The 144,179-nt window shown below is 44.5% G+C and overlaps 1 protein-coding gene across 6 annotated transcripts; it reads left to right on the top strand.

Moving 5' to 3' along the window:
- Positions 1-25,009: 25,009 nt before the first annotated feature.
- GPAM (glycerol-3-phosphate acyltransferase, mitochondrial) lies at positions 25,010-85,177 on the top strand. 6 transcript variants are annotated; one of them, XM_059661378.1, is made up of 21 exons: positions 25,010-25,207; positions 52,941-53,071; positions 53,969-54,091; positions 56,728-56,801; positions 59,004-59,117; positions 61,196-61,342; positions 62,019-62,115; positions 63,049-63,185; positions 65,664-65,763; positions 66,072-66,284; positions 68,290-68,403; positions 69,479-69,564; positions 71,945-72,060; positions 74,179-74,249; positions 75,277-75,541; positions 76,106-76,248; positions 77,378-77,455; positions 78,097-78,237; positions 79,546-79,735; positions 80,868-80,926; positions 81,601-85,177. In XM_059661378.1, the coding sequence occupies exons 2-21, from the start codon at positions 52,970-52,972 to the stop codon at positions 81,715-81,717; spliced, it is 2,487 nt and encodes an 828-aa protein (XP_059517361.1). In that variant the 5' UTR covers positions 25,010-25,207; positions 52,941-52,969; the 3' UTR covers positions 81,718-85,177. The 6 variants fall into 6 exon arrangements, with proteins under 6 accessions (XP_059517361.1, XP_059517359.1, XP_059517362.1 ...); XM_059661376.1 differs by lacking the exon at positions 25,010-25,207 and adding an exon at positions 50,945-51,110; XM_059661377.1 differs by lacking the exon at positions 25,010-25,207 and adding an exon at positions 51,127-51,497.
- The last annotated feature ends 59,002 nt before the right edge of the window (positions 85,178-144,179 follow it).

Genomic DNA, 144,179 nt, shown 5'->3' with positions numbered 1-144,179 from the left:
GCAATATTTAATTTAGCTGTCTGCCCAGGGAGTAGAGAAAATGGGTTTTGGTGAACAGATAGCAATCAAATATATATAGCTACCTTTTGCAAGATTGTGTATGTGTCTGTCTATCTAGCTGTTGGACAGTGGGCTTATTATTCTTATTTTACAAACTGGAAAAATGAAATTTGGGAAGATTAACCCACTTGCTGGGGTAAAGACAGGTGCTTGAATTTAACCCATGGTTGTATGGTTTTAAAGCCACCACACTGTATTTGCTTATTAACCTCTTTCCTACACTGTTCTATTGTTCTGTATTTCCCTGTCACCATTCCTATTCAGTCCTCACAACATCCTAACTAAACTGCTATAATAGCCTCAAGCTATGTTCCTTGACCTCAGTCAATCAGGCACATTATTGACAGATGGTTGCTGGCTCTTCCTAAAACACAACTCTAACCTTATCCATACACAGCCTGAATCTCTTTAATAAATGCTCAGTAAATATTTGCTAACCGACTCCTTAATGAATAAAAAACAAAGACTGTGGCTTGGGTTCAAGACTGGAGATTAGAAAATTATGTGGAAAAAAGTTGAGAGTATACACTGAGTCCCAGCGTGTCCTAACATTATGTGTATAAGCCTTAGAGAAGGCTGTGCTCAGAAACATGGAGTCCAGGTTGTTAAAGAATGACTGCTTCCCTGATAGAATTCTAGCAAGCATTAGGTCTCTTACTCCCTGAAAATTTTTAGGTTTAGCCACAATTTTTTTGGTTTCAGCAGAGAGAAAGAGAGAGACAAGAGGGCAGGACGGGAGGAGGGGAGAATAGAAAAAATTGCCTTTGGACATGCCATACAGCTCTTGAATCCTCTCCTTTGCACATCCTTAGTGAATGCCAACACCAGCCTCTTCACTGCTGGTTGGCAGGGAAAGGGTGAGAGAAGGTTCCAGAACTCGTGTATGGGCTCTGTTTAATCAATCCAGTGGTTTACCCAGAAGAACTTGTTTATGCGCAATGGTGGCAGCAGATTATCTATCTACAAGAAAGGGATTTAAAACAGCAGCCTAGTTGAACAATGGGATGTCTGCGTGATTAAGGGTAACTTACATAAAATTTTAAAAAATCTCAGTGGTTCATATAGAAGATTGAAATGGTGAGTTATAGATGAGCTGAGGTCCCCCCGCCCACTCTATTATTTTGCACTACAGTCCAGGAAATGCTTTTTGCAGCGTTGAGATTCTCAGCAGCCCCCTTTTTTTTCCACCTCATACTCCCACCTCTGTTTGTTTTTTTTTTTGGCAGCATTCCAAGGTTCTCCCTGTGTCCCATCTGCATTAGAAGTGCCCACTGGTGGCCACCTCCTGGGCCCTGGACCAGCAGAAGAGCTGTAGACAGCGGGGGTTTCTTTGATGGCAGCTGACTGTGTGTGTGTGGGGGGGGGGGGGGGGCGGGCGGGGAGGGGAGAGACATCAAATGAGCAAACAGTAAAAGGACTCATTCTCCCCTTTCTATCTCCACTGCTGAAATCTGAAGAGCAGGCCTCAGATCATGGGAATAGGGTTCAGTAGGAAAACTTCACACATTTCAGAAGGGCCAGACCTTCTGAACCAAGGCAGGCAAGTCTCAGGTCTCAGGTGGCTTTGACTAGAAGCTGGGGGACAGAAGAACTTGGTGTCCTGGGCTAAATGTATTAGTGGCTGTCTGAACTGGCAGGGATTTGGGTGATTCTCTGGCCAAAAGCAATTAATCTTGGCACAATGTTGCTGTGTTTGCTTCTCATGCCCAGAGCAGACATTCTGCCCACTCTGTTGTCTGCTGTGTCCCTCTGTAGATTACTGGTCAACCTTAAGAGAGCTCTTCTGTCAGGCCAGCTAACTCAATGGTTGCTGACCAGCCTATACATGAACCAATTCCTGGTCTAATCTGCTGAGATTAGAAAGTGAAAAGATGAATACAAGATGAATCATCTATAAGAGAATATTGGCTTCCTTTCCTCCAGATACAAACTGGTTATCTTATACTTTAATGGATCTCTTATTCATGCAGGATTTATAACACCACTCATTAGTCTTTTGGAAAATATTGGTAGACTGAGTTATGCAGAGTTTCCAAAGGTTGACACACTTCATTACAAATATAAAAAATAGCATTTCTTAATATCACCAATATCTCATCAGAAAATACAGTGAGTGCTGAGAAGTATGGTTTCATTGTTTCAGTAATGATGGGGACAGGGCATAGTTGTGGAAGGGCATGTGTGCTGGAGCTGGAGCAGGAAAGTGAGACAGACCAGCTGTGTGTCTATGGATACTTAACCTCTCTTTCACCCACTTTCCTTATTTGGAAAAAGGTGGTAATGCCAACACCTGCCTCCAAGGGTTGTTGTAAAGACTAAATGAGGTAAAAAGAAAGAAAAAAAAAAGACTAAATGAGGAAAGGCAAATGAAGTACTAGGCAGCTAGCAAGTGCTCAATATGTGGTAGCTATTGCTATTATCTCATCACCTTTTCTCAAATATTTAGATTTCTCTGGCTGCTTCTATGGGGTTCAGTTCCCTTCATTTGAAACACACCTTTCATCTGAGCCTGTAGGGCTTCTGCTGGATAGACTAGGGACTCCCCAGCAAGAGTCTGGGTGCTTCAAGAATCTCAAGGTGCTGTCTTTCTGGCACCAACTTTGGATTTACATCTCATCTGAAGGGATCATTTATCCACCAACTCTGTCTCAGTAGCCTGTGTCTGCTCATGTGTTGGGAAATCAGATCAAAGCAGAAGAACACGTAGGGCCTAAGCTGGCAGGATAAATTTAGGTCCACCCCCGCCACCTTTCACCTGTACTATTGGGACACAGATGAAATATCTTTCTGGTTTTGTTGCCATTTGCTTTTATCTTCATAGCCTGTCTTTACAGAGTCAATTGATTTAGTGATTTTTGTGGTCACTAAATATTTCCCCAACTCATTAACAATTTACAGTCAAAGGGCTTTATCTGGTAGTGACCTAGTGAGCCAGCAGGTTGGTCCAAATGACACTATTGATATTTTGGGACCATCCAGAATGGTGCTCATGTATGTACAACTTGAGATCCTTTATGGGAGAATATAGAGCAATGAATTTTTTCTTTAAAAAAGTATTTTTATTGATTTCAGATAGAAAGGGAGAGGGAGAGAGAGAGAGAGAGAAACATCAATGATGATAGAGAATAATTGATTGGCTTCCTCCTGTATGGCCCACACAGGGGATTGAGCCTACAACCTGGGCATGTGCCCTGACCAGGAGTAGAACCATGACCTGGTGGTTCACAGGTCAGTGCTCAACCACTGAGCCATGCCAGCCGGGCGATTTTTTTCTTTTGAAAGAAAATAAAACAGAGTAGCCCAGTAATTTGATTTTGAGTGACTCAGGATATACATAGTCAGGCTTGAAATTTTTTTCAAGTATTGCAAATAGAAAGTTCTGTGAGTTTGTGCCCTGACCTTTGTATCCTACGACCTTAACTAGTTAGGTATCTTAGACTATTTACATCATTTCAATTTCTGGTTTGAAACAACTCTGTTCTCTTATAGTTGGGTTTAAAAGCTATGAAAATTGATCATTTCCAGTGGACTTCAAGATGGTTAAAATTGACAGGAAAGCCATTTGCAGCTCTGGACACACTCCAAGATAACCTCAGCACAATATCGTCTTTCCTTGGAGAAACAGAGGGCTTGGGCTTGAGAAGGACTTAGATACACTCCCCTTCCTATCCAGTCTGGTTCTGCCCTTACCACACTGCAACCTTGGGCAAATGGCTTTACTTCTCTGACTATTCATTTCCACCAAGCTCCTTCTTAGGTTGTCATGAGGGCTAGAGGAGAGGCATATATTTAGAAGTTGTATATCAAAGTATGTAATTACATATAAGATATTATGCAAAATCTATCTATCTATCTATCTATCTATCTATCTATCTATCTATCATCTATCCATTTTGTGATATCTCTTGCTACTAAGTAGAGAGACAGACAGACAGGGAGAGGTTGTGAAAGCATTTTCAAAACTACAAAGTCCCATATGCATGCAAGGCACTGCTAGAGATCACCATTTCTAATAGTGAAGCTGGCCTTGTGGCTGATTCTACTGTTGTGCTGACTACAATTTATTGGATGTGCAGGTGGAGCTGGGCCTTGAGTGATGACTGAGCTGTGGCTTGCTTGGCTGGGGTTAGGATGAGACATTTCCATAGGCTCATCTTCTTTGGACCTCTTTCTTTAATGCTTCTTACCTTCATTCTCCCTCTGCTTTTGTGTTTTTTAATTTTTCTCTTACTATAGAGGTAATACTTGCTCCTTGCAGAATAGCTAGGACGTTTATAAAATCTTAAAGAAACAGAGTAAAGTGAATACTACATCCTTTTGAGGTAACTGCTAAGACTATGTTCTATTTCCTTTCTTTTGTCGATGCTACTGTGTTTGAGTTATGCATTTTTAAAACATCATCGAGAGCCCACTGCTTTGGAATTTTGGTTCCCTGCCTACCTTCTTCTCTGATTGCACCATAGCAGAGCCTTGGTGATCTCTAGGGATGGATGGATCTCAGGACCTTGTTGTATCCTCCTATTTGCTGACATTTGTGTAGAATATAATTTCCCCAATAAAACTTCTTTCCCTACATCACCAGCAGTTGACTCCTGGTTCAGGCTTACTTCCTGCTACTTTCCATGAACTAGTATGTGGGTGATAAAAACTGCATTGTACTGCGGCCTGTTGACTGGGCTCCATCAATAACTGGATCCCATAACCCAGTCTCCTGCTCCTTGAAGTTCAACTTCACGTGACCAGAAAGAACAAATGATTCCATGCCTTTGATTTTCATGAGCACCTGTGAACAGTTTAAACCTCAAATACTCAACTGTGACTGCCAAGGGTGTCCTCATCCCCAGATGAGGCAGTTCAAGATTCTGTTTCTAATTGATCCTTCTAATCTCCCAGGGGGAGTCTGGAGAATTGGTGCCTCAGAGAATCACCTCACTTAGCCTCACTGCCATCCAGGGAGGGGTGACCCACAGCAAAAGTCTTTATTTTCCAGCTGGTGTAAAGGACTGAGGAGAGGATAACAGCAACGTGATCTTAAGACACTCACCAGAATCTCTCACTGGGGCCCAGTAGAAGTTCCCTATCAAATGGCCACTGGAAAAGCAAAAAATGCTAATGTCAGCCTCTGCCCTCTGCACTTGAGCTTGTCCTGAGTGGAATCGAAATGCTCTCGTCCACATCACTTAAGCCCATGACTTCAGCCAGGGCCGCCTTTCCTGAACACACTGAAACCATTATCCTGCTGCGCAGTCCCTGTATTTGTACGTTTGTGATTTCAAGGGTGCCGATAGCATCATCCCCCATGGAGTGGCCTCATTGTCCGAGGCCTTTGGGAACCCATATTAAGTAACTTCAAGGTGGCTGGTTGGAGACTGCTTACACATTGCAAGTGAGGGTGACAAGAAAGTGACTTTAGGACAAAATAACAAAGTCAAATGAGGGAGTCGGTGAGGCTGATTTGGGCTTGGTTTTCAGTGTCCAAAGACCACAAAAAGGGCAGCGGTTCTCCCTGCTCCTCCTCTGATTGCAGTCTACTAGCTTAGTTACAGGGAGGAACATAGTTTTATACATGTAGGCATGACTGTAGTTTGTAAAATCTACCGCCCAGTGCCAGTCACTCCCTTGCTCAAACATATTTCATGGCCCTCTATTATTTCCAGGATAAAACCAAACCCCCAGACATCAGTATAAGGGTCCTTCAGTGATCTCCCTCAATCCATGCTCCAGTTTGCTTTCCTTCTCCATCCCTTTAGTAGCCTAATCATGGTATCTTAATTGTCTTTCATTGATGAACACCAGCTTTTTTTTTTTAATTTTCAACCTGAGAATATTTTTTCCATTGATTTTTAGAAAGAGTGGAAGGGAAAGGGAGAGACAGAGAGAAACACTGAGGTGAGGGAGACGCATCGATTGGTTGCCTCCCCATGCCCCTGACCAGGGCTGGAAGCCTGCAACCAAGGTACGTGTTCTTGACCAGAATCGAACCCGGGATCCTTCAGTCCACAGACCGATGCTCTGTCCACTGAACCAAACTAGCTAGGGCTGAACACCAGCTTTTGTTCAAGCATTTCCACTCTGCTGGTATGGGTTCCCTCCCTCCTTTCCTACTTTCTTTTCAGGGTCATTTTCCCCTATTGCCCTAATTTGTAACTATTTACAAAAGATCAGAGGTCAAGAACAGGCAGGTCATGGGCTGATCCAATCAGCAGACAGTGTGACTTGTTTGGCCTTCACAGGTTTTATGAATCTGAGCCAGCATTTGAAAATTGGGAGATTTTACACAACTTCGCTTTTAACTTCGTCTGAAGCATGATAAGCTCTAGCAACACTGTGCCCACATTTCTGCGGTGGTAGCTGTGGTGGAGAGCAGCTGCTGTCCCCTGATAGGTCACACAGCCCCCAGATGCCGCAGTCCCTACCACTCAGGATTTGTCTGTGTGCCGCCACCTGCTTCTGCTTCTCACATGCGTATCTTCCATCTGAACTCTGTGGGCATTTGTGTTTGCAATGCCTGCTTTAAATAAAACAATAATAATTTTAAAATAATAAATTATTAAAACACACACACACACACACACACACACACACACACACACACACACACACACACACACAGTCTCCTGAACACAGCACAAGCTAAAGCGCTGCCATTGCAGATGACATTGCAGAATGGGAGGGGATGTCGGCTTGTGCTCTTCTGGTGAAAACCTGAGTACCCCACCCTGGTTGAGTACCATCAGCACTTACTTACATGGGCAGATAGTGAGGAACGAGATGCAGGGGTGTCGGGGAGACAGAACTCAAGGGGAACGGCCAGGTTTTTCATTCTGAAATTAGAAGAATGGGTTGCCACCTACCAACAAAGAGAAGACCATAAGGACAACGAGCTGGGAAGAAAATCCAGAGCTTGGTTTCAAGGCTGTTAGATTTGATGTCCTTATTAGCCATCTTTTATGAGTTGAATTGTGTCCCCAATAAAGATATATTGACGTGCTAACCCCCAGTACTTCAGAATGTGACCTTATTTGGAGATAGGGTCCTTGAAGATGTGATTCATGAGGATGAGGGATCTTGACCCCCACCTCCCCTTCTCTCTGTGCAGAATTAGTTCTAAACCCCTCCCTCTCTGGGCAACCAGGGGACATCCCCACGTGCCTTCCTCTTCTCCGCTGCCCTCCCCCTTCCAGTGCTTTCCACAGCTAAAGGTCAACGGGATTATTGTGGGCAGCCTCCTGACAGGGGAAAATGTCACAGAAAGCCAGTGTGCTGCCCAAGTGGGTTGTGAATGTGAGTGTTTGGGGGCAGGAGGCAGATGTTTGAGATAAAGATTTGGGGGGCTGGGGAGGTGTGGAGAGCAAGCCTGCATCAGGCACTGCAGAGCCCTTAACCCCCAAAGCTCATGTTGCTCCCTCTCCTATTTGTAATTCAACATACAGATACTAAGGGATAACGTGGATAGCCAGGATCCAATGTAATTCTGAATTTTTAAAGCTCCTTTCAAATGATAAAATAACCAATTCTTTAAAAACTCTCCCTCTCGGGTTGGTGGTTGGGGTGGGGGCTGCTTGTGATTTTCTGGGGTCTCATCACAGCCATTGGTGAGGAGCCACCTCCCTTTCCTGGTCACCATGTCCATGTGTGACCTGGAGCAAGCCACGTCTGTCTGAGTCTCAGGCATCGCACTTGTAAAATGAGGGGTTTGGAATAAAGATTCTCTGAAGATGCTTCGTAAAGCTGACATTTTATTATTTTGCAAGTAGTGCTTGGGTCTGTTTTGATAAGTCTGTCTATGCAGGGGTCTGTGCTAGTTCTTGCTGAAGGCAAGCCAACAAACACAAACTCAAAAACCTTGTGTTTTGCATGACAAACAGGTTCTCGGCCAGCTTATCCGATCTGCCCACGTTTGGTGGCCTGTGGGCAAGGATGTGTAACGAACAGTAATACCCTTGGCTGTTTTTCCGCCCCCTTGCAAATGGATATACTTTTGGGGGCAGAAATGTGTGAGAATATACAGAACATTCCATTCTGGCATCAACTGGCTCCTGTCCCAATATTAGTAGAGGGATCTTGTAACAGTTAAAGCATTGTTCCCAGGCTTTGTGTCGCTTTCCTCTGCTTTTCAAAAAGTCCACTTTTAATCTCCAAGGGTGGTGGTAGCGAGGAGGGGACCTGGGGGAGACCTTGACAGGTTTGGCTGGCTCCCTTGTCTCACTTCAGCCAGCCCTCTCCCCGCCCGCTCCTTCTCAAGGCCAAAGTAGAGGGAGAACTGCATTGACTTTGAACTTCTAACAGAAAAGCTTGTTTTCAGGGGCGGGTGGGAGGGCAGAGGAGGCTCAAGCTAAAAGTGGCCATTTTCCAACCTCTGAGACAGCCTCCTGTGTTATAAGAAAACACGAGAAACTGAAAGGAAGGAAGATGGGATATTGCTTGGATTATAAAAGCAGTAGAGGTGGGGGTGGCACAGAAGGAGGGGTGAGGGAGCAGAGTGAGGCCTCTTGCCTGGTCTTTTTAAAAATATTTTATTGATTTTTTTTTTTTTACAGAGAGGAAGGGAGAGTGAGAGGGATAGAGAGAAACATCGATTCAGCTGCCTCTTGCATGCCCCCCCCCCCCCTGGGGATGTGCCCGCAACCCAGGTACATGTCCTTGACCGGAATCAAACCTGGGACCCTTCAGTCTGCAGGCCGATGCTCTATCCGCTGAGCCAAACCAGATAGGGCTCTTGCCTGGTCTTGAGCCTCCTATATACTGGCTGCTTCTCCGTTTTCAGTGGCTGAAAGAAGTAGGGAGATGTTGAGTCGGCTCAGCAACAGGTGTGTGGTCCTCGGGGAAAGCTCCCCTGGGTGGTGAGAATGTCACCTCCTCATTCTTGTAGACGACATGACCCCATCCTGAGGCACCATCCGGATACTCTGCTGCCGGGGGGAAGTGGGGGCCCTCCCTGGTGAAGTCCAGGGATTTGAAAACATCCAAGGAGAAGAGTCTCCTTCAGAAGTAAAACCAAATGAAATCACTTTTTTTTCCCTAAAAGCAGAATATGGCTGGATATTTCTGGAGACCTTTGAAAAGGTCTACATTGTGATGGGTGCCCGCTTGCCCCTAGCCTCACACCCCTGACTCAGGGGCTCCTTGCCCCTCTGGGACCTTCTGCAAGGACTTCCCCACCAAAAGTCACTTCTAAGTGTTACTGGTTGTGGGACAGTGTTTGAGGCACGCAGCAAGCATCATCATGTTCCCTTTTCAAAGCAGCCCAGTGAAGCAGTACTCCTATCATCCCCATTTTTCAGATGAAGAAACGAAGGCTTAATAGTCTAGGCTGGTGAGTGGGAGAGCTAGGATTATAGGCTCAGGCAAGACTGGATTCAAAGCCTCTGTGTTGACCATTGTCGAGTCTGCCCTTGTGATGAAATGGATGAAATGCCATGTGGAGTTGGAAGGGACTGTATGGACCAGTGGGCCCACAGACTCCCTTTGTTGATGAAGGAACTGAGATTTGGTCAGGCTTCATAGTGGGTAAGAAGATGCCTGGGGTCTGTCCTCATGAATGGGATCAGTGCCCAGAGAGCTCTCCGGCCTTTCCACATGTGAGGACACAGTGAGAAGATGGCTGTCTATGAACCATCACCTGACATCGAACCTGCTGGCACCTTGATCTTGGACTTCCAGCCTCCAGAACTGTCAGGAGCCTGGCAACCTTCCCAGGTGTTGCAAACTTATGCAGGAGAATGCGAATGCTCACAGTTTTCTGACTCTCTTTCTCCTCCCCCTGACTGCCCACCTTTTAGTGGGAAGAGCAGAGGCTCGCTCTAAAGTCACAGGTTCGAATACAGGTTCTACCAACCTGCAGTCTTGGACAATTCCTTTCTGTCTCCTGAGCCTCACTGTCTTTATCTATAGTGTTATAATGATGAGATAGAATGCACATGTCTCCCAAAAGCCCACTGGCCCTCTTGTCTCTATGGGTTGAGCCTCTTCTAACCTCAACACAAAAACATAGCAGTTTTGAACTTTGGATGATCACCGATCACCACCATGCTTCTACACTCAGCCCCTCCTCATTCCACTCCAGCCCCATGGCCAACTTGATGCTTCTAACACGCTGAGATCTTCCCATTCCAGAGTCTTTGCGTTTTCTATTTCTCTGCCTGGAATGCTCTTCTACTAGATATCAGCAGGGCTAGGTCCCCCATTTCCCTTAGTTTTCTATGAAAACTCACCTCCTCCATGAAGCCTTCCCTAGCCTGCCCAAACACCACTGCTCTTCCCCTCTCACATCCTACCCACTCCAGAGGTCTCCTCCCTTGACTTAGGTTTCCTCCCAACACGTGTCCATCCTACATTTGATGTCTTTCTTAATCTTCTGTCTCCTACCACATCAGTTAATGAAAACAGATTTTGATTCATTGAGTTGTTTGCTATTATAGTCCCAGCACACAGAACACTTTAGAAGTTGTTTTGTAAGTATTTTTAGAAGGAAGGAAGGAAGGAAGGAAGGAAGGAAGGAAGGAAGGAAGGAAGGAAGGAAGGAAGGAAGGAAGGAAGGAAGATGGGGGTGCTATATGGCCCAGCTCATCATATACACTGCCTTCTGAGCTCAACCCCAGAGGGGATTTCCTATCTAGAGACTTCCCAGCCTCTGAGCCTCCGGTTTCCCCCTCCCTTTGCCTCTATCCTGCCCCTAGATTTCTAGATGTCTCATCTTTACTTTGCACAGAAATTCAGCTCCTCTGAATATGCCCCACATGAGGAGGTTGGTCTAATAGGTCAGAGAGGTCAGGAGAAGGCAAATTAAATTTTTTTTCTTTTTCCTGTTCTACATAAAGTGATTCTCAGAGGACTGAAGGGAAGTGCATGTAGGTAAGTGTGCTGTGCTGATGGCAGCGCCTTCACACAGTAGGTGCTTAGGTGCCTGCTGAGGAGAACTATCATGACACTTGAAATTCAGAGGTGCTATCTCACTTCACAGCTGGATGGAAGGAGCAAGGTGCTATTCAAAGGTTAAGTCTCAGAGTCTGACCACGCCCCATTCCACCTTCTCTTAGTTATGGAAGCCAGTGGAGAAAGGGGGGCCCAGAATCAGGAGGAGCTTGGATGACATAGATGTCCTAGATCACTGCCCACCCATCTGCACCCCAGGCCAAAACCTGAGGTTTGTTTATAACGTGAAAGGGGGTTGACCAGAGGTGCTGACACAACACCTGGAAGGGGAGGGCTATGTCATTTTCTCCTACATTTGGTACCATTGCTCAGGTGACATAACTTAAGATGCTCCATCTGTTTGGGGCCTGAGTAGCAAGTGGTCTAATAAATTAGGAATGTTTGGGTCCAACTCTCTACTCTCTTCCAACTTGCTGTGTGTCCTTGGATAAAATTCTCAGCTTCTCTGAGCCTTTGGATTATTTTACAAAGATGGCCCCTGGCAAATTAAAATATCAAGTAGTTTTCAAAAGTTGAACTGCTGCTCCATGACAAATGAACTGCCCTGGACGTAGTGGCCTTTCTGTACAATTTGCTGAGACCTAAAGCAGAAGTGAGAAACAGCTGCTTGTCTGGTGTGTCGAGTTCTCAGGAAAGACAGGGCCTCTTGGCAAAGCTTCAGACACGGATGGCTTTCTGGGGGTGTTTTAGATCTGAATGCACAGCTCGGTTGGGCTTGCCAGTTTTCATTTCTCTCTTGTCAGTGGGGGAATCTGGGGACTCATGTGAGGAAGCTAGACTCTATTCTTGATACCCTTTTCTACCCTCACGCTTTTGAGCAATTTTGTGACCTTAATTGCCTCAAGGCACCCACTATCTCCTTTCCACTGGACACCACCCTAGTCCTGTACCTCACATCTCCTCTCCCAGGTTCCCTTGAAATTCAGAGGTGCTATCTCACTTCACAGCTGGATGGAAGGAGCAAAGTGCTATTCAAAGGTTAAGTCTCAGAGTCTGACTACGCCCCATTCCACCTTCTCTTAGTTATGGAAGCTAGTGGAGAAAGGGGGGCCCAGAATCAGGAGGAGTTGAGCAGCATCCTGCATCCAGCCTCCTGCATCCTCCCTGGTAGAGTGATGTTTGGAGCTAGACTAGATCACTCCCCTCCCCTCATCACTCTCTATTTCCCCTTTTGTGTTAACTCTGATTAACTGGAGGCATCTACCTGGAACGCTAGTTAGAGAAGGTTTTTGAGGTCAAAGTTGGGAAAGGCCTGCGCATGGTTAAAGCTGTTTGCAATGGAAAGAGGAGTGTGTGGGGGCAGTGTACCCTGTGCCCTCCTGCTGTGATCCTTCCCCTCTTCTAGGTCTGGACATTCTTCCCCATAAAGCCCTGTGACTGCTTCTGCTCACACTGATCTCACCTTCAAATGTCTTTGTGCGAATCAGAGCCACACGACGTAGCCTGACTTTGTCATAATTGTGTTAGGCGTGGTTTCTGGCTCCTGGAAAATAAGATTTTAATCAAATCCCCTGTATTCCCATCCTGCAGGGCTGAAAAATAGTTGTAACGACTGGATGGCCACTTGCACCCTTTGCTCCGGTTCCCCAGGACCTGTTGAGGGCCACTCGTCCTGCTCCCTGTGGCCCCTAAGACCCCGGCTTCTAGAGCTCTGGTCTCCTCTCCTGCTATTGCCTGTCAACACCTGCTTCAGTTTCTCTCAGCTCCCTGCTTCCCATCATTCCAGTCGCAGCCCAAATGTCACCTCCTGGAACATCCTTTCCTGACTACTCACCCTGCTCCTCTGCCATTTTCTAGAACCATACTCTGCTTTATATTTTGAATGCCATGTGCCCACTTTCTGAAAGTATTTATTGATGTTTCTTTCTTTCTTATTCTGTGATTACCCACCTCCATGTACCCTAAGTATAAGCTATCTGAAGACGGCATTTAGTCAACTGTTCTTACTGTATCCCCAGGCCAGACACTGCTGCTGAATAAATGGGTAAGTGAGAGAATGAATGAATGAATGAATGAATGAATGAATGAATGAATGCCTAAGACGTGGGCTGGCTCTCTTTGAGATTGATCCAGAACCCTTCCACGGGATTGTTAATTTCCCAAACCTTTGGGATTATAACCTCTGACTCTGCAAGTCCCACAGAATTGTAGATGGCCTAGTTCACATACAATCCAGCAGAGTGTTTACTGGAAAGAAATAGAAAACAAACAAGAGGAAGGAAGTGGCTGGATTGTATGTGAACTAGGCCACCTGAGAGGGAAAGGAACCACCAAGCTGTCTGTCTACTCTTCGACCTCCTGGAACGAAGGGAGGCTGTGAAAAGGCCCTTCCAGGGGCCACATTTTCTGGAAAAACAATGAGCCACTTTCACAGCTGACTCACCAGGAAGGAACAAATACCCCTCTATGGGGCTTGGGGCCTCAGATTGGAGGATCCTCTGAAGAATGTTACGGGGGTTTAATGTTTCTCAGCTTTGGGGGAAAGGACATAGGGAGCGAGGGGAGCATTTTCCTGAATCCTTTTTGGTCTTAACAAACAAGGCCTGCTCCTCAGTAGAATGCCTTTTCTTTCATTGCAATTTTTACTTTCAAAGCCTGTTGTTCGGTTTATGCTCAAAAGCTATCTTTCCTCCAGGTCCAGGTGGAAAACAGCTTAACCTGTGATTGCTGTTCATTTTTAACATTTTTCACTGTGATCAATTTGGACAATACAAATAGCAAAAGGAAGAAAAGTAAAGCAATCTATATTCCTAGTACTCAGAGGCAACTCATCTGGCTTTTATTTCTCTCATACATATATTATTTGCTTCTCATATATAATTATGAAAATTGGGAGCATGTCATATACACTGCTTTTTCATTTGACAAGACATCATAAGCAACCATGAACATTCTTATTTAAAAACATTTTTGTTTGCTTATTACAAAATCATACATTTTTGTTGTAGAAAACTAGAAAACAAAATGAAATAAACAAAAAGTAACACAGAGAAACAAAAAATACCTGTAATTCCACTAGAGATAATCACTATAAAATGTATATCTAATTATTTTTAAAAACATATTCTTAAAATATAATTATATTTAAAAGCCCTTTTTTAAAAAAAGTAAAAATTGGGTCACCTTGTACATTCAGGGAAGACAGGGGAACAGCCTCTTATAATATGACCATTCAAAATCAAGTATATTTTATACAATATTTTATACATATTTTTAAATCATGTATATTTTATTCATATACTATGTGATAAGTATATGGAAAATGCTATTGATCAAGTGAAATTTATTTAAAATCACCTTTCCCTTGCCTTTCTCTACTATAAACCCTGGAAAATAAAAAATACCCAGCTTTCCTTGCAGCTGGGGGGTGGCCATGTGATTTGTTCTGTTCAATGCGATGAAGGCAGATATCAGAGGAAAGCTTCTCTTCCTAATAACTAAAAAAGAGTAGACTTTTGCTGTTCACATTTATCATTTTTCTTCTTCTTGAGATACGGACATGATGCCTGGGGTGCAGCAACCATTTTGAAAACATGAGGACAAAATCCACAAGCAGAGGACAGTATAGAAGGAAAATAGTAGCAATTGTTGATGATTTTCATGATAACTTCTTCAGCTCTGAGCTGTCTACCTTTGGAATTTATATTGAGTGAGAAACATATGCCCATCTTGTTTAAACTACTCTGTGAGTTTTCTGTCACTTGTAGCTGAATGCTCTCCTAATTGACTCAAGATACATGATATTCTATAAAATTCAGGATTATTTACATTTGTCCTTTGTCTCTTCATGCTCCATGTGAAATTACTAGCTCCTCTTGGAACTTGATGGGACCGTGTGCACAGTAATATGCCTAATCTTGCAAGATGCCTGTTTCACATGTTCATTTCAGTGGGGAATTGTTAAGATCTGGCTATTTTTACTCAATTATTTTTACGTAGGTTTATAACTTTTCTTTCCTCAAACCCCTTTCAGTGACCAACTCACCATCCCCAAGTCCAGGGATAAGCTTCAGATTTTTGTGTATCAACCCATAGCACCGTGTTTTGTGAATGGTAAATAATAAGTATTAGTGCTTTGGTTGTCTGATTTTAACTCCCTGATTTCTTGGTTACAGTTAATCACTCCTCACCCACCTCCCCTCCCCTTCCTTCCCTCTGAAATTCATGAGTCTGTTCCATGCTTCTATGTCTCTGGATCTATTTTGCTCATCAGATTCCACATATAAATGAAGTCATGTGATATTTATCTTTCTCTGGCTATTTTATTTTGCTTAACATAATATTCTCCAGGTCCATCCATGCTGTTGCAATGGTAAGAGTTCTTTCTTTTTTACGCTGCATAGTATTCCGCTGTGTAAATGCACTGCTGCTTTTATATCCACTCATCTGCGTGGGCTGTTTCCAAATTTAGCTAGGAGAACATATTTGCCTCTGATACATCGGGTAAGGAGTTAACGTCCAAAGTATATAAGGAACTCATACAACTTAACAAAAGGATGACAAACAATCCAATTAAAAAATGGGCGAAGGACCTAAATAGACACTTGTCCAAAGTGGACATACAGATGGCCAAGAGACATGTGAAAAAATGCTCCACGTCACTAGTCATCTGAGAGATGCAAATGAAAATGAAAGTGACTTATCTCACACCTGTCAGAATGGCAATCCAACAAACCAACAAACAACAAATGTTGTTGAGGATGTGGAGAAAAGGGAACCCTAGTGTATTGCTGGTGGGAATGCAGACTCGTGCAGCCACTGTGGAAAACAGTATTGAGTTTCCTCAAAAAATTAAAAATGGAACTCCCATTTGATTCAGTGATCCCACTTCTAGGAATATATCCTAAGAAATAGAGACACCTATCAAAATGCTTGTTTTTTTAAAGCGCTAAGCAGAGCTGTCAAAATGACATTGTTGTATTCTTTAGTTCATGAATATTTTTAGCTGCCCATTATCCATCACTTAATTAATGTTACCAGCAACATAGCTCAGTCCAGTGGTCAAATAACACTTTTGAAAGAAAGGTTGTGTTCAGAAAGACCTGCAAATTATTAGCGAGGAGACCATGATTCTTCATGTCGTCTCATCATGATAGCAAATGAGATGTAGTCAATTAGTTGAACTATTCTTGGTGTGTTCCAGACCTTTATAATTGAGGGGCTGGTGTTCTTGCCTGTCTGAGCAGGTAGTGGTCAGCAGGCAGCCTCATGGCCAAGCAGACAAAGAGGGAAGAGGGCAGTGTGGTTGCCCAATGAACCTTTGGAACAAATTGATCCAAGCTTGTTTATACTTCCCAATTGGACAATAGTTAGGGGTGTGGGAGGGAACCTTGACTTCTGCCTGTCCACTTGAAGCAATAGGATGAGAGTCAAATGCTCAATGAATGTCTTCAGCTCATGTATTCATTTCCTGGCTCAACCCATCTTCATTAGCCATAGGGACCAGTGTGATGGGGGAAAAGGTCACTTGAGAGGATGGTCTTACTGGCTTCTGCCTTGTGGGAGGCCAGACAGCCAGAGACAAAGCCTTTGGTGATTGATGAAGATAACTGGGCTTTGGCCTCATAGTCAATCAAGTGAGTCACTTGAGCAAGAGAAGAACCAGGTTGGCCAATAGTAGGGTCCTAGGATGGGCAGGTGCCAGAGAGGAGGTTGGAGCAGCAGAAGGCTCCAAGGGTAGTTGGAAAGAATAGAATAGAGAAGCCACTGAGCTCTGTTATGTACCTTCATCCTTCAAACTTATTTTCTTTAAGAAGTAAAAGTGTGGGTTTAATGGATTCTCCTCTATGCAAAGACCACATATATGGGAATATCATAACCATTTTCTATAAAGGGGGGGGGGCACAGAAGTAAAGGAGGAAGATCCTGAATGAATTAGAAAGGACTGTAGATGTTTGCACATAAAGAGATTTGGAGGTCATTTGGGCCACCAATTGCCTTTTCTGATATGAAAACTTCCAAGAGAAGGAAAGTGCTGTGCCTAAGATCACATGGATTCAGGAAAACAACCTGGCTTCTTTACTCCAGGCCTGGTGATCCTTCCCATATATTTGATGAACTTTTATTTTTTTAAAATATATTTTTTATTGATTTCAGAGAGGAAGAGACAAAGAAAGATGGAAACATCAATGATGAGAGAGAATCATTGATTTGCTGCCTCCTGCATGCCCCACACTGGGGATCGAGCCTGCAATCCCGGCATGTGCCCTGACCAGGAATTGAACAGTGACCTTCTGGCTCATAGGTCGATGCTCAACCACTGAGCCATGCCGGCTGGGCTAGGATGAATTTTACACCAAGTCTTCAAATGTAAACTGAGAGGTCTATATCATTTTTTTTTTTTATGTGCAAGAAAGTAAGTATGGAAGTCCCTGGTTATTAGTGGAGATCAGGAATTTCAAATGTTCAACAGTTTGGAGTCATCCGAGAAGCTGTGGCTAAAACAGGCGTGGTCATGGGAGAGATTCACTGGGGGAAATGCTTTTGAAAGATAAAGCCAGAGGGAGCAGAAGTAGGCAGGCCTTGGGCTATGATGCAGGTCTGAGACCTGTGAAAGGGGAGAGGGGAGGAAGGGTTGGGTAGGAAAAGCCTAGGACCACAGTGCAGCTCCTGGTTGATCTGGGAAGACCAAACATGTACACCTGAACAAGCAAACATGTATTAAATAATGGAAAGGGCAATAATCCATGGAGAGTGACGGAGCAGTCTGAGATTGTCAGGAACAATGTGTGCTGGAGGTTCTTGGACTGTTCCCATTAGGCATTATGATGGGCGGATGTGCTGGGTGTTCTGCTCCATTTCAGCCTTCCCCACTCCCACACTGCTCCACTCATTCTGCATTCACTGCATACCTACTAACTACTAGGTTCTTTGTGGGTCCCTGGCTTATGATATTGAGGGGTCTTATAGACTGATGAGTCATTTAAAAAAACAAATCTATAGAAGTATGTGTGGGTTTGTGTGGGACTCCTAATGACTGGAATCCTGCTAGTATTCATGGTGAGGCACAAACAATGGGCAAAGCCACTCATTTAGCTCCACATATGTGATAAGCTCTGAAATTCATAATGCAGCAGTAGAAGGAAGTCTTTTTATTCCATTCATTATGAGGCTAGAAAAGTGAGGCACTCGTTGTGGCCAACCTCCCTTCCAGCCATGGGAGGTCATGTCATAGAGTTCTGGCCGGTGAGATATAAGTGAAAATCTGATGGGGGGGGGGGGGGGAGTGTGTGTGGAGGTGATGGGGTGGTCTTTAGGAATGCTTTTGCTGATAAGAGGGACAGAAGCCTGGCACTGTCCCTATTTACTCCTTCTCCTCTGTTCTTGTTCTTGAATGTGGATGTGTTGTATGAAATGGTGGCAGCCACGTTGCAAGCATGAAGTCAGGTGGTAGTCATTAGTGTTATTTGCCAAATATTTTCAATGGTCCTTCTTGGGGGCATTTAATAGAATTGTCTTTTCCCACCCCTTTTGAAATAGGTTTGGTCATGTGACCTACATTGGCCAATGACCTTTGTGTATCTGTTCTGGGCAAAATTCACATCCTTTTTTTGGTGCATCTTTCACAAACATTTTTTTCTCCTGCCTCAGCAACTGTGGAAGCATTTGACAAGCTGGGTCATGTATCACCCTAGGTCTCTGAGTAACTATTAATGAGCAGAGGTCTTCCACAAATATGTGATGGACCTGTGGCATGTATGGGAAAATTTTAAACCTCTGAGATTTGAGGGTTGTTACTGCTTGCCCTGACTATAAAGGCAACACATAAGGTCAGAAGAGTGGAAAGGTGTTGGGTAACTAATTCAGTGCCAGTAATTGCCTATCTCAAGACTCCTTATTATATAAGAAAAAAGTAACTCCGTAATTATTTAAGCCAGTCATAGAAAGTACTTGCAAGTAAAAATATCCTATATAATAAAAGCCGAATAAGCTAAGTGTCCGAGGGTTTGGTTGACCGTCTGACCAGTTGCTATGATGCACACCGACCACCTGGGGCAGACACTCTGACCAGTAGTTCGCTTGCTGCTGGGGTCTGGCCCATTGGGTTTAGGCGAGACGGGCCGGACATGCCCTGAATGAATCCGTGTACTGGACCGGTTTTGGCCTGATCCCCACAGGCCATGCTGAGATGTCCTACAGTTCAATTCAATTCTGATGTTGAAGTTAGCATCTGATCTCCGGGTTAAAGCAGGGGTGGGCAAACTTTTTGACTCGAGGGCCACAATGGGTTCTTAAACTAGACCGGAGGGCTGGAACAAAAGCATGGATGGAGTGTTTGTGTGAACTAATATAAATTCAAAGTAAACATCATTACATAAAAGGGTACGGTCTTTTTTTTTTAGTTTTATTCATTTCAAACGGGCTGGATCCGGCCCGTGGGCCGTAGTTTGCCCATGGCTGGGTTAAAGGCTGTCTCACAAGACTGCCCCTTGCTCCAGATACCAATGGCAAGTCCAGGCCTCTGGTACTTATGACTGACCAGCTATAAGTTGGGGGTTCCCATAACCCTTCCTAGGGTTTAATAATTTGCTAGAGAGTCTCACAGATCTGAGAAAAGAACATTTGCTCACTAGATTACCAGTTTATTAGAAAGGACACACTCAGGAACAGCCAGATGGAAGAGATGCTTGGGTGTGCTAGATGTGGGGAATGGGCTCGCAGCTTCCATGCCTTCTCTGGGAGCATCACCCTCCCAGCACCTTCATGTGTTCAGCAACCAGGAAGCTCTCCAAATCCTTTTGGTTAGTTTTCTTTTTTAATGGAAGCTTCATTACTTAGGCATGATTGATGAAATCATTGGCCATTAGTGATCAAGTCAACCTCTGGGGTAGGGCGTTGTGCAGCTAAAAGTTCCAGCCCTCTAATCCCCTGGTTGGTTCCAGTGGCAACCAGACCCATCGAAGCACTATTCATCTCATTAGCATACAAATAGACAATTGTCACTTAGGAGATTTAAGGGTTTTAGGAGCTGTGTGCCAGGAAAGGGGGCCAAAGACCAAGTACATGTTTCTTATTATGTCACAGCCCCCAGTACTGTGAGTTTTCCAATTTCCCTTTTTCAAATTTCAATTTTTATTATAGTCACCATTTGTAACAGGAAGAGCCATCTGATTCTGAATTTGCATAGATACTTCCCTCTTTGTTTTGATTTGCAGGAAGTCAATGGGCACAAAAAGAGGCACTTTTTACCCACGTTATTCGAGCTCACTTGTCCCAACCAGAAAATCATCTTTCGAATGGAAGGCAAGAGAGGAGCTATATGGTCTTACCTCGCATCTCAGAATTACTTGAGGATCTTGTTAACATGCAGATTCCTGGGTTCTGTCCCTAGGGCTTCTGGGGTATTGCCTAGAAGTCTGTGTATTTAGTGAGTACCTGGAGATTTCTAATGCAGGAGTCCTCTGACCACACTTCAATGTCTCTAAACTTGGGGAACAAGAGAGAGAAACCCACAAGCCACTTGGAGGACTGGCCCTTACAGACGGTTTAGAACCTTTGGTCATTGTGCACGAGTTAGTAAGTGAATGCAAGTAAATGCATATTTTGCCTACTTTAGGGGACAAAAACTGGGTTCCCATGGGCTGAATTTTCTTGCAAATCTGTGTGGATTTTTTGCACTGAACAGTATTTAATTTCTTTGAACAATTGCCAATTTTTAAAATTTTTTTGAGATTTTACATTAAAATCCATATTTCCAGTCTCTCTTGAAGATAACAAGTTCTGACAACCCAGAGCCTACATTTGCCTGGAGTGGTAGATGTTTTAGATGGACTATGTACCCTGTATTTTACCTCAGCTGCCAGTATTCCCTATTAATTACACCCAGTCCATTTTTGTATTTACAGTAACTGCTGGTACTAAGATGCTTTGGAATTTGTGATATATTTGACAATCTTCCCACTCAATTGACGTGTGTGTGTGTGTGTGTGTGTGTGTGTGTGTGTGTGTTCTGTCCTTGGGCAGTGCAGATCAAGCCCAAATCCATGACAGTTTTGGTTTGATTATGACATGGACATCTATGGTCCCCGTCGATGGGTACCTCCATTAATGGAAGTTTGTATAGCTCTTCTGTGGGATGAGAGACCCATCTGGGACCAGGTACTCAGAAGATTATTGCAATAGGGAAATTGTATGGTCACAGGAGCTGATGTATAATAGGAAGACTGCCATCAATCAAATATTTCAGAACAATCTTTCACACAACCCCGGGGAAATGAAAACTAAAGCCACTCGCACACTTCTCTAAAGGCAACAGGACACGAGCAGCTAAAACCAAGGAGACACACGTGTACATGTACACAGATATGTGTTCTCACAGATGTATATGAGTATAGATCTCGATACATATGTGCTACATATTAACACACACAACATAAAAAAGGAAAATCATTGAAGGGATAATGGGATTAAGTGGCAGCTTGTGAGAGACAGAAAGACAGAAAAAAAATGAATCTAGCATCAACCTATGAACCAGAAGGTCCCAGTTCGATTCCCTGGTCAGGGCACATGCCTGGGTTGCAGGCTTGATCCCCAGTGGGGGATGTGCAGGAGGCAGCCGATCAATGATTCTCTCTCATCACTGATGTTTCTATCTCTCTCCCTTTCTAAAATCAATAAAAATATATATTTTAAAAAGAATCTAAGACTCTCTTATGAGTAGTAGCATGAAATAATAAAGATCATGAGTTTTGGAGTCAGGTGGCCTTAGGCTGAAGTCCCTGGTAATATGAGCTCACACTATGCTGCACACCTGAAACAAATACAAAATAATATTGAATGTAAACTGTAACTGAAGAATAAGTTTTATTATTAACAGTGTGAGCTCAAGCAAGTTAATTAACCTCTCTCCGCTCTACTCTTTCATTCTCTGAAATGGGTATAAATATCCCCACCCTGTCGAGTTTTTGTGAGAAAATGTGACAGGGACAGCATCTACCCAGGACTTGGCCCAGGGCAAGCGCCACTAGATAGTTTTTCTTTTCACCCTGTTGAACCTACTGATAGGCGCTTGTCTTGCTTTGCACCACCCTGGTGCCCAATACTCCGGGAGCTCTGAAGCGAGAGCAGACCTAAAGACAACTTTTCATTTTCCAGAGGTGGACCTTATAGACACCTCAGAGACCCGAGGGGCCTGGAACTAGCTTGGGACTGCTTCCTACTCTTAGAGAGCTTTCCTAACTGACTTTTTCTGGCAGTGGTGTGGACTGAATTCTGTAACCGGCCCAAGGAAACCATGAGTCAAGATCCAGGAGCCATGAGATGCCTGGCTAGTTCCCATGTCCCTGCTGTCTAGTCTGTGATACCTACTCTCAGGTGAGGAACACTTTATACCGGAATCTCCACCTCAGAGGTGAGCTGTGGCCATGCCCATCACCTGTGCTTACCTGGCCGGCTTGGCCCCATCTCTCCCCACGGAGAGCTTTGCCCACTCCTGCTTCTGGAGAACCCTCTCAGGTGCTACTCCACCAGGGCTGAGCTCTTTGGTTGGTGGATGGGTGATGAGAAGCTAAGGCTCTGTCACCACACTCACTCCCCTGGCTGATGTTTTCCCCATCATTCCATCCAGAACATCTGTTTCTATCATTTATCAAACAACTGGTCATATTGTTGATCAAAGGACCTCAAGGATTTGGATGAAACATTCCTGGCCATGGGACAATCTGGGAAGCTGGCCAGCCTTTCAACAGAACTCTCCCCATCTTCTGTTTTCTTTCCTGCTCTTCTCTTTGTCGCCTTCCTTTCTCTGCATCTGCAGTCTCTTATGTTCCCTGTTCCCCTCCACACCCCCTGCTGTGCATGGGGTTTTCTTCATCTAGACCTACTCTGACCGCAGTGCCCCCTGCAGTTACCCTTCCTCCCGGCTAAACAGCCAAGACCTCTAACTGCTCTCAGCTAGATGCTAGGAAGAAAGCACCCCGATCTAGCCAGCATTTGGGAATCATGTATCTGACTTTGAATCATCAATGGCTGCTTTACTAGCTCTGTGTCTTTATCTTTTTTAAAAAACTTATTTTTCAGTTACAGTTTACATTCAATATTATTTTGTATTTGTTTCAGGTGTGCAGTATAGTGGTTAGACAATCATATACTTTACAAAGCATTTTCCCTGATATTTTTGTTACCTAGCACCATGCATAGTTTTTACAATATTATTGACTATATTCTCCAGGCTGTACATTACATCTCCAATAAATTCTGTGCCTTTAGATGAGATATTTAATCCTTCTGAGCCTTACATACAATTTTTAAGAATACAGACAATAACAACTATTTGTTGCCCTCATTGCCATTTTCTCCATAAATTATAATAAGCTCTTTTTTTTTTTTTTTTTTTTTTACTTCTTTCTTCTTTTCTCTCCTTGAACTATGGGTCTTAGAAACTAAGGCTGAGTATGTAAGATAAGAATAAAAACCTTTTTTTGAATTGAAGAGCTGCAGTGGTAAGAACATAGGACTTAATTCTGGCTTCAATTCTTGGCTGAGTGACGTTTGTCAAGTTATTCAAACTTTCTTATTCCTTATGATCTCATCTTTAAAATGGCCATTAAAGGAATACCTCCCTTAGGCCTAGGGTGGTGGGAGGATTACATGAGAGGGAATTTTTGACAGGGCTTCATGCACCGTGAAAACCTGAAAACCCCATACTTGCTAACTGCTGTGATATTCTAACTCCTGGCTGGAGGGGAGCCCTTCAAAGGCTAGTTCTCTCACCTGCTTTGTTTCCTTCTTGTTTTCCTGTGCTGGGGCCATGAATTTGCATATAAAAGGGAGTGGACATTTGTACACAGATGGTCATAGTAGCTTTATTTATAACAAAAATAAAAATGGAAATGATCCAAAATTCCATCAATGGATAGATGGATGGATGGATAAACGAATTGTGGTATATTCATACAATGGAAGATTATTCAGCAATAAAAAGGAATAAAGTGAACCTTGAAGACAGTGTGCTAAGTGAAAGAAGCAAGTCACGAAGGCCACATAGCACATGATTCCATTTGCATGACCTGCCCAGAACAGGCAAAGCCACAGGAGACACAAAGCAGATTGGTGTTTGCCTTGAGTTGGCAGAGGTGGGGGATGGCGGGGAACGGGGAATGACTGCTAATGAGAACCGTTTTCTTTTTGGGGGTGATGAAATGTCCTAAAGTTGATTCTGTTGATGGCTCTTATTCACATAATGAAAAGGTTCTCCATTAAGTTCCTTTAAATCTTGACCTCTAACACATCCAGACCATGTAAGCATTTGTTTACATCTCCTCAGGGCCTGTAAGAACCTCACAGGGACCTGCCAGAGTCCTTTTAATCCTTGTAGCAACTTGGGAGGAAGGGGCTAAGTGGCATGTTCTAAGTCACAGGACTAGAAACGTAGGGCCATTATTATTGACTTGTATAGCCCCCAACATCCACCCTTTTTGTGATACTTCTGACAGCATTAGAAGGGGAGGGCGGCTGGACAGGATGAAGAATGCAGAGAAGTTCAAAGTCACTGCCAATTAAGGACCCATAGGAAATGTGTGTTAAGCATCTTCAACATGTGAGAGCAAGTCACTACACCCTCCACAACCTCTTCAGGGTTACAGTCAATGAGCTGCACCTCAGGTGTCCAATGTGCTCACCCCCTGGTGACCCAGCCCTGCTCAGCCACACTCAGGCCTGGCTTCCAGGCAGCAGCCAGAACTCTGGGCAATGCAGAAGCCTCCAGGCTAGGAGCTGGGTGCCCCTGGGCCAGGCACCTCCACTGAGAATGAGATTCCTGAGCTCAGAGCTTCTCTCTTTTGATAGACAATCCCCACCAGGCACAGCCAAGAAGACAGCACCCGTAGCATCATTAAATTGTAACAAGCCCTGAAACTCACTCCAGAAGCCCGGGTCTGTTTGTCCTAGCAGTCGGAAGGAAGCAAGTGATTGGCTGGCAGAGCTCGGCCTTGGAGGCCTTATCTCTGGCTGGTTATTATTTGATTAAAGAGGCTTCCTCCTGCTGGGGTGTTTCAAAACTCTGCTGGAGAGTTTGCTGCTGCCTAGGGAATTTTTCTGAGGTTACTGCCGAGCACCCAAAGTCCTTCAGCCTCTGGCCATACAAACAGGCACCCAGCGGGGCCTTTGATTCACTCCCACGCAGGCTGGGGCTGTCTTCTCCAGAGTTTCCATCAGCTCTGCTAAGCAACTGGTTGGAAATAATTCCTCAGACACCACAGAGGCAAGGATACAGGTACTAAAATTTGTGTGTGTGTGTGTGGGGGGGGGGGGTGCGGGCATAGTTTCTTAGGATGTCCTGACATTAGAAATGGAGGTAGCATGGTGGGGGAGGCTGGGGCAGCAAAGTGAAAAGCAGGAGAGGCAGAGAATGTGGAGGAAGGAAGTGGAAGAAAAGAGAACTCAAAATCTTGGAATTCTTTGGAAAGACTAAGCCAAGACATGAGTTATTTGCAGCTGGAAAGAGGCATGAGCTTGGATCATGGAGCAACATTCACATCTGCGTGCTTTCGCTCCCTGATGGCTGTTCTCTTGGCCTCCTTGTCATCCTTCCCTCGGGCTCAGAACCCCAAAGTCTTCAGAGGGTTTTGGAGCCTTTATGAGAAATCCAATTGCTTTAGCTTGAAACATCATCGAGCCTGATTTGCAAACGGGACATGGCTTTCAAAGGCTCTGCTTGGTGGCACAAGCCTTGTGATGCTGGCTGCAGAGAAGAAAAGAGTGGGGCTGGGCACCATTTGTTTCCCACTTTGGGATCTGTGTTTGGTGTACATTGTCTGTTCTCTTTCTGTCCTCAACCCCATCATACTCCCGACTCAGTGGTTTTGTCCGAGTTTCAGTTGGGGTGCTATATGTCAAAGGACTTCCTTACCACAGATGAAAGCTGAGGCCCTGTAGGGCCAGCAGGAATCTGACCACCCGGAATGAAGGTAAAAGATGAAAGGATGACATATTTGTCTTCTTTGGTTGTTAGGTTTGGCTGGAGGTGGCCGAGGAAGGAAGGGTATGATATAAAAACAAGGAAAATAGTTTTGTTTTGACATTAAATGGAAAAGAATGCTTTTATGGTAAACTAGAAGCCTGGTGCACCCATGGGGATTCGTGCACTGGTGGGGTCCCTCAGCCTGGCCTGTGGGGATCAGGCCGAAACCAGCAGTCCGACATCCCCCTAGGGGTCCTGGAGTGCTAGAGTGCACTCTGCAAAGTTGCTGTCTCTCGGCAGCACCTGCGTTGAGTGTCTGCCCCCTGGTGGTCAGTGTGCATCATAGCTTATGGACAGCTGGTCGCTTAGGCATATATATATATATATATATATATATATATATATATATATATATATATTCCTAAAATGGATTTCTCCCTATGCATTTTAGGTGAAGAAATAACCATGCCAACTGTATTTCCTTTCTCTTGTCTTGGTGGTTGTTTTAATTCCCTGTGTTTATATCCATGATGCCTTAATCCTCCAGTACTTGTGTCCACTGGTACCTGCTTCACTAGCTGGGTGGGATGCTACCGAGGCCTTGCCCACAGCTTCCGCATGGGATGGAGGATCTTCTTCCTGCTGACTATGTTGTGGTTCCCTAGGGAGTTTTCTCTGCTGAGGCCCCATTGGATTTCCCGAGTAATTAGTCTGAGTTCATTAAAGTGAATATTGCTTCCCCTCATAACTTTAAGGGACATGTCAAGAGGTGGAAGACAAGCCCCGTGCAGGGAATTATACCTCTTGGACCTGATGCTGCTTTTGGGAGTACTTCCCTCCTTTTCCATTGACTGGATGGTCTGGGTCCTGCTTGTCTCTCTGGCCTGCTTTCTCATCATTCTCCATCTCTGTCCTGCCCTGTGGACACTCTTTCTTCCACCCACCGTGGCCGACCTTGTTTCACATTAACCTTTTTGCTTGGAGCATGTTCTACCCTGCCCTGGCCCCTGGTCTGGCCAAGTCAACAGATTAGTCAGGTCTCTGAGTAAAGTTACTTTGTCTGGTACTAGGTTAAAGTCCCCTGGAATTCACCTTATTGGGCCACTAATAATATTGTCTTAAGATGGCTTGTTTCTTGATCCATCACCCCCCCCCCCCCCATGAGACTGGCAGGTCTGTGAAGGCAGGGACCTGCTCCCGGCCAGGCCCCCTAGAACCCAGCAGTGTCTGACTCCCAGCAGACCTACTGGGAATCATAGCTAACACTGGTAGAGCCTCTTCTACCTGCCTGGCATGGTCTGAGTGCTTTACACTTATTATCTCAACCCTCACACAAAGCCTGTGAGGTGACTATCAACCCACTTAACAGCTAAGGAAATTAAGCTAAGAGGCAACAGTAAATGGTGGACTTCAGAGCCCAAGCTTTCAGTGCTGTGCTGTGGGGCCTCACTGGTGCGGAAGGAGTCCATGGTAAACAAATGAATGACATCAGCCTCTTGGGGAGACCATGGCGGCTCTCCCACCTGTTCTGTTGGACCCATTCACTCAGCTGAGCCTACTGCTCAGGAACCACGGGACAGGTTGTGAGCAAGATTTGGGGGATATGGTAGTAAGTGGGCACAGATGACCTGGGAGGTTTGCAGTTCTGTTCTCTCCATCAGGATCTGCTTTCCCTGTTGTCCTCTCACCTACCTTTGTAGCTGCTTAACCACACCTGGGCTCCCACCTATAGCCGGAAAGGGTCTCCAAGTCAGGAATTCGGTTCAACCTTGAAGGAAGTACTTGAGGAGACCACATTGGTTGGAGGCTCAACGTGGATCAGGCCCTGTGCTGAGGGCTTTCCCTGGTATATCTCATTTATCCTCCTTGTGAGGTAGTGAGGTTAGCATCATCCTATGTTTTAGAAGAACTAAAGCTAAGAGAATATAACTAATGCGCCCAAGATGTTAAGTGCTTGAGCTGAAATTCAATTTCCAACGTGTCTGGGCTCAGAGCCTGCCCTTCCCAAATACTAGACCCTTAGCTTTCAACTCACCTGGTGATTGGTCCCCTCTACTATTCCCACCAGGCAGATATTTCTGTTTCTCTGTTTGCTTCCCCAGTTGCCAAATGGGGAACCCCTTACTGCTATGTGGTCCTCAGATTCTCATCTTCCCTGCCTGGATCCTAACTAGCACCTGGCTCGGCAAGACCAGGAAACTGCTTGGGGACCCAGGTCTGAGCTTCTCTCAGTCCTAGAATGACACTCCCCCTCTCTTCCTCTCTCAGGGAGTGATCTTGGGGCATCTGATGCTACAGCACCACAGCTGAAAAAGCCTAATCCAAAACGCCCAGTTTAAGGGAATCTCCCAAGTCTGATCATCTTTGTTTGAAGTACAGCATGGGGGAAAGGGCATTCAGATCCACCGCTGAACTTTGCTTTTTCCACTTGTTATTTAAATTGTCTAAGCCCCACTTTTCTCATCTGTAAAATGGGCATGATACTTCTCTCATGGGGCTACTTTGAAATTAGAGATTCTGAGTTTAAGAGATTCTGCGCCTAATGTGTGTGAAGCACTGGGGAATGAGAGAAAGCTCCCTGCCCTTGTAGAATGGGGGTGGGGGTTGACAGGCATTAAAAAAATCATAAGAATTAATAGGTCGTTCCCATCTGTGATGTGAAAAAGAACAAAGGACCTAATTGAGACGGAGTGGGGAGCTAGTGAAGAAAAACCTCTTTGGTGAACCAACAGCTTGTGAGCATCTAATATGCCACCGGGACCAGAAGACAGTAGGGGCTCAGTACCTGCAGCTCCCTGGGACTCAGAGTCAGTGGGCATAAAGTGAGGGGGGTGGACTGAATGATTCCCAGAATTGAGTTGCTCATCTCTGGTGCTTATGATTCTCTCGATTCACACCACAACAGAGCCAGATTGAACAAGGCCTCCTGGCTCCCTGTCCAGTGCTCTCCCCCAGTTGTCTCCACCGATGGAAAGAAGCTGGGTCCAAACTCAAAGAGGGCAAAAGGAAGAACTGGCCAATTCTGTTTCCCAGAATCCCTTTCTCCCAGCACCTCCCTCCTGCTCTTCAGCTGGATCCCAGTATCCTCATAACCCTGGCATCACCTCTAACATGAAAATCCCTAAGCCAGGGACTGGGGACAGCAAACAAGTTCTCCGTGTCCTTCTCTCCCAAGTTCATCCATGTCTAGGATGATTAACCCTCTTGGGGAAGTATTCTCTGGTAATGAAATTCAAGAAGAGGCAGGCTGCCCTAACCAGTTTTGCTCAGTGGATAGAGCGTCGGCCTGTAGATGCAAGGGTCCCAGGTTCGATTCTGGTCAAGGACATGTAACTTGGTTGTGAGCACGTACCTTGGTTGCGGACACATACCCAGTGGGGCATGTGCAGGAGGCAGCTGATCAATGTTTCTCTCTCATCAATGTTTCTAACTCTCTATCCTTCTCCCTCCCTCTCTGTAAAATATCAATAAAATATATTTTTTTTAAAAAAGCATAGGCAGGCTGCGAGGGAACAGGAAGCGGAGGATTTGGGGATGAGCCCATTGTCTTCCTTGGCTGCTCAAGGCTGCCCCCTCCCCCACCCACTGGGCCTCTCACCAGGAGCACCCTGTTCCCTTTGCGTCACACACAGTGTCTTTTGTGAGCTCCTGGCCAGAGCTTTGGTGTCAGATCTTGTGAAGAGCTGGTTAGCATTTTTCCCAGACAAAGCCAGAAGCCCTGGGAGGTGATGAGAAGGCTAAGCATGAAGAGAATGAGGAGGCAATGGTCAGCCTCAGGCTCCTGAAAGAATAGTGATACCAGCATCTTCAATTCTCTCCCTCCTACCCCTGGGGGAGACCCTGTCCCCTTGACCTATGTCTTCATCTCTCCATCTTCTTTTCCCTACCTGGGGCTCCCTCTGGCCTTCGATGTCTTTTAGCCAATCCCCACCTATTGCTTGTTGGCCACAGTGCTCAGTAGACCCTCTCAGGGGCGTCAGTGTTTTAGCCAGTGATTTTTGAAGGGAGCATCATGGGGGGGAGACAGGCAGTAAGATTGATACTGCAAGGCACACGACTGTTTTCACATAAACTTAAGATTTGAAAACCTCTATTTGGTGGGAGAACCAGAGAGGATTGACTGAGAAAGGAAAGGAGATTCCATGCAATAAATAATGCATTAGACCAAAAGCATTTCCAAAGAGACTTTAAATAGCAAGTTGTACCCAAGGCAAATCCCCCCAACAGGTCATAAGAGGGAAAATGACAGGATATTTGCAATGGGAAGCCCACGCTCACCATTCAGCTCCCTTGCCAACCCCACCACCATGGAGCTGGCTGAGCAGCATTTCAGAGATATTTACGGGGCTCCCAGTTGCATGCTGAGCCAGCGCTAATGAAAACACTCCATCACCACTTCTGGGCTCTCAAGCAGCGTGTGGGGGCAGGCGCCCTCTCCCTGCCCGTCCTCCCCCTGCCTCAGTGCACTTGCTCAGTGAGCTTTGCCCTTGGCCTCCACCCAGTGCTCTGGGGCTGGTGGGAAGTTTAGCTTCAACATCCTGCCAGAAACCAGGTTGGCTAAAAAAACCACCCAAAATGAGTCTTGAAAGAAAGCAACATCCATTTCCCTGCAGGGAGGACTTTCTCTGCAGGGAAGGGGTGGTTGCTGTGGAATTTCACCCCAAGACGGCTGCTAACAGTGAGGATGATGTTTTCTTTGAGTCCATTCCAAAAAGTGACTGAGGAACAAGGGCCTGGGAAAATTGAAAACCTTGGGACGGAGAGCTCTTTTCGGAGTTGGCAATGAGAAATCAAGGGGATCAATCAGCAGGCAGCCAGGAGCCTGGCTGCTCCCCACCCCAGCCCTGCTCCTGCCCAGACAGCCCCCGGAACCCCGGGAGAGGAGCCGAGCCTCTGCTCAGCAGTCTCCTGGCTCTCCCCTGGGGCAGCAGCAGTCTGGACCTCCCTCACACTCTCCTTGGGGCACATTTTAATTATCTTGTGGGATGGTGATCAGGGTGAGTCTGCCTGGTAGGATGGAGGTGGGTCCTCCCCCACTACCCCAGCCAGAACTGGTGCGCAGGATTAGGTAACAGAAAATGGGCCCTTTATTCAGCTTTTATGGGTTCGTGAAGCAGCACTGTGTGTCCCTGGTGCTTTTCCATCAACTCCCACGAATGGCTGCTTATTGCACCGCCGTCCCTGCCCCACATCTAATGAACTCCAGGGCAACAAGGCATTACTCTCAAGGAACTCAAAACCCAGTGGCAGCGATAGGTAAGTAAACAAGTTGCTTAGTGTAGCATTGCAGTGTGGAAAGTGCCACCATAGAGCAAAGAGGCTTATTCTCAGGGTAACCCCTGTCCCCCTCTCTATCCCCCCCAGTTCCACCCCCTCATCCTGGAATACCTTCTGGGTCTCAAGCCTAATTCTTTCCCAGGAGACTCCACTGGCTACTCACAGTACCCACCTTCTAGACTGCAGGTGGCTGCTGGTCTATGATGGTCTTTCCAGTCTAAGGGGATGTAAGAACTAGGGACAAAGTAGTAAAGTCTTTTTTTGGTTTTTGCCAATCCTCACCCAAGGATATTTTTTCCATTGATTTTTAGAGAGAGTGGAAGGGAAGAGAAGAGACACAGAGAGAGAAACACCAATGTGAGAGACACACATCGACTGGTTGCCTCCTGTACGAGTCCCCAGGCTGGGGATTGAGCCTGCGACCAAGGAATGTGCCCTTGACCGGAATCGAATGCAGGACCCTTCAGTCCACAGGCTGATGCTCTATCCACTGAGTCAAAGCAGTAAAGTCTTTATTATGGCTATCTGTATTCAATTTGAAGAACTTCCCTTTGTTCTGAGAGCCTGTCCTTCCCACTTCTTGAAATGTTAAAGCATTCTTTCTTTTATTAAATGATGGTGTTTTTAGATGGCCAATTGATGTTTAGTTTAATTTTAATATGATGGCTGGGAAGAATTTAAAAGTTAGCATCCCTTAGTTTACTGCACTGTGATAGCTCCAAGTATGGGAAGCATTGCCCAACAAGCTGCTTGTCACCAAGATTAACACCCATGTCCAAACCCAAGCGGGAGCCCCTGGTGTCTCTCTGAGTGTCTGATTTCCCGGCCTGTAGCAGAGTGGCAGAGCTGATACATTCAAATTCCACTCACTTCCCCAAGACACTCAGCTGTCTGCGGCAGCCAAATCCTTAAATAGACACTACTGTTTTCTTGGCGTCCCGGGCTCCTGTATGTTTAATGCCTTGAGTATCCGATTTCTGGGCCAAACTCATGAAAAGCTAAAGGGGACTTATCCATCTCAGAAAGCAGTTGCAGTGGAAATAAAAGCCATTAGTGGTACTTGGTGTTATCAGGATGTTTAATTTTTCATTGAAATTTCAAGATAAAAGTCAATCTTCAGAGTTGTGTTAACCCAGATCTCCAGCTTCCTCTTAGATGTAGCATAGAGACTGCAGGAAAAGATGCCAGGCCCTGGCTTAGGGTAGCCTTTTAGGGGCCCTCCATCCACCTGCTTAGGTTAAGGGATTTGGGGGTCAAATGATCCGCTATAATTCAATGAAGTCCCATATTGCATCTGGTTATCCTGACATTTTAGATATGGCCCAGGGCACTGGAAGTCCCCCAGGAGGCTTAATAGAGAGAAAAACATGCCCGTCAGGCAGGATAAGTCCCAGTAATACATCTGGGAAAGTTCAAATTCTTGGGCTACAGTGGAGTGTTTCTGTGTTGAAAGTTGTTTAAAATAAGTGAGTTGCACCAGGCTTAGCTATTTAGCTGTACGGGGTTCTGTTTTATCCATTTTGCAGTGTTGGCTTTGCTCTGTGGTGGCAATTGCAGAGGAAACTCTCATGTTTGAACTGAGTGCTTCTTCAGGTCAAGGGTCATCCTCTCCTTCTTCTGCCCATCGCTTCCCTGGGATGCAACACATCTCTTGGCTCATAGGCAGTCAAAGGTTGCCACTGATGACAAGGATCAGGCAAATGCCTTATCTGTTTTGGAAAGAGTCAGTTGCTAGCCATTTCTTTCTTGACTTCCTATGACCCTACAATCATCAATATTTTTAACTTGCCTATTTAATTATTAAAAGAAAATTATTTTCTTCGACTTGATCATTGGGATCATTGGTTTGCAACCTTAACGGAAGGAAGGAGTTCAGTGGAGCTGGTGAGCAGCAAAGGCCTCTAGGTGAACACTCAGTTCCAAAGCTTGGTCTCTTCATTTTCTGGGACCCCCCCCCCCCCCACCGGCTGCTTATGGAGAGGATGACCAAGACTCAGGAGCAACAGGCTCAACCCACTTGAATTTACCTAATTGTGTTTGGCTTGCCTGGGCTGTTATGCCAGCACAGCATTCCCATTGAACCCATCTCTCTTGTAGCAGGCAGCCTGCTTGAGGTCTGGCAAGAACATTGTAGAAGGTTTCAGGGGATATTTCTCATCCCACAGTTTCACCATCACCCAGTTGTATGGGCCTGGGCAAGTCTCTTTATCTCTCTGTGTCATGGTTACCTGCCACATCTGTAAGGCAGGTTGGATTATATCAGAAATCCTCAACCTTAGCACTGCTGAGGTTATGGGGCAAATCATTTCTGGGTGGCGTAGCTGTCCTGTGCATTGTAGGGTGTGTAGCAGCATCCTGGCCTTCTAGCCACTAGATGCCATCAGTACCCCTCCCTTCTTTTGTGATAACTGAAAATATGCCCACACATTTCCAAATATCACCCTGTGGAGCAAAATCACCCCCCAGGTGAGAACTATTGGGTCAGATGATATCGACCCCACTTTCAGAAATGACATTATTAGTTTTTAATTCATTTGATTTTACTGAGCACCTACTCAATCAAATAGGATGAATTAGGTTTAGCAGTCTAAATATTTTTTTTTTACAAATATTCAATTGAGAAAATGCCATTTACATCATGGAAATATGAATTAGAGCTAGACTGGTGTCTACACAAGCATTGAAGTAGAGTAAAAAGAGAGAGAGAGAGGCAGAGAGAGAGAGAGAGAGAGAGAGAGAGAGGAAGAGAGAGGATCCCTTTTAGATTCTCACTAGCATCATCTGTAAAATCTCAACATTACCTATTGCTGTCAGGACCTAATGCTCGGATCTATAAAAGCACACCTATGTCATAGTAGACATCCAATAATTAAACTCATTTCCCTTTTCTCTCCTCCAGCCCCAAAGGAACCAGATCTGTGTAAAACCTTAACTTTATCAGCCTTGCTCTGCTATCTCTAGGGATCTACTCTTATCCCACCATGTGTCTCCAAACCCCTCTCGGATCAGGCCAGCACTGACATGTCTTCTTGGTTTATTTTAAGGAGAGCCCCCGATCCCTTGTATCACCAGATTGTTGACGTGGTCCACCCTTGAAGGGACTCCTCCTCCCTAGCAAAGAAACAGATTCTCTAGTGACCAGAGCTTTGCCATTGTTTCATGTTTGCTTGTGCACAAAATGACAATAAGGAGGAATCAAAGTTGAAGGAGCTCCTACTATGCGAGTCATCGGCACTGCTCCTCCTGGGGCACTGATTTCATCATGGGTTTGGTCCTCTTTCTTGGGTTCTCAAGGGAAAGACCATGCGTTGGATGTCCATGGCAACTCGTGCACCATCTCCTCTAGGAAAACATCTCTATTTGGTAGCCTGGCATGATGAGAGGCACCATGGAGTTCAGGGCCAGGGAGTTTGGGTTTGCATTTTCCTCTTGGGTCAGACATTGACCAAGGGCTACAGAGCATATGAAGATAGTGTAGTTCTTAAAAAGAAAATGTGTGTGTGTGGGGGGGGGGGGGGGGGAGAGAGAGAGAGAGAGGAAAGAGAGCTCTACCACTTACTCTCTGACCTTGGAAAATATGTCACCTTCCTGAACCTAAGCTGACATATTTATAAGTTGGCAATCACAGGATCCCTCCTCGTAGGGAGCCTGTGAGCATTAAGTACTAGGACACATGGAAAGCATATGGCACAATCTTGGTAAATACTAACTGCTCAATAGAAATCTAGTCTTATTAATTACATGAATCATCTTAAACAGGAACTATGAACCATAATAAATATAACAGATATTAAACAGTCCCCCCAAAAGATGAAAAATGATGGATGTTTGGGTGGATGAAAAAGTGTGAGACCGACTCATTCTATTACTGATAAGATAAAAGGCTCAGAAAGGGGAAGCCAGGGGAAGGGGAGCCCAGGACATCACCACTGGCTGATGGCAGGGGTGGGACAGACCTTGCATCTCTAGATGTTGGTTCGTTGCTGGGGCTGCTTTGCTGTGTTCGAGACAAATATATTCACCAATACTTGTTAAAGATGGTAAGGCACAGACTTTATTCCATGTGCCCTAGCTCCACAATGTCTCTCATTATGTCAAGCTACCAAATGAAGATGTTTTCCTAGGGGAGATGGTGCAGGAGTTGCTGTGGACATCCAACACATGGTCTTTCCCCTTGAGAACCCAAGAAAAGAGGATCAAACCCATCATGATAGGGTAGGGACTACTGCCGTGGGATTTTTACAGTCGGGGAGAGAGATTGGGCTCAAGTCCAAAATATAGCATGAACAAGTGGGAATAGATAGTCAAGGAGCAGGGTGTGGAGATCAGTGGAGGGAAAATTACTAAGAGATAACATTAGGGGAGAGGGGATTCTGGCAAATGTGACCTATCAGGATTTTTGCTGAAGACAGGCCAAGGCATCAGACATCACCCTAGGGCAGGGGTAGGCAAACTTTTTGACTCGAAGGCCACAATGGGTTCTTAAACTGGACCGGAGGGCTGGAACAAAAGCATGGATGGAGTGTTTGTGTGAACTAATATAAATTCAAAGTAAACATCATTACATAAAAGGGTACGGTCTTTTTTTTTTTAGTTTTATTCATTTCAAACGGGCAGGATCCGGCCCACGGACCGTAGTTTGCCCACGGCTGCCCTAGGGGATGAGAAATGAGGAAGCCAAAGGTTGGAGTTCTGATAAAACTGACTTAGCAGGGTTTTGCTAAAACTGGATTTTGTAAGTGCATCGTCCAAGTGCATAGATGAGCTAGCCAGAGGTTTGGAGCCCCCCCAAAATTTAATCTTTGTCACTTGCTCAAACATTTAGGACTGTGTTTAGAAAATTACAAACAAAAGAAGGAAAATGTGCCTGTGATTTAAGAACCATGTGCTATTTCCAGAGGACTCTTTCTTCAGGGTACAGAGAAGTAAACATTTTGTCTAAAGTGTTTCTAATGGCCCAGGAGAGGAGGCCTTGCCCAAGACTCTAGCCCACACCAGCCTGTCACTCACGCACAGACAAGGACAATAGACACCATTGCCTTTGTCCCTCATCTACCACTTTCTAAAGTTCAGCCTTTGCCTCCCAGCCCAAACCCAAGGTACTGGGAGCTGATTTTTTTGCTTTGGTTCTGATATTCAGTGTCGAGAGCTACTGGGAATGACTGGACAACTGAACCCAATAGGGGTCACCTTCCCAGTGAGGCTGCACAGATTTCTCCACCCTGTGATTCCTATCTTGTCTTTCACCTCTTGCCAATAGCTCATATGTTTGCTTGAGAAGGAAAGACAACTTTTCAGGCTCAAAGTTTGAAAGAGGAAGAGTTTAAATGGTCAGAGTGACTCGATGTGCTTTGTCCCTCAATAGTGACCATTTGGGGCCTGCTTGGGATGGAAGGTTGTGTGGATCTGATTAAGAGTTGGCATGTGCCCTAGCCGGCTTGGCTCAGTGGATAGAGCGTTGGCCTGCGGACTGAAGGGTCCCAGATTTGATTCTGGTTAAGGGCACATGCCAGGGTTGTAGGCTTGATCCCCAGTAGAGGGTGTGCAGGAGGCAGCCAATCAATGATTCTCTGTCATCATTGATGTTTCTATCTCTCTCTCCATCCCCCTTCCTCTCTGAAATCAATAAAGAAATATATTTTTAAAAAATACCTTAAAAAAAGAGTTGGCATGTGAAATCATGTATAATTACTGTATGAATGGAATCTAGGTTAAAATGGAATGCCTTATTTCAATTAAACTCTACTTTAGTCTTAAGTGATGGTTATAATTCAGTCAAGAAGTTGACTCAGTAGTCATAATTCCTATCAGAATCTTATAGCTTGTTTTGTCTTTTTAAGCTGAGTTTATCCACCTGCTGTCTTTCTTATTTGAAGAGGGCTCACCATGCACCATGCACACATTTTTTTGTTGTTAATTTTCACCCGAGGATATTTTCCCATTGATTTTTTATAGAGCGTGGAAGAGAGAAGGAGAGACAGAGATAGAGAAACAATGTGAGAGAGACACATTAATTGGTTGCTTCCCGCACACACTCTGACCAGGGCCGGGGACCGAGCCTCAAACTGAGGTATGTGCCCTTGACCAGAATCGATCCTGGGACCCTTCAGTCAGTGGGTTGACGACCAAGCACACATTTTCATGCTCTTCTTTTACTTCCCTTCTCCTTTTTTTTTGTTTTTGTTTGTTTGTTTTAATCCTTTAAGCATAGCAAAGAGGATAATGACATGAAGGAGGGATCTGCAAATTATGGCCCATGAGCCACATCCTGCTTACCACATGTTTTATAAATAAAGTTGTGTTGGCACACAGCCATATCCATGTGTTTATGTATTGTCTATGGTTGCTTTGTAGCACAGTGGAGTTGTATGGTTGCTACATGTAGAACCATATGGCCTGCAAAGCCTTAAATGTTTACTATCTGGTGCTTTCCAGAAAAAGTGTGCTGCCTCCTCATTTTGAGCAGGAGTGTTGAAGTCAAGCATGCCTGGGTTCAAGTCAGGTCCTGGTTACTTGCTCGCTTGCAGCAAGCTAGCTTTGATTTTGAAAGAGCTGCATAAACTCTCTGCAACCTAATCTGTACCATGGGGATAAGAGATAGATACTCTATGCTGCGAGAATTCAGTGAGATAATATTTATAAAAACCTGCAGATCTGGCCAGTCACAGAGTAAATGCTCAATAAATAGCAGCTATTATGATGATCATTCATCATTTTATCCAACAAATGTGTATCAGTTGCTTTCTTTGTGCCTGGGGCCAACAGCAGGGATCAAGATGTAGAAGGTGCCTACTCTCGGGGGAGCTCACATTCTAAGGCAGAATATCAACAAGATGAAGAAAACAAGTCAACACATTGTTTTCAGATAGTGATAACTGCTATAAGTCAAATAAAATAGAATGATATGGGAGAAAGCGACAAGGCAGGGAATAGAAAGTTGAGTCAGCCATGCAATTATCTAGGGAAGGAATCTTTCTGGCAGAGGGGACAATAAACGCAGAGGCTCTGCAACTGGGATGAACTTGGGATGGTCCAACAGCAGAGAGATGGGCTTGGAGACGGAGGCAGAGTGAGGGAGGGGAGAAGAGAGAGGATGAGGGAGCAGGGGTTAGCATGGGTAAGAGAAGGTCGACACTTGAAGACCATGAGAAGATGCTTGGCTCTTTGAGGCAGGGCTGCAATCTGAGACCATAATGGGGCAGAAATGTAACTGGGTGCGTGGCCTCATTCTATGATCTTTATTATAAATACATTATTCTTCCTCTTTGGTCTCTGGCACTGGTGGCTGCTGGGGACAGGTGACTGTTGGGGACAGGTGAGCCCTAGTCGGACGGCAGCTTTGGGTTGCAGCAAGCCCATCAAGCCGCCCAGATGGACACAGCCACCTCACTCAGGCTTTTCTCCTTACAGTACCCCTGACTCACCCAAAAGATCTTCTGGCTGATGCCATTACTTCTCTGAAATCATTCCTTATCAAGGAGCCTTTAATGCTTCTCCAGGCGGAGCACTTAAGGGGAAAATCAGTTAATGTAATCTTAAAACACTCTAATAAATTTCCAGCAACATAAGACCACCAGATAATCATTTTGTCCCTAGGGTCACTCAGAATTCACAGCTCAGTTCTCATCATTAACATTTCTTTTGTGCCTGACTCCTTGCACAGGCGTGAAGAGCCCGCTGATAATATTTTACCTGTATGAGGTTTAAAAGGAAGCTTTAGATACAATCAGTTACTCAAACTGCCTCCCGGTTGCTCTAATAACAGCCGTACAGTCCTCCCCGTTTCAAAGCGCTGCTGCTGACTTGGCTCTCTCACAGGTAAAAGTACACCTTTGGTTTACCCACCTTTATCCATTTTGAAGGACTCCTCCTCCTCCTCTTATTCTCCTCTTCATTTCTCTCCTTCATCATCATCAAAACCCTTTACTGGAAAGTACTTGGCTGGCTAAGAGTCCGTCCTTTACAGTGTGCAAATATGTGTTTCTTTCTCCTCTTGCTTTAGACATTGTGAAAAGAACAAGATCCAATTTGGCTAGTTTCCAAGTCATTCTCTCAAGCTATGATTCTTAATCTGGGGTCCATGACTGACCTCAAAGGGGCGTTCTGAACCCCCTGAAATGGAATGTAAACTTTTATATACACATTTTCCCCCCTCAGGAGAGAGTCTACAGTTTCATCAGATTCCCTGTTAGGAGGTACTGCTTAAAAGATTTTACTGACTGCCTCAAAGTACAGATGCTCCTTGCCAAGTGATGGGGTTACATTCTGATAAACCTATGGCTAAGTCAAAATTACGTTTAATACACCTAACCTACTGAGCATCATCATTTAGCCTAGCCCACCCTAAACCTGTTCAGAATACCATAACAGAAAATGCTGGCAATGCAGTACACTGTAGAGTTTTGGTTGGTTACCCTCGCGGTCTCCTCATTGGGACGGTGGCTTCCAGCCAGTGCCCAGTGTCACGAGAGTATCATACAGCATCTCGCTAGCTAGGGAAAAGATCAAACTTTAACGTTCAAAGTATGGTTTCAACTGAATAAGTATCATTTTCACAGCACCGTGAAGTCAAAAAATTGTAGGTTGGACCATCCTAAGTTTGGGACCATCTGTATAGTCTGTAACTAGAAAAGAAAAACTTGCTGGGGTTGGATCCGGGGAAGCCTGAATTTCTAAAATAACCTATTTATTGATTCTGATCTGCGAGTGATACATGGGTCAAATAAAGCCTTCCTTTTCAAGGACTAGACATTTTCCTAGGAACTTTTATGATAACTATAAACATTATATAGTGCCCATCATGCGCCAGGTACTGTCCCAGAGCCCAACATATTTGAACCCTGAATCCTCACAACAACCCTATAAAGTAGGCATTGTTATTAACCTTGTTTTACAAATGAGGAAAATGAGGCACAGAGAGATTCAAACCATAGATTAACTTTGCATGCAATATTCCAAGACCCTTCATAGTTCTGCATAATGTAGTTTGTCAAGCTGTAATGAATGGTTCAGAATAATTATCATTTTGGATGTGTCCATATGGGGCTATGATTACAACATAGTGGCCTAAATAATAACAGGATTCCTATATGTGCTGCCTCTGGTTTTGTAAATAGAAACAGATTACAGGTCACCCTGAGAGCAGAATATTCTGCTTAATTACAATTTGGCTGAGTCACTATGGTTTATGAAATGGGGTTACTGACCAAGTAGATAATTTTATTATTATAACTCTTATCACCATTAAAAAATTCACACTGTACAGAAGGCATGTCATAACCCTGTAGATTTAACTAAGCCTTATCTCTGGGAAGTTAAAATGGAGTCATTCCAGGAATTTGATCAATTGATGGGACTTCAGATATAATTCATCCTCTACTTGGATTGTATTTATCCAAATAGTTAAGGAGCAGGTGACCTAGAAATCTAGATGGACTAGCCTCTAAAAGCATCCTATACCAAAGGCCCAGTGCATGAAATTCATGCACTGGCGGCGGGGGTGGGGGGGGTGTCCCTCAGCCCGGCCTGTGCCCTCCCGCGTCCAGGAGCCCTCGGGGGATGTCTGACTGACAGCTTAGGCCCGCTACAGAAATGCCAACATTTTGGATATTAAGGTTGATTTAATCCCACCTGTACCTATAGTGGTGACTAAGAATTCTACAATTCGTGTATATGTGTTAAAATTACATAAGGGGTCCAGTGATTTATGGGGCAAAGTAGGAACCCTGGACCAGAACTGAGAGCCTCTGGAAAAAGTAACTAAAATAATTTGGTAACAGGGGCAAATGTTTTGCCATCTTTGCAGAAGTTAATGTGCAACAGGAATGAGTGGAATAACAGTCACCCTGAGTGATGGTCAGGCTCCATGACCCACCTAATCAGCTGAATAACAGAGTGGGTTAGATGAGGGGATTGGACCCTGTGACCCTGGATTATGGAAATCTAATATCCAATATCTTACTTTCATGTTGGAGGTCATCACTGTAATACATTTCAAATGGCTTTTAAAAAAATTATTGATTTCAGAGAGGAAGGGAAAGGGAGAGAAAGATAGAAACATCAATGATGAAAGAGAAACATTGATCAGCTGCCTCCTGCATGCCCCACAATGGGGATCGGACCCACAACCTGGGCATATGCCCTGACTGGGAATTGAACTGTGACCTCCTGGTTCATAGATTGTTGCTCAACCACTGAGTCATACTGGCCGGGCAAATTTCAAATATTTTACAGAATAATATGATGATAACTGTCAGAAAATATTTGGTTAAAACCAGTCAGTTGGAATAACTGAAAGGATTTCAATTAGTTGACGTGGGGATCAGGCAGAGACGTGGGGGTGTTTGACATAGTGTTGTATTTTTAAATCTTCATTCTGCCCAGTGTGTGGGATGTTTGTGAGGGTGGTGAGTGGGAAGCAGACATGAGGATTCCAGGTGGTGGGTTGTTATGCTTCCCAGGTAAGATGGTGATGGCCTGGATTAGGTCAGTGCAGGTGGAGATAAAGGGATGATAAAGGTTTTAACCTAGTAAGAAGGTAAAATTGCTAGAAGTTAGTGTTGGATTGGATGTGGGAAGAAGTTAAGAATGACTCCTACATTTCTGGTCTGCTAAGGACAAAGGATGGAGTAAAAATGAAAGAGGATTTTGAACCAGAAAATGATGCCAAGAAAAACCATAAAGTAGGTGGGGGGGAAATCCAGGAGGGCGTGGGGTTGTGAAAGCTGAGAAAAGGCCTTGCTCCTTAACACCAAGACCTTGAAGTTGCTCAACAAGCCATCAGCGCCCTATAATCTGATACCAGGTTACACAACAGTAGGAAGATTCTGGATAAGACCAGGCACACGCAATCCGGTCCATGTTAGGATCCCTCTTCCAGAGAAAAGATGCTTCGTTTCCAGCAGCATCTCAGCTCCACAAAGCATCTTGGACAGTATCTTGCAAGAACCACCCGTGATTTTCAGGGGAGTGGTCTTAAGCAATATTTAGAAACGAACGTGTTTTTCTAAAAGACATGTTGTCTTCAGAGATGCAATGCTGGGCATGACAACAACAAACTTCTATGATATCCTGTAGGGCAGTCCAGCCTGTGACAAGTAGCTACATCTCTTCATGCCCAATTGGGACCTTGGCTTTATCCAGCCCAACCAGAAGGTTCACTGAGGTTTCTCCCATAGTCATTGGGGTTGTTCATGAATGTTTAGTTGTCTTGTTTGGGGCACATGGTAGGATTAGACTTCTTCACCCACTTACTTTATATGACACTTTAGCTAATGAAATGGGCATAGAAGGGATGTATGGGTTAAGAGCCAGCGTGTGGTTCACTGTATTTCTGTCCCCAGCCTCTGCAATGCAGGAAGCAAGGGTCATAAGGTAGGCCCCCCGCAGTGACCCTTATGAGCAGAGTCCCTAATAACCTGCAGTTTATATGCACCATAGACAAGAAATAAACTGTTGTCTTAAGGCAATGTGACATTTCTTACTGTGTCATAACTTAGCCCCATCCTGACTAATACAGAAACACTCTTGCCCGAAGAAAGTAACTTTAAGGGTGCATATGATTTCCAAAGATTTTAGGGCAAGTTCTTTATCAGAATTCAAGCTCAAAGACATCGGATCTCTCTTTTGTTCTTAGAGTCTCTGCAAGAAGAGACTAACATCAATTATAATAGCTACCATTTAGTAAATCTCACCAGGTGGCAGGCACTGTGCTAATTATCTTTTATACCTTGTTCCTTTTACCTCAAAATAATTCAATAGGTAAGTGGATATTAGCAAATCTTAGGGGACCAATGGGGGAACAGAGGAGGACATTATCTGTAATGCTTTCAACAGTAAAGATAAAATTTTAAAAATTAAAATGATATAATTTGGGCCCAGACAGGTTAAATAATTTGCCCAGGATCACACAGCTAGTATGTGAGAAAACTAAGATTGGAACTCAGGGCAGAGCCCTCAGACATTCTGCTAAAAAGACTCAGGATTAACCACTGATGTCCCAATGAGCAACTCAGTATCCCATATGAGCACTCTATAGAGTGGGGTTTCACATTAATATATGCTTTTGGGGCCTGGGATTGGATGGCCTAGTCCTAGCTACCAGGCTCCCACTTAAGCTGCCGTATATCAGTTATGTGTTTGGACTCTAGAGTCAGATAGATATGAATTCAAATTGGAGTTCTGTCTTTCCCCTACCAGTCCCTCTCCCTGTGCCTCAATTTTCCCATATGAAAAATTGGGTGAATAATAGTTCCTAGTTCATGGAGTTGTTGGGAGGATGGGCCCCTCTTTTGCCTGTTTACTCTCAGGTCTACTCTGCAGCCTTCCTTACCCTACTCTATGTTTGGGGGGTGGGGGGTGGGGGTGGGAGTGGCCTAACCAGTGATGGTGAACCTTTTGAGCTCGGCGTGTCAGCATTTTGAAAAACCCTAACTTAACTCTGGTGCCGTGTCACATAGAGAAAATTTTTGATATTTGCAACCATAATAAAACAAAGACTTATATTTTTGATATTTATTTTATGTATTTAAATGCCATTTAACAAAGAAAAATCAATAAAAAAAATGAGTTCACGTGTCACCTCTGACACGCATGTCATAGGTTCGCCATCACTGGCTAACGCTAACCCATTCTTTAGGCTACCTTGTTGTTTGCTTCAGCTAATCAGAGGGGCTGGCAGGTGATTGGCAGGCAGAAAAAGGGAAAAGCCTGGGAGGGTATACCCTTCTTTCTCAGGCGATGTCTTCAGCAGTGACAGTTCTGTGCATTCAGCCCCTTCTGGGAGGCCCCTCTCTCCTTAGCCCCAGCTGTCATGTCAGTGGCTCTGACTCCCGGCTCTGTTAACAACTTGGGTTGTCACTCTAGCCCTGCTGGACGGTAGTGGCCCCACTACTCTGGGAAGGGTAGTGATCTGTTGTTGCTAATCTCTGGGCTGCCTCATCATCCCCTTTCATTCTTTCAGCTCTCCCAAGACCTTTCTAAGTAGTCCCACTATGATTGTCTGACATGAGTTATGTTTTCCAATTTGTGCCAGGGCTGATACAGAAGATTGCTTGAGATCATGCCCATAAAGTACTTAGAACAGTACTTGGCATAGTAGTATAATAAGTGCTCAGTAAATGGTAGCTTATACCATGGCTTACTTCCCTCTTACTTAGATTCTCTGCTGCTGCCAATCTGTCCTAGGCAGACACCTGCCTACATCATAGCTCCTGAGTCACTGCCCACTCCTCCTCCATGTCCACAGGTCTGGGCTTCTGTTTAGATTCGCCCTTCTCTAATAATCACAGGGTAAAGGGCAAGGAAATTCCTCCACAATATTTACTACACATGTTACAACTTTATTTTTAATTTTCCAAACTTCTTACTATAGCTTAAAAGCCCTGCTTTATCTGGCCCATCTGGCTTCCCAACTCTTCTCTCTGCCACTTTCCTCTTCCTCCACCCCCTCCCACACTGTTCGGGCCTCTCTGCCAACCTCTGTCCTCCCTTAAGCATTGGAAGGTGTAGTTTTCTCTTTTCGGAAAGCTCTTTTCTTCCAGGGAAGGCACTTTCCCACACCCCTGCCTCTGGGTTTGAATGGAACGATAAGATCTGAAGGCTTTCCCACACCCTTTGCAGCCATAGGGTTTCTCTGCACTGTGAGATCTTTCATGTCTTTGAAGATGAGGGGGACACCTGAATGATTTACTGCATCATTCCTGATAGGGCTTCTCTCCTATGCGGGTTCTTTCACACATTTGAAGCCAAGTTGAAGAACTGAAGGGTTTGAAGCCACATGCAAGTGTTCCCACATTTCTTACATTTATAGGATTTTTCTCCATTGCAATTTATTTTATGTTCTCCAATACACTGGAGATAACGGAAGCTCTCCTACATTCCTTACATTTATATGGTTTCTCTCCATATTTCTGATACTCAGACGGCTTGTCTCCAGGGTGACAACTGTTTTGCCTCTTAGGAGGGAAATACTGCATGAAGACTTTCCCACACACACTGTAGTCCCAGGGTTTTACTCCAGGAAGAGTTTTCTTCTTCAGACAGAGATGTGGAATAAGGCTGAAGATTCCTTCCATGGCGTTTGTACTGATCTTCAATGTCAGGCTCATCTTATATTTTACCTATGGAGGCCAGGTTCCTGGCAGTTTCTGCATCACATCTCTGTGGATGTTGTGTTTTCAATACCATTCAGTTCAGAATACTTTCTAATTTCCATTCCTATTTCTCCTTTAAACATGTTATTTTTAGAAGTGTGCTCATTTCCAAATATAGGTGGATTTTCTGGATACCCATAAGTTACTGATTTCTAATTTCTACAGTGATCAGGATATATGTTTTATATGTTTTGAATTCTTTAAACCTACTGAGACTTGCTTTATGGTCCAGAATATGGTCTGCCTTGGGAAGTGGTCCACGTGCACTTGAAAAGACAGATGCTCCCCTTGCTTGGGTGCAGTGTTCCTAAAGTGCAGTGTGTGGTGTAGGGTTCTTAATGTCAGTTGGGCCAAATTGATTGATAGTATTATACATATTTATTGATGTTCTGCCTACTTTCTGTCAGTTACTGAGAGAGGGGTATTCAAATTGCTGTTAATAATAATTAATTTTTCTATCTCTCCTAGCAATTCTGCCAGATATATATAATTGATTTCAGAGAGTAAGGGAGAGGGAGAGAGAGATAGAAACATCCATGATGAGAGAGCATCATTGATTGGCTTCTTCCTACATGCCTCCTACTAGGGATCCAGCCCACAACCCGGGCATGCGCACTTGACAGGAATTGAACCTGGGACCCTTCAGTCTGCAGGCCGACACTCTGTTCACTGAGCCATACCAGCTAAGGCCAGTTTTTTATTTGAATATACAGAAGCTCTTTAGACACATAATGTTTAGAACTGGTTTTCCTCTTATAGATAGAATCCTTTATTATTATGAAATGATCCTCTTTTTTTAATGGTCCTCTTAGTTGGGGTGATTATTTGTATGCTTGAATTTAAACCTACCATCTTTCTATGTTTTCTCTGTATCCCATCTATTCTTTCTTTTTTTTTTAAATCCTCATAAAATTGCCTTCTTTTATTATTATTACATTTACTTATTTCGAGAGAGATAGAGGAACAGAGAGAGAAACATTGACTTGTCGTTCCACCTATCCATGCATTCATTGGTTGATTCCTGTATGCGCCCTGACTGGGGATTGAACCCACAACCTTGGCACATCAGGACTACACTCTAACCAACTTAGCTACCCAGCCAGGGTTACTACTTTCTTTTAGATTCATAAGAATTTTTTAAAAAATGATTCTACTTTATTTTCTTTGTTGATATATTAGCTATAGCTCTTTGTTTTGCTTTATAGTAGCTGCTTTAGGAGCTAGAGTATGCATTTTATCTTATTACAATTTACCTTCAAGTATATTGGGCCACTTTATGCTTAGTATAAGAATGTTACAACTGAATACTTCCCCCTTTCTGGATGTTCTGCTGTCGTTGTCTATATTTTATTTCTACTTATGTCATAAACTCCATAAAGTATTGTTTTTAATTTTGCATTAAGCAATTATCTTTTAAAAGACTTTTAAAGGAAGAAAAGCTTTTATTTACCTACGTATGGGTTCTTGAGATCTTAATTCCTTTGTGTAGACCCAGCATTCCATTTGATTGTATTTTCTTTCTACCTGAAGGATTTTCTTTTAACATTTCTTATAATGTCTGCTGGTCATGAATTCTTTCAGCTTTCGTGTGACAGAATACGTCTTTATGTTGTCTTTTTTTTTTAAATGTGTATATTTGGGGAAAGAATTCTAGGTTGACAGTTGTGTTTTTTTTTAGTATTTTAAAGATGCTGCTTCACTGTCTACTTGTTTGCAAATTTCAGATGAGAAGTCTGATGTCATTCCTTTTGTTTTGTTAATCCTTATCCTAGGTTGCCTCCCACATGCACCCCACTGGGCCAGGGATGGAACCTCCAACCCAGGTACATGCCCTTGACCGGGAATCAAACCTGAGACCCTTTGGTTCACAGGCCGATGCTTTAACCATTGAGCCACATTGGCCAGGGCCTAATGCCATTCTTATTTTTGTTCCTTTGCACAGTAATGTATCCCCCCTCCACTATGACTGCTTTTAAGATTTTCACTTTACCACTGGTTTCAAGGAATGTAATTGTGATGTTCTTTGGTGTGGCTTTCTTCATGTTTCTACTTAGAGTTTGTTAAGCTTCTTGGATTTGTGAGTTTATGGTTTTTGTTAAATTTGGCATGTTTTCAGCCATTATTTCTACAAATATTTTTTTCTGTTCCTCCTGACCCCCTCCTATCATATTCCTCCTTTACCTCAGGGACTCCAATTGCATGTTTATTAAGCTCGCTGATACTGTTTATTTTTACTTTCATTTTTTTTTATTCCCTCTGTTTCATTTTGGATAGCTGCGCTGTTTCCAGGTTCCTTAATGTTTTTATCAGTAATATTTAATCCGTTGTTAGTCCCATACAAGTGGAGTTTATGTGTGTTAAAATCTCAGATGATAGTTTTATAATGTCTAGATATTTAGTTTGTGGGTTTTTTGTTTTGTTTTGTTTTGTTTTAGATTTTCCACATCTTTACTTAATGTGCTCAATCTTTTCTCTACTTTCTTGGACATATAGATTATAAGTCTTTGTCTACTAATCCTATCATTTCTGCAACTCTTTCAATTGATTTTTCTTCTCATTATGGATTATTCTTTCCTGCTTCCTTTTGGCATAACTAATAAATTTTTATTGGATGTTAGGCATTGTGAATTTCACCTTGTTGGGTGCTGGATAATTCTGATTTCCTGTAAGTATTCTTGTCCTTTGTTTTGGCACATTTTGTTCTCAGAAAGGATTTGATCCTTTTGGGGCTGGCTTTAAGATTCGCTAGGTAGGGCCAGAATAGCATTTCCTCTAGGGCTAATTTTATCCCACTACGGAGACAAGATCTTTTGAGTCATCAATGATGAGGTTTTCCAGCCTGGGTGCCAGGATCAGGCCCCATTCCTTATCCTATAGGATCACTCTGTTCTTCCACTTGGTTCTGTACTTCCCACTCTGGCTTGTGGGAACAGGAATTAATTCCCTGCCTCATGCAAGCTCTGGTGTTTGTTTTCTTTCTCTGTACCAGTGGTACTTTCCCTGGCCCTTGGGTACCTTCCTCACATTCATGAGCTAATAAGGTGAAGACTGGAACAAGATCTTCTGCGGGTTTCCAGAGCTCCCTCTTTCTCTGGATAGCTCTCTTCTCTCTGGTACTCTGCTCCCAGCTTCGTCTGCTTTGGCTTCCTGGTCTCCTACTTCTGTCCCAACTCAGGGAGTCTGCCTAGTCTTGGATTCACCTTCTCAACACAGCATCCTGGCAACTCTCTCTAAACCAGCGGTTCTCAACCTGTGGGTCGTGACCCCTTCGGTAGTCGAACGACCCTTTCACAGGGGTCGCCTAAGACCATCAGAAAACACATATATAATTACATATTATTTTTGTGATGAATCACTATGCTTTAATTACGTTCAATTTATAACAATGAAATTGGGGGTCACCACAACATGAGGAACTGTGTTAAAGGGTCCCGGCATTAGGAAGGTTGAGAACTGCTGCTCTAAATGGTAAGCTGAACCAATCATGATGCTCACCTCATTTCTTCCTTCTCCCTTACGGATGAGTGTCCCGCACTGCTGCCTGTTTTATTTATTTTGCCTGCTTTTTTTGTTGTTGTTTGTTTGTTTATTTGCTTATTTTGTTTTAGCAGGAGCATAAACCCAGTCCTTCTTGTTCCATCTTGGCTGGCTGGACTGGATTACTTTAAGTTATTGTGGTTCAGTTGATAAGACAGATTGCCAAGGGTGTCACTTGTTCTCATTAAATAACCTGAAGATCTGCAATCCACATCTTCCGCAAGTGCAGCAAACCCTTGTGCAATCGGTGTTACAAAAGAGCCCTACAAATGAGCGTCATGTAAGGCAATCTAAGTTTTCCCTCTGGCTTGCCTTTTAATTCCTGTAATGTTTTCTCCGCTTCGTTTCTCAGTGCTTTCTCTTTAGCAGTGAGTCAAATCCTGAGGCTTTTCTCTGCGCCCCCCCAACCCCCGCCTTTTATTCTCTTTTCCTTTTTGGTCAGGTATCAGTAATCTAGTCAACACAGTCCTTGTGTACTTAGTTGTGTGCTTGGAGCTAAGGTGCACATGGGGTTAATAAAAACAGGGTCTTTAACTTTAAGAAATATAAGAATAACCACACCTACTGTTTTGAATTGTTTTTTAAAAGGGCCACACCTTCATTTTGGCTCACTGTTCTATGCACTGGAAGGTCATGGACTCCCAGTCAGGGTACATACCTAGGTTGTGGGTTTCTTTCTCACATCGATGTTCTCTCTCTCTTTCCCTTCCTCTCTCTCTAAAATCAACATAATAATAATAATAAATAATAATAATAAAGTTTGTTGCTACTACAAAAAGTAACCAACCAACCAACCAACCAACAAACAAACAAAAACAAGAGGTCCACACCTGCATTTTGGAATAGATTTAGAAACAGAAGTAAAGTTCAAGACCAAGAATTCCCGTTTTCCTTCTTGTTCCTCAGCGTCACCAAGTTATTTACTGAGCCCGTAATACAACAAAGCACCCTAGTGTTACCTAAGAGACTGCGGCAAGTCACTGACACCGATGATGAGTTTATTATCTTGTAGAAGAATGACACCATAGATAAAGATCCAAGGTGTGGTACCACAGTAAATCTGTGAGATTTCACAGGAGAGGATCATGATTGAGGGCTGGAGAGATTAAGGCAGCCTTGGAGACCTAGTTCAGGAGCAACAGAATTTAGGGGAAAGTAGTGGCATGAGCCCAGTTGGGAGCATGAGTATCCATGGTGTGGCTAGGGACCGTCGGAGAGGGTGGAGTAAGGGACTGCTGCTGGAGAACAGTGGGGCAAGCGGAAGCTTATCTGTGAACGCCTCGCCCTCCGGGCTCAGGCATTTGGACTGTCAGGGAGCTCTGAGGGGTTTGATGGGTGGCCATGGACAAAGATTGGTTCTGAGGAGAGGATTAGGGTTAACGTGTGCAGAGGAGGTGAGGACTGGTGGCAGAGGTGTGAGGGCAGGGCTATTTCTCAATCATCTTTGTATCCCCAGCTGCTAGTTCAGCTTGAGCTTGCTGCCTAAGTGCATGTAAAAGTTCATCTTTCCCCTTCTAACTTCCTAATGCTCTGCATACCCACCGGCCTTGTCTATAGCAGACACACACTGTGAAAGAACCCCTTTGTGCCCGCTGGTACTTTTAAGGGCTGGACGTAGGCAAACTTGGATTCAGACTTTCCAGTCGTTTTTTTGTTTTTAATTCCTCATTTTCTTCCTTTAAGGAAAAGGCACTTGGCCACTATTACAGAAATTACACAAGGGGGCCACTCCCAACGCCGACCTGCCCCATCCCTAATAAATTCTACATCATCTTAACAGATCTCACAAGGCCGACCACGCACGCATGTACACAGAAACCCAGGCGCACGCACACGCCCAGCCTGGTGGAGACCCCACATCCCAGATGAGCAGGTGACAGGACACACACTTAGGTACACACATGCTCACGTGGCTCAGCGCGCGCGGGCAGAATAACCACTGGTTTGGACATCCCCACACCCCCCTCAGCCACAGGGACCCACACCTGTGCGCACACACTCGCCCCCGCGCTCCGCGTGCAGCGCGCGGGGCCACGCACAGCCCCAGCCCGTCGGACTCGCGGCCGCGCGTCACTCGCAGGCGCCGTTGCGTCATCGGGGCGCGACGTTGCCGCGAGCGCCGGCAGAGGCTTGAAGTGCCTGCAGCGGCAGCCCCTGCGCCGGCGGAGCTGCGAGTGCGAGCCGCCGGGCGGGAGCGGGAGCGGGCTGCGGGCTGCGGGAGGCTGCTCGGGCCGGGAGCGCCGGCACAGGTGCGTGGTCGCCCTCCGCGCTGGGGCCGGCGGGACTCCCGCCAGTGGCCGGGGCGGTGTGTCCCCCTGGCCTGTCCCCCCGAGTTCCCGGGGTCCCTCTGAGAAATGGGTTCCGGCTCGTGCCGGGGTGGGGGTCAGGGTCGTGCTCTTCCGTAGACCAGGTGGCGTCCAGGCTTCCTCTGCGGACTCAGTACCCTACGCCCCTGCATGCGACGTGGGGGCCATGGCTTTGGCGTCGGGGCAGCCCGGGCGCTCGGAGGGGCAGGTGCTGGGGGCAGTCCGACCCCAGGTGACCACTGACTGACTGAGTGGACTGGGCACTCGCCGTGCCAGACGCTGTGCAAGGCGCTCGGTGTGCCTTTCCCAGTCCTCCCGGCCGTCCAGGAGGTAAGAGCGATCACAGTGCACATTTTCCAGGCAGGGCACCAGGGCACAGGAGTTCACCAACTTGTCCAGCTCCCCCCCCCCGGGGGGGGGGGTTGAACGCGGGTATGCTTCACTTCGGAGCTGCGTGCTGCCCCTTTCGGAACCCACAGTTGGCTCCCCACAGCCCGTCACCTGGCACCTCCGGACTTTTTTTTTTTTTTTTTTTTTTTTAACTTTTCGACCTTGGATAAACGCTGAGGGCTGGGAGGAGCGAAAGGTAGACTTCCTATTGGCACAGATTCTCCCTCCTCTCCTCGCCCTCTTCATTTTCTCAGGCAGCAAAGGGCTCCCCCTGTCGAGGGCTCCCCCGTTCTGCACCTGAAACTGAGAGCTAAGTTTTCTAAGCCCGGACAGCTTTCATGCCATGTGCGTTGCTTTGCTAGTCTCTCCTCTCACCCGTCGTGTTAGATGGGGTTCAGTTGTTAAGGACGCACGTAGTCGTTATGCAGAGGATACCAGGTACCGCAGCAGACCCATGTGGGGATTATCCAGAAGCCAGAGCATGGCCTCCAGGGAGCCCTGTTAACCTGCAATCGAGCTTTCAAGGTTTTGAAGGAGTAATTTAAGGCCAGGTAACGAATAGCCAGAAGTTATCTCAAAATAATTTCGAAGTTACGTTAGAAAGTTTTTATATTTTAGATTACTGTCTATGTCAGTTTTGTTTAGTCATTCAGTGCTCGTGAACATTTTTCCCATAGGGTAGGAAAAAGAAAAGTCTTGTTGAAAAGGATGAAAACGTGTAAATCAGGTTTTTCAAATAGGGTGGTTTGGTTTTAGAGCTTTGTAAAGCAAGTATTTCATTTAAGGTGTCACAAGAATATTAAGAGCTTAATTCAGTTTAAGTGGAAAACTTTAGGTGACTACATTGCCTTTAACCCTTTTGCATTACTGCATAGTATGTATGACCTAAAAATTCCCAGCATGTCATTTAAAAAATGATCTCCTTATATGTGTACATGTAATTTATATTTAATTCATTAAATATGCCCCCGTCCCCCAGGAACTATTCAATTATTAACACAAAATAATTCTTCGAAATAAGCTATTATTTACTCTCACAAATTCATAGCTGTTTTGTTTAGGAAGTCTAAAGCTACAAAGATGGATTGTTTTTAAATCAAGGCTGCCTAACCGAGTTCATGTAAACACATCAATGTCCGCTTTTACACTTTGACTGAACCTGGTGGAAGTTTGCCAGTAGTTCATTTGACATCCTATTATGGAGCAAAATCATGTAGAACAAGCATGCCATACTCAAAGGCTAACATGGGGCAAAAAGCGAGGCATGTGGCCTGCGGGCCACGAGTTTGACATGCTTGATGTAGAAGTAAGACTTCTGAGTTCTGGTCTTTACTGTCTGGATTTTTCATTAATTGAAATGGTATATATATATGTTTTCTATAGCACATGACTTAGGAGTAACACTTTGTGACATGGAGGAATCTGCACTGACCCTCGACACAATAGATGTTTCTTACCTGCCAAGTTCATCAGAATACAGTGTTGGCCCTTGTAAGCATGCAAGTGAGGAATGGGTAAGTTTAAGATGCGCATTAAAAGCTGTCAACCTAAAATGCTCATTTCAGTGTTTGTGAAGGTGGAAATGCCGGAGCCAAGTTAATATCAGTAACTGGGAAGAAAAAATTGGGTAAAAAATTTAACTACAGACATTATGTTAAAAAGCAAAATTCTTCTGCATAGGGGAAAAAACCTACTCATAGTTATTTTGGGTGTTGTAATTATAAAGCTGGTCTTACAAATGTTTCGGTATTGATTTTCCATAATTATACCTAACAAGTATAAATTTTGTGACGGAAAGAAATTTTATTTAAAAAAATTAAAAATAGGAAATAAATTTTAGTATGAACCCAATCCAAAGGGCATACATTATCTTGTATTGTTTTTCCCTATTTCAACTAATGTGGCATGATTAAAATATTTCTTGTTAGGATAAAGGAGTGTTCTGTAAGTGTACTTGTCTTTTATAGCAAAATATTTTAAGCTGTATTGTAACAACCTGCTTACTATATAAGGCCTTGGTAGTTCTTTTGTGGGAGTGTGTACTTCAAGAGAGAGTAAGATTGACTGATGGGATCCAGGAGTCTGATTTTATTCATTCTGATACCTTCAGAAGCTGTTTGACTTTTTCTCAGCTTTCTTTTAAAACCTTGAATTCTGCTTTGAGTGAATCGTAGTTTTTGCCAGCTATTACTATTCTTAGGTGCTCAGCTTTTGCTCATGTTCCAAGTGTTGATCATAGAGGGGGTACCTTGATTGAAAATCACTGTGAGAAACACATAATTATGCCACTGCCCAAAGAAAAGTATGTTATCAGTTTCTCTTCCATTTGAAATGTCTTAGTTTTAGAGATCACGTGGACAAGTATAATTTTCCTGCCATTTAGTGACCAGTTTTTCCTTAATATTTATTAGGGTGAATATGGTTTCAGATCTACTGTCTTCAGATCTGCAACTTTAAAATGGAAAGAAAGCCTAATGAGCCGGAAAAGGCCATTTGTCGGAAGATGTTGTTATTCCTGTACTCCCCAGAGCTGGGTAAGAATGCTATTGCTTGTGACCTTTAATAAACCCTTGAAATATTGGCATAGATCTCCAACTTGGTGTGAATTTGGTATTGGGCAAATACCAGATAGACTTCATTCATTGGTGTTGACTCAATTTTTCTTTCCATTCATATATTCATTAAATGTTGGTCCAGTAGTTGATGCTAGGAGAGATTTGGGTTCTTTAGTAATTTTGGTATGGCTTTAGGGGAAGAATAGATGCTACTTTAAGTTAACTCTTCCAAAGAGTTTGTGGGAACCTTCATGTAACTTCTTCAGCCCTGTGGCTTTGCTGTACTCTTGCTGCATTTCTATTTCGGGCTGATGGGGGAAGGGTGTCTGTTGACTCTGTGATAGTGAAGAATGGTCATTAAAAGCTTAGGTAAAGACTTAAAAAAGAGTGTGTACGGGCTTGTTGTTTGTATTTTGGTGAAAAAAACAACAACAAAAGCCATGCAAAATCTTCTACATTACGGTGTGGCTGCCATTTCTCAGCATTTATGTGAGAAGGGTTGATCGGATGAGAGGTATGCTTCTGATGTCATTGTGCCAGAGGGATTAGTTAGCACAGGATGGTAGAATCTAATGTGGCCATGTCCTAAAGTAGTAGGGTTACCTATTAAAAGGTATACCTGGATGTGAAGCTCTGTCTGAGATGGGTCAGTTATCAGGACATAGAAATTCTGCCATTTAAGGGCCTGTCATTTATAGAGGTTGCTTATAACCTGTGTGAATTTTCTACTCAGGAATGTCTTGTCAGGAAGTAGAATTCTGAGTTTAGGATAAAGGGATTTACTAACCTAGGAGACACTCATGTGGGACCCAAGCAGTTTATATTAAATTAGAGGCCCAGTGCACGAAATTCGTGCATGAGTAGAGTCCCTAGTGGCTGCCTGCTGCTGGCCGGGGTCTCCCTTCCCCTGGCTGCCTGCTGTTGCCACTGGCCAGGGAGGGGCCAGCTGGGGGGAGGGGCTGTGGGCGGTTGGCCGGCTGGCCCTGCCCCCTGGTCGAACTCCTGGTCAAACTCCCAGTTGAGGGGACAGTTTGCATATTAGGCTTTTATTATATAGGATATTTAGGTCTACTCAAGAATGTCTTGATATAAATACTGTTCCTTTCAAATCACAGGTGTCTTGCTGCAAGAATTTGGTAGCATTGAAGGATCATGGAAATTTCTAGACCAGGAATAATGCCATTCAAAGTAATAGGCCATAAAGATTTAAATAGAATATCATGTGCCTTTTCAGTTTTTAAAATTTAGCATCTCATAATTTTGAATGCTTAAAAGACCAAAACCGTACCTTTACTCTAATGTGTTATTAAGTCAGGAGAGTATAAGAAATTATTTGGTGGTGGTGATGGTTTGGGGTGGGGAAAAGTGAGTAGTATAAGAGATAATAATTGATTTTTGCTTAATCATAATACCTGAACTTTAGGTACTAGAGTGCCTAAATATAGGAGCTGAACTTGATCTTAAAATTCTTCCATTACATGTTTACTTAAAATAGTTTTTGGTTGACAATATTTTTATAGTAATTTTTTTGTATTTGCTACTCTTTCTCTCAAGTCCTATTTTCCTTTTTCTCTAAAGCGATTTCACTTAGTACTTTTACATGTTTTATTGAGGGTACATTATGCTTTCTCAGCATTTATTTGTGAAAAGTGTACCTTTTGTCCCAATTGATAAAGTTATAGACTTTTTCTTTTCAGCAGTTATTTCTGGATTATCTCAATGATGTAAAGAGAATGACCTTTAACCACACATTATCTCATTAAGTGGAATAAGCACTTTAAGGGAATAGAGAGACTGTACTCTTTGGAGCAAGATCTAGGATTGAATCCTAAACTTCTGCCAGCCTCAGTTTTCCTCTCTGTAAAATGGGGATAAGAATTCTTATGTGTCAGGATTATTAAGAGATTTAGTAGTCTAATAATAACTACATGTTACTTTTTTGTTGTTAGTAATTTTATTTGCAGAACAATCACAGTTTTATTTCAGTGACAGAGCATGTAGCCAATAGTATTGATTATAGCCTAATACATAAAGTGTCAGTACCAAGATATAAAGCATCTCCTAGGCACATTGTAGAAACCGGCCATGAATCACTTCCCTTGAACATCAAAGATTAAGTCCACATTTACATATGAAGGTATCTGCTCACTTTGCAGTTTTCAAATACAATTAGTAGTGAATCTCCTGTTGAGTTTGGAACATATGATATATTGGTGCTCCAGTGGGGGAAAGATTCTAATTTTCCTATTTTGCTTTTTTTTTTTTTTTTTTTTTTTTTTAGTTTCCTAGTTTTGGGAACACTGAAATCTCCAGTATTTCTGTCAATGACTTAAGCTATCTGTAGCTTCAACTGTTTTGGGTTGGAGGGGTGGGAGGCAAGAAAGGGAGCGGTGCTGTTTTCTTTGCAAGGTGTTAAGGATTAATTTTGAATTTGTGACCTTCTTTAAAGGCTAAAAGGTACTTTTCAGTAAAACAGTGTTTCTTCAATATTTTGATTTTGAAGCAATGTCTAACTTTATGCTTGAATTTTGAAAGTTATCAAGTGCTAGTAATGTGAGCTCTTCACCAGCAATCCAATTGTATATTTATGTTTCTGTTTATTTTGTTTTACATAGGATAAGTTTTTCAACCCCAGTATCCCATCTTTGGGTTTGCGGAATGTCATTTATATCAATGAAACTCACACGAGGTAAAAATAAATTTCTTTTACTTCTAATACATCTCAAAAAACCCCAGAAAACATCTATAATAAGTAATGCACTATAAGATCAATCTCATTATGTTTTTGAGAGCTAATATAATATGAGCTTCTGACATAGGTTTTATCTAAAATTTGGAAACAATATAGTCACCTGACAGACCTATAACTATTACCACTGCTGTCCTTACATAATAAATATTTTCTTGAGCATGTAGCTATCACTTATAGCTTTCTCTGACTTACTCATTTATTGATTTTGCATCTGAAGTGTTCCAATTGTGATAAAGATTTGTCTGAGGAGAGGTTTATAGGTTTTAATGTCTTATGATCTATTATGACTATTTTATACTTAAAAAAGGAATAACTATTTTATACTTTAAAAAAAAAGTATAGCCAATCTAGAGTTTTAGGATATATTTTCCTCCAATGTGCAAACGTTCTTTGATTTATTAGCTTAAGACTTTACTTAGAATTCTTACTTCCAAATTCCAGGCAAGTGGGGATAGGCTGTTAGGCAGCAGAGTGAGAGAAAAGAGGCTTTGTTTTATGTGAATCTAGGCTAGGGGATAAGGAAGGAGGGTGGAAAGGTTGTGTGAATGTCTTTGAGGCATGAGAGGAATGGCAGCCAAAGATGCTACCAGTTCTTATAATTCGAAGAGTAAATGCCTGTCGTAGGGAAGCAGTAAGCTCAGGTGATAAGAAGTACTTGAATTTTTATGAAAAACTGAGCCAGGAAGTCAGATACTCAAATTTTAAGTCTTTCTGCTCATATTTTGATGATGAGATCATAAATGATCATGACATGTATATTTAAGATTTTTTTTAAAAAATAGAGCTGAAGTCAGGGGACATATTTTTTCTCATTCCCATGCTCCCCATTCCTCTTGCCCTCCCCGCTCTCCCCCCCCCAGTTTAAAGGTGAGAGGAGATATCCTGGTTCATTGGTTTAAGATCCTAAGAAAAGAGATCTCATTGGGTCTCTTCTTTATGTAAGTACACATTTAATCTAGAAAGCCAAGGGGTCCATCTGTTGCCCTCAGTTGGAGGCAGTTAAGAGGAAGTTATATTGACAAGGCAGAATGAAACTCTTCAATGTGATAAGCTGTCTGTGCAGTTGAGTTGGCTATTTAAATCTTCTGTGTGTTACATGAAGCGAAATCTGAACAGTTTTACACACGCATGCACGCACACACACACACACACACACACACAAAGCTTTTAGTCTATTGAAAAGGGATTTCATAGAGAGGTTAGACTTTATACATTCCAGTAATAATTATGAAAGTTTTCATTGAAGAAAGAGTTTAGAATTAAACACTTAACATACTGGGCCAAGTTTCCAGAGAATTGAGATGAAGGAAGGGAGGAAGAAAGAAAGAGAGTTGGAGGAGCATGTGCCTCATAAACAGTTCTCCCTCAGATGACTTTTCCTCCCTTAAGGGCCTTTTGGTTCTTTTCAGAATGGATGGATTTATAATTGAAATCTTCCATTTACATCAACATCATTATGGAGGAAATGATAATGAGGCCTTATATACTCAGTAGGAATGGTATCAAATCATTGCATAATGAGAGTTTGTAGCATTTTTATTCTGAGATACCTGTGCCCAACCCCTCATCCAAATAATACATAATCATTGCGAGGAATATGTCCTATCCCTTAGGTATGTTGAATGTGTGCGTGTGTTTTTATGTGTGTGTGTGTTTAAAGACTAAGAAATTCTGGCTTCATGAGCCTAGACTACAACTTTAGAAGAATTACTATAACAATAACAAAAAATTAGCCCTGGGTGGTATGAAAACTTCCAAATTGTCTTTTATAGCCCATAGCTATAGCTATCAACTGTATAGCAATATAGAGCTTAAATATTTGCTTCTTTGTATGGGATTAATAAAGTAATATATTTCTGTTTCTTTTGCTTACATATTTGGTTTATTATTTGGCATAGTAACACGATTAGGCATTAATACACAGATTCCCAGTTTAAATTTTAGCTGAGAGCACATGAAAGAAATTGGGAATAAAATTGTCTGAACTTCTAGGGAGAATTTGCTGCAGGAGAAGCCCAATCCCGGGAGTGGATGAAACAAGACCTTGTTTTTACAGGAGAGAGACCACTGTGTACTTTAAGCAGCTTGTTTTAAGTGTTCCTAGAGTGCTTCTCTGCTAAAGGGTTTTTCCCGTTGCAGGCACCGAGGATGGCTGGCAAGGCGTCTTTCTTACGTGCTTTTTGTTCAAGAGCGAGACGTCCATAAAGGCATGTTTGCCACCAATGTGACAGAAAACGTACTGAACAGCAGTCGGTAAGGGCAGGGGCACCTTGGTAAAGGGGAGAGGCGTGGGTGGGCCGCAGGAGTGGGGGCCACGAAGTAATTTCCTTTATTAACCTTTAGTGCCTCTGGGACTCTGTCTCCAGAGACGTTTGCATTTCCAAGTTAAATGTTAAGCTCCACACGGAAACCAAGGAAGACAGAGCAGGTGGTTTTGGTGGGCAATGCTCTGTGAGAGTGGCAGGCTTGTTTTATGGGTTAACAAGTGAATGGGTTTCTAACACATGAAAGCAAGTTGGAGTCAGTTGTGCACATAACTTCCAAAATTTTCTGTTAAGTATTCTGTAATATGAATGTTTAAGACATTGCATTTTCTATTTTGTAGCCAAAAGAGAAGCAAGCCTGATATGTCTGTCGAACAGTTATTGTGTACGTAGGCAGAAACTTCTGTACTAGAAAGTCGTTGTTAGCATAGCTGGCCATTCGAACTCACATAGCTGTTACCCAGTGAGGAGACCAAGATACTGTCTGTGCTCGTGGCGGAGCTTGCTTGCAAATGGAAGAGACTGGCTGGAGCTCAGGTGGCCTGGGGAAATGAATCATGTGGCGATCAGGCATTAGAGGATGGGGATGTGGAAGAAGGTTGGTCTCTGCTCCACATGGTTGGTGTGGCCCATGTTCCACATCTCCCTGGATTTGGGCAGCTGGAGACAGGGCTGGACTGAAAGATGCTCGCAATGCAGGCTCTGTGGTGTGGTTGTTAAGGCCTGAACAGTGTGGCTCATAATAGGTATTCAGATATTTATTGAATGAATGAAGGATGAGTGAATGAATAGTTGATAATGGAGATGTAATAATCATGTCAATTACTTGTGAAAATGTTCCTGGCCAGATTGAAATAAATGCTATTCAAAGAATGGACTCAGGGCACATTAGTGTTCTGTGGGGTTGGTCTTTTCATATTAATGAATTGTGGGGCTGTGTGGAGTCTAATATTGGTAGCAATGGTGGGAGAAAACACAGTTATTTGAAACTCCCTTGGATTATTACATACTCTGTTTTCTAGGTAAAAACCTTCAAGTATGTTTTATTCTATGCAAGTAGGTTGACTAGTAACTAGAATGTCAGAAGTGATTTAAGGAGGTTTAACTTCATGCGTTTTCCCCTACGTCATGTGGGAGGTTTATTAAACTGGATAGAATCTTCCCCTTTATCTCACTGCTTATTGTTCTGTGCTCTTGTAGTCTTGAGCTTTGCCTTTTTGAACTTCAATATTTATGTCCCTCTTGCATCCTTCCTAGAGAGTTTTATATATGGTTCTAATAGAGTCACACTAATTGAATAATTAAGCCCTCAAAAGTAAAGTTAGACATTACTTGACAGTGAGTTTTGGATGCCTCTGAATCATATGCCTCAATGGGTAATCTTCCTTTTTTCTCTTCTTGGGGGGTACAGCTTTGTGTCTACCCCAGCACAGCTGGAACACTCAAATTCACATAGCTGTTACCCAGTGAATTTGAATTCAATTCCTAAATAGGCTTTCCAGAGTCCTGAGGGGTTCATTGCTTTAGGAATATGATAGCCTTAATATTTAATAGGCAACCAAAGAAAACACTTCAAACTTAAGCTTATTATTTCATTAGAGGCCCAGTGCACAGATCCGTGCACTGGTGGGGTCCCCTAGCCTGGCCTGAGCCCTCTTGCAATCCAAGACCCCTCAGGGGATGTTGGAGAGCCGGTTTTGGCCTGATCCCTGCAGGCCAGGCCAAGGGATCCCACTGGTGTACAAACCCATGCACCGGGCCTCTAGTATGCATATAAGATCTTTGGTTAATCTCTTCCCATCTTCTCTCCGCCCTGCTTCCCTCTGAGATTCATCAGACTGTTCCATGTTTCCATGCCTGTGCATTGAGCGTCTGCCCCCTGATAGTCAGTGCATGTCATAGCTAATGGTTGAACGGTCGCTTAGGATTTTATGTATGTAGATGTTGCCACACATTAAAGAGGAGGTACATTTTGTTTCGTGACTTACAGCTATGGTTTACAAAATGCTAAGTACAGAATATAGTACAGTATCAGATACATTGTCTGTCTTTCCACTTCCAAATCAGAGTGCAAGATGCCATTGCAGAAGTGGCTGCTGAATTAAACCCTGAGGGCTCTGCTCAGCAGCAATCCAAAGCCGTCAATAAAGTGAGAAAGAGAGCCAAAAGGATCCTTGAAGAAATGGTCGCCACTGTCTCACCAGCAATGATCAGGTATTAAAGGCAAGGCAGAAGGTCTCCAATGAGAACCATCTGTTATGAGAAAACAGGGTGGAACCATGGGACTTCCTCTGGGTGCAGGATGCTTTAACACAGTCTGATGTCACACCCAACTCTTTATATTCTTATTAGAGGCTCGATGCACGAAATTCGTGCAAGAGTAGGCCTTCCTTCCTCCGACTGCCGGCACCGGCTTCCCTCTGACAGCCGGGACCCGGGCTTCCCTTGCAGCCCCGGCTTCGTCCGGAAGGACATCTGGTCTAATTAGCATATTACGCTTTTATTATTATAAATTCGTCTTTTATGGAAGTAGCACGGTGGTTGGCTTTAAGGTGCTTCCACCTCTGTTAATTGAAGCAGCCATTGCATTCCCGCTGATACTTGCTTTCTAGACTAGGTGTGAGCCAGGTTTCACATACCCATGTCTAAAATGGAGTGGTTTTCTGTTGTTCTGCTCTCTGAAATAATCGCATGGCCATTTGCTTATTAAGGTCTAAGTGTTAGGTAAAATGTAAGATTTTAGTCCATAATAAATGGATACTTTTATCAGTACCACATATGTAAAGTTAGCTGTTGAATTCCACAATTCAGATACACAGGCACACAGAGTCACTTACCAGCACTATGTACACACACACACACACACGTTTAAATTTGTTTTTACTTTCAGACTGACTGGATGGGTGCTGCTAAAACTGTTCAACAGCTTCTTTTGGAACATTCAAATTCACAAGGGTCAACTCGAGATGGTTAAAGCTGCAACCGAGGCAAGAAATATGGGACTATGTCATTCCATCTTCTCCATGTTTGAAGACTGATTTTATGATTCTTTTGAAATTGTTCCCTTGTATACTGTTGTGCTTTCCAACCCATCTGGGAGATTTCCCCCAGGACGATGACTGCAGAGCTGTGTGTGCGAGGGGCAGTGGGGCAGAGGAGGACCTGCCAGCCATGCAGGATTCCTTTAGTAATTACCTTGCAACGATTCTGAATATTAGGTAGAACAATCCCTACTTTATAAATGAGGAAATAAAGGCTCAGATGGAGTAAGAAATTTTTCCAAGTCACGGCTAATAGGTGGCTTGCCTGGGATTTCAGGTTGCATCAGGCTTGACTCCGAAACCTGTGCTCTTGCCTAATGATGAGCTGCTCTCAGAGACATGTGGGCTCAACTTGAACTCCTTTCTTTTAAATTTTTTTAATTGATTTTGAGAGAGTGGAAGGGAGAGGGCGAGAGAGAAACATAGATGAGAGAGTGAAACATGGATTGGCTGCCTTCTGCACGCCCCCCTAGTGGGGATTGAGCCTGAAACCCAGGCATGTGCCCTGACCAGGAATCAAACTGGCACCCTTTCCGTGCACAGGATGATGCCCAACTAACTGAGCCACACCAGCCAGAGTGCAACTTGAAATCGTGATTACTTTTCTCCTTCTCTAATATAAATAATATTTCCAGTATTCTTTCAATTTAATATTTAGCTAAAAACAACTACAAAAAATAGTAGTTATTTATATATATATAAAATTTTTTGTAGTTGTTTTTAGCTAGATACATATTAAATTGAAAGAATACTGGAAAATGTTTTTAAAGAATGAGTCACAGATTAGCCAGTGTCTGAGTGACTCTAACCAAAAATGAAATTGCAGAGTATGATTGAACTGGACATTTGAACTTACATTTGGCATTTTCCTTTCACCAGATGAATTTGCCGCTTATATTTCTACCGGTTCATAGATCCCACATTGACTATCTGCTGCTCACCTTCGTTCTCTTCTGTCATAACATCAAAGCACCATACATTGCTTCGGGCAATAACCTCAACATCCCCATCTTCAGGTAAGATGAGCTTATTTTGTAATTTAAGGTATGAAAAGGATTATATTCTGAATTTTTGTACCTTTTGACAGGATATTGAAATTTTTTTATTTTCATTATAAAAGTAATGCATGGTCATTGTGAAAACTTTGAAATATACAAAAAAGCATTAAGACTATCACCATTATTTCTGTGTTTTATATGGGATAATTGGTGAATTCTGCCTAAACTTTATGGGCAATATTTACCAAATGGATAAAGGGCAATTAGAAAGACAGGACAGCAAATTACTGTATCAGGCTTGGCAGTAGGGAGGTGGGGTGGTGGTGGTGGTGGTGTAAAGGTAGTTAAGAACTATACCTGTTAACTTCCATCTTATAATTTAGAAGGGCTAAAAACCTGTAACCACTACAGTATCACATGAAAGTGTGTATTTTAGAGGTTTTCAGGAGAGTGAAGTGCATTCCATTCAGAGGAGATAGTATGTGACAAGGCAGAAATGCAAAAGCATGATTTGTTCAGGCAATGGCAGAAGGTTCAATAGGGTTGGAATGTTGGATGCATTGGAGGGCTGCAGGCTGGAGGTGGTGACTGCATAGGTTGTGAGGACTAGGTCAAAATGGTTTCTAAGCCAAGAGTTTAGAGTGCATCCTGTACTTGAGAAATGACATGGTCAGATTTGCATTTAGAAAAGTCCTCTGGATTAGAGGGAGTAAGAGCAATTCTGACTCTATGGCAATATTCAGGCAAAAGGTAACGAAGGCCTAAATTAAATCACTGTAATGCTGTTGGAGAGGAGGGCATCGACTTAAAGAGTGTTTATTAAGTTGAATTTACAAGAGCAAATGCTAGTCCAGATGAGTGGCTCAACAGAGGAGGAGAGGAGGTGAGGTGGGAGGAAGACAATCAGGTGTTTACCACTGGTAGGTAAGGCAGCTGATCACCAATGGGCAATTGGTGAGGAGTAGGTTTTGTTGGTTAGTGAAGTTGCCGTTTCAAACTTCATAGCTTAAAATACCTGTAAGGTCAGCTCTGTGAGTTGTAGCAAATAAGAGGATGACTTTAGAGTGACTGGAAGGAAGTGGGCTGGCAGGTTTGCAAGGTGTGAAGTCTGATCCTCAGCCTCACAGTCCAAGGAGCTCCTTCCTAATTGCTTAGCTCAGAGTTCTGTGACCAACCAGACTGACATGGATGACGGATGAGAAGCCATCCGCTCATGAAGTCAGCTGATGCTTACTCAGCTATGCAGTACACAGGAGGGAACAGATTCGTAGACCTCGCCTTCAGATAGCTCACCAATCTACAGACAGTGTGATGTGACCCCACAGGGCAGACGTGCTTTTCCAGGGACTAGAATAGTTTACGTTCCTGGGCACCTCTTCCCTTTACTGAGGAAGCTGGGGAGCGGAATTAGAAAGTCATCAGAAAGTTGCTGGTAGGCATAGATTTAGAGCAAAGTCTGGGTTCTAGAGAAGTCTTGCCCATAACAGTCTGCCTCTTTTGTAATCAGAATAACTCATGTACTCATGCTCTACAGTTTCTCAACTTGGATCTCTTGGAAGTGCTCACTAAACACTGATAACTTCTCATAACTCGGCTGTCCTGTCATGTAACTCTATGCCAGTCGTTGCTTAGCCCATCAGTTCTTCAGACGTGACAGACTAGATAACCTGGCCTGTTTATTAGCACCTTTCTTTTGTCACAAACCACTTTCCAGGGTGAGTTATTTTAGTGGGTGGTTCATCTCATTCAATATGAACTTATTCTGCAGGGTTTTACTCTCAAAGAGTGAAATTAAGTTCTAGGAGCATCTTACTGCTGCCTTTTTATACTGACTATGAAAGTACCATATATATTTATATTTATATTTATATGAATATCACTCTGGAAAGAAAGACTTAAGTTTTAGAAAATTTCAAGTTCATAGGAAAAATCAATCAGTATTATAGAAAGAGACCTAGGTTTGTGAAAAAATGTTGTTTCCTTCCTGTGAGTAGGAATATGAAGCAGATTCCTGTTTCGTGATTTGAAAGGATGGTTATACTTCGTTTCACTTTGATAGAAGTATCTTTGTCTCACAGAACACTCTCTGAACAATATTTATTTGAGAAATTTCTGCACAGTATCTTGTGTAACATCACATTCATTTTGTAGTAAATGTGCCATAGGAAGATTTTGGGAGCTCTAACAGTCAATGTCTTGAGAACCTGGACAGGGTTTTAAAATTCAGCAGGATTTCATAATCCTCTGAAACTCTAGCATCGACTGTGCAGGGTGATGTGTCAGAGAGGCTTCTTTTGGCTGGGAACCGATGTAGAAGAGCCACAGCACACGGAGTGAGGTTCTGAAGGCTGACGAATAACGGCAATGACCGGAAAATGGGAGAATGTCCACATGCTCGCTGTCAGTGGCTCCAGCAGCATGTGGTTTATAGTCACCTGACAAATGCTTGGAAGTAACTTGGGATTTGAGCATTCTTTGTAACTTTTGAATTTCTAGTACCTTGATCCATAAACTTGGGGGCTTTTTCATACGACGGAGGTTGGATGAAACACCAGATGGACGGAAGGATGTTCTCTATAGAGCTCTGCTCCACGGGGTATGTCTCACCTCTAATTAGCCTCCAAGCCGTTGTGGTCGTTACCACAGTAGATGGAAGAAGAGAGACTCTTGTCCGAGTAATTATTTGATTGATTATTGCTTGGGTATGGGTTTGATGATTACTTTTTATCATCACCAAAATACAGCATTAAAGGAGCTGCCCTGTTGCTATTTGTGTGAGTGAAATATTTTGTCGGTAGTGAAGTTACGTAGGCTTTTGCTTTTTGTTTCTAAGATTTAACTTGGCTGAGCCTTCTGTAAGTTGGGCAGTCTTGAACTCATGGTGACTTTCTCCTGATGTCCCAGCATATAGTGGAACTACTTCGACAGCAGCAGTTCTTGGAGATCTTTCTGGAAGGCACACGCTCCAGGAGTGGGAAAACCTCCTGCGCTCGGGCAGGACTCTTGTCAGTTGTGGTAGATACTCTGTCAACCAATACCATCCCCGACATCTTGATAATACCCGTGGGCATCTCCTACGATCGTATCATCGAAGGTCACTACAATGGCGAACAGCTGGTAAGAGGACCGCCTACCCCAACTCTTCTTTACTTACAAGTCTTGCTTTTAGAATTACCTAGTTTTAAAGCTTTGTAGGAAACATGGCAGGGTGGGTGTGGGGAGTAGCTTCCGTCTCCCGCCCCAGCCCGACTGGTGGTGCTGATGCGGTGCTTACCTGCACCCAGAGGAGGTGGCATGCCTAGATGTGCCAGTGCTGGCCGTGGTCATGGGATTGGGAAGTGGGAGAACACTTGGCGCTGCGCCCATCTCTGCTGGGCAGGGGGCGGGGTTGTGTGGCTTCCCCCCGGGACCTTACTGCTTATGTGCAGATTTTTTTTAACTTTAGCCAGAAGGACTGGTGGGATCCTGTTGACAAAGCAACTATAAATTAACTTGAGAAATGGCAGTAATGTTTTTATAAGCTTCTTACTGAAGTAAGTATAAGAGTTCTAGAAGAATGCACAAATCATAAGATGGAGCTTGAATTATCAGAGTGAACACCCCCCGTAACCAGCACTGCACTCAAGAAAATACTCTCAGGACCCTAGGAACCCTCCTATGCACCTCTCTTTGCTGCCCCCTCAAGGGTAACCACTTACCTTGACTTCTGAAGGAGTAGAGTAGTTCTGCTTATTCTTTAATTCAATAAATGGCATTTTGTAGCGTGTGGTCTTTTTGTATCTGGTTTCCTTTGCTCAGGCAGGTGTTTATGTGATTCATCCATGTTGTTGCATTTGCTTAATTTGTTTATTCTCATAGTATTCCTGTGCATGAATATGCCATAGTTTATCCTGCTGTAGAAAAACAGTTTGGGTTCTGGTTTTTGACTGATCATTTCTCCACAATACTCTTGATGACCATATGTGCATTCTGTTGGGCATGTATCTAAGAATTTGGAATTGGGTCATAAAGTCTACACATGTTCAGCTTTTGTAAATACTGCTGAACAGTTTCCCAAAATGCTTTTACCAACGTACCATTCCTGCCGGCATTGTGAGAGTTCTAGAGGGATTTAGTGTTGTTCTTATTTAGTGTGGAAGTCTTGGGCAAGGTGCTTATTTCAGGCCTGCTGCCCAGAACACGTCTGCTGCTCAGGGACCCTTGATAATTGAAGGCTTTAAAAGTTAAGTGATCGACACAGATTATTATCTGTACCTGTTGTGAGATTCCCCCTCAAGTTTGTTAGGTGTCTGTTCTGAATGTGTATTCCACTCACGCTGACTGTCTCATGAGGTCATATCTGAGTCCCGTGTCCATTATCTGGCCGTCATTGTGCCATATGCATATTAAATAGTCACTAAGTGCTTAATGAATAGTCAGATTAAAGGTCACCATGGGGCTGGATTTGACACTCGCTGCCTAATGCTAGGTATTTGGACTCTGGTGATCATCAGGCTTCCAACAAGTGACCTCTTTGACATCTTATTTTTATCTGAGAACTGCAGAATACTGTTCAACCTATGTCATTTTTATCCTTCATTAGTTTGCAGTTGTGTTTTTGTGAATGCTGTAAATAGTGTGCTAAATGAATTAGTGTTAGTGTTTGGTTTTTCATTGACCAAATCACCTCTCCCAATGACACGATTACATCTTATAGACCAGTGGTTCTCAACCTTCCTAATGCCGACCCTTTATTACAGTTCCTCATGTTGTGGTGACCCCCAATTTCATTGTTACAAATTGAACATAATTAAAGCATAGTGATTAATCACAAAAACAATATGTAATTATATATGTGTTTTCTGATGGTCTTAGGCGACCCCTGTGAAAGGGTCATTTGACCCCAAAGGGGTCGCGACCCACAGGTTGAGAACCGCTTTTGTAGACTCTATGAATTCTAAGTATTCTCTGACAGGTCTCAGTCAATGAATACTTATTTCCCGTGTTCATTCACTGTTGTTTTTTTCAATATGAACCATGAAAAACACAAGGAATAAGACGCTTTATTCTTTGGGTAACAGAATGTTTGCATATGTGTGAGCTTTATTTCTTCCCATGTCATTCTTTCAAAATCGGAATATAGGGAAAACCTAAGAAGAACGAGAGCCTGTGGAGCGTAGCCAGAGGCGTCATCAGAATGTTACGGAAAAACTATGGGTGTGTCAGAGTGGATTTTGCACAGCCATTTTCCTTAAAGGTGAGTGTCTGTTGGAATGAAGCTGTTTTAAAGCATTGGGGTAGCTCGGGGTCAGGTCTGGGCCCTAGTCCTGCCTCTAGTCCTGCTTCTGTCACCTCAGTTTCTTCTCTTGGAAAATGAGGACTATGTCAAGAATGGCATTTCCTAAATTTTTCCACCAAAGTACACCTGCTAAGAAAGGACAGTAAATATCTATCTTTGGGTGACATCGGGTTCAACGTTTATTGCTATTTTTTTTAATTCATGAGACTTTTGCATATTGTTTTATAATATATATCGATATTTTATATCGTGTTTTTAAATTGTCTTTAGGGGAAGTTTTTCAAAACACAACCCTTAAAAGCTTGGTCCTAGTCACACTAGGATGATGCTCTGATTAACCGAGTGGGATCCAGGTCCCTCGTGTTCTGAGGGGTAGGGCTCTCCTCGTGACGTGGGAAGCCTGGGACTGCTGGGTCCCTGAGGTCCTGGCAGTGTAAATTCCTAAGATTTTCCAATTGGTTAAAGAGAGAGAGAAGAATGGGTGATGGAGTTGGGAACCCAGGGGGTCAGGGACAGAGTCTTGCTCCTGCTGTTCCACTTCCTGGTTTTATTCGAAAAGACTCTAATTGCTGTGCTAGATGTTTTCTGACCTTAATGCTTCCAATTCTTAAGAACCCCATCATTCTTACTATTAGCTTTTGGGTTGAAGTTCTTTTGAATATTATGTGACCCTCAGGTTGTCAGATTTCCTTTATAAAGCATAATTATGTCGGTTACCAGTAATAATATTGGGAATGTCAAATAATTTATTTAAGATGTGAGAAAAGTTACATCTTCTCCTTTAATTTATAAATGATTTTGCTTCAGCATCATTCTGTTCTTCATATTTTCAGTTCTTAGATTTTGTGTTTGACCGCATCCTATGGGTCATTCTGGGCTCCTGAAGATGGTTTAGGATGTAAGAAGTAGTTTTCTGTAGCGTAGCTGATTTGATGAAACCACTCCCTTTTTACTTTTTGAAGATTGAGTATATTTTGTATATGTTTATGTAAGTGAGACAATGAGAGTAAATGCTCGGTTTTTCCCCCTCCAGGAATATTTAGAAAGCCAGAGTCAGAAACCTGTGTCTGCCCCGCTGTCTCTGGAACAAGCCTTGCTACCAGCTATACTTCCTGCAAGGTGAGGTGTGGGGAATCTTTTATACTGACTAAACTGCCAGGTATCTGTTATGTCTCACATTGCAAAGAAAAGTAGGTTAACTGGAATGAGAACATGCATGTTCTTGTTTTCACTTCCGATCTTTTTTTTTTTAATTTTTTTTATTATTAATTGAATCTTTATTGTTCAGATTATTACATTTGTTCCTCTTTTTTTTCCCCCCCATCCTCCCAGCTCCCACCCCACCCTCCGCCCTCACTCCCCACCCACTGTCCTCATCCATAGGTGCACGATTATTGTCCAGTCTCTTTTCGCATCTCCCACACCCCTTCCCCCCCCAAGAATAGTCAGTCCATTCCCTTTCTATGTCCCTGATTCTATTATGATCACCAGATTATTTATTCACTTGATTCTTAGATTCACTTGTTGATAGATGCATATTTGTTGTTCATAATTTTTATCTTTACCTTTTTCTTCTTCTTCCTCTTCTTAAAGGATACCTTTCAGCATTTCATATAATGCTGGTTTGGTGGTGATGAACTCCTTTAGCTTTTCCTTATCTGTGAAGCTCTTTATCTGATCTTCCGTTCTGAATGATAGCTTTGCTGGATAAAATAATCTTGGTTGTAGGTTCTTGGTATTCATCACTTTGAATATTTCTTGCCATTCCCTTCTGGCCTGCAAAGTTTCTGTTGAGAAATCAGCTGACAGTCGTATGGGTATTCCCTTGTAGGTAACTGACTTTCTTTCTCTTGCTGCTTTTAAGATTCTCTCTTTGTCTTTTGCTCTTGGCATTTTAATTATGATGTGTCTTGGTGTGGTCCTCTTTGGATTCCTTTTGTTTGGGGTTCTCTGCACTTCCTGGACTTGGAAGTCTATTTCTTTCACCAGGTGGGGGAAGTTTTCTGTCATTATTTCTTCAAATAGGTTTTCAATATCTTGCTCTCTCTCATCTTCTGGCACCCCTATAATTCTGATGTTGGTGCGCTTGAAGCTGTCCCAGAGGCTCCTTACACTATCTTCGTATTTTCGGATTCTTTTTCCATTTTGCTTTTCCGGTTGGGTGTTTTTTGCTTCTTCGCATTTCGAATCTTTGACTTGATTCTTGTGCTCCTCTGGTCTGCTGTTGGGTGTCTGTATAATATTCTTTATTTCAGTCAGTGTATGCTTAATTTCTAGTTGGTTCTTTATCACAACATCGAGGGTCTCATTAGATTTCTTGAGGATCTCACTACATTTATCGGAGGTCTCACCAGTCTTTTCGAGGGCCTTACTAAGTTTATCGGCAGCTTCTAGACAGTTCTTAAGAGACCTTAAAAGTGTGGTTCTGAACTCAATATCCTCCATTGACAGTTTTGTCCTGTTTCTTTGTCTCCGCATTTTTTATGCTTTCTTGGTACACCCCCAAGTGGTCTTTGTGCGCAGTCTTGTTGCCTTTAAGCCTTGATTGATGTCGGCAATACCGGGGGGTGATTTGACCTCCAGGCTAACTGGCTATCTCACTTCCGATCTTGAGTAACTTTTCTCTTGATCCTATAGGGGATGGTGAAGTGATGTGCTTTCATAGTTTGGGGTGTTTTGATTTATTTGCATTCTAAAATCTATTTGATTTTGTGAATCAGGTAGGAGTTCTCATTTGATTTATGCCTTTAAATGTTTGAACTGAATTCTTTTTTTCTTTTTTAAAAATATATTTTATTGATTTTTTTACAGAGAGGAAGGGAGAGGGTTAGAGAGTTAGAAACATTGATGAGAGAGAAACATCGATCAGCTGCCTCCTATATACCCCCTAGTGGGGATGTGCTCGCAACCAAGGTACATGCCCTTGACCGGATTCGATCTTGGGATCTTTCAGTCCGCAGGCCGACGCTCTATCCACTGGGCCAAACCGGTTAGGACTGAACTGAATTCTTTTTGATAGTAGCTTAGATTATACACATTGTACATAAGTGCAGTGTATAGGAGTTTTTTTCTGTGTGAATTTTTCAGAATCCAGAATGAGTTGTAACTTTGAGGATTTGAATATTAAACCCTTCCTTTAATGTGTTAGAGAATTTGGAGAGTAAGCCCTTCCTTTAATGTGTTCAAGTCAATTTTTCCTAAATGTTTTAAAATGAGGTATCTTGCTTTATGCATTTTCTTTTCAGCCAGTGGGTTTGGAAATGATGTATCAGTAGACTGTTTAGTTATAACTAAATAATGTATTTCCTCCAAGAGAGTGTATTTGGCATAGTAGAGTATACCATGGAGAAAAACAACCTATAGAAATAAACTACTTGTGGTTTAACTTTAGAATATGTAGTCATTTACAGTGTGTTATACATTCATACCTTAGGCCATCGTAATTTGCTCTGTGAAAGAGTGGGATTGCGGAAGTCTAATTTTTAAGGAAACTTTTCAGACCCAATGATGCTGCTGCTGAAGGTGCCGAGCCGTCCCCTGATGAGTCCAGCAACGAGACAGAGGAGTCGTTCCGGAGAAGACTGATCGCGAATCTGGCTGAGCACATCCTCTTCAGTAAGTAGAACAACGGCCTCTGTGGTTTGCGGTTCAGATCGGCGTGGTGCAGGGCAGACCGTATGGGTTCGGGCATCTGCTGGGCTTTGGTTCCACTTCTAGTTCCAGTACCTGATACACAGGTGATGATAAATGGGATATTAGCCAGAGGTGATGTGGTGGGGATTTGGGGTAGTCGGGTAAAACATCTCACATAGTGCCCGATGATTAGTGGGTGCTCATGCTTTAATAACATACAGTATTGCCACAGTGATTTGTTACCTCTTTTGCTCATGACTGTGTTTCCTTGAACTAACTTGTAGTGCAGCATCTAGGTTTATAGTTGCATGTCCCTTCCCCCTCTGACCCCATGATTATTCAGCAAATATCGAGGGGCCGTTCTGTGTAAAGTTTGCTTTAGCTGTGGGGACACAGATTGAGGAGCTAGTGGTTCAGCACCTACAGAGCCTGTGCTATTCTCAGGGGGTAGTTGTACACAAGCACTGTATGTGGGAGGGATCCAGAGCGGAGTACGGTGAGTGCAGAGCCAGTCTTCCTCAAGTCCAGATTGCAGCGTCCTGTCATGTGGTAGAGGTGGCTTTAGAGTCCTGGGGTAGCGTCCCCGTCCCTTGGTATGCAGCCCGGGTAGCTCTTGTCTCCACTTCCTGTGGCACATCCCCGCTCAGCTCCGAATCTCAGCACTTCCTGCGACGTTGGTGGAGTTCCACGCCTCTTCTGGCTCCTTCCGCTTCCACTGCTGCCTTGTGCCGGACAGAGCGTTCTTTCTCAGGCACATCTGACGTGTCTCCGTGCTTGGGTTCTGGATGCTAAAATAATACATCCTTAATGCTGCGGAGTTGGAAAATAAAGACAAAACCCACTGTCCAAGTAACCAGCAGTGTTGCTGTCTAGTCTCTAAAAATCCTTCTGACAGTTTTGTCTTGTGCTCTCTTCCATTTGTAACACAAATACACATTTATGTTTTTAAAAAACTCTTTATAAACATTCTTTTTGATGGCTATAAATATAGTACTGGATACTGTTTTTTTTTTAATGTTTTTTAAACACTGGAGACAATATCAGCTGTGAGTGAAGTATTCCTGAATTCATCATCATCTCAGAAAAAACCCCAATGGTGTCTAGTTCAGATTATTCCACAGACGTTCTTGTATTTGATTTATACGATTATAATTTTCTACAAACTCCGAGTATTGTGTATGGACTAGAGCAGGGGTGGGCAAACTTTTTGACTCGAGGGCCACAATGGGTTCTTAAACTGGACCGGAGGGCCGGAACAAAAGCATGGATGGAGTGTTTGTGTGAACTAATGTAAATTCAAAGTAAACATCATTACATAAAAGGGTACGGTCTTTTTTTTTTTTTTTTTTTTTTTTTTTTTTAGTTTTATTCATTTCAAACGGGCCGGATCCGGCCCGCGGGCTGTAGTTTGCCCACGGCTGGACTAGAGTCATTTCAAATGTATTGCTGTCCCCTTCTTCCCCACCTCTGACCTACCTCTGGGCCAGGTTGAAAGAAGAGGTGAAAATATGTTGAGCAGCATCACTGTGGGTCCTGTGGCGGGCCGTCCATTTCATTCTAATGCAGCCCATGGACTAGGCGGTACTCTCATTTTACCCCTGAGGAAGCTGAGGCTTGAGAATTTAATTAATTTCCCCCAAGTTGTGAAATTAATCAGTGTAGAAGTTAGGTTTTGAGCCCAGATTTTCTGACTTCCAGTCCTGTGGGAGGAGTATACAAGTACAGTTACAGTAGACTGCCGCCTGGGACAGGTTAAGAAATAGCAGTCGGATGTGCTGTAGAGCTCAGAGAACAGGCTCAGGCTTTGGGTCTTGCTATTCCCATACAGGTGTCTCTAGGTCATTCAGTAACTAAACTCCATTATCCTCCATTGAAGGTGCACCTGCCTTAGACTGAATTCTGTTATATGACAAATAGAGATCTCTAGTGGCCCAGAACACAGTGTAATGTAACTTCCTTTTGATAAATCACCTTTATGGGAATGTGGTAGAGGACTTTTATAGTTTTAAATACTCCTATTTAAGATTTAGGTACTTTTAAAAGTTTCAGCTGTGTATATTTTTTAAAAAGTGCAACTAAAGCTCTGTGCTTGCCTTTCAGCTGCTAGCAAATCCTGTGCCATTATGTCAACACACATCGTGGCCTGCCTGCTCCTCTACAGACACAGGCAGGTATGTCCACCGCGTCACCTGCCGCTAAAGACTAAGCGTGAGAATGCTCTGCCAGCTGCTCAGACCCATTCACTGATAGATTTGGCCCACTCCTGGCGAGGACTGTGAGACAAACAGTAATATAAGCCAAGGACCCTGCCCACAGGAGCTTACAAATCCAATGACAAAATCTACATGAAAAAAACTCAAGAGACTGTGACATATATATCATGTGTATATATGTATATGTACATGTGTAACATATACAGATATATATATAATACACACACACACACACACACACACACACACACACACACTAGAGGCCTGATGCACGAAATGCGTGCAAGGGGCTCCCCCCTGCCGCCCCTGCCTCGGCCGCCTCTGCCTCAGCCTCCGCCTCCACCCGCCGCGGCTTCATCTGGAAGGACATCTGGTCTAATTAGCATATTATGCTTTTATTATTATAGATACAATAATAGTAAGACATACTTTGAGTGGTATAGTTAATGTAAATAAGGCATATTTTAATTGACATGCAGATAGCGAATGGCTTCCTAGCTATTTGATTTGTGTTTAGCTATTTGATTTTTTAAAAAGTGCAGGTTCCATCTTCCTACAATGCGCTAATGCTAAGATGGGACTGGTCATGTTCTCACCAAATATAGTGCCAGTATCTATGGGTACCCAATAAATATTTGTCAGATAGGTATTTAATGGGGAAATTTGTGCTAAAAATAAGCACTTCTTACTTTCAGATGGTGGCTTCTGCTCTCTGTGATCTTATGTGCTCATAGCACATGTGTGGCTAGAGTGCTCTCTGGATGTGGAATATCAATTTCTTGACATTCTGGGGGACCAGCTTTTTAACCAGTTTTTTTTTTTTTTTTTTTTTTACTTTCTCTGAGTTGGTGGTGTGACCCTTTTTCTGTATGTGCTGACATGGAGCTGCAGGAAAGCCAAGGCAAGAAGAAATGCTCTGAACGGCCTCTCAGCCTTTTGGGAAGTAGTTTTCCCTGTCCTGAGACCTTTCTGTGTGTTTCTCTAGGGAATCGATCTCTCCACCTTGGTGGAGGACTTCTTTGTGATGAAGGAGGAGGTGCTGGCCCGTGATTTTGACCTGGGCTTCTCGGGAAATTCTGAAGATGTGGTCATACATGCCATACAGCTGCTGGGAAATTGCGTCACAATCACCCACACCAGCAGGAACGATGAGTTTTTTATTACTCCCAGCACAACTGTCCCATCAGTCTTTGAACTTAACTTCTACAGCAACGGCGTCCTGCACGTCTTTATCATGGAGGCCATCATAGGTATGTTGGGCCCTGGAACATTTTCATAGAAAAATACAAGGGCCTAAAACACCCTGGGGTCTACTTCAGTTTGGATGATCACCCCTGTTTGAGGGAACGTGTTGCTCTATTTTTTAACTTCAAATAAGAATGTAATCTGCTGTATCACTGTTTATAGCTTATTTTTGCATCTATTATTCAGTAAGTAGCTCATGAATTACGGCATAGTATTACACTTATGATTGAGGGAGAGAGGTAAGGTGTCTTGCTGTCCAGAAGCGGCAAGATGGAGTGAGAGGAGACAGACACGTGGCGGTGATGTGAGTGGTGGGGCTCAGTTGTGATCAGGGCCGCAGGGAGAAAGGGAGCAGAGGAAACGGGCCCCAGAGGAAGGCTTTGGATGGAGTTGGGATCACATGGACACATGAGAAGTAAGTCCTGAGGGGATTTATTTAAATTCACCCTGAAATGCAGGTGATTATTTTTGATGTAGCAGCTGTTAAGGTAGTCCAAGCTATCCGAGCCAGTTGAGGTTTTCCTTGGAGCTCTGAGGCTGCAGCTTTATTGATGCGTTCATCTCCTCAGCCTGCAGCCTTTACGCAGTCCTGAACAAGAAGGGTGCGGGCGCGCCTGCCGGTGGGGCCCCCACCCTGATCAGCCAGGAGCAGCTGGTGCGGAAGGCGGCCAGCCTGTGCTACCTGCTGTCTAACGAGGGCACTATCTCTCTCGTAAGTAACAACTCTGCCTGTTCTCTTTTCTTGAGCATTTTTATGAAAATATAAACCAATTTTGTCTTTCTCTGTTACTGAGGCTTTACATTCTACTCCAGACTTATATGTTGTTTACTGTGTGGATGTGGCTGTTGGGGTCACTGCTCCAGTGACCACTTTGTGCCCCTGTGAGTTGTGTTGGGCAACAGCTCGACATTCTGCATCAGTCAGATCCAAGGTTACCGAGCTCTTATTTTGCATAAGGCACTGGGTCAGAGGTTTGTAAATAATTAACATGCTCACTCGTGGATGATGGAACCACAGAAGATAGAGTCAGAAACAGTCTTAAAATCATCTGCTCAGCCCCATCCTCACTTTACAAATGGGGAGACTGAGGCCCAGCAGTCCTGGTGAGCTCGCATGTTATGTCCATGCACTTGCAGACGTTTATAACGAGGCATGTGTGTTCAGCACTAGAGAGTGCTCTTTCCTCAAAGTCATCAACAGGTAGAACTCATATTCTATTTAAAGTCTAGTGTCCTGCACTTGGGATGTCTGTGAGCATGTGTGTGATGAGGGCCCTCCTCCACTGGCTTCTTCATAGGAGGCATGTTGCTGGGCCTGTTGGGGAATCTCTTGCCTCAGCCCTGGGGGGCGGAGTGGGAAGGGAGAGGGTAAATAGGCTCTCAAGTTTGCCTTTATCCTTTTCCTGGGTCTTTTCTGAATATTGAACATTGTGTTTCCTCATCCACCACCTTTGTGTACAGATTCTACACAAAGCTTTGAGAGCTTTTGCAGAGAAATTGTCTTGTAAAGAAGAAGAATGGGTGGTGGGGTGTGACAAGCGGCCCCTCTAAGGATTGATTCCCTTGGGGTGGGGGGGAGGCTGAGCTTGGGAGCACCCTTTCTGGGTGCTGCCACACTGTGTGCTCTGCCAGTCCAGAGAACCAGGCCTCTTCTGTGGCTTTGCCCGTGACCACCCATATTTATCAGGAGGGCGGGCATCGGAAATCTTAGGACTTGCCCAGTGCAGTGAGGTAGGTCATATCGTGGACATATTTGGCAGCTACTTTGTACGATGTTTTTCTGTTTTTACTAAAAGAGGTATAGGATCGTGACATTGACCTTGAATGTCTCTTCTTTCCAGCCCTGCCAGACGTTTTACCAAGTCTGCCATGAAACAGTGGGGAGGTTCCTCCAGTACGGCATTCTCACGGTCGCAGAGGTAAGGGGAATCAATCGCTCACCTTTGTTTGCCTTCGTTTAGTTTAGTTTCTTGCTCTTCACTTCCTTGTCCTTTCCACCAACTACTTTAACCAATATTACAATCAGTTATTTTAACTAATAATTACATTAGATTTGTAGTCAGATCCAGGTGAACAGACGAGAAAAATCAGCATGGGGAGAGTAAATGTCTTCAGGATTGTGTGACATTTTGGTTCCTTCCGTGTAACTGGTCTTGTCTAAAACATATCCTGACAATTCCAGATCCTGAAGTTGTTCTAAGATGAGATGTTTTACTCTCAGTGTGCTTGTAGTTCGCACATAGCATTTTTCTCTTTTGAGATTTTGTTTTAATGTTGGTAAATTCAGTAGAGTGAGTATGGCCTGGAAAAGAAGATATCAAATTAGAAGAGGTGACGATATTTTTATTTGATGTCTTTGGTAGCTTTCCCCCTTCTTTCCTTTGTTCTTTCCTTGCTCTCTCCCGAGTGATTCTGAGTTTGGAGAGGGAGGTGGATGGACCTTGCAAGTGGTGGGTAGAGAAGAGCGGAGAGGGAATGAGAGAAACGGCCGTGGTGGGTCCAACTGGCAGTGGCGTGTGCCTGTGCCTATTTGCTGACTCTTGCTCGTCCCCTGGCATAGCAAGATGACCAGGAAGATGTCAGCCCTGGTCTTGCTGAGCAGCAGTGGGACAAGAAGCTTCCCGAACCTTTGTCCTGGAGAAGCGATGAAGAAGACGAAGACAGTGATTTTGGTGAGGAGCAGCGAGACTGCTACCTGAAGGTACTTTGGGGAAGAATTGTGGGTGACTTTACAGTGATGACTTGAGGTTCACGTTGCCACTAGCTAATGAGGCTGATAAACTGGGTCCCTGGTAGCTTATTCTTAGCCAAAGTACCCACAAACCCAGCACGGTGCTTTCTGCCTAGATAATAAAGGCTCTCGAGCTGTTGAATTAATGCCTGGAATTGTTCAGCTTGAGTATAATTGAATAGAAGAGGAAACAAGAGCGGACATGGAGGAAGGTGAATGTCCTGGATGGCGCCGTTCATGACCTCGCACAGAACAAGCAGGTTCAGACCTGTGCCCACCCGCACTCGCCCCTAAAGAGGCGTGGTAGTGTTCAGTCACCCAGCAAGGGGGTACCCCACCAGCTGTGGGAGAGAGTAACACCCAGCTTCCTTGGCCTGGCTGCTCCTTTTGAGCCATTCTCCGTCTTGCCATCCCTTCTGAATGTTCTACATCAGCTGTTTGCCTTCAATGAAAACAAATCCTATCACAGGAGAAAATTTGGATTTTTAGAAGTTTGTCCCTCATTTAGAAAAATCAATTTTGTCTAACTTGTAATTTTAGAGATCAGTAATAGTGACCCATCTTTTCTGAATACCCTAAGTGGATACTTTCTCTGCAGTGGGATGGCACGCCTAGTTCACCACACACACACACAGTCAGGAGGTATGGCTTCTGGAGATTCCAAATGACAGAAGCTTTTCCCTTTGGGGTTTTATTAGTTTCAAGATGGGCCGATGATCTTGCTGCCACACACCAGAGCGGCTTATCTGAACATGCATGTCTTGGGGGTACAGGGAGAGCCTCGCCATCACCCGACCTCGCTGGACTGTGGGCTGAAGGCCAACGGGGCGGGGGGGGGGGGGGGGGGGGCGGGGTGTGCCAGGAAGTGGGGACTGGGGAGGACAGAGATGATCTTGTGGTCTTGTCATGTGACCTTTTTGTGTCCTTGAGTGACTGTTGAGTCAGGTTTCCAGCCCTGTAGAGACTAACCTCAGTACCAGCTACTTTCAGTGATGACAGTGTGTCATAATTATGGTATTCAAGTACCACGATTCCTTCTAGGCAGCTGCTCAGTGAACGCAAATCTCAAGTCCTGTAAAAGTCGATGACTGCGAAAAAGCGCATTTCAGCACCGAGAGTCATTCCCCACCGAGGCTCTCCCTGTGCGCACAAGCGGCAGGCGGCTCCTTGCAGTGACCCTGAGAGCACCTTCTCAGTCACTGGCCCTCCCGGGAGGGTCCGCTGTCAGCCTGCCGTCGCCCCTGTCGCTCCTCATGCGTTGTCTCCGCTCCTGCACAGGTGAGCCAATCCAAGGAGCACCAGCAGTTCCTCACCTTCCTGCAGAGGCTGCTGGGCCCGTTGCTGGAGGCCTACAGCTCCGCTGCCATGTTCATCCATAACTTCAGCGGGCCCATCCCGGAGCCGGAGTACCTGCAGAGGCTGCACAAGTACCTCATAACGAGAACAGAAAGAAATGTTGCTGTCTACGGTATGCATGCCACTAGTCTGGCTTCTTTTAAATCTCTGACTTCTTAGATTACAGGAATGCTCATTTAGGGGGGAAAATTGCAAAATTATCCTGACCTCTCACCCTATAGTCCCATCATTTGTGAGGTTCCTGCATGTTGTTGCATGTAGTTGTTTGTTTATTCTTGTTGCTTTATAGTCGCCCATTGTATGAATATTTAGCACATTTTATTCATTCATTCTGCTGTTGATGGATATTTGGGCTGTTGGCAGTTCAGAGCCCCTGGGAATAGTGCTGCTCAGCACAGGTTTGCACACACACGTCTTTGGGTGGACGTGTTTCGCATCAGGTTGGGTGCATATCCAGGAGCAGAGTTGCCTGGTCACAGGGTGTGTAGGTTCAGCTTTAGTGGGTCCTGCCAGATGCTGCCCACTTGGGCCAGTTGGCACTCCCACCAGCTGGGCCTGCTCAGTTGCTCCACCTTCTGGCTGGCACTCGGCATTGTCTGTTGTGTAAGAGGTGTGATTGGGGTGGGGTAGCATTTTATACACATAGGGTTTAGAGCCGAAACTACTGTGAATAGGAGTTTTAGAGACAGAGGGACCTAGAGATAGAGCTCTACCTAGAGAGACGTATAGATCTGATCTAGATCGGTCACTTTCTAGATGAGGCAGCCACCCAGGCCACATAGCTGGCTAATGGGCAGACCTGGGCTGGACCTTCTGACCTCCAGGCTTGTGCTCTTCCTGGCCCCACTGCCGCAGGAATCACCTGTGCTGTTTAAGGGGATTTCTGCACGTCTCCTTTGATTCTCACAAAACCCCTTCAAGGCAGATGTTTAAGTATTTCTCCTTCCCTTCCTCCCCGCTTCCTTCCTCCTCTCTCCTTCCCTTCCTGTCTCCTTTCCTCCCTTTCCCCCCTCTCTCTTTTTCCTTATTCTTCTCTACCCCCCCCCTTTTTTTTTTCTCTTAAAAGATGGCAAAGTAGGTTTAAAGAAACAGCAGATCATTCCAGACCTCACAGGTCACCAGCAGCAGAGATGGAGCTGCCCCGCTGCTGACTCGCTCTGATGCTCTGGCCTCCGCCCCTCTCACTGTGGATATGGGTTTTGCTGGGCCTGAACATTTGACGGGGTCTCACTCTTTCTCTACAGCTGAGAGTGCCACGTACTGTCTCGTGAAGAATGCTGTGAAAATGTTTAAGGATATTGGGGTAAGTGCCTGCCCCTGCGGTAGAAAAGCATGTGTTAACTTCCGTCCTCTTCCCCTTTGGACCCGGTCTGTTTGAACCCCCTTTGGGGTGGGTCGACCCCAAGCCGGAGCCGTTCCTGCTGGATTAGCCCTGAAGGCCTTTTGGGGGACGGGTGGGGCGTGTTGAAGGCGAGGCCCGCCAGTGCAGATTTCTTTGAAAGTTCCAGAGTTTTACTGGTTTTCCCCTTCCTTCCAAACCTGTTTGCATAGAATGTGTCCCTGTGTTTCCAGATGCTCGGGCTGCTGGGCAGGGGTGTTGATGGCGCCCCATGTTCTGAACGATTTCGCTTTGTTTTGCTATAAGTATTGCTAGGAGAAGCCTCAGCCGTGCTTTACTTTCTCGTATCACGTGGCACTGGGTTCTGCGGAGGTACCAGGGGGCTTTGTCAGGGACTGTCTGTGACTTTATTCCACCATAAATGTTAGAGGCTAGTGCACGGGCTGCCCACCCCAAAACCAGCACCACACCTGCACCCACCACCTCCGCCCCGCTCGCAGACACGGGCAGAGCTTGTGCTTAAAGGCAGACAGTTTCCCATGTCCTGCTGCTTCTGGGGTCTCGGACACCAGTCAGGGCTGGTGACAGAAATGTGCTTTTTTGTTGTTGTTTGCATTTAATTGAAGCTTTCTCTCTAGGTTTTCAAAGAGACCAAACAAAAGAGAGTGTCTATTTTGGAACTCAGCAGCACTTTCCTACCTCAGTGCAACCGGCAGAAACTCCTGGAATATCTTCTGAGCTTTGTGGTGCTGTAATAACGAGCGGCCGGCAGGTGAAGGGCGTGCACGAGCCCCTGGTGGGCTCAGCCCTTTATGGCTCCAGGTGGGAGGTGCGTCCTGTGGCCAGGCCTGCCCTGCCCTGATGTGGCCTCCTGGAAAGCAAGTGCCTTCTCCCCTCCGTGGGCCTGTGACCATCCCGACTGAGGCGCACAGCGGCCCGCAGATGACGCTCTGGGGGCCCCCAGCCTCCGCTTGCAGTTCCTAATCAGTAGATTACAAAATGAAATCTCAGAAAAGATTTCGGAGCTTATTAAAGATTTACATTTTAAGTATAACTGTTAAGGACTAATTACTGTGAAGGACGAAAAAAATGTAGTTGTACTAGTATTCTAGAACTGAATCTTGTGTGATATTTAATGCTGTCGGGGAATTCATTGGTATATTTTCTGATTAACTGTTAATCTTCCTTTAAAAATAATTGTCAACCCAAAGTGCTTTACAAAAGAATGGGCAGGTGTACATCACACCCAGGTATCCCTGTGCTGGTCAGATTGAGGATGTGTTTTCAGAGCTACATGAAAACACAGTGTTGGATTAGGTCAGGGATGGAGATAACATGGTCACATATCTGACACCAGGAAGTACCTTTCGCTGGCAGGATTCAAGGTGAACTTGGCCAGAAAACTGACTTTGACAACTTTTGCGCAGCTAAAACCGTACCGCTGCGTTTAAATGACCAGCAAGTATTTAAGAATGACTTCCGTTTCATAGCTGTGTCCTACCCCCCCCCCCCCACTCGGGTGGTCCCTCCTCTCACAGGTACAGCTGTTTCTTGGGGATCCTCCATCCACGTAGCAGCTGTGCCGGCGTGGTTGGCTCAGCCTGGGAGACTTGTTGGCAGAAAGGGCTCTGGCTGAGGCTGCCGGCGCAGGGCTCCCTGTGCTGCACACAGCGTGTGCATGAGCCTGGTCGGGGGCCTGGTACCACTCGGGGAGGGCAGTGTGCCACCCGTGCGGCCTTCGTAGTGGTCTGATGCCTGGTGAATGGTGGGAGACATTTATGGGTCTTTAGCTGTGAGGCAAAATCAAGGTTCTTTAAAAATTTAGCGAGTTATATGCCTCAATCCTGATGCCTCGTAGCAGCAAATCATGAAAACTTGTCTGTTCATAATAGAGGTGCCTTTTTAGTGAGTGGGGAGCATAAGTGTTCATTAATTTTGGTAATTTCTGGTGATTTCTTAAAAATGTGTTATTAAAACATTTTCTCACAGCTCATTGTTCCTCCTCTCCAAGGTATTATGGGATGAGGGACTCTCCTAATGAATATTGCATATCGTCTTTGAATTTAATATAGAAGTACTGAGAACGAAGTTTGTGCTTTCATAAGCTTGGATTTTAAACACTAATCGTATCTCATGAATATTCTGTGTTTGGGAGAGGGAAGGGTACTGACTAATATTTCACTTTGAATGAAATATCTCATTTGGAACTCATAGCAATAAGGTTGTGCTGCTGCGACCTCCACTCTCCATTCCGACCATCCTTTCTTGGTAGGAACTCGTGTACCATTCAGCTACCGTCAGTGTTGTCGGCTCCGGGGTGGAGTGTGGGCTTCACCTTGTGGCTTCTGTTTTACTAACTGGGCGTTCTGCGTCTGGGGGAACACACGGGGAGGCTTAGTTATCCATCCCCTTGGGTGCTCCCTATGTAGGCCAGCAAACGTGTCGCTAGACTCTTGCATTCCTCCCCTCCATTAGCGATCAAGGTTACTCAGACCGCCTCTTGCTTCTCCAGAATGTCACAGTTGGCAGACTTCCTAGTGGCTGACGCTGCTGCCCTGCTTGTGATTCTGCTAGAGCCGCGGCCGGCCAGCCCAAGCAGGGATCACGGCTTCGGCTTCTCTGGTTCTGTTTTCCCTCTCGGTTGGTTCGATTTCTAGGAATCTAATCAGATGCTTTGGGGAATGCAATGTGTGGTTCACTAGCTCCCTGGCCACTCAGCTCGGTGAGAATAAATATGCATGCTTTTTTGTAATTAACTGGTGCTTCAAACCCTTTTTAAGGAAGAAAAATCTCAACCAAAGTTACGCTCACCCAGGCAAGCTGACCCTCATGTTGTTTAGCACAACCCATTCTTCAGGGCCTCGTTGCGAGAACACCCACATCATCACAGTAAGGTTTCCGGTTTTGCTTAGATTTATTCTCATTGTTTCCCAGAAGCGGATGGCGTCCATGTACGATTAAACAAACTAGGTGCTTGTAAATAATTTATTACAGTTTACTCTGCATTTCTCTGAACCTGAAATGCATGCCCTCCAGGGAAAGGCTGTGAGTCAAATTACAAAACAAACAAACAAAAAATCCCCCAATAATAAACAATATGAAACTGCACTCTTTCAAAATGAGACTGTCCCAAGTCATTCAGAAAAAGGGAGGGACTTTTTGATCTCCCACATTTTAAGACAAAGAGAAAGAACTAGAGGGGAATGTGTGGGACTAGCAACAGAAACACCATGAGCCTCCCTTGTGAGGTCGAGCCAAGGGAATACCTGGGAAAGGCTGGGAATGCAGGAGCGTGTTCTGGGATGTCCGGGGTGTTCTGCAGAAGAAGGTGTCCCTGGGAAAGCAGGTCTGGCCGTGGGTCCTCTTTCCTGGGAACTCCCTGTGCACTCAGCGCAGTGAAGGCGCAGGGTCTGCGAGGACGCAGCCTTTTTAACCAGCATCTCCAAACTCGGGACCCCAGGACCCTTTCCCCTTCAGGACATCGGTGAACCGCTCACTGGTTCCCTCTGGAAAACATTTTGGGAAACACTAGGATGGGCAGATCTTTAAGGAGATAGAACAGTAACTGACCGGGCATTGAGCATGAACTTGGTGTCAGGTATTACATTTAGTGGCTATTTCCTCCCCTATTGACCATCAGCACAGAAAACTAAAGTGGTCAGGCCCTGTCCTTCGATGGGAAGATCAGCCGTCAGCGATCCTGGGTTTTTCACTGAAAGTAGCGAAATTAACAGCGATTAACTGGGGTAAGATTTTCATTCAGATTTAGAAAAAAAAAATTGCACAATTGAATGTAGATTTTTATCCACAGATAGTTCTAGTGTTTAGAAGTGACAGAACCTATGACCGAAGTTTATAAAACTTACTTTGGATGTAAATCTGCTTTTTTAAAACACTCTTTTTAGGGACTGGAGACTTGGCATCTGGCATTTTATTTTAATACAAACTAATGATTGCATTTGAAAGAGACTTTTGACTTTCTTTCTAAACACCTGAAGCTCAGAAATGCCCTGAGGGAAGGTATTAAACTGTGTGCCTGTTGTACAAAGAAACATTGAATTGTAAAAGGAATTACTCTCACTGTGAAATAACACTGTGTGATTTTGTGAGCAACATTTATTTGGAAACATTAATTGATTTTTATGCCTGTTAATAATGTATTGTAAGAAGCACAGAATTGTAGTTTTGTTTTAATAAACCAAAAAAAAATATATATATATATATATTCTTGATGTCTTGCATTTGTAGTTAAAAGTCTCCTACATGTAATTCATTATACAAACAATTGTTCTCGTTTGACTTCACACAGAACTTTATTAAAATGCATTAGAATAAACTCTCTTACTCTTACATAAATTTACGAGCCTTCAGTGAGTGGTTTATTACCGACTCAGAGCTCTGGAACGGTGATCAAGCACCGGCGTGGTAGGTATATAGCTACATCTCAGCTGTTGCTCCCCTTAGAAGATAAATGTTCATGTCACAGATATGTTCTTTGGGTGTCTAGAAAAACTCCATTACACTTGGTGCGTCTGTCATAGTTTTATAAAGTTTACTAGGGGCCTGGTGCACGAAATTCGTGCACTGGGTGGGGGGGGGGAGTGTCCCTCAGCCCAGCCTGCCCCCTCTCACATACTGGGAGCCCTCAGGCGTTGACCCCCATCACCCTCCAATCGCAGGATCGGCCCCTTGCCCAGGCCTGACGCCTCTGACAGGCCTTTGCCCTGCCCCCCAGCTCTTAGCTCCCCCCTGGGTTTCCGATCACTGTCAGTGGCAGGGGGCTTCTTCCTGCTTTCCCTTTCGCCTCCCTGCATTGTGCCTACATATGCAAATTAACCGCCATCTTGTTGGCAGTTAACTGCCAATGTTAGTTGGCAGTTCACTGCCAATCATAGTTGGCAGTTAATTTGCATATAGCCCTGATTAGCCAATGAAAAGGGTATCGTCGTATGCCAATTACCATTTTTCTCTTTTATTAGTGTAGATGGAAATATGTACTGAAGTGTTTGGGGTTTCCTACTAATTCATAATTGCTCAAAAATATTAGTTTAAGTAAGGCAAGGGTATTATTAAAGCACTGTTTTCTGGGGATCCTTATAAAGCACTCAGATGCATCCTTCTCTCAAATGAGTGCCCCCTGGCAGGGGTGGTCAACACGTGCCCAGTGATGCTGCCCGTGACCTTTGGGTGCCTGGCAACCTAACACCCAAGACCACTGCATCACTCTCTGCCAACCTCTCTCCCTGAACTTTGGACTTGAACCCCTCTGACTTCCTCTGGAATGTCATTACCGTGACTCTGCCTTCACCCTGTGGCCCACTCGCTCATTTTTTTTGCTTTAGCAACTCTCTTGCTGGCCTCAAACATGACCTTCCCTTATACCAAAATTCTAACTTTTATGACCACTCTCTCTATTATTATTTTTTTTAATCCTCATCCGAGGATATTTTTCCATTGATTTTTAGAGAGAGTGGGAAGGAAAGGGAAAGACAAATATCAATGTGAGAGAAACACATGGATTGGTTGCTTCCTGCATGCGCCCCAACTACTAGTAGGAAACCAGGCCCTGGAGGAGCCTGCAACCGAGTTCCCTGCCCTTGACTGGAATCGAACTTGGGACCCTTAGGTCTGCAGGCCAGCGCTTTACCCACTGAGCCAAACCGACTAGGGTCACTCTTTAAGTAGATACTGATTTTGAAGCCTAGTCTAATGTTTAGTCCTGTACTCACTAATTTAGTCCTTCCCTGTTCTAACACCTGGCAGTCTGTCTGGTACTCACGTGCCTAGTAAAATTCTAATGTTTCTTCTTGACAAAAGGGTGTTTTCTTGCCTGTTGTCTCAACAGCTGTGTCATCCAGACCACTTTCTTCTTCAGCTCTTCCTCGCCTCCTCTCCTTTACAAGACAGTCCTGGTGGTGGTGCTGGGTTCTCTCTTTTTTAAAGTAAAATTTTGTCTAAAATTTTTATTTTGTTTAATATGAAAACCCCCAGTGTTTACATATCAGCACAACAAACTATGTGGATCATGTAAACTGCTTCTCTGGGCCATTTCTGTCTTTGCTGCCAGTTCGTGCCTTCTGGCCCAGGAGAACGGTTAAGGAGGGATCTGCTCACGGCGCCCCTTCCAGGGGCAAGCCACCGGTGGGGGAAGGCTGGCATGCTCATCTGGGCTGAAGTCTGAAGCAAGGCTTTCTGGAGGCCCCTGGGTGATGTTGAACCACCAATGGGCATCCGAATTGGCCTTTGATGCCCAGCTCAATGCCTTGCCCATGTTGAGGAAAGCCTGTGTCAAAACAAGCCAGTATTGCCCCTGTCCATGGGCTTGGTACCAGTGTAAACGCTGCTTATGACTCCAAGTGATTAGAATAAATGAGTGAGCAAAATCAGCTTCCGGCCTTCTGGGAAAATGCCTTGCCCCTTCATATTGCAGGTTAGTTGAAAATTAGAAGGAGAAGAACTTGCCCTCAAACACCTACTGAGAGCCCTTGACTTACAAAGCTGAGATACAGAACCCAGCAGACGTGAGATGACTGCATAAAGCAAGAACCGACATAGGTACCTTCTCTTGCTTCTCCCTGGGGTCTTTATAGGTGGGCTGATCCTACACTTACATCCTTGTCTGCCTGCAATGGTCCCTTTGCTCTCACAGCGGGCTCGGTTTGGATAATAGATGATATGTATACAAACACACACATACATGCATATATATACATATACCCTCGTGTTTATCACCTGAGAACTTGAACCATCTTCAAATTTACCTGTAAGGAATGTTTATAAACGTCTAACTGCTGCTTCTGGGCCCATCTTGGCTCATATTGGGAGACAGCAGAGACACAGCCCAGATGTTCCCCCCGTAATGTCTCCCCTTCACGGACCCCCACAACGTGCACCTCCTCTAGTGCCTTGGGAAGATTTGAGGCCACATTCACACACTTCATCATTTCTCCGTTGTTGCAATGGTGAGCAAAACACCCCCACTTGTACTTGTGTGACTCTAGGTGTGCATGGGGGGTGGGAAGAGAGCTGCCTGTCTCCTCGTAAGAAGGTAGAACAGTCATCATGAGCATCTCGAGGAGGGATGGACCTCAAGCATGATTGACAGACCAGCAGCATCAGCCGTACCTGGGGACTTGTTGCAAAAGCAGATCCTCTGGGCCCCATCCCAGTGCCCAGCAATCTGCCTTAATAAGCCCCCAGGGATTCCAGTGCACACCAAGTTCGAGAACCCCTGCTCTAGACACATTTCCTTGGCAAAAACGGGAGGCTCGCAGCTCTGCACTGTGTATTCAGGAAGTGGAAACAAGGGAGGGGGAGGAGTGATAAATGTCTTTTCCAAACTGGCCTCTTCTCAGAGAAAAATTAAAGCCACCAAGTTCACTTGACCGAATTGAGCTTTAAGACAACGGTGCTTGGACCCCTCGTTGAACGTCCAGATACTCCTACACTGGGACTCTGGTCTGGGGCCCGTTCATTGCTTAGCCATCTCTCCAGCTGACAGCACGGCCTCCTGAATGTGTGACTTGTCATCTGGGTGCTTCCCAGCCCTCGGTCTATGAAAAGAAAGTCTAGTTCAAGTATTCTGTGTGTGAGTTTTATATAGCCTTTCCAATCAGTCTTTGTTATTTTAAATAAAAGGAGTATAGCAGAAAGAGCATGGAGTTCGGGGAGCAGCAAACCTAGGTTTGAATCCGACTCCCTTGTGCCCGTGCAGAAAGAAGACCCTGAGCTAGTCACACCGCCTCAGTGAACACAGTTGTCCCCTGTGTTGCATGGAGATGGCCTCACAGTGGATTATTGAAGAAGCAATCAGGCAGAATGAAAGCGTTCGGCATGTGTGAAAGGGTTGCAACCGTCTGGTATTTGGTTTTCACTATTTCCTATTTAGGACAAATTTTCGCTCTGAAAGTACAATTAGGAGTCACCGAGGATCCAGCCCTCAAGTTTACAAAAGAGAAAATCCCCTGCTCCCACAGTCCGTCTCGGACAGGAGCATCAATGTTTGACTTTCAGGCCCATGACCACCAACCAAATGGAATGTGAACAGATAAATAAGCAGAATGTTCAGCTCCTGTCCAGTGAAGTAGAGATCATCCATGTGTTGGTGTGGAACATGGAAAATTACATCATGTTGTGCATCTGGAAGGAAGTTCATTGGCTCCAGGACAACAACGTGCTAGACGTGCTCCCACCTAGGAGGTGTTTGTGCGTAGTGAGTTAGGCGCTGTGCTAAGCATCATGGGGCAGGTGCTCTCAGCCCCATCTTACCAAGGATGAAACTGAGGCTCAGGGTGACGTGGCTGGCTGAGGACGTCTGCTAAGGCAGAGTCCAGACTTGCTCTAGACCAGTGATGGCGAACCTATGACACACGTGTCAGAGGTGACAGGCGAACTCATTTTTTTGGTTGATTTTTCTTTGTTAAATGGCATTTAAATATATAAAATAAATATCAAAAATATGTCTTGGTTTTACTATGGTTGCCAATATCAAAAAATTTCTATATGTGACACGACACCAGAGTTAAGTTAGGGTTTTTCAAAATGCTGACACGCCAAGCTCAAAAGGTTCACCATCACTGCTCTAGGCCAAGGTGACACACTTATTTCTGGGGCTTTCCAAGCTCTGGGTCAATTGACAGAGGCCTGGGGGCAGGGCAGAGTGTAGTTGTACCTCTTGTCAGGACAGGGTGGGGTGGTGGTGGTGGGGATCATGTAAGGATTCTTTCCCTTCATTCCACCCAATTTCTTCTTCAAGGATCCATTGTGAGATGGTTCTCACAGAATACAGAGGACAACCATGCTCACCAAGGTGACATGGAGTTTGCAGAAGCCCTCTGAAACTGTGCCTTTGAGGTTGAAGATGGCTAGAATTTACTAAAGCCAAAACTCAGCAGCGAATAGCACATGGGTTGAGGGAGTCATCGGAAGGACAAGACCTCTGGTTAACCAAAGATCAGGATCCTGCAATGTTGTGGCCTCACCCTATGGTGAGAAACAGAATTTTCGGAGGATGAGGCCCAGAAATCAGGATTTTTAAAAGATTCCCAGGTGATTCTAATGTGCAGCCAAGGTTGAGAACCACTGCCCTAGGGCCTAGGCGGGGCTTCCTGATTACCCCCATTATTTAAAGCCCGCCTCCGGGGACGCAGTATCTGCCTCAGCGTGCAATCTGGGAAGTGGCCGCAGCTGCTGTGGGAGGGGCAGCCGGGTGGGCATGGAGGTGCTGGATGAACGGATCCATGACTGGGGCCTCGGGATGCTGAAAAGAAGGCTGCGCCCCAGAAGTCAAGGGTGAGCCCATTTCCATGACTTTCTTAGGGTACAGCGCCCCAAACTGCCAACGGACCAGAGTTTGGACAGGTAGGGTCCCGCGCAGGAGTCCGGGGTCTTTCGGGTTAACCGTGCAGCTGCGATGGTTTTTGCTTGTGTTTCAGCCTAGAATCTGGCGGAGGCCGCCTGTTCAGATCCCGGCTCTGCACTCGCCAGCCAAGCCACCTTGCCCCTCTGTTTCTTGATTAGCTGCCCCCACAAAATAGGGATACAATGCCATCATGAACCTCCACGAACCGCTTCGCACCAAGCCTGGCACATAGTAGATGCTTTATCCATGTTTGCTCTGTTAGGAGTCTGTCTTTCCCGGTAACTCAGAAAGTTTCGGCCGCGCCCTCTGCTTTTTCTGCCTCCCCCGCCCACTGGCTCCCTCGGCCAGGGTTTCTGGAATTCTCTGACAGACGCTGTGCGAGCCACCGTGGGGACGGGGGCAGCTGGGTTCGGACGAGTGCTCTGTGCTTCCCCGGCCTCTTCAGCCTTCTGGGCGCCGGGAGGTTTCAGAGGCGAATTTGCTTGAACCAGGCCCACCTGCCCCAGGGTGCAGGGTGTGGCCACGCCGCGCATTCCAGCTCTGTCCACGAGGTGGCGCTAGAACTCCACCAAGGGCTTCTAGGCCCAGACCAGGGGACTGAAGTGTGCTTCCCAGGAGGGCCTTGGGGTGCTCCTTAGCAGTGGGGCTTCTCGCGGACAAATGAGACCTCAGGATGGATCCTCCAAGTGGAGGGAAGGGAAGGGAAGGGAAGGGAAGGGAAGGGAAGGGAAGGGAAGGGAAGGGAAGGGAAGGGAAGGGAAGGGAAGGGAAGGGAAGGGAAGGGAAGGGAAGGGAAGGGAAGGGAAGGGAAGGGAAGGGAAGGGAAGGGAAGGGAAGGGAAGGGAAGGGAAGGGAAGGGAAGGGAAGGGAAGGGAAGGGAAGGGAAGGGAAGGGAAGGGAAGGGAAGGGAAGGGAAGGGAAGGGAAGGGAAGGGAAGGGAAGGGAAGGGAAGGGAAGGGAAGGGAAGGGAAGGGAAGGGAAGGGAAGGGAAGGGAAGGGAAGGGAAGGGAAGGGAAGGGAAGGGAAGGGAAGGGAAGGGAAGGGAAGGGAAGGGAAGGGAAGGGAAGGGAAGGGAAGGGAAGGGAAGGGAAGGGAAGGGAAGGGAAGGGAAGGGAAGAGAAGAGAAGAGAAGAAGTGGGGAAGCTGAGAATTAAGGGGCAGCCGTGGGGCCAGGTCTTCTGTCTTCTTCATCTCCATCTCCCTGGGATGCCTGGGTGAGCTCCTCTCTGGTCCCCTTACCCACCTCTCTCTTCCAGTCCATCTTCCATGAGCCTTCCTGCCCCTCTGTTAGTGTCCCCCTGAGGCCTCCATGATGCCCTGTTCTTTCTTTGCCGTCGCTGTTCATCTCCGTCAAACCCAACCCCTCGGGGCTCTCAGACGCCCCCTTCACCCCCCCCCCCCCTTTGCTGCTGCAGTTCATCACCACCTTTGGCCTTGAGTCACTTGGAGGCGACTGTTCCTTCTGTTGAGCTCCCATTCCATGAACATTTTTATTCATTCATTGAAGTATTCAATGAGCGCCGACTGTATGCAGCAAGGGGCTGGAGGTACCACAATGAACAGTACTGACACTTGCCTCTCAGGCAGCTCCCGTTCTAGGTTGTGGGACGGGTCCGAGAAGCAGACAGGAGTGCACACCGAGTGCTGACTGTGATGGGGGCAGCGGCTGAGCCTCCTGGAGGTGTGTGTGTGGGGGGAGGGGGCGGCTGTAGGGTGTGACTGTGGGATGTGGGCTGGGGCAGTCTTCTCCCAGCAAGGTGAAGGCTGAGAAAGAGCCAGCTTGGGGGAGGGGCCAGGGAGAGTGGGTCCTTCCTGCAGGGGGACAGGGAGAGTCTCTCCCCCTACTGGATGGGAGAGGAGCTGGCCCGAGGCTGGGACCCAGCAGCTGAGCCAAGAGAGCCCAGAGCACAGGCAGGGAAGCCAGGGAAGGGACGCCACGGAGGCACCAGCGTTTTAAAGGGCGTGCAGTGGCCTGGCGGGAAGGGGAAGCTATGAAGCTGCGCCTCGGACAGGGAGGGGAGTGGGTGGATTGGGTATGTTCTGGAGATGGACAGGCAGGTGTTCCTTATCACAAAGGGATGGGGTCCAGAGTCACGCTGAATACCAAGTCCAGTGGCAAAGTGACAGCTCGAGCCGCCTGCTCTGTGTGGGCAGGGGAGGGGCAGGGTGGGTGTGGACCGTTGATTTCACATTTGATTGATGGACTCAAAGCTCCTTGAGGGCAGGGACTATGCTTGATTGACCAAAGCGTCCCTGAAAAGAATTTTCTGGCGTGGCCTCCCTTTGGCAAACATACGTAAAGCTTTGATACTGCTGGAACTATAGGTACCAATGGGTGAGGCAGGCCCCTCGCTGCCTGCCACCGGCTGTCTTAGGAGCACGTTGGGGTGCTGCAGTGGTGGCAGGGGGTGACTGACGGGGCCAGCGTGGGCTGTGGCTCCCTCCTTTGCTCTGTTCCCGGGCCTCCAAGCCCGCGTGGCCCCCGCTGCTATTGCTGAAGCAGGGAGAGCTGATCCCTCTTCCTCCCCTTCTGGTCCCTCTGCCTACGTCTCCTCTGGCAAGTGGGGTGCCAGAGGTTTCAGGAGTCTTACAGTTGGGTGTGCCCTGCAGAAGGGGAGAATGGGCACCCCCCATGCTGCCCAGAAGCCTCCTGGGAGCCTCAGTCACATGGGCACTTCTCTCCTAACCGGGCTTTGCCAGCTGGGAGCTAACTCCCTCCTGACAAGGACACTGAGTCTTGTTTACAGTGTGACGTGTGTGCCTTAGTGAAGCTGAGATCCACGGAGCAAGCTGGCAAGGGCCTAGGGAGAACGTGTAACTCTGTGGCTGGATCTGTGGGGGGCTGGGGAGACGCTGAGGAGGGGCGAGGGGAGGGATGCTGAAGCTGGAAGGCACTGTCCTGTGCTTCACAGCTTTGCCCTGGAGGGGGTGCCTCTCTGGAACGAATGCTCCCTCTGGGTACAGGGAAGCAGGTCCTAAAGCTGGAGGCTCCGGTGGAGCCCAGGGTGCAGGGCCCTTCCATCCACTAGAGGGCGCCTGCAGCCTCGGTGCGCCTGGAGGGCGGGTGACTGCTGCCATGTTGCTGATAGTGGGAGACCTTTGGGGTGTCTCAGAACCTCAGAAACACTGTAGTGCCTGGAACTGGTACCCCCCACTCCCTGCACCCCCTCCTCCCATGTGCTGCTCAGATGTGGCAGCTCTGGGGACTGCAGACCCCTAGCCAGAGCCCTGGGACCTTGGCCTGCCGGGATGAACATCAGAGGGGCTCCCCGAGCTGCCCCAGTGTGTGTAATCAGGTCTGCTTGCCCAGGAGCCTGGGGATGCCTCTGGCCTCCCCCCTGGATGGTGAGTTTCCTGGGAAAGAGAACCCGTCTTTGGCATATTTGTCATGTCCTTTTGCCTTCCCTTCAGGCCTAGCGGGGCCCTGCACTCATGGGAGCTCATCACATCCACTGGACCTTTGTGACTCCTGGGTGTCGGCTCCTGGCCAGCTGCTGGGTCGGGTGCTGGTGGTGCCCGGGGAGACAGGCAACGGGTAAGGAGACGGGTCGCCCGGGGCTCCGCAGCTGGGGTACTGCGTGAGCAGCAGGAAGAAGGGAAGGTTCACGCCTCCCCCAGGTCTCTCCTCTTAGAAAGACAGCAAAACCCAGTGGAGAACCCCCATGCTCTCTGCCAGTTGGCGTTCGAATCGCTCGATCTGACCCAGCTTTTACTTAATGAAAATAAGGGTGTCAGTTCTATTTTATTTCGAAGTGGAACTTTTCAAATCTTCCTAGCTTTCCCACAGCCATAGCCGATGCTGGCGGGTCACACTGTCCTTCTGCAGCCTCTGCCTCCCCTCGCTGCCCTTTGATTCTTTCCGTCTGGGGCCCTGAGACGATGGGGTGGAGGCAGCAGAGCAGCGTGGGCCCAGGGGAGGCCTGGGACCTCACTCACCCTCCTGATGTCTCATGAGACTGCCCGCCCCATCAGGTGAGGCCTAAAGTCCTGGCTTTGTGCTGCGCACACAGATGGTGCCTGATTAAGGTTGACCGAGGTGTGCACAGGCGGGGGTGGTCTGAGCACCTGCGGTTTAGATGGTTCTTTTTTGGAACTTGCCCCACGTGCCGCATCCCCATAGTCTCCCTCACTTACAGACGTGTAGCTTCTCAGAGCTGGGAGGACCTGGAGCCCATCCCCGCCCACCTGCTCAGTGGGGAACCCGACGTGTGCGATATCTCTCCTCCTCCTGCAACCCACCTCCGAGGCCCCGGGGGCTTTCTCCCTGCACGTCTGAAAGCCCCTCTGCTCACCATCGCCTTGGCCACCCTCTCAGCCCAGGCCGCGCCACCTCCCGGCTCCTCAAAGAAGCCTTTTTACTGGTCCCCGACACCTTGACTCCCATATGGTCCACGTTTCACAAACAGCTTTAAGAGGGGTGATGCTTTTTATTTTTTTAATATACATTTTTATTGATTTCAGAGAGGAAGGGAGAGAGAGAGAGAAACATCAATGATCATAGAGAATCATTGATCAGCTGCCTCCTGCACACCCCCTACTGGGGACTGAGCCCACCACTCGGGCATGTGCCCTGACTGGAATCAAACCCTGACCTTCTGGTTCATAGGTTGATGCTCAACCACTGAGCCATATTGGCTGGGCAAGGGGTGATGCTTTTTAGATGGAAGTCTTTCCAATCATATCAGTTCTCTGCTGAAACTGTCAATGGCTTCCCATTGCCCTTGGGATAAAATTCCGACTCCTTCCAGGGACACAGGTGGGGCCTGCATGCGTGGGTATAATTGAGTAATGTCCCAAACACACAGGGACACGCCCCCCACCCCCTGCAGGAGGGTGGGACAGATGAATGTTTTCTGTGTATTTTTGATTTTTGTCACTTCATGTCCTGGCAGTCACACCTGGGCACAGGGTCTTCTGTTTATCTCCCAACCCCATTGGACTTAAAAATGGGGACAAAATGGCCTTAGATGGCTTGGCTCAGTGGATAGAGCATCTGCCTTTGGACTGACGGGTCCCAGGTTCAATTCCAGTCAAGGGCACATGCCTGAGCTCTATTCCCAGTGGGGGGCGTGCGGGAGGCAGCCAATCAATGCTCCTCTCTCATCATTGATGTTTCTATTTCTCCCTCTCCCTTCCTCTCTGAAATCAATAAAGAAATATATTTAAAAAAAAATAGAAAAGGGAACAAAATGGAGTATGGAGTTTTGAATTGATGAGAAAGTTGGCTTGGAATGAAAATGCAGGAAGAGGGGGTGGGCAGGGAGAAAGAGATGGATTGGAAATCAGCCCCCTAGCTCTGGCAGCCCCGCTGGTGGGCACAGGTGGGAAAATGACCGTCCTCAGAAGATCGATTCTGTTAACGAGGCTGATGGCAGCCACGGGAAACCACCTGCAACTCTGCCCAAAGCCTGGCTCCCGAGCTTGGGGCTGCGAGTAATCCAGCTCGGAAACGCCGAGCCACGGGCCTGTTAAGTGGTACCCACTGGAGACTTGTTCAGCTCACACACAGCCGCGGACGGCCGATCTCTGCCACCGGAAGGCCAGATGGCGCAGACGGTGGCGGTGGTCCCTTGGCCCCACGGCAGCGACCACGGCCTGCGGCAGATGCCTGGGTTGGCAGCTCCTGGGTCTGTTGAACCCATGTGGCTGGCTCTCGAAGAGCATTGGAGAAACACAGCCATTCCTGCTCACTCCGTGTGTGTCCTTTTCTCCCTTCCACGTCCATTGTCCTCTGCCCAGCGTCTGCCCCTCAGCTCCCGGGAGCCTGGTACTCCTGCTTCTCTCCCCCTGAGAGGACCAGGCTGGTCTGGACGAGGAACGGAGGCTGTGCAACCACAAGGGACAGACCGCGGAGCATAATGGATGCAAGAGCTCTGGCCTCCAATGGACTTGAACCCTGATCCTGGCTCCTCCTCCTCTGTGGGACTGTGGACAAGTGATCCAGGCACTTTAAGCCTCAGTTTCCTCCTCTATTCAAAGTGGGGCACCTACCTCATGGAATGGATGCCAGGAGTCAGTGGGGCCATATCAGCAGTACTTAGTTCAGCACCTAGTACCTAGTCAGTGTAACTTCAAGATCACAAACCCCAGCCATCAGGGGTGTGCATTACCCCTGACATAGTAACAGTCCCCAGGAAGCTAACACAGCCCAGCACATGGCTTTCCTGGGGGGACTATAACTCTCCCAGACCTTGGTGATCTTGTCTTTTAAGCCCGTTTTTCCCACTCCCTTTATTCCTTTTCCCCAGGGCAAATCTGAGCGCATCCCAGCTGCAGGGGATAGTGGGGGCTGACTTTTCCCAGGCAGAACTGTATGAGAGGTTTCCATTTCCTGCAACCCTGCCCATCGGATATCGCCTGTTTCCAATTACCGTACCTACCCATAATTAGATGAGAACAGACCGAAAAGATGGCTTTCCTGGGAGCCACCGGCACTGGGTTGGCCTTGAAGCTTTAACCTCGTTGTTATTAATAACCACGCTGGTGATGAACTTTTGACCATGTGCGCATCAAACATCCTCTGCTCATCTTCACTGGAGAGGCAAGTGTGTGGCCGAAACGTACTGCCTGGAAATCGGAAGGTTGGAGCTCCATCCCTCAGTTATGCTTGAAGACTCAGTTCCTCTCCGTGTGTCTCAGTTTCCTCATCTGTAAGATGAGAGGGTTGGATCCCATGATCTCTGGGGTCCCTTTGACTACCTTTGTGAATTGAATGCTTTAGGGAAAAAATTAAACCACCCAGAGCTAGAGTGAGGAGCTCAGAGGGGCAGGTCCAAGCAGTGCCCTTTGGCTCCTTAAGTTACTTCTCCAGGAGTGGACCGTTAGCGGGTCCGGAGCAGGGAGAGGTTGAGAAATGATTCCGTGGGTTGACACAGTTTTCATAAGAACATCTGTTTAGTCCAAGGGTATACTGCATTGGATTTAATCGTACCTTCCTAAGTAGTTCTTGACCTTGGCTTTTAATGAAAAGAATTGTCTGGGGAACTTTTCAAAACTTTGATGACCAGACGACACCTAGCAACAGTTACAACAAAATCTCTGGCCCTGGGATAAGGCCTCAGTAGTTTGTGATTCCAATGTGCGAGCTAGTGTGAGAATCACCGTGCAAGAACAGCCCATGTTAAATTTTCAAGTGGACGGGAGTCACTGGGGCTCTTGCTAACATGCAGGTTCTGATCCAGGGGGGCTGCAGTGGGGCCCGCGTGTCTAACAAGCTCTCCGGTGATGCTGCTGCTGGAGCAGGACTAGGAAGGCCCGGAGAGCATTATGCTAAGCGAAATAAGCCAGTCCGAGAAAGACAAGTACCATATGATCTCACATGTGGAACCTAGTGAGCAAAATAGATCCAGAGACATGGAACAGACTGTGGAATCTCAGAGGGAAGGTGGGGCAGGGGGACTTGTATGCATATATGCATAACCCATGGACACAGACAATAGGGTGGTGAAGGTCTGGGGTGGGACGTGGGGGTGGGCTAGAAGCAGTCAATGGGAGGAAAAGGGCACACATGTAATACTTTCAACAGTAAATATTTAATTTAATTAAAAAAAAAGATTAGTAAGGCTCAGCATCTGGCTCTGGTGCCAGAAACCATCAATTCCTGGGAAACTTTGCCTGCAGGCATCCATCGGGGACACTTCTCCCCCTCCCTCATCAGCAGAAGGAAACAGAAAAGTGTGGGTTCATAATTTGGTCTCATAATTTGTCCCCTCTTCAAAGGGATGGTCTCTCAATATTTGTTTTTGAGTGAGGTGGCATTGGTATTGGCGAGGACTTTTAAAAACTGTGGCTTGAATGTTCTGACTGACTCAGCGAGTGTGGGGACTCACCACTCAGGGCTGGGCAGCATCAGAAGCTCTGTCGAATGCTGTGGGAACCACCCACCCTGCATCTCACTGGGCAGCCTTGTCGCCAGTCATGGAAGCGGATGCAGTCAGATGACGTCCCGCCCTGGGCAACCTGGGAAGGGCCTTGGTCTGAGCTTGGAGAATGGATGCTTCCACCCAAGACTTGGACCTGAGCAAGGAAGTGCCTCAAAGGGGCAAGAACACTCCGAGTTAACTGAGGCAGCAGGAGTGTATCCAGGTCCAGGGCTGCCCACAGTGGTGGTCCATGTCCAGCAGCAGTGAGGGTTGTTCTTAGTCGGGTCCTGGCTGAGGTTCTGCTCACTCAGTCTTGCCTGGTTCCAGGTGTCCCCATGATTTTGTGAGCTACCCTGTACCCTTTCAATACATGTATTTTCTGCTTAAATGGGCTTGATTTCTATTGTGTGAAATCAAGATTCCTGAGTGGTACCAAGGGTTGATATTGGATTAAATGAGATAAACCCTGTAGTGACTTTAGAGTTCCATCCAACACAGAAGAAATAACCAATGAATGTTAGTAATGTTGATGGAGAAGAGGAAGAAGGGAGGCAGGGAGAAGGGGAGAAGGAGGAGAAAACAGGTAGGATGGTTAGAGGGACAATATTGCTTTCAATAGAGGTCAAGAAGAGTCCTCCAAGGACATGCCGTCAAAGTTCTGAAAAACGGAAAGGAGCCACACATGTGAAGATCACGTTATTAGCTGGAGGGAACAGTATGTGAATGAACTCTGAGGAAGTGATGAGACTAGTATGTTCCAGGAATTGTTAGAAGGTCATTGGGTAGGGATCAAGGTGACTGAGGGAGTCTAGGCATGAGTTGCAGCTTGGAGTAATGACTGAGAATTGAACCCACAACCCTTTGGTGTATGGGATGACATTCCAACTAACTGAAGACCCAGACAGGGTGTGAATTATATTTCAATAAAATGGACATATATGAAGAGAGACAGAGAGAGAGAGAGAGAGAGAGAGAGAGAGAGAGAGAGAGACAGAGAGACAGAGAGAGACAGAGAGAACTATAGATATTAACTAAAGAAAAAATGCAGTGTTAGTTATTTCATAAGTAATAATGGTAGAATATCTCCCCCCCAAGTTAATAACTAATCATGTGTTAGGTCTCTAATTCATTTTTTAAAATAGTTTTAAAAAATACATATTTTTATTTATTTCAGAGAGGAAGGCAAAGGGAGAGAGAGATAGAAACATCAATGATGAGAGAGAATCATTGATTGGCTGCCTACTGCAAGCCCTCTACTGAGGATCGAGCCTGCAACCTGGGCATGTGCCCTTGACTGGAATCGAACATGGGACCTTTCAGTCCACAGGCTGATGATCTAGTCACTGAGCCGAACCAGCTAGGGAGGTCGCTAATTCTTTATACTAATTCATGACAATTCTTGTTTTTGAAGAGGAAGTTTTAAAATTCTCCAAGTTTACAAAGACAAATATGTAAATCTTTATCTTGATGGTCCGGTTTCCTGAGACCATATTTGTGTGGGAAGTGGACGGTGCCCTTAGATTATGAGGAACTGGAAGCTGCCTCATAGCTCAAACCAGAAGAGGACAAATGAGACTCTTAAAGTCCAATTTCTCTCCCACTTGAGAATCAAAAATGTTATCATTTAGGAGAGCAAGTCAATGTGTTTTATTAATCTTGGCTCTTGCCTAGTGTGATGACTTCCAAGCACTCCTTTCTCCCAGGGCCCTGCTGTCTTTGGTGTTAGTGCTGGGGCCAGACCTAGAGGCCCCTCTGAGGCCGGTGCAGGGAGACCAGAGGGAGACTCTCTGACAGAGTCAGCATCAACGTCCTTGGCTAATCACGAGGATAGGATCATCTGCAGTTGGCTATGAGCAACTTGACATTAGGGATGGGTCCCAGCCCACCGTATAGCCTTAGGACCCAGCACAGCGCCTGACACGTGGTAAGCTCTCAATATTATTTTCTTGAATGTTATATGTTAGCTAGGATACAATGAGGGAGACACACAGACATAGACCCTTGCAGAAATAGTAGGGAGATATTGACAAAATCATCACGTGCAGATGTAGCTACAAACTGTACAAGGTTTAAGGGAGAAATATGCGGTGCCTGTGGAATTATTGATGACTGTGTGGCCACATGAATCCCTGTGAACTTGACCTTTGGGACAATGTAGGTCTCTGCAAGGGAATGTGTTTAGACAGAGGGGGGAGTTCACCTCAGCAGTCACCAGGGCTCAGATGGGCAAGACGGAGTTGCTGAGAGGAACACTGCTTTATCCCAGGCAGCCTCCTTGTTGAAGGAGGGAAGGCCAAATGGACAAGGCCTTCTTGGGAACGATCTTGCAGGTGGACATTGGTGTTCTGTGCCACCAACTAGGGACCAAAGGCAGTCAAGAAGCAGGAGAGCAATTGATGCTTGAGGAGGGGACTCTGTGCTGCCCCCGTGTGGTGAAAGCAGAGCATGCGCCTTCCCGTGGCCTTTGGGGTTTGTGTTTAGGTCTATACCAGTCCTTTCCCAATGCTTATTACCGTTGTTGTTTTGATAAGTGCTGGTTGTAAGGAACTCTGACCCCATAGCCATCAGCCTACTGAGTATGCCTCTGCTCAGAAGCTCCCTGAGGTGTAAATTATTGCTTATTAATGCATCAATGAACAATGTTTGCCTAACACCTGGAAGTTTAACTTGGAAGGAAAATCCTTGGGGAGTCAAACCAGAACCACAGACCCTAGATCTCCGGGCGTGGGAGGAGCTACTTGACTATGTGGTGGACGGAGTTCGGGGCTCGAGTCCATGCTGCCAGGCTCCCATCAGTGCTGTTACTTTCAGCTGAGGGAGATTCATGGTCTTCCTCCAGTCCATGTCTCTGCAATGGGTCTTTGCTTCTCCCTTTAAGGGGTAGAATCTGTTTTCCTACCCCATGAATATGGGCTAGTCTTTGACCTGCTCCAGTCAAAAGCACATGGGAAGAGTGATGTTGTGTGGATGCCAAGGCTACGACTCAAAAGTTTTATATACTCTGGTTTCACTATGAACTCCGCTTCATAGGATGGGCCATAGCCAACCTGCTGGACCACAGCCAGGCGACATGCAGAAACTGATGCCTAGAAGCATCCAGAAACATCAACCTGCCATTGATGGCAAAAGCAGAAGGAATGTAGCCAAGGGGAGAAAGCAATACCTACCTGAGCCTAGCTTACATTTTCAGGAGTTCCTGTCACTCTGCAATGACTGAAACATTAGCCATGTGATCATGGGCACGTCGCTGCCTGTCTCTGTCCCTGTCCCTGTTCCCTCAGCTGTAATAATGTGATCGCAGAGCTTGTGAAGCTCTTGGCTCAGGGCCTTGTGCATGTGTGTGGTAATGGGCACCAGTCATTATTCTGAAGGACCGATTTGTGGTAGGGCTGGGTCTGCAACTCCTTTGCAAGGTGTGGTGACCAGTGACAGCGGGGAGAGTTTCAGCCTCCCACTGTGTGCCTCTGTGAGAAAGACGAGCTGTGGGCAGGCAGGTGGACGTCAGGTCTTTCCTCCCAGCTGTAGGAAATAGGAAGACAGAGGCAGGTCTTAGCTCTGGAGGGGAGTCTGCCCCAGTTCCCGGAGGTGGGGGCCCCTAGGGCAGCAGGGTGGGGGTGGGAGTGGGGATGTGTCAGGTGTAGGCTGTTGGCTCTTGCAGCCCAGACACGCTCTCACTTGCTGTACAGAAGCTGAGCTTTCAGCATCAAGCGAAACAATCGTTTATTTGCTGGAATTGGGGGCACATGGATAATGTCGTGAGCACTGACTGTCTTCGCCGGAGCAGGCGATAAGTGTGAAGTAGAGCCAGAGTTTGGAGGAAGAAGAGGGTGCTGGCTCAAAATGTGCATGTTGGTGGCGTGTCCAGTTTTTGCTTCCAGTCTTGTTGGACTCACCTGATCTCTACTACAGAGATGGGAATACCATCCCCCACTTGCATGGAGACAGCAGGGATTACAAAAAACCCTTTAAAATGTTTGTAAAGAGCCTCTGAGCACCTTTGTGGCAGGAGGTGGTATCATCACCACAATGTCTGATGGCCCCGGGAGCTCCCGGCTTTACTCAGCTGTGTGTCTGCATCCTGACCTGACAAACAATGTCATCCTTATCTTTAGAGAAAGAAGGATGCTCTCCAGCTTTGCTTCGCTTCCTCATGCCATGGTTCTGTAGCCCCAAGGGCCCATTTCTGCACACAATTAGTCATTTTCCAAGCCCTTGAATTATTTTCAGGGAGCCGCTGAACTGACTCCTCTGCTTCTCCAGAAGGTGGGTCAGGTTTGTTTGTGAACGCAAGTGTGTGTGAACATCAGTAGGGTGGGGAATTGAAGTTTGGGGGTTCAGAGCTTTTAATATAAACATCTTGTCATTAAAGGAGACTATAAATGCTCCCAGAGGAAAAACAAAGCGTGGCTTATCCTCTCTATAGTCCCTAGCATGGTCCCAGGCTTACAGTACGAGCTCTGTAAATCCGATTTGACAGAAAATAGACGGGCTGTAGCCTCTCTCGGGCTGGAATGCACACGGTTGCTAGAGGACTTTAGGCAATGCGCAGAAAAGGTCAGTTTCGCTTGTCTACTGCGTGGCCTCTTCTAGGCAAGGTATTTATCTCAGGGTGGATGTTTCCCCTTGGCTGACATCACTAAAGAGCAGTTTACAGATACTCTAAAACAATGAGGCTTCACTTAGCTGAAGGTCATGAACCTGAGAAGGCGGACTATCCAGATGCAGCTAAGACACAGGAAGTAAGCAGCAAAAGACCTTTGGAGAAGCTGGAAGGCTTAAGAAAACTCTCGAATTAAATGTCCTCATATCAGCCCTGGCCGGTGTGGTTCAGTTGGTTGGGCATCATTCCGTGCACTGAAGGGTTTCAGGTTCTATCCTCAGACAGGGCACATCTCCAGTGTGGGGTTCAGATTGCTTCTGAAAAGGTTGCAAAGAGCCCATGATTGGAGGAAATGAACCAAGTTCATCTTGGCTTGTCGTTTTTTAAAAAAAGTAACACTAGTACTTCTGGGTGTTGAAATTTGAGTTTCATTTATTTTTTATGAATGCTTATCTATATTTTTGAATATGTATAATAAGCACATTTTATTTTCCAATGGAAACAGTTCTATACATTTTTTCTTTGTTTGAAAATAAAGGAAGACATGTTTGTTGTCTGAGACATTCCTTTTCAGTGGTAGGCAAACTGCGGCTCAGCAAACTGCGGCTCTTTGGCCCCTTCAGTGTGGCTCTTCCACAAAATACCGGCTCTTCCACAAAATACCGATTTCTGTGCATGGGCCACGAAGTTTCAATCGCACTGTACGTGCGCGCCCGCACGTGGTATTTTGTGGAAGAGCCACACTCAAGGGGCCAAAGAGCCGCAGTTTGCTGACCAGGGCTTTAGGTGATTCAGAGCTTCTGAAAATGGCATGTGAATCTTCCTGAAGCACCGTGCATCAAGCATAATGAGGGGATCGCACAGTTATCAAGGCTTTATTTAGATTGCCAGAGGACGATGGTTCTCTTCAATGTGTGCTATTTTGGACTGTCCATAGGAATGTTCTGTTTTAATATCAAGAAGGACCCTGGAAAGGGCCAATGTCACAGACTCATCCGGTCTTTTCCCTTTCATGCCAGTATGAGATCTGTGTTACTCTGCAAAGAGTGTTCTCCCCCTTGGTGGAAGCTGTAGGGTTCTAGGAATTCATGGGAGGCCTCCGGGTCCCAAACCCTTAAAGGAGAACCATAACCAAACATTCCTGTAACTTCTGACAGCTGGGACAGCTCCAGTTCCTCGATCCCTGAAGACTAGCCAGGCTGGTCATATCCTGCCCAAATGACGGGAAGAATGGGAACTGGGTGAGCTGAGGGAATGGGGGGAATGCCTTTGTGTGTCCTGTCGTCTTTGGCATTTGTTGTAGACACATCCCAAAGAGCCAGGCAAGAAGGAGACAGTAATCTGGGGACAGTAGTGTCTCTAACCTCATGCATGAGCACAACTTACTTGAGTCAATTTTTCCTTTCTTCGTACTCTATCATACATTCTAGGATCCATTGAAAGTAAGCAAATACAACATGATATAATTAAGTGCTATGATTGGGGAATGATAAAGGGCTATGGGAGCATCTAGAAGGGAAACCTAATCCAGACCAGTAGTGATCAGGGCCCTTCCCTGGGGAGCAGATGGCTTGGATAAGGCATGAAAAGGAGCAAGAGTTGGCCAGGTAAAGGAGGGTGGGAGAAAGCTGATGGTAATAAACACAGGGAACTGAGAGTGGTTAGGTAGGATCCAGCTTGTGCCATAAGACAATGTCCTAAGCAGAGGATGAGAGATGAGGAGGGGCCAGCTCATGAAGCACCTTTTATACTATGTTCAAGAATTTGGATTTTCCCAAGGCTGGTAGGGAACTGGAAACCATGCCATCAAACTTGCATTTTAGAATGTTCATTCTGATTGCAGGAGGACGTGAGACTGGAAGAGGCGGGGAGGTCCTTAGGGGGCTGGTAATAGGTTGGGAGAGTGATGGTGTGACCTAGACTTGCAGATGGAGGCTCAGGTCATCCCCCCCCCCCTAAAAAAGAGCCAACCTTAAATTATTTGGTTCTTTCTCTCAAGTAATTGCAACTAATTCAAATAAATCAGATTTATTTTTCAAGAAGGAGTGGTTCAGAAAAACATAGACAGTAATCAAGGGGTCTTTTCTAGATACCACAGGGCAGCCCGGTGATGGTTGAGCAGCTCTAGGTCTTGGGTTGGTGGTAGATGCAAGAGAATTGTGACATTTATGTACAAAAAGCTGACAGGAAACAGCTGCTCATTTCCTATTGTCTCTACTCATGTGAAGGGGTCCCTGCTTACAAGACAGTGGTTGCTCTGAGGTGACCCAGAGTGAGACCCTGCAATCCATTAGGCCTCAAGCATTGCTTCTAGGCTGAGTAATTAAATGTTGAGTACACAGGTGGGAACCTTCAGAGTCATGAGATAAGGACAATACAAATTTATTTATAAGAGTCATTAATTCAGAGTAGTTTTCTTTGTGGATTTTCTCAATCCAATAGTTATACGAATTTGTTTATAAGGGTAATAAATTCAGTGTAGTTTTCTTTGTGGATTTTCTCAGCCCAACAAAGTTAAAAGTGTAATTATCAGTAGGTGGGGCTCTGAGGAGTATTTTGTCATTAAAAATATCCTCATGATAAGAACCACTGTTTTGAAGGGACGGATGAGACATAGTTTTAGTCCCAATAGGTCCCTTGGCCCTGATTGATTAGATTTGGGTCCAGCCCAGACAGGTGGTTTTAAGTGGAGTCCCATGAACAGCAGGAACACGGTGCATGGACAGAGCCCAGGTTCCAGTGTCTTAGTCTGTTGGTTCTTCCTGCCTCTCCTTTCTATTTTAGCACCGGCAGGTCCTTTCCTTGCAAAGTGCATGCATTCCTCACAGATAGCATATGTGACTTCGCCTAATTAGGACTTCAGCTAGAGTTGCAGACATCCGGATACAATTTCATGGCAAGCCTGTGAAATCTCCTGATTTGATTTGATGATGATATTAACAACCGTAACTAATGCAAAGACACTGAGTAACAAGAAGCTTGATGTTCAGGGAGCCTTTGAACATAAGCTTTTGACAGGCCTGCCCAGTCAGTCCTGCAGAGGCTGAACATACAGAGTAAGTGCAGAAGGAGCCACCCATGTGCAGGGAAGCAAGACAAGGGGGCGAGGAGGGGAGGAGAAAGCAAGTGTAGCTCTGTCTGGAAGCGAAACAGCAGGACTTTGCACCTCAAGGCCGTGCCTCTCAATTGTAGATGACTGTTAGGATCACCTTGGGGACTTTTCTTTTTATTTTTTAAATCCTCACCTAAGTACATGCTTAGAGAGAGGAGGGAGGAGAGAGAGAGAGAGAGAGAGAGAGAGAGAGAGAGAGAGAGAGAGAGAGAGAGAGAGAGATATCAAACATTGATCAGTTGCCTTCCATATGCTCCCCGACTAGGGGTCAAACCCACAACCCAGGTATGTGCCCTGACCAGGAATTGAACTGGCAACCTTTCGGCGCACAGGATGATGCTCAACCAACTGAGCCACTCCGACTGGGCACCTTGGGAACTTTTAAAATACAGAGCCCAGGTCCCATCTAGGTCAGGCCCAATCGAACTCTTTGGACTGGGGAGTGAGCATCTGGTTTTTTAATGCTCCCAGTGCAGTCCCCTTCATAGGCAGTAGAGTCCTTGCCAGGCTTGTTAAGACACAGATGAAGGGGCCCCACTCATAGAATATTTGACTCAGTGGGTCTGGGCGATGCCTGAGAACTTGCATTTCTAACACGATCCTTGGTGATGCTATTGCTGCTGCTGTTCTGAAGACCACACTGAGCTCCATCGCTGCTCTAAGCTCTTAGGACATTGGTGCCAGAGAGGGTGTAGCCTAACACCCCATCCTGTGAGGGCCTCCCGTCTTTTCCTTCCCTAAACGTGAGGACCAGAAGAAGGTGCCCATGAGCTCTCCTGGCACCCCTTTGAGAAATGTGGGGTTTGGGAACCTGGAGAACATAATCCTGGTCCTGTGCTGCCTCTGACAGTTCATGTGACCTTGGACTTCTTAATCTGTAAAACGAGGGGGGTGAACAGCTAGCCTTTGATCAATGCCCATCCCAGGTCTAGTTAGTAAAGCTCTTTACTTCCTTGTTCCTTAAGGAATGGAGGGTGGAGTTTGCTTTCCCTCATCTCACGGCCTGCAAGCTGAGCTCTAGTTCTTCTTTTTCTTGCCTCTGCCTTCAGTTCCTCCTTCCTCCGGGGCTGCGACCTTCTAAACAGCCCACCCTAGGGCGCAGCTCAACTCACAAACCTGTGTGGCCTCCATCCGCTTCAGAGAAGCTCCTGTGTCTAATCCTGGCATGGGAGGCTCTCCAATTCCAGACTCATCCGCCCTCTTCCCAGCCTCCTGGAGTTACTAAGCTGCTGAGACCTTACCAACGATGTAACCTCACTCTTTGACTCCTATGGAGCGGTCTGCTTCAGAGAGCTTGCCTTTCCCTATGGGTCAAGTTCACTCATCCCGGCGCCTTTGCCTCCATCATGCCTTGCCTGGCACACCTTCTCTTCACACCCAAGTTCTTGGAAGTATCATGGATTGCCAAGGCTGTTATGATGACAAGCGCAGCCTTCCATGCCCCAGGCTCCCTCTGCCAGGCTGAGCTGCTTGCTCTCTCCTTGTCATGCCCCTGGGCTCTGTGACTTTTAGGAGTCTTTATTTCATTTTTCTCTCGCGTATAGGTTTGTTATAGGGTAGAGGTTTGTACCAGTTTTCTCTGAAGTCTGAGTGTCCAGCACAGGGCACTCACCCAAGAAACAGTTGCTGAGTAGATTCTGCAAGGTCTGGTGAGCATTCTCTGTCCAAGATCCCAGCCTGGATGCTGATGTATCACCCACAGGCGTCACTGGGATGAACTCTCCTAAGAAGGCTAATATTTTTGGCTCATTTAGCCTCATACAATCAATATTTTTGAAACCCATCAAACCTTGGAAAGTACAGTGTTGAAATTCGGTGATTTAATTAGACGTCATAGGCTAATAAAATGCATTCTGGTGACACATAGTTTATCTTTGGGAGAGGCGGCTGGATGAGGGTATGGAGTGGGGTGAGAGACGATTTATGCCAGAAGCCTAGATGTCCATAAGGTTGTATTTTATACATTCGAAGAGGGAATAAGGACAATGCTTCACACGTTTCACGCTGTGTGTTTTCCTTCGTCTGAGCCAGAATTGTGCTGGAAGAAGTTCTCTTTGCTTTAACATTAAGCCAAAGGTTCCTGAAACCAGATGCTGGATTTCTGTTATTTTTAGGGGCTTTCAAGGGGTCTGAGGGTAGCAGGCATATGTCTCAGCCACCAGGGCTGTTCTGAGGGCTACCTCAGTCCTATAGGAGGCCACCCACACTCCCAGTTAGTCCAGACCCCTGCACATTGGGGTTGGCATTTTGAGCACCTCCATCACTACCAAAGGGAACATCAGTGAGATACTTGTTCCCATCTACTGCATGCATCTTCCTTATCAAGATGAAAGCTGGGTACCCGAGTGTGAGAGCATGCGTGCATGCCCCTCACATCCATTCCTCTTGCCTCCTTACAAAGCCTACTCTATACCCCAATCAAACCAACTGTTCCCCAAGGGAATCAGTTTGCAGGCTAGGAGAGAATCTCTGTGCTTTCCAGGGGTGCCCGCCTTGGAAAGAGAAGTCGGGGGGACAGGTAGGGAGATGAAAGACATCACGTGGAGGTCAGTGGACCTGCAGGTGGGGAAAGAATGAAGCACTACGCTGCAGTGAGGACACAGGTAGGCGAGAGGCCAAGAGCTGCGAGATGCCAGCATTCCTGTGTTCCATCATTAAAGAGAAAATTTTCCATTTGAAATAAAATTAGCCAGGACATGAACCTCTTTTGGTCCTGCGAGTATTCCCTCCTTCACGATGGTCAAGGAAATTCCACATGGTCCCTTTGAGGACCGAGGGCTGAATGAGACAGAAAAAGGAGTTTTTGATTTATTTTTCAAAGAAGTAGCTTAACTTTCGTAATTATTCAGGTCTGCTCCACGAAGGCAGCTCTACATGGGTTTTATTTCCTTTTATGACACAAACCTAAAACCTATTTCCAACCTCTGCTCCAGCGGGGACCCTGAAAACTGGAACTTGTAAATAATCATGTGGGAGTCCAATCAGCTCCAATGTGGGCTGTGTGTGATTTCAGCCCTGAGCACAACTATGGAAGAACAAGCTGTTTCCTCCCATAATAGATGAGGCAAGAGGGTTTATATTTGAGCAAGAGGGATCCCTGTAAGACATTTGGAATTCAAATTCAACTCATTTTACAAAATAGTGTCCAGAACACCCAATTAGGAACTCAGGGCACTGCAGATTAGCCAATTCCATCTTTTGGGTGCAAGATTTATCACAGAGGCAGTCCCATGTCCTACTTCTTTCTTCTTTAGTTCTCTACTGGTTTCACCCCCCAACCACTTTCATGCATATACACTGTTTGTTATTTTTTGATTTTTCAATATTACATATTATCTATTGACTTCCTACTAATGAAGATAGCGAATTACTGTCTCGCCATGAGATTTTCCCTCTACTTTATCTTTCAGTAGTTAAATTTTTTTTGTTAGCTTAATAGCCAGTGTTCTCCTTATTGTAAATATGTATAATCCAACTGACAAGTCGCACATGCACACACACGTGTGTACAGATTCCATCATTTTGAAATCTCCTTCACTGTTTCAGCGATTCCCTCTTCCTGGCTTCTGTATTGGAAGTTCTAACTGCCATGTCTTGCTGTTTGCTAATTGTTTTATCTGGGTGAGGAATGTTCTCCTGTCACTTTCTAATAAAGGGTGTGGGGTAAATGTACCGTTGAAAACATGTGTGACTGAAAATAGTATATTTTAACCATGACAGTAAAGGCTACTCCTCTTTAACCATCTACCTGGGCCTCACTTTTTCCTTCTGTATAAAATTTGCCAAGGCTTCATTCTGTCAGAAAACATGGATTTCTTGGCAAATATAAGTGCTGAAACTTAAAAAGCACAGGCAAAATTTGCAACAATTTAGGATTGTGGTTCCTTCTGAGGATGGGGGGAAGGTCGGAGGGAGAGAGGAGTGTGCTTTGGGCCAGAAGCAGACAGATTGGGTTCTACAGAAATTCCGTGGCTTCCTCCGGTCATCTCTTTACTCCAGAAGAGCTATTTTTTTTTATTTTTTATATTTTTTTACTTATTGTAGAATATGTCTTGAGTTCCTTCAAAACTTGTAAGGATTGGTCACTGATGTGCTTTCCCAGGAGAGGCATTGCCTATTTATTTATGTATTTATTGCCAATCTTGGCTCCCATGCAGTAATTGAAGCTATCAAAGCCCAGATCCGGACTCTTAGGCCTCCAGCTCTAGATCGCATGGGTAATGCTCCAGTGCCTGGGACAGTGATGGCGAACCTCTGACACGCGAACTCATTTTTTTGGGTTTATTTTTCTTTGTTAAATGGCATTTAAATATATAAAATAAATATCAAAAATATAAGTCTTTGTTTTACTATGGTTGCAAATATCAAAAAATTTCTATGTGTGACACAGCACCAGAGTTAAGTTAGGGTTTTTCAAAATGCTGACACGCCAAGCTCAAAAGGTTCGCCATCACTGGTCTGGGATGTGTCTGGTGCAAAATTGCAAAGTCTCAGGTTCCAGTTCCCTCCTCTCCCAGAAACAAAAATGACCTAATGCAAGACCTAGGGCTTTGGAGTCAGAGAGTTTGGGGTTCAACAACCAACTGAACTACTTCCTGAGTTGTCATTGGGACAATGAACTTCTCAGATCCTGATTTAACTCAACGATACAATAGGCACAATAATATCTAGCCCGGAGGGGTGTTCTGAGAATGAGAGCTAGATAGATGGTGCTCAACTGTAGCTATGAGGAAGAGTCATAGCTAGTTCTGATATCTGGCCTTGCTTGAGAAGCAATAACCATCATGAAATAATCAATTCCTGATAGGACTCATCATGACTCAGTGAGCAGAGCTGCCTTTGTGAGAAGCAGCTCATTTATACAGCACCATGTGCAATTCAGGGCATTCACCCAGGCGACCTTTATTTAGGACATTTCTCTTTCCACAGCAACTTAATATTTATGGCTTATATTTCTGGATGAAGAGTCCTTTTATTGCATCTCCATTTCAGAGATGAAATTCAAAATGAATTTCATGTATAGGTATAGCCTTTGTTTTAAGTCAGATTGTCCCAAAAAGGTCCTACAAACTTGTGGAAAATCAGTCCAGCAATTTTTCATTTCATGAGATAACAGCTATAGATAGAAATCTACTTTTATTCCTCTGGATGGCATAGATTTTAACAATAGCATCCACATCCATCTGTGTCATTCTCAGGAGCTAGAGAGCCCTTTAATGTCAGGGAATCCTGTCTTATATACTTTTTAGGTTCCCATTGTCACCATGGGGGTATCCTGACTTGAATTATTTAGTGCTTTTCAGCAAGACACATTCAGGGCTCTTCAATACTAGGTATGTACGGATGTCAGAGTCTGGCCCTGAACAAGACAGATGTGAACTCACCAGAGATAGACATTAAACAATTGTACACATAATCAATTACTGACGTAGAGTGATGGAAAAGGCCATAGTGCCATGGAAACATAAAATGGATGTCTGACCATGGCAGGGTATTTCTGGTCCAGGGACTTGGAGGCTGGAAGATTTGCCAGGTGAGCCTGACCATGATGTGTCCCCTGCTCTGAGTGCATTTATGGGGTCTCTTATTCCCCACCTGGTCTGAAGACCAGAATTGCAGCAAATGTCCACACCCTAGATGATAATGAGGTTGCTCTCTTCTCCTGTAAAATATTTTTAAGTGCCTTCTCTGTGCCTTGGGCTTTCATACTCTGTTGCCTCATTTAGTCCTCACAACAGCCCAGTGTGTTTGGTGTAAGCCATATTTCTACCTGAAGGTTCAGAAAAAATTACAGTGTGTCTAGTTTCCCACGGGCAATAATTGGCTGAGCCTGGGAAAGATCTTGTCTTCTGATTCCAAGCCGTCTTTTGTCTACAGGGATTTTCTTTTCTTTTAAACATATTCTTAGTAACAGAACATTTTTCTCAAGCAAAGCCCAGTCTATGAAGCTTTCCGAACAGAGCTGCCCGAGTTGATTTGGGGATGGAGGATCACATCACCACTTGCTAGTCTCCCCCCTGTCCCCCAGGCAGCCTCTAAATTGCCTTGGAAGGACCTAGGAATTGTGTGAGGCTCGGTTTGAAAACCATTACTCTCCATCATATTGAACTTGTCAGCTCACACAACTCTGCAGCTTAGTTACTACCGGATGAGCACAATTAAATGCCAGCAGTTATTAGAGTTCTGTGACTATAAGGGAGACCGCTCTAAGCCCAGTGAATGAGCCATCCCTGCTAAATATTCATGAGCATTAATATTGGCCAAGTCTTCCTAATCTCAGGCTCATTTGAATTTTCACCTGTGGTGCTTTTCTGTAAACAAGGAGATGAAATGGTCAGGGAGAAGGGCTTTGTCTCCAGCAGGTGCACAATAAGTATTTATTGATTGGATTTCCTAGGTTAGCATTGGAGGAGGAAATGTTTGAGTGTCTATAATGCAGACCATGCTCCTCCCTCTGGGACTAGCAAAGATGTAGACTATTGGGGCTATAGCCTTGAAGCCGTTATAGTCTACTCACAGACAGAACATATGTGCTGAAACAATTAGACAGCCCTATACTGTAAGTTGGCAAGTCATCGAGTGCTTAATCATGTATTGTAGCTACTGGTGCTATGAGAGGACAGAAAAGAAACAGATTAATGAGAGGGAAATGAGGGAATGAAGGTTAACGGTAGAGTCAAGTGGTCCTTTTGCTGGGTCTTGATAAATTGGTAGGAATTAGAGGGAAAGGACAGGGCATTTAAGGCAGGGCAGCTTTATAAGTAAAGACACAGAGGTAGGAACTGGCCAGGTTGTGCAGAGGAGAAAGGAAAGGGATTGAGTGATTGGAGAACATCCTGGGGTAATGAGAAATGACATTGGAGACTCTGTTGGGGGATTCGTAAACAAGATATACTTGTTAATGCAGGACACAATCACAGGAACACAAAAGAACGAATGGCCCCAGCTCCTGTGAGTATTCCTAGTGGTTGGGATAGAACCAAGGTATATAAAAAAGAGCTGTTGCTTGATTTTGTGGAGGAAGCCATTGTAGGTAGGCTCTGTGAGAGGGAGTCATATTTTGGAAACATTGCTCTTCCAGCATGCTTTTGAAAGATCTGCTGCCTCCCCTTTGCACATATTCCAGTCTTGAGTCTTCCGATGCTTGCAAGTTCCCAATGATGACTCAACTTGGGGTTGGTTTTATACAATTCTTGGTAATTGCTTCTAGTTTGAGTTTAAAATAAACTGTAAATGTTAGTCAATCCTAATGTTCTTGTGAACAATAATTTGGTAAATAGATACAGTTAATGAAGTGCTAACGATGAAACATGAAGAGCTTCACTTAGGTAAACTATGAGACAATGTATTGTCCCTCTGACAATATTCCTGCATTGACATTTTTGCAAACACAGACAGAACATTCAATAGGTCAGACTGTTAGATCACACAAGTATCAAGTTTAACCTCTGCAACACTGATGTCATTTGTGTGCTTTTAAAAAATATATTTTTTATTGTTAACTAGAGGTCCAGTGCATGAATTCATGCACGGGTGTCCAGCTGGTCTGGCCCCAATCAGGGAGGATTGGGGCCAGGCCTGTCAGGAGGAGGAGACAGCGGGAGGTTGGCTGGCCAGCCTGCCCTGATCGGGGTCCAATCAGGGCCAGGCTGTCCATGGGGGAGGGGCCATGAGGGGGTTGGCCAATTGCAAGTGGAGCTGGCAAGGGGGAGGGGCCATGGGTTGCTGGATGTTGCAGTGGGCATCATAGCAACCGGTCATTCCAGTCATTACAGCGTTCTGGTGGCCATATATATATATAGTACTATATATATAGTATTACAGATATTTCCCATTTTATTTGTGTATTGATTTCTTTGAGTTTATAACTAAAGTATTGCCTCCCTTTTAAAATTTATTTTATGACCTGAATGCTGGGTCTTCACAATTCAGAGGGAAGATAAGATTGGGTCCTTCAGATTGAAGCACAGAGAGAGATTGGAAACTAAAGAGTGATTTGGTGTCTCAGAGTTAGCCAATCACTGTGCTTAAGTGATGATGATAGATACACACCATTTATCAATGAATGAAAACATTTTACATTAATTATTAAATCTTTAAAATACTCTATTCATGTATGTCTTTTTGTTACCTCTATTTTCTAGGAGTGGTACCCAGGGATTGGAAATTAAACAATTCACTAGACTAGCGGTTCTCAACCTGTGGGTCGCAACCCCTTTGGGGGTTGAACGACCCTTTCACAGGAGTTGCCTACGACCATCGGAAAACACGTATATAATTACATATTGTTTTTGTGATTAATCACTATACTTTAGTTATGTTCAATTTGTAACAATGAAAATGCATCCTGCATATCAGATATTTACATTAAATTCATAACTGTAGCAAAATTACAGTTATGAAGTAGCAACAAAAATAATTTTATGGTTGGGGGTCACCACAACATGAGGAACTGTATTAAAGGGTCGCGGCATTAGGAAGGTTGAGAACCACTGCACTAAACAGAGAGGGAATAGTGGAACTAGAAATATGAATCTACATCTTCCTGACCAACTCCTGCTTTTTTAACCACCTAATTAGCTTCCTTCTCCATTATGATGATGAAGATGGAGATTATAATTTTTGCAGCAGACATTTTAGTTGCCTACTCAACAGCTAATCCTGCTTTCTCTATTACCAATAGACTTTGTTTGAGTAGGTAATCTACCCAAATAAAAGACCCACCCAGACTCTCTTGCACTTAAGGGGTGCCATGTGATATAATTCTGACCAATGAGAGATGAGCTGAAGGTTCTTGCTGATTCCCAGAATAGGCACAGATCCTTCACATACCTCCCTTACTGGGGTTCCTATTTTGAATGTGGATGCAATGACTTGAACTATAGCAGCTATCTCACAACCACGTGGGCAAAAGCCAGATGCTAAAGTAGCAGAGCAGGAATATAGAGATAAAAGAGTCTTAGATGACTCTCTTGAGCAACCGCATGGGTCTTGACCTGCTTACATCCTAACTACTTATTGTGTGATAAAAACAAATATTTTACTATTTAACCTACTCCTGTTACTTTGGCTTAATGCAATGCTAACCAGTGAAATCATGGTGCCTTTATGGTCCTTGACATCCATCAGGGTTTTTCCATTGTGATATCGATTGACATTTTGGGGCCGAATAATTCTTTGTGGTTGGGGCTGTTTTGTGTATTGCAGAAGGTTAGCAGCATCCCTGACCTCTCCACCCACCAGTTGTGACAACTAAAAATGTCTCTGGACATTGCTAAATTTCCCCTGAGGGACAAAGTAGCCAAGTTGAGAATCATTGTCATACATCATCCTATTTGACCTTGTCAGTGTTTTTTTGGACATACATAGAAGTGTTTAATTGATTTAAAAGATGAGAAAATGAGGGTCTAGGACAGTGATGGCGAACCTATGACACACGTGTCAGAGGTGACACACGAACTCATTTTTTTGGTAGATTTTTCTGTTAAATGGCTTTTAAATATATAAAATAAATATCAAAAATATAAGTCTTTGTTTTACTATGGTTGCAAATATCAAAAAATTTCTATATGTGACACGGCACCAGAGTTAAGTTAGGGTTTTTCAAAATGCTGACACGCCGAGCTCAAAAGGTTCGCCGTCACTGGTCTAGGACATTGTGACCTGTGGACCGGCTCCCAGGACTTTGGCTCCAGGTTCAGTGAACTTCCCATTGCAGTGCCCCAGTCATTTGTTTTGTTGAAGGCCACTGATGTGATTAGCTGAATGGACTTTAGATGCTACCTGATTGTTGTGAAGAAGTATCACAGATGGAAAAGGCAGAGTATTCCACGAGCAGAAGACAATAAGTAGAATTTTGCCCCTTACTCTCTTGAACAGAATGTGTTGCTTAGTGTTTCGAAAGGGAATCCACAAATCAGGGCTTCCTAAGGGTGCTGACATCATTGTCCTGGCTGCAGTTGATTTGCCTTCTCTCATTTTCCAAAAAATAAGTGGTAGAAACAAGCAAATTCCAAAATGTTCCCTAGCTGTTGTGTGTGTGTGGTGTGTGTGTGTGTGTGTGTGTGTGTGTGTGTGTTTAATGCCCTAGTAATCCCTTGTTCTTAGTCAACTTTTCAGGAAGTTGAATAAAAGTTGAAAAGATTTTATGGGATTTGATTCTTTCTTCTTCCTTCGTGTACTATGAAAACAACCTGTAGCAAACACAATATTCAGGCCTCTCTTTGCGTCAGAAGCCTCATCTGCCTTCTTTTACATTTCCGGGTTTCTCAACTGGGATTGCCCACTGGGGTGTGATCTAAGTAGCATCATTATGAGTTCCAGTTCTGGACCTGTTGGCAAAGAAAACAAACAAACCAACCCACACAGACTCTCTAAGTTCATTAATAACTGCCAAGACATCTGTTCTTCAGTGGAAATCTGGAACAGGAAGTGCCTCTTGAGGGAAGAGGGTATCTTCAAGAGAACAGTGCTTTTATCGACCCACTGCAGCCTTGACCTTTGGCTTCTCTTCCTCCTCTTCTTTTTTTTAATGCTTTCAGACTAAAAGCTGTTTTATTTTTAAGAACATCTCTGTCTGGTGTCTTCAGAGAATCCCTGTGAAGTCTGCTAGACTTGCTAATAGCTACCAAGGCTGAATTATGTTACCTTACTACCAGCCTCTGTAAACATTGCCTGAGCTTATTTTGAGAAGTTGTTGGGTTGTTTATGAATAAATTGTGAAATGTTCTTGAAAAGTTGTTCGCCAAGCTATTTTGACACTAAAGTAGAGAGATGAGCACTCCCCATAAAAATATTATACGTAAAGGGAAAAGATCATTGGTGGCTTTGCCTCATTTTTTTTACTTAATTGTAATAGATTTTTATTTTACTATATTGTATGTTCTCTTAAATTCTTTTTCTTTTTTGAATAAGGGCATCCTATACTAATAAAAGACAAACATGCAAATTGACTGTACTTTCACTATGCCTTAAGCCATGCCCACCAGCCAATCAGAGCGACCATATGCAAATTAACCCAACCAAGATGGCGGCCGGCAGCCACGGAGCTGGAGTGAGCAGGAGGCTTGCTTGCTCCAGTGATGGAGGAAGCCAAGGTTCCCCACCTGCTGTGGCCCGGCTCTGAGCTCCACTGAAAGCAACAAAGTTTCAATTATAGAAGGTAAACAAACCCCAGATACCTGCTTTCAGCCAGCCGTGGCCACGGAGCTGGAGTGAGCAGGAGTGGTTGTCCCTGGCGATGGAGGAAGCCAAGCTTTCTGCAGGCCTCCGCTAAAGGCAACGAAGTTTCAATTATAGCAGGTAAATAAATCCCAGAATAAAAAAAGAAAAAAAAGAAGAGGCTGGAGCTTACATCACCATGGTGCTTGGCCAGCCTGAAAACGGCCCTCAGCCCCTCACCCAGACTGGCCAGGCACCCCAGTGGGGACCCTCCACCCTAAAGGGGGTGTGGCCAGCCTGAAAACAGCCATCAGCCCCTCACCCAGGCTGGCCAAACCTCCATGGGGTGAGGGTCCCCACTGGGGTGGACATCCTCCTAAGGGTCCTACACTGCAAGAGGGCATAGGCCAGTCTGAAGGACCCCCTGAGTGCACAAATTTTTGTGCACCAGGCCTCTAGTAATTAAATAAATAGCAAGTTTATGAACCCAGTTTTGTGAACCAGGAACCCATCACATAGATAGGGAATTAAAAAATGATTTAAGGACACAGTTATGGATCTAGTTTAACCTGTTTGCAGACAGGTAAACAGAGAAGATGAAAAAAAATGAAAAATGATGCTTCAATATGAATATGCTTTAAAATTGAAAGATGATTCATTCCATGGAGTTTTGGTGTTCATATACCAATCTGATCCATTCACTTATTGACTGAACAGGCATTTATTTCATGCCTACTATGCTATAGGGTTGGTATTAGACATGGGTATTTCCAGTTAAATAAAAAAAATTATTTTTGTGAAGAAATTTAGTTTGATAGGAGAGTCAGATAAAAAATAGCTAATTATTTAGCAATATAATATAAAACTGTATAGAGTGTAATAGGAGTGGTCATGAAAACGTGATATGAAAATGATAGCCATTATGGCATTCTTATGGCATTTCCATCTTTGATTGTGAAGAACTCTGATTTTCTCTACTCATGATTCTACTGGAGGGGGTTTCTGCTGCCTTCCAAATGACAGGAAAGTGCTGAAGGGGGAATATTCTCTACTCCCCATTCATTTCCTGAAGGGAGAATGAGTGTCCAGCTGGTTGTAGAGAAAAAATTTTCCCTCCGAGTTCATAGTCCCTGCATTGAACAGGTAACCACGTCCATCTCTAATTCTCTCAGGTTCTCATTCTTCTGCTGTCTGTGTTTTAGAGAAAGGCTGATGTTGCCTTTGACATAAACTCAGAGTATATTTGCAGAGTTTGCCATAGTCAGATCCCTACCTAGATTTAGGGAGGGGCATTAATGGGATTCACCCTTTTGGCCTTGGGTCCAAGTAACATTCTGCAATGCCTCTTTACTAGGGGACCTAGTTATCAGATGATGGTTAACAAAGCTGAGCCATTGATATCCATTTAGCTTTGGCTATTTATCTCCACTGGTTAGAACTCAGAAGGTAGGAGAAAGGAGTTATTAGCACCCCTTCTATTAAAAAACTCTCAACTGATAATCATAGCTATCTTATGAGAAGGTTATAGGGGGATTATTTTTCTTGTGCATGTGAATAAGTAGGCAGAGATTGAGGTTAGGAGGAATAATAGATGGCTAGCTAGCACCACAGATATGGGTTCAAATCCTGATGTTGCCACCTAGGAGTGGACTGACCTGGGGATAAATTCCCTATTTTGATGAGCCTCAGTCTCCTCCTCTATAAAACAGAAATAGCATCATCACTTTTGTACGTTGTTGTGAAAATTGGACATTGTGCCCATAGGACACTACGCACAATGCCTGATGCATAGCAGGCACTCAATGGATATTTGACCTGAGATGGTGTTCAGTCATGAAGTCAAAGCAGAGAATCGGGGGATCTAGGAAAGCTGAGACCAAGAGCTAACTGAATTAGGAAATGCAAGGTCACCTGAAGGAATATAAAAAAAATGGAGTGCAAATATCTAGGACAACCTTATAGGGGTGCCAGCATTACCTAATATAGGAATGATTTCACGTATAGAAACTAAAATAAGATTAGTATTGTAAATCTTAGACTATGTTAAACTGGTTGAGGGACATCTACCTTCTCCAGAGCCATTTTAATTTTTTCCTTTTTGGTGGTGGGAACCATTAGTTGGGAGTGAATTGTGTGGTACAGATACAGTGTGCTCCAGGAGGGAAGGGACCAACCTGTCTTTTTCTTGGTAGTACCTTCATTGCCTAGACCAGAGCTGTGCATTTCTCACTGCTCAGTCAGTACTTTGTGAACCCATGAATAAATGAGCTTAGAGGCAGGAGGATGCCGTGGGCTTGAATCAATGGAGAAGACTTCTTTTGAAAGGCGGCACTTGAGAAACATCTGGAAAAATGAGTAGACTTTGTAGGAAAGGGGAAGTGAACACTTTGGAAGGGTTAACAACTTTATAAAATATTGTTTTGAATACTGAAGGACTAGGAGAGCTTGTTATTCACATGGGTAATCTTATGCATTATTATGAATTATAATGTGATGTATTCAGCCCCGCATTTATATCTCTTAGGGAGATGGCAGACGCAGCTGATGGCTCTGCAGTTTGTTGATTGGCCATATAAAGTCATGTTTTACATTTGGGGTTTTCCAGGTTGCTGGGGACAATCATTCTCTAAAGCAGGCTACTTAGAATTACTTCATCCTTCCTGGGGAAGGTTGGTGGGTGCCGGTGAGAGGGAAAATGACAGAATAAAAGACAAGCTTGGATGCATACAAGCCCCTTTACAAATGCATCCAAGTCATAATGGAGCAGTCATGACACTCTCCATTAATTAAATTAAATTAATTTTTTTCGTACACCACTTTCAGTGTACAAAGTGCTTTGCAGTGAGAGGCAAAATGGGATAATGAGATAATGTTTTATGGAACCATAGAGCAGCAAGTTTCCTATCATTAGCAAGACAGAAGAATATATTAAAAATGGCATGGATAGAAGAAAACTCCAAAATAGCAACCAGAGAAGAAAGGACAGAAGCAATATGTGGCTCACAAAGCTTTTAACCCTTACTGTAAAAAAAAATAACTCAATATATTGGCAGGATTCAGAGTGAGTTTAGGGCAAGTGAGCCCGGGGCTGAGCACTCGCCCTTTCTATGGCAGTTAGTCCAAAGAAACTGTACTCATCAATCCTAGCTTCTCATTCATGAGATAGTCTGGTATAGTAGAAAGATTATGATATTTGGAGTCAGTCAAATCTTTCTGCTTTGGTCACTGTATGACTCAGTTTTGTCATTCATAAAATGGGTGTCAACCCTGTTTCATAGGGTTTTATGAAAATTAGGATTGAAAATTGGTTTAGCTTATGGGTCAGCACATAGTAGATGCTCAACAAGTATCAATTTCATCTCTGCTTTTGTTGATAACAATAATACTCGGTCAAACTATCACATGATTTGGATAGTCCGTGTAGCAGCTGTGTGTGTGTGTGTGTGTGTGTGTGTGTGTGTGTTGTGGGGGGAGGTTAAAAGTGGGGATTGTTCACCAGATGGTATATATTGCCAACCCAACACCTATTTTCCCCGAGTTTCATGCTGGCAGAGCCCTATTGTCACCGAGTTTCATGCTGGCAGAGCTCTGGTTTTGTTCCACCCTCCATCGAGCGACTTGGATAAATTTGGATAGGTCTAAGCCAATACTAATGGTCCCATTTTCTTGATAATTATTGGTTTAATAATTATCTGGTCAATGAGACAAAAGGAGAATTTTGCTGGGAGATTCTTGGGGAAATTTATTTGCTTTTCAAAAGAGATGTGTGCAGAAGTGGTCCCAAGATGCATGGAACTGCAGCACCATCTTGGATCAGGAGTAAAATTAGTCCCAACGCTTTTCCTAGGAGAACCTGCTGTAAGAAGAGATGAGAAATCTGGCTGTTGTATTGTGGTGTTATCTGCAAAATTAGCCAATTCTGTGATGGCCTCACCTCTAGACATTTATTGGGGAGTTAATACATCTCTGTCGTGTTAGTGATGTTCATATGGGTTGTCTGTTATTTGCAGCTAAAGGATTCCTATCTGATGCAAGAGGCTGTCAGGTGGGGACCTAGAGTTTAAACTTGAGGTTTTCTTTCTAAGTATAGAGGAAGATCCTTATGTTCTTATGAGTGATATTTGAAGTGGAATAAAAAAATAGGTTTCCATGTCAACCTGTCCCAAGTCACTATCTGGGGAAACATTTCGAAGCCCAAGTCGTCCTGCTTATTCACAGAAATATTTGATTTGGACTAGTAGTGGAATCATGAACTCTTCAGCCTAGAGAAGAGAAAGGGAAGCTATACACTCATTCTAGATGCTACATTCTCTATATTCATTCCTCTATATGCTGCACATATCTTTTAACCTCCACATGAGAGTCTAAAAGGTTGTATTATCATCATTTAAAGATGGGGAAATTGAGGCTCAGAAAGGTCAAACAGTTTGCCAAGATCTGTCTGCTATTTAGCAGTGGAGCCAGTATAAAAAAGCTAGAAACCAGGTGAAAGAGATGAAAGTCCAAAGAAATCAGGGGACTTATATACAAGCAAGTTAATTGCCAAGATTCATCTAGAATCCAAGTTTCTTGATGTCTTGAATTTCTTAAATTATTCTTTCTAACCAAGATTTTCTGATGTGAGCAATGAGTAGAATATCAGAGATTTACCTATTGAGTTTATTTATTTAGTCAAAGAGTGTTGTGCACCTACTAAATGCCCAGCACTGTGCTAGGTATTGAGTATACAATGGTGGCCAAAAGGGGTGGGTCCCTGCTGCTCACTTCCTTCGCGTGGCCACTCCTCTGGGCATGCCATGAATGGGACTGGCATGGTTGGTGAGTGGCCCAAGGAGGCCAGAGTCTGCTTTGCAGAGGGTGCAGAGAAGACCAGGATCTAGCAGAAAAACCAGGGCCTAGGGCAGAGGTAGGCAACCTTTTTGTGAGTGCGTGCCAAAACCAGCAAAATCTCTGACTCAAAAGTCTTCTGCATGCCAACCCTAATTTTTTGAGAACATGTTACGCCTACTTGATATCTCTTAAGGTGTACATATGTGAAGAACCTTGAAGAAATAATAAAATTCATTCGAGCGACAAAAACACAGTATATGATGACGAAAAATACATTTATTTTTTAAATGTATACATGTTATGTAAAATTATTTATTTATCTAAGATACACCTACACTGAATTTATCTGAAAAATAAAAAAAGTCGATATTAAGAAAAAAATTGTAAATGGAAGATTATAAGAGAGGGTCTCGCGTGCCAGCAAAAGTTACTGGCGTGCCATGTTTGGCACGCGTGCCAGGGGTTGCCCACCCCTGGCCTAGGGTGTGGGGCCTGTGAGAAATTCCCTAGTGGGTAAGAATGATGTCTTGGGACCTCAGAACATGCTGCCTCTCTGAGGGCCAACACTTCTGTTTCCGGGCAGAGTGGGGACAGGCAAGGGCTGAGGAATTAGAAAACTCTGGTTCCCAGGAGAAGTCTGCTGGGCGGGCCTGCTTTAGCCTGACTCCTCCAGAAAGCATTGAGGTGTGCCCTGTGTTTGTTTATTCAGCTTTGTGTCTCAGTTAGCGGGAAGCTTCTGGAAGGTGGCAACTACTTTTCTTCTTTCACTGTGAATGTGCTTTGGTGATGCTCCCAGGCCTGGGCATATGCCAAGGTCAGCCACAGGGAGACTGAGAAAGAAGCCATGGTGTGCAGGTGAAGGCTGGAGAATGGGTTCCCTGGAGGGAAATAGTCCTGGTTTGTTGTATTTGCTGCTTTCTTTGTAAATATCCCCCTAGCTCCACCCTCATGGCTGACTTTAAGCTAGCAATGGGATGTCAACCAATTCTCAAAATTCATAAAAATTTAACCAGTAACTCTTGGGAGCCAGCATGAGATGCTATAGGACACACTGGCTCTAGCCCAGCCCTGCAAATAGGAATCCTGAACCACCCATGAAGTGGTCAGCTCCCTAATTTACCTGGATACCTGCATGGTAGAGCCCGACGACCCCAGGTGATTTCCAAGTGATGGGACCAGAATCAGCAGGGATGCTCCCCCCAGTCCTGAAATGATTTTCTCTACCTTTGAAATATAGGCTGATTTCTGGCCATTTCCCCTTATCCTACACTCCCCCTTGATTGTTCCCCCCGTCCCCCTTTACCTCTGATTAAAAAAAATGTAAGGAAGGATCTAGAACAAACATCTTATGTTCTGTTTAAACAGGAGATAGATACTTTTCAGGTGTGTTATTTCCATAAGGCATCAACTTAGGAAGAAGACATGTGTTTTATTTGTCCTGCCAGGAAAAACAAATTCCTTATGGGCTTTGCCTAATGGTGCAAACCCATGCCTTCTTATTCTTTTTTAAAAAAAATATATTTTTATTGATTTCAGAGAGGAAGAGAGAGAGAGAGATTAATAGAAACATCAATGATGAGAGAGAATCATTGATCAGCTGCCTCCTGCAGGCCCCCCACCGGGGATCGAGCCTGCAACTGAGGCAGGTGCCCTCAGCCAGAATCGAACCGGGGACCCTTCATTCTGCAGGCCGACGCTCTAGCCACTGAGCCAAACCGGGTAGGGCCAAACCCACGCCTTCTGATGCGCATTTAGGATAGAGTATTGTTTACCGACTCTACTTAAATAAAATAAAATAAATTTTAAAAAAATGTAAAATGTGACGTGCCAGGATCTCAGGGCTGCCTGATGAACATCTCGTATTTCCAACAGATGCTCATGTTTAAAGCTGCCCCTGTCTTCAGCATGATGTAGAATTTTATTTGTTTAGCCTGTAAGGTAGAGCTGAGAATGTCACGGACTTGAGATGCGAATCTTATTAATGAAAGAGCATTTAGAAATGAGAGCGTCGCCGTTTCTGCTATTACATTGTCTGTAGATTAGTTATAATGCTCTGAGGACCCTGTCTGATCAGAAGCTTATTCTAAGTAGCAGATCTCATTTAACAAAAGAATGCAATTATTGGTTGCTATCTTAAGAGGACAGTTACAGGGCAGATTAAAAAATGAATATTTTTTAAAGCAATTAAATGGGTGGGAGACAAATTCTGAAGATAGATGGAGGCAAAGAAAAAATGATGAACTGAAATAGAATGGGATTTGAAAATTAAAAAGCAAGTGGATGTATCATTGTTGGGGAGGGGGGAGATCCTAGTGACGAGGTGATTATGGAATTGAATCTGAGGTTTTGAGGACATGCATTGAATATGGGTGTCTATTCTTTTTTTTTTTTCAACATTTTTTTAAAATTGATTTCAGAGAGGAAGGGAGAGGGAGGGGGAGAAAGATAGAAATATTAATGATGAGAGAGAATCATTGATTGGCTGCCTCCGCACACTATCTACTGAGGGTCAAGCCTGCAACCTGGGCATGCGCCTTGACTTGGAATGGAACAGTGACCTCCTGGTTCATAAGTCTATGCTCAACCACTGAGCCACTCCGGCTAGGCTATCCTTTTGATCTTGTCTCAATAAACCAGAAGCATTTATTGGAAATCAGAACAGTGAAAGGTGAGAAGACGCCTCCTTACTTCACTGATATTGGAAATCTTTGAGGACACCCACACTTGCTTAAAAGATGTTGGTAAAAAAACACCCCACCACATCTTGGGGAGAAAGGCAAGGGCAAGCTGCTTTTTAAAATGAACAGGGAAGAGGGAGACAGGACAGATGAGAGAGAAGGCAGGTGGGGAAATACTCATCTCTGGGACAAGGCTCTCCAGTGGGGATAGTACAGGGACCCCAGGTCTGGAGTCAGACATACCTGGATGTCAATCCTGTTCCTGCCTTAGCTGTGTGACTGTGGGCACGTTTCTTAACCTCTCTGAGCTTTAATTTCCCCCATCTGAACAATAGGACAGGTGCAGCAGGATTGTGGTGAGAATGAAATGAGAAAGTAATAGAATACATGGTACACATTCAATAAATGTCTTTCCCTTCTCAGGGAAATTACAACATACAGTTAGAACTATGTGATTTGTGGCAAACAACCCTGTTTTTATTATATTTTCTGACACAGTCTGATGGGATTCTTTGGGCCAAACCTGATGGACAAGTGGGCCTCAGAAAGCTGCCCCAGATTCCTGATGCTGGTGAGGAGAGACCCATGGTTATCAGGAATTCTGCCTGTGGATAATGTGTGGACTGTGGGAGCAAGGGTCAAGTTCATGGTGAATCCTGGCTGCTAACCATCCTCAACATGAGCTAGTCCCAATCTGTCAACAGGTGGTGGGAGAGGGCAAGGGTCATTAATTTTACTTTTTGATAAAGTTACTGTTTTATTATTTTTCTCTATAAATGTGGTACTGACTCATTTCAGGATTTTTTTAAAAAGATTAGCAAACATAAAGGAGCCCAAAGAAGAAACCCATCATTTGTCTACCCACATGAAAACAGTGTAGTGCTTGTCAAACTTTTTATTCTTATTGAATGAATTTATTCCTTTAGAAATGAGTCCCACCTCTTATTATAAGCATTGTTTTCAATGCAAGCATCATGCTTTAAGTGAAATTACTTAATGCTCCCCCATGTCCAGGTCCCGAGTAAAGCTGGCTGTGTGTGGGGACACCAGGGCTGGTCCTGTGGCTTCCTCTCCCAGGAGATGCACCAACGTGTGCTCTGGTTGGGGTATATTTTTCCAGATCATTTCTTCATTCTTGGTGCTTATGCACCCTGCAGCGCTGGCAGCTGTTTGCTCTGGATGGTTAAAGTCATGGGTACTTAAAAATTTAATATCTTGCCTATCTATTTTTGCTTATTTTTGTTTGTAATGGCTTTATAGTGCCTTTGAAACAAGTGTTTTGCTTTTATATAAAACTCTACAGAAAATATATTAAACCAGCTTGTGAATGGCATACTTTCTATACTAGAAATGCAGTATGTGTGTGTGTATAATATAGTATAGCTATGCTGGTCTATAGGGGATGCAGAGAAGGAAGTCAGTATGTTTGTTTCATTTAAAACAATATATTTTTATTGATTTCAAAGAGGAAGGGAGAGGGAGAGAGAGAGACAGAAACATCAATGATGAGAGAAAGGAAAGTCATTGATTGGCTGCCTCCTACACACCCCACACTGGGGATTGAGTCCGCAATCTGGACATTTGTCCTGACCGGGAATTGATCCATGACCTCCTGGTTCATAGGTTGATGCTTACCCACTGAGCTATACTGGCCGGGCAATATGCCTCTTTCAGATTCATCTGAGATTCTAGCCACTTTGTATCATTTTTTTTAGTTCTTGTTCCACCTATTTCTTATTCGTTTCAGGCCTGGGAAACCAATCTGTGACTTCAATTTGATTAGCATAGATTTGTAGGCTTGGTAGGATTGTGTTCTTGAATTCACTTAATTGGCCTAATCCATTCAAACAGAGTCACCAAACACCAGCAAAAATGAGTCCCAAGCTCATGGCAATAGCTTGCTTTCTGGAAGGAAGATTGATTGAATGCGGTGAATCGATTTTTGCGAGTCATCAGTTAATTTCCTTTTATGTCCCACATGTTAATTACCAGAGGAAACAATTTCATACCTAACTGAAAAGGATGAAACAAGATGTTTATTCTCATGTCAAATTACTTGGAACGAGAAAGTCTGGAAAGCCACAGATGGGCACTGCCCACGAGTGGTCCAAGAGCAGTGACTTGAAAGCTTCCATTTAGCAATGAGGCAGATGTATGTCTGCTGAGTATCTCTGGGAGGAGGATATTGATGTTCCAAGGCTAACGTTCGGTCATGTGATGTAGACATTTCCAAGGCAACAATGAGAACAGTCACAGCTGTTGTGTTACATGGTTGACCTGAAATATTCGATTTCTCAAACTTGACCTCCAATGCTGGCTTAATTATTTTCACAATAAAGCTACTTAAATAAATGTAAAAACAAAACTTCGCATAAACCCTTTTGTAGCTCCTAGAAAGCTACACATTAAAGGATTGCGTTTTATTTTAGTTGAATTTTATTGAGTTTATAGTTTTATTTATATTTAATATGTTGGGTGATGTTGGCTAGTCATCACCCTCAACATGAATTTAGTTCTTTTGGGTTTGATCTTTTTACATCATGTCACAAACATTTTCTCATTCATTCATCAGTTTTTATTTTCACTTTTTAACCTTTGAAGTATCTTGGGGCAGCTCTAGGATACGATTATTTGTATTTTATTTTGCTTGCATGTAATAGAAGCAATGCTCAAACTCAAAATTAAAACTTGCAAATTTCCACAAAGATTTATGCGAGTGTCTCACCCAAAGTTTGGAAAATTTCAGATTCTTGCAGAACCTGTATCTTATAGTGGTGTTTGAAATCAAGCCCTGCTAGGGCCTCTTAACCCTTCACAGATGCCAGTAACTAGCTAGGTACAATCTTAGCTTAGAGAACTGCCCCTTCCTAGCACAGCTGGTGGTAAGGACAGGGCATGCGAGAGCCAAGGATGGAAAGGAGGAGGGTAGTGTGCTAGAAAGAAAGGATGCCACCCCTGTGTGCCCTTCGCTTCCAAGGTATGAATCATGCCATGACTATAACGTTGACCCTGTCAGCACAACTAATATGGGACAGAAAGATTTCTAGGTCAAGGTAAATAGGAAACAACCTGGGTCTAAGTCCTAGCTCCTCTGCTTGTGGCTGAGAGATCTTTGGCACAGTTTTGAAAACACAGGCTTGACTGCTGGTCCCAAATACAGTGGGTTAAACAAGATGAGTATTACAGTTGTCTCTCATGTGACAGTACGGGGTAGGGGATCCAGGTATGGTGGCTTGGCAACACTGGAAAATGAGCTTCTACCTTCTTGTTCCTCTGTCAACCTTGCCTTCATTTCCATGATCAAATGACCAGCCACTGAGTTTACATTTCTGCCACAGGTGAAGGGAAAGAGGAGGGAAAGGGCACATGCCCTTTATTTTATCCCCTGGAAGCCACACCCATCACTTCTGCTCACACATCACCATCAGACTTCACCACATGGTCCCGGGCACTGCAATGAAGGTGGTGTATCCATCCAGACAACTATTCCTAGAGACGATTGTTAGTGTTAAATTGGAGTTTCCACGAAGAATTCTTGGCATAGCACCTGACTTTTAGCAAATGCTGGGTAAGATGAGCTGCTGGCCACAAGCTTGGGCAACATCAGTGATGGCAGTGATTTTCTATCACATCAAATAATGCAAAGTGCTGTCCACATTCAAATTCTGCTGGTAACAGTCATGGCTGGCAGGAATGCTACTCTGAAGCCACGCTGTTCAGAAAGCTCTCTGATCAGCTCCCAGCTGTCAGGCAGCACAGCAAAGAGGTTAATGCACGACTTAGCAGCCTGGCCCTGCCCCTTAAAGCTGTCATTCGGGGTGAGTTATTCTCTGCTCTACACCCCAGTTGCCTCATCTATAAAATGAAAACAACAACAGCATCTGCTTCATAGGGTTGTCATAATAATTAAATGGGCTGCTATTTGTGAAGTGCTTATCATAGCGTGGAGCACCTAGAAATTGCTATGTAAGTTAGTGTATATTAAATAAAGAAAATGATTGCAAGTCTACTCTTTAGTCCTGACGTTATGAATGAGGTCCATCTAACAGGAGGCTGAGTAGAAGCTCTGTTAAGAGAGGAATTTATCTTTCTTTCTGCTAGAAGCACAGGGCCTGGACAAATACCTGACCCTCGGTGAGCACTCAGTGGCTAATCAGATCCTAGAGGCTTGTTCCTAAGGGAAATAACATATGTCAAAACTGACCTGACATCCTAGTTGCTTAAGGTGTCATCTGGCAGTAAGGAGAGAATTTGTCAGAAAAGGAACAAGTCATGATCTTCAGGGAGATCCTGGATGCCAAACCTCTGGGTATGGAGCAGTGGAAAGAATACTGATGCTGGGGTGCACAGCCTGCATTCAAGACTTGGTTCTGCTCTAACTAGCTGTAGAACCTTGCAGGGAGGGGAGTATCAAAACCTTAGTTTATTCATCTGTAAAATGGGAATCATGTTTAGCATATTGGGCATTTTGAAAAATACGTGTGCCAATTCATTAGAAACATAAAAACGCAACTCATCTATTGTGAAGGGGCCTGGCTAGATGTGGGGGCCTCCTCATGGCAGGAAATATGATCCACACATGAAGAATCCTATGAGGCTGCCCTGAAAGCAGAGAAAGGCGTTGAATTGGGCATTTTACAAGGGAGAGCTACAACTCTGTCAGTTGTTTCCAGTAAGATGAGATGTGAAATCATTTCAGTCTTTAGGCACAGCACGTGCTTTTGCTTGAAATGGGTTTTTTTTTTTTTCAACACAGAAAGACTGTGTGCACGATTCTGAGAAGCCTGGCAGACCCTTTTAGAAGAGATTGCAATGTGATTTGCTGCAGACATCAGAGGGTGAGGTAGCTGTGCCCTTCTTGTGTGGCAGGCAGGTTTGATTTCAGGCTCTGGAGGCAACTAAAGGAACCCTGGGAAACATGTATGAAAAATCTGAGCAGAGACGGAAATGACAAAATGCTCTGGGGTCGAGGTCAGGTTCACTTCCAAGATAGGGGTCCTGTTTCTCTCTATAAAGGGCTCTTTGGGCTCACCATTTGTCCACAGTGGGTCTCTGTTTGTCAAGGCCTACAAACCAATCTGTGCATTTAATTCATGATAAATAAAAGTGACTTTCATGCAAGTGACTTCTGGTCTTGAAAGAGTGGCCCTCTGAAATTGTGTGTTTGTGTATGTTGGGTGGATGGATGAGAGAGCTTCTAGCAATCTCTGCTCTGGAAATTCTTATGTCAATTCCAACTTGGTTGGAGAGGTATTTGGTGTTGGAAAGGATCAGGTGGGAAGGGGGCATACTTTGGGGAAAGCATAGCCTTGAACCATCTGTAAAATGTACTATGCAGGCAGTGATGACTTCATCAACAGCAGGATAAGCACTCTGCCCAATAAACCATTGACAACCATGGTGAAAAGTAAAGACATTGCACACACAAAAAATGACCTTGAAGGAAAGAAAGGTCCCTAAATCTTGGATACAAGGGATGGGGCACACTAGTGTCATCTGGAACAGTGGAAACTGTTCAGGCACTTCTGTTGACATAATGTGTATTACAGAATTATGTAAAGGATAGACATTCATTCATTCATTCATAAACATTTACTGAGTACCTTCTAAGTGTCATAAACTATGCCAAGGCCTAGGATTTCAAAGATGTATTTTACAAATAGTTCCTGCTACCGGGAAATCTAATTTGAGGGGAAACAGATGTGCAAACAAATATTTTCCATAAATAATGGGGGTATGTATATAGCAGAGAGAAGGAGTAAGTCCTCTGGGAAAATGGGAGGAAGTTTGAAAAAAGCCTCCCAGGGGTGGGAGGAACAAAGTGACAGGAACACACACATATAAACACTTAATTCTACCTGTAAATGTAGGAGGCAACCATCTGGTCTCTAGAATTCTCTTAATTCTGGGGGCAAATAACCATGAGACACTTAAGAAATGCTTCTGGTAGTGATGGGAATGAGTCACTGAGATGGGAAGGTTTATTTATTCTAAGGAAAACAATGAAGACACCCTTCTTTCCTGTGGAAAGTTTGGGAGATGGGATAGATGAGATGAAAAAGATTTAAGGCAGTGGAAACAGTTAAACTATCTAATGAGCTTATGAAAAAGGAAGTGCAAAGAGGCATTGCTAGGGAAGTGGAGATTTGTTTTCCTTTAGTCTTTTCTAACCTGTCTATGTGATCGCAGTTGTGAGCTCTGCGTGCTCTCTCTGGTACGGCCCATGAGGTCCAGCTTCCTGCTTGCAATCCCCTGAGCTCCGCTCTCAACCTTTGTAACTGACAGATATGCACCCAGAGGACAGATCAGCTCAGAGGCAGGTGCTTCTGCAGTACACCCAAGCCAGACTGGCAGCCTGCAACTGGTTTGAGGTGATGTTAGGGTGCAGATGTGGGTGGCACTGTGGGAAGCCTGGGGTTGCAAGAATGCAGAGTTCAGGCTCCCTTCCTGGCCTTCCTTTTCCAGAGGGAGGCACACCAAGCAGGCAAAACAGAGCTAGAGGACTCTCTGCAGCATGGTCAAGGGCATCTCTGTCCATCTTGATTGTCCATCAGCATTTTGCCAGGATCCATTTGGGGAGATGCCTTTCTCATAGGTCTGCTGTCAGCATTACTGAGTTAATATATGAAAAGCATGTAGGACAGTGCCCCCCTGGCACATAGAAAATGCTAGTAAGTGTCACCGTTATCTCAGAAGTTGAGGGATTTCATATATATATATATATATATATATATATATATATATATATATATATATATATATATGAAGGAGACAAAACCTTAAGAACCTCAAAAGGGTACATATTTGAAATGCAAAACTGAGTACCAAAGGGCAGGTGTGTGTGCACACACATGCATTTGTGTTGGGAATACTTGATCCAAGAAGAATTTAATGCCTCCTTTCTTTGAGAACTTTCTAGACAAATTACTAAGTAATTGTAACAGAGTGCTTCCTCCCATCTGGGGACATAGAAGTTTCATTATTTGGCTTGTGAACGTTGAGATCATGGTCCTAAGATGTTAAAACTGGGATGAACTTTAGGTGTCTCCCAGCTTTTATTGATGAGAAAACAACCTCAAAAGGCAAGGCTCACCCAGAACCACGTGGCCTGGAAGAGGCAGAGGCAGACTATAGATTCTATGAGTGTGACCAGAAGTGGGAAGTGGAGGACTGTGAGTTCTCTTCAAGCCACACTCATTCTATAGGCAACAGATAACCCTTTGAATTATGTCAGGAGAAGGGCTGACCAAGCACATAGCAACTCAGAGTTGGGGAATAAGATGACCATGAGCAGAGAGGAACAAACAGGAATTTGCTCCCGAGTCTTCTTTTGCTTCCATTGTCTTGCCTTTGTCCTGGATGTCACCTCTGCTGACCACATAACTGGAGAGCTCAGGTTGGTGCCATTGGTCAGAGTGATATATGCACGTCCAGTAGCCCTGGCTGTCCTGTGTTTCAGTTAGGGACAAACTAGTGGGCTGATGTGTGTGTGTGTGTGTGTGTGTGTGTGTGTGTGTGTGTGTGTGTGTGTGAGAGAGAGAGAGAGAGAGAGAGAGAGAGAGAGAGAGAGAGAGAGAGAGAGACGCTGAGAAGTCTCAGATGGGCTTGGGAGAAAATTTTTGGAATCATAAGAGCTATTCTCATGGTTCCACTTCTTATTAGCACGTTCTCCTGGCCTGATTCTCTGTGTCAAACTAAAAAAAAAAACCCAAACAAAAATAAATAAATAGATAAATCCAAATATAATAGTACTCTTAAAACAAACTTTTATACAAGGTATCCTAAAAGTATAAATTCTTGCTTACATCAGCTGGGGCAGAACATCTTGGGAACCTGGTCTTCATAGAGAAGCAAGGTGGCCTCACATCTCAGAGATGAGGCAGTGAGGGGGGCATTTGTGAACAATAGGCGTAGTATGGTGGGAACATCACTGTGCAGTGAAGTGGTTAGACTCAGAGATGCTCAGCTCAAGAGGACATTTTTATAAGAATAAATAGGGAGCAAAACAGAGATGGGAGGTGTTGACAAAGGAGCAGGGATGGAGAGACCCTGAGGAAATGAGGCTCGGAATTCACAGAAAGGGGTGCAGTTGCTTTTTGGACTGCCATGCTCAGGAAGTAGAGTTCAAGCCAAGTTCAGTTTGATCGTTGAGAGATAAGGAGCTGCAGTTGATATCTGGGTTACATAAATAATTCAAATATGAGCTGTCTAGGAACCCACGTCCTGAGAACTTATGGGGTCATCCTGTCTTTGGACATTTAAAAACAAATAAATAAAAGTCTTGCCTTCCTCTCCATATGCGGTGAAAACCCAGGTTCAATTTTAATACTTTTATGAACACTAGGAGGCTTATGATTTCTTTTTTATTTCTCTTTCCAATTTATGGTTGTCACTGAATAATTCTTGATCTTGACCTAGGTTTACCTTGTTTTACTTTTATTTCTGTTTTCTCCTATGTTCACCTACATGTGCCACAAAACCTTTTAAAAATTTTGCTAAATCATCCCCAACTCACGATAGCAGATACAGTAGACTTTTACTGAGAAGGAGTCAGCACACAGCCCCGAAAGAAAACTTGAATAATTTATCAGTTTTTTTCTGGTTTGTAAATTTCCCTTAGTCCGTTCCCACTGCTAGGAACATCTCACAGGCTGTCTTTCCTGCTCAATTTTCTAGTCTCCCTCAATTTTGCTGGGCCCTCCTTCCTTTTCTTGAGGACCAATTCATGTCAATTTCTACCAGGATACTCTTTCCTTTCTTTTGGAATGTTAAATAAACTTTAGTCTGCTGATTTAACTACTTTTTATCTCCTTTATCTTCCATATCATGCCTAGAACCCATCTTTTCACATCCAGAGTGGCCCTGCAAGATGGTTTTCACCTTGGCCAGGTAGCTCAGTTGGTTAGAGCGTCGTCCTGATACATCAATGTTGCCTCAGTCAGAGCACATACAAGAATCAACCAATGAATGCATAAATAAGTGGGACAACAAATCAACGTTTCTCTCTCTCTCCCTTCTTCTCTCTCTCTCAAATCAATATAAAAAAATGTTTTCCTAAATAATAGTTTCCGCTTAAAAGAAATTTTGCCATTAACTTTTAAAATAACATGTTCCCAATTCTACTTCATTAAAGAATTCTGATTTCTTAATTTAAAGAGGAAGAAGGGAAGGGATGAATATTTATTGCAGACTTACTAAAACCTAATCTTGGGCCAGTGCTTTTTATGCATCATTTCATTTAATGCTTACATAAGCCCTGTGGGAGAAGGGTCACCGCTCTTGTTTACAGATGAGGACAGTGAGAGTCAGGAATGGAAGGATGCTCTAGATGACATCAGATGGCGTGTGGTGGACCTCAGTTTACACCAGAGGCTTTATACTTCAGATGCACACTGTTTCCATCATTCAGCTTGCCTTTGAAGAGAGGGGATGATCGTGGAAACCTCATGTGTAGACACACACCTTCCTTCCTTGATTGACCACTCTTCTCCCATAGTCCAGCCTTTCCCACTTCCTGTGAGAAGCTCTGGTTCTCTTTTGCCCTCTGCTCCTGCTCTCCCTCTAAGGGTCCTTTGTCTTTGGTTCTGTCAACTCCATCTCCAGATCCTGTTCTTTCCTGCTTTAATTTGATCCCCAAGTCCTGTCTATTGACTCTTGGTATAGAATCCACAGACCTCCTCACCCTCAGCATCTACTCCCCGTTCATCCTGTCCTTCTGGCCAATTTCTACCAGGACACTTTTGCCTTTCTTCTGGAATGTTAAATGAACTTTACTCTGCTGATCTTCCTACTGGTGAGTGTGTCTTCTGTTCACAGTGCTTTAGATCAGGGATGGTCATGGCTCCTGGGGAAGGTGGGAATGCTGTGGTCTCTGGTTTCAGGAACCTCTGTGAGATTCTCTTGTGCCAGTGCCCCGTAATGGGTGTGTGGTTAAGAACCTGGGTGGGGAGTCAGAGAGATGTGGGTCCAAACTGAAGCCTCGCCTCTAACCAATTGTATGACCTTAGGCGAATTAAACAATTTGCTTTAGTTTTTTTCTTCTTTAAATTTGGGGACAATGAGAGCATCCAACTCAGAATGTTGCTGCAGGGTTTAATGATATGATAGAGCACAGGGCTGGTAAATAGTAAGAAGTCATGAATGGTAGCAATTGGTGTGGTTATTGACAAGGAGATCTTGCTATCACTTTCCTCCTCAAGCCCTTCGTGGGCACCCATGCTGGCCAGCCTGGACTCTTTGGCCTGACACTCAGGTCCCCCACCATCTATAATTTAGCCTCATGTGCTGTACTTATTAATGGTGAAACACACACCATGGCCTGGATGCAGCCCCTGGTTTTTAGCCTGGAATAGCCACCTCTACCAAGAGGGAGTCTAACCATACTTTCAGGCCTGGTTCATTCATTTTTGACCCACTGCCTCTGCCTTGAGAAGTGAGCCCACCCTAGCCTTTATTTGGTCATGTAGTCTTTACAAAGGACCACTTTTTATATTTCTATTTATGTAAAAGGCATAAAATTCTGTATTTAGCAGTCACTTTAAAAAATCTTCATTGAAAAGTAAAAAAAAAAAGAGAGAGAGAGAATTATCCTAGAAGATTCAGGGCTGTGAACTTTCAAAGGCTCAATTGTATGTTGCTAGAAAATGAAGGGTGTTTTCTGATTCTAGGTTTAGAGTGCTTTGCCATGTTCTTGCTTTCACTGGAGTCCCTTGCTGTGTACTTATTGCTCTAGGGGGCAAATAGCAATTTAAAACCCTGATAATATATCTTCATTTCCTGTTTGCCTGAGGGTGTCTGAACTCATCCTTACAGTGAATCAACAGTTGAAAAGAGAAGTCAGGAACGGGCTCCCCAGCTTTGTTTTATACTCAGAGTCAAAGACAATGGAGATTTTCCTCTTGCGCTTGGTAGAGAGAGCCTCCTTGGGGAACTCAAAGCTAATGGTGGAAAAGAAAAGGCCTGGTGTGCCATTGCCAGCCTCTTTGCCCATCAACTTAGATTAGGTTTTGTTCTGAAATGTAAAAAGGCTTGTTTTGGGCTCAAGAATGAGAGAACGCCTTGTTTCCTCACATCTCAGGCCAGCTTCTGTAGAGTAAGCCATTGGCCCAGCGTTTCCGATGAGCGTGATAGATAGTTCCCTTTGAAAGTTAAAGCTTGGCCCAAGTTCGCAGAGAGCCTTACTGACACTGTCTGCTGAGTTTGTCTTCTGTTCACAGTGCTTTAGATCAGGGATGGTCATGGCTCCTGGGGAGGGTGGGAATGCTGTGGTCTCTGGTTTCAGGAACCTCTGTGAGATTCTCTGTCAAAAGGATCTTCCCCCTGTTTCCCCCGGTTCTGCCACTTCCTTGCACGGTAGCAATGCCGTGCTGTGTTGTGGAGGAGCTGGTTCTTTCCACAAAGGTTTCATTCATACTGACACATCTCCCCAAGTTTGGATGGTCCCAGCAACTTCTCCCTGCACTGCCTTCCCATTCATCTAATTGGTTGTAAACCAGCTCTCTTTTCCTAAACATGGAGCATGCAGTTTATTAGAAAATGTCACCTTAGGGTTTTAGATGGTCCGGTTTTAACAATAGCAATGTGGCTCCATGTTAATTAGACCCTAAATACTGATGGGCACTGTGCTAAGTATTTCATATTCATGAACTTGTTTACAATCCTATGAGGTTGACAGTTATGATCCCTATTTTATATGTTAAAAAACAAAGCTTAAGCAGCATAGTTAAGGCCATAGACCTCGGAAATACTGAGGCCAGAATTCAAGTTCTGCCAGATACCAAATCATGCTCTTAGCCTTCTGTCTCTGTCTCCCACTTTGTTAAACAAAAATCTTCATTTCACCACTGCCTGGCTGTTGGCAGTGTGTTTATTAAAAACAAAGCCCTAGATCTTCTTTCAGCTCCTCTAACATGACTTCCCTTGAGCATTTTGTTTTGAGGCTAAAAAATCTGAACATGAGCATCTCAATTAAAGTGCCTTTGAAAAGATTTATTAGCAGATTGCTTTCATCTTGACCATAACTAATCCTAGAAACGGGAAAACAAGACAAGTGGCCAGAAGTACTCTTTGAAACACTGCATTTGGTGGAACTGGCACAGAGTAGCTTTTAAGAATACATTCAGTTCTCGCAAGCCTGCCTGGGGTCGAAGTGAAGCAGAATTTGCAGCCCAATAAAGAAGGTGTCTATAAATGAATCATACCATGCGAGGAGACGAGGGAAACTGCCTGATGAAAGTCACCACATTCTGTAGTCAAGTTTCTAGAAATATATGCAATCAACTGATGTGGAACCTAAGGCGGTGGTCACACATTCAAAGCCTCCTCCCTCCTCCCTCCTCCCTCCTCCCTCTTCCCTCCTCCCTCCTCCCTCCCCCCTCCCTTCCTTCCTTTCCTCTCTCCCTCAAACATATATTGAGCTCATTCTACATGCTAATCACTAGGTGCTAAAGGTTCACAGGTGAACACACAAAATCCCTGTCCACCTGAAGCTTATTGCAAGTGGGAGAGACAATAACAAATCAATCAATACATACATAGTAGGTCAGGCAGTGATAATAACTGTGATGAAAAAGTAAGCCGAGGTTAAGTGGCTGGAGACTGATGGCACATCCCCTTTTACATAGATAGAATGGGTCAGGAAGGCTTCTCTCATGAGGTAATATTTGAACAGACACCTGAGAGGATTAAGGGATTAAGTCACCTGTATTTGTGAAGAAAGGGTACCCAGCAAGTGCAAAATCCCCGAGGCAGGAGCTTGCTTGTCATTTCATGGAACTGCAGAGATCAGTGCAGCCAGAGCAGGGTGAGTGATGGGAAAAGTAGAAAAAATGAGTCTGTGGAGAGGGCCAGGGTGAAATCAGGGCAAGGAAAGAAGTTTGCTCTTTATTTTAAGTATCATGGGAAGCCCCTAGCCTAGAAGGTTTGAAGTGAGTGTGGCATCGCCTGACTCGATTTTTTCTCAGACTCAGTGGGGAGAGTAGAAACAACGTGGAAGCAGGGAGACCAGAAATTGCTGCTGTCATCTTGACAAGAATGAGGGTGACTCAGGAGCTTGCCCACCACTGGGACTCTGCCGTGTTAGTGGAGTGGTACTGACCCATTCTATGTGCTAAAGATTTTGCCTCTTATGAGCTCCTTTTAACCTCTCGGCCAGCTGCATCCTCTCAAAAGATGGCTGCCAAAAACTCTTCCCCCGTCTCACACATATGTGGCTCTTATTCCTACTCTTGAACTTAATATGGCCTTGTGACTTGCTTTGGCTAAGAGAATGTGGCAGAACAGTGCTGTGCCATTTCCAGGCTTTGTCCTGTAAGAAGCTGTCAGTGCCCATGTTCTCTCTTGACATAGCCAGTCACCATGTCAAGAAGTTCAGGCTGGCCCAGCTGGCATGGCTCAGTGGTTGAGTGTTGACCTATGAGCCAGGAGGTCATGGTTTGGTTCCTGGTCAGGGCATATGCCTGGGTTGCATCTTGATCCTTAGTTGGGGGTGTGTAGGAGGCAGCCGATCAATGATTCTCTTTCATCATGAATATTTCTATCTCTCTCTCCCTCTCCCTTCCTCTCAATAAAAATATATAGAATAAAAAAAAGAAGCTCAGGCTGGACAAATGAGTGATGAGATACCAATGGAGAGAGAGAGATTGGCCACATGGAGGGACACTAGGCTAGAGGGGATATGTACCCCCCCCCCCCCCGCCCATCTAGCTGCTGGCTAAATGCAGCTGAATGATCTCAGCTGAGGCCACCCAGAGGAGAAGAACTGCCAGTTTGAACCCAGACTGAATTTCTGACTTGTTGAATTGTGAAAAATAATTTCTATTATTTTAAGCCATTCTGCTTTCTGTTTTATTAAGCAGCAATAAATATCCAAGTTGTTAATATCATTATCCCTACCCTATAAATCAGAGGTGGGCAAACTGTAGCCTTCGAGCTAAATCCAGCCTGCCATCTTGTTTTGTAAAATAAAGTTTTATTGAAATATAGTCCAGGATATTTATTTACATATTGGCTATGGCAGCTTTCAGGCTACATGGCGACAGGGACCACCCGATGACAGGCCCGACTTCCCGTTCTAGACCACATTTACTTACAATTGTGACTCCTTCCCTGTCCCTTTGTGATATGCATGCATCTTCTACAACTTAGGAGTGTCTTTCTCAAGGACCTGAAAGCCATTTCTTGTCACTATAGTCATCTGGGAGGATTGGGCCTCTGTCTCGGCCTCTGTGGGAGGATATAATCCTAAGATAATTGCCAGCTAGCAGACACAACTGGCCTACCTGCGTGCACACTGACCAGCTTTTTGTAATTTTTTAGTTTTCTGACTCTACTGGAGCCCCTACAAGCTGCCTCTCCCTACTCCCTCATTCTCTCCTTAAATTACCCAGTGGCCTTTATGCAATTAAGAATAGAGGTCCTCTCTTTCCCCTCTTCAGTAGCTACTACATGAACTCTGTTTTCATGGCTTTGAATAATGTCTGGCTTTGTTTCTCCTTAAGAGTGAGCTTACTAAGGTAGATGATATCTTCAGTAGATGAGTGGACATTTAGTCCTTTCAAAACATCCACAGAGACATTTGGTCCATGCCAAAAGGTTCTTGATATTTGGTCCTTGATATTTGGTCCTGTCAAAAAATTCATAGTGACATTTGGTTCATAGTCAATGTAAGACCTGCTCTTGCACATGATTTGAACCTTGAGCCATTTACCTAACCCTGTGCTCCATTACCAGCTAGTCTACCAAGGAAAGAAGGGTTATTATTGACCAGGGGTCCTCAAACTACCCGAGGGCCACATGCAAATACAAATATTGTATTTGTTCCCATTTTGTTTTTTTACTTTAAAATAAGATATGTGCAGTGTGCATAGGAATTTGTTCATAGTTTTTTTTAAAACTATAGTCCAGCCCTCCAACGGTCTGAGGGACAGTGAACTGGCCCCCTGTTTAAAAACTTTGAGGACCCCTGTTGTTGACAATATAGTCACAATACCATTATTGATCCAATAAAACATGATAGTATTTTTCTGTATTCTGCAAACAAAAAGTAGCAATAAACATTAAGGCTCTTTAAATCCAAGGGACATTTTCTAAGCGTGGACAGTTTGGCCAGAACCAAATATCAAGGACCTTTTGGCTTGGCCACATACCTTCTTGGGTGTTTTGGACAGGACCAAAGGTCCCGTAAGTCTTTGGGAACATAAGTAACAGTTTTCTCAGACCTGAGTGATGCTCTAGAGCAGTGGGCCTTTAAGCATAGTCTCCAGCATTCCCGAGAGAGCTTATTAGAAATATAAGCTCCCGATCCACGGAATCAAACACTCTGGGACTTGGACCCCACAGTCTGTGGTTTATCCACTTCTCCGGGTAATTCTGATGCTCACTAAAGTTTGAGACATAGCTGTGGGAATGCCAGGAATTTCAAAGGCAGCTCTGAAGGTAAAACCATGCGTCCTGTGTTTAGGGCTTCACTGATGACATTGGGTCTAAGCAAAGGCAAGGATTTTATTGCCAGTCTCACTATCCCCTTGAGCTACCAGACACTCAGCCAGGGCAGTGCCACTGTCCCCCACCCCGGCCCCAGGAGTCAACATATGCATGCCTCTCAGAGCCCAAGGTCCCTAAAGCAAAGCATGAGCTTCCCTGCGTTAGTCCCATTTCTAATGGAAATGCTAACTCTTCTTTGGCTAGTTCTCCAAAAGAACTAAATCAAAAAGTAGTCATAGTCTTATAGATACAAGCAATTAGATGTGAAATAATACATATTGCATGACTTTATTTATATCAAGTTCAAGATCAGACAAAACTGTCAAAATGGAAAATAGTGGTAGCTTCTGGGGAATGGGTTTAGAAGGGAAGTGGTATCATGGAACCTTCTGGAAATGGCACCATGTGATTAAAAGTGTGGGTGTCTAGATCTGCACAATCTCATCGAAGTGTGCGTTAAGATGAATGCGTGCCCATGTATTTTTTTCCCTTAATAAAAATCAGTCATGAACCTTCTAATACAAATGTAAACAATAGACTTGAGTAGCTAATAAACTAAATGGGGTTAAATCAGATAACAGTGACCATGTTTTGGCCCTGCCTACGGAAGCCTCTCTGAACATGGAGCAGTCTTGCACCTGGTTTCAGAAGAATGGATGTGAGCAATTAGATGAGAAAGACAGAAGCCTTTTAGTATGAGGAGGTATCAGCATCTTTTAGCTATACCTTGGCTCATATGCAAACATGTGTACAGATACATTTCTCAACATTAGACCGTAAGTACTTTCCAGGGAATAATTTCCAAGGCAATTACTTCCTGCTGTTAATAGCCAATTAACAAGTAGGAGATAATCACCCCTCAGTTGTACTGTGACTAGGTAAAGCAGTATAAAGGTGAATAATTAACACCCAGTCTTTTAATTTACTAATTAGTTGAGCAGGAGCAGTTTATTTAGAATATACTGAAGGCATTGAATCTCCCAAATTTCATTTTTCACCATGCCGATAAATAATTGAAACCCACAGCTTTCATTGGTCCTATTCATCCCTCTCCTTTGATGCCACTCAGCTTTGAAGTAGCATCCCTAATAGGAGATAGCTACTTATCTGTTTCTCTAATAGCCTCATGAATATTTCTTCCCTGTTCTTTCTTGCTAGCACTTGCCAGTTCTCAAGTTTTTCTCTCCTGAGTTGTAGTTTCTTCAGCCTCATTCACTGGTGTTTTGACTTTGGTCACCTTAATCATTCAAGCTACTCAGGATTTTATTTTCTTAGGAATAATAATGACTCTTTAGCTTGATGCTTTCTAAACGTAACTGTTCTTTAAAATCACCCAGGGAAGCTGATTATAATATGCAGACCCCTGAACCTCACCTCCTGCCCTCCACTCTCATCCCCACCCTTCCCAGTAATTCCAGTTCTGAAATTCTGGGTTGAGCCCAGAATCTGTGTTTTAAGTAGGTCCCTCACTCCCACGTTGCCAATGTTTTGGAGAACAGATGACCCCACGGGCAGAAATATTGCTTGGGTGGACAACTGAAGTCTTCGGTCGTTTTTCCTAGTTGAGAAGTACATTTCTAGGAAATAGTAAGATCTCTCTTAACTGTGAGCCGCCTACTTGGGTTTCTGACCTCCTTCTTTGTCTGAGCTGTGAATAAATTGAGAAATAAAATAAGGGAATAGCAGATGGTGGCTGAAAAAGCCTCCTCATTATTGAGAAGGGCTAATTGGTAAGATGAGGTTCAGTGTCAGAGACGATCAGGCCACAGTCTGACCCCCGGAATGCGGCCACCTGGCTCCCTCACTGTGTGGAGGATGGAGACAGCCCTCTCCATCCTAAATTTTCTAACCTGATAAGCGACTTTCCCTTCCAGGGAACAGAATGAACACGCAGGTAGAGGGAGCTACGGGGGTCCCCCTTACCTGTGAGGAAATCACAGGAATGGAGGAAACAGATTCTTCACCTTAATCTCCACCTCCCAGGACTAGCCCCAAATCAAAATGCTTGACAGAGCACCAAGCTCACTGGTCTCTGGGGAAACACGTCCTCTGGCGGGAATGCCAATTGGTGCAACTTTCATGAAGGACAACATCCCCAAATACTTCAAAATTAGAAGTACCCTTTGCCTTCTAGAAATATCCTATAGATGTACTTAAAGGTGTGCAGTAGTGAATGTATAAGGGCAAAAATGGCAGCATTGCTATAAATAGCTAAATATTGGGATTACTATTAACAGGAAACTGTTATATAAACCAGGTTAAGTCCATATAATGGAACACGATGAGGCCTTAGCAAATCCAGAGTTGGGGCAAGTGGACTGGGACTTTACACTACCCTGCACTGACCAGCTATTGAATGGAAGGTGCCTTACAAAGAGGCATAGCCTGGGCAAGGTGACTCTTTTGCAAAGGCATTTTCTGAAGAAAGCTGATAGACCAAGGAGGTTTGGGGACCACAGTGTCCACTAGAGATTGCATTTTCTTTTACTTCTCGGTCATATCTTCCTTTTGTCCTGGGGCAGCCATCATAGATAGAAGGCTATATTCTCAGCCTGGCTGGTGTGGCTCAGTGGTTGAGTGTTGACCCATGAACCAAGAGGTCCCTGGGTTGATTCCCAGTCAGGGCACATACCCCAGTCGTAGGCTTCATTCCCGGTGGGGGGTGTGCAGGAGACAGCTGATTGATGTGTCCCTCTCATCTATGCTTCTATCTTTCTATTCCTCTCCCTTCCCCTCTCTCTAAAATCAGTAAAAAAATATTTTTAAAAAGAAGGTTATATTCTCTACATTGTAGAAGAAAGTCTGTGATTTCATATGCCAGGATTAGCTCTTGATATGTTAAATAGGAACTAAAAGAATTTAGAAGCTGTTTTTCTCAACAATGTCTGGCTTATAACCAATTATCTTGTAAGAAAATGCTATTTTGAATTTAGGAAGCTTAATTATAATCCTTTCTTTGTCTTTGTAGCTCTTCTGTAATAATCCTAATACCCCCAAAGCACATGCTTAGATAGTTTGGGCTAGCTAGGGAAAAGATACTGTACACAGAAAAACCCAAGAGAAAATCATAGAAATATTTTTGAAAATGTTTGTGATCTGCCTACTTATATGCTTTTTTTCTTTCCTTATAGCTCAAAGTTATCTGAGGGCCGGGAATATGCTATTCTTATTAAAAATTTCTCCCATATGAGACTCTGCATATATAGTACTATAGGAAACCAATTATATACCTTTATCATTTTTATGCAAGTTCATGGACATTGGTGTATTAGTGATGTGTGTAATAAATTATCCCCAAATTTAGCAGCTTAATGACAAGCATGTCACACAGCAGCTTCAGGTCAGGAATTTGAGAGTAGCTTATTATTATTTTTTGTAATGATAATGCTTTTTATTTTTGTTAATCCTCACCTGAGGGTATTTTTCCATGGATATTTAGAGAGTGGAAGGGAGGGGGAGAGACACACAGAGAGAAACATTTATGTGAGAGAGACACATAGATTGGTTGCCTCCCACATGTGCCCCATCCAGGGATGGGGATTGAGCCTGCAACCGAGGTATATGCCCTTGAACTGGGTCCCTTCAGTCTGCAGGCCCACGCTGTATCCACTGAACCAAACTGTCTGGAGGGGAGTAGCTTAGATGTTTCGTTCTGTCTCAGGCTCTTTCCTGAGACTGTAATCAAGCTGTAACCAGGCGGACAGTCATCTCAAGGACTCGTTGGGGCTGGAGAATCCACTTCCAAGCTCACTCAAGTGATTGTTGGCACATTTTAGTTCCTCACCAGTTAGCCCGTGGCCTCAGTTCCTGACCAGTGGGCTTCCTCAGAGGGTTGCCTACAATGTGACAACTTGCTTCCCTCAGAGCAAAGGAGAGTCAGAGAGAGAGAACCTAAGAGGGAAACCACAGCCCTTTATAACCTAATCTCAAAAGCATCACTTCTGCCATGTGTGACTGCTCACAGAGATCCCCAAGCCTCGTGCAGTGTGAACACAGGAATTGGCATCACTGGCGCCATCTTAGAGGCTGCCTACCATCATTGGCACAAATTCTTGACCATCATCTGGAGCTTGGCACGTTGGAAAAAACCCTGGGTGTAAGACTCAGATATGGATTGAGAAAAACTCCCTT

This window comes from Myotis daubentonii, chromosome 13 (genome assembly GCF_963259705.1).
Source record: "Myotis daubentonii chromosome 13, mMyoDau2.1, whole genome shotgun sequence".
Classification (NCBI taxonomy): domain Eukaryota; kingdom Metazoa; phylum Chordata; class Mammalia; order Chiroptera; family Vespertilionidae; genus Myotis; species Myotis daubentonii.
Note: the sequence above shows the minus strand (reverse complement) of the source record. Positions and strands in the feature narration are given on the sequence as shown.

Excerpts from the sequence above, each read along its gene's own strand:
- GPAM (XM_059661378.1), top strand. The coding sequence starts at position 52,970 with ATGGAGGAATCTGCACTGACCCTCGACACAATAGATGTTTCTTACCTG. Across the intron at positions 68,404-69,478 it reads CACAGCCATTTTCCTTAAAG|GAATATTTAGAAAGCCAGAG; the intron begins GTGAGTGTCTGT and ends TTCCCCCTCCAG. Across the intron at positions 80,927-81,600 it reads AAATGTTTAAGGATATTGGG|GTTTTCAAAGAGACCAAACA; the intron begins GTAAGTGCCTGC and ends CTTTCTCTCTAG.